This window comes from Brachyhypopomus gauderio, unplaced genomic scaffold (assembly GCF_052324685.1).
Source record: "Brachyhypopomus gauderio isolate BG-103 unplaced genomic scaffold, BGAUD_0.2 sc254, whole genome shotgun sequence".
NCBI lineage: Eukaryota > Metazoa > Chordata > Actinopteri > Gymnotiformes > Hypopomidae > Brachyhypopomus > Brachyhypopomus gauderio.
In genome coordinates, this window is record NW_027507075.1 from 2,773 (window position 1) to 120,751 (window position 117,979).

The 117,979-nt window shown below is 44.3% G+C and overlaps 2 protein-coding genes and 2 long non-coding RNA genes across 10 annotated transcripts; 2 read left to right on the plus strand and 2 right to left on the minus strand.

Annotated features, from left to right (window-relative positions):
* Positions 1-3,497: 3,497 nt before the first annotated feature.
* On the minus strand, positions 3,498-27,458 carry LOC143504297 (uncharacterized). 2 transcript variants are annotated; one of them, XR_013127528.1, is made up of 3 exons: positions 27,337-27,458; positions 16,302-16,361; positions 3,498-5,826 (listed from the first exon to the last, which is right to left on the minus strand). It is a non-coding gene; the product is annotated as an uncharacterized LOC143504297 (long non-coding RNA). The 2 variants fall into 2 exon arrangements; XR_013127527.1 differs by lacking the exon at positions 27,337-27,458 and adding an exon at positions 25,699-26,937.
* Positions 27,074-31,310, plus strand: LOC143504296 (uncharacterized). 3 transcript variants are annotated; one of them, XR_013127526.1, is made up of 6 exons: positions 27,074-28,121; positions 28,807-28,978; positions 29,176-29,301; positions 29,492-29,660; positions 29,737-29,895; positions 30,091-31,310. It is a non-coding gene; the product is annotated as an uncharacterized LOC143504296 (long non-coding RNA). The 3 variants fall into 3 exon arrangements; XR_013127524.1 differs by having other exon boundaries at positions 28,807-29,301; XR_013127525.1 differs by lacking the exon at positions 29,176-29,301.
* A 2,057-nt stretch (positions 31,311-33,367) lies between these two features.
* LOC143504294 (NACHT, LRR and PYD domains-containing protein 3-like) lies at positions 33,368-108,681 on the plus strand. 4 transcript variants are annotated; one of them, XM_076995804.1, is made up of 14 exons: positions 33,416-33,475; positions 34,083-34,293; positions 34,407-34,550; positions 36,029-36,083; positions 36,767-36,971; positions 38,055-39,852; positions 42,521-42,691; positions 44,432-44,602; positions 45,896-46,066; positions 47,410-47,580; positions 97,899-98,069; positions 99,018-99,191; positions 101,562-101,608; positions 101,906-108,681. In XM_076995804.1, the coding sequence occupies exons 2-14, from the start codon at positions 34,259-34,261 to the stop codon at positions 102,442-102,444; spliced, it is 3,852 nt and encodes a 1,283-aa protein (XP_076851919.1). In that variant the 5' UTR covers positions 33,416-33,475; positions 34,083-34,258; the 3' UTR covers positions 102,445-108,681. The 4 variants fall into 4 exon arrangements, with proteins under 4 accessions (XP_076851920.1, XP_076851919.1, XP_076851921.1 ...); XM_076995805.1 differs by lacking the exons at positions 97,899-98,069; positions 99,018-99,191; positions 101,562-101,608; positions 101,906-108,681 and adding exons at positions 48,459-48,632; positions 50,929-50,975; positions 51,386-52,457 and having other exon boundaries at positions 33,368-33,475; positions 34,192-34,293; XM_076995806.1 differs by lacking the exons at positions 33,416-33,475; positions 34,083-34,293; positions 34,407-34,550; ... (5 more) ...; positions 45,896-46,066; positions 47,410-47,580 and adding exons at positions 87,363-87,476; positions 88,204-88,311; positions 88,425-88,571; ... (1 more) ...; positions 91,223-91,427; positions 92,082-93,861.
* hspa12b (heat shock protein 12B) lies at positions 103,320-106,671 on the minus strand. Its single transcript, XM_076995808.1, has one exon. It carries the CDS (start codon positions 106,669-106,671, stop codon positions 103,681-103,683), a length of 2,991 nt encoding a protein of 996 aa, XP_076851923.1. The 3' UTR covers positions 103,320-103,680.
* Positions 108,682-117,979: the final 9,298 nt, after the last annotated feature.

Genomic DNA, 117,979 nt, shown 5'->3' on the forward strand with positions numbered 1-117,979 from the left:
AAACATCTTTAATATGGTTACAGTTAATTACTAAGCAGTACTTTTCACACAGACCATGCTATAGTGTCTGCATGGACATGATTAACATGAATCACACATGAATATAATCAATATCAAGTAGTCATTCTTTCAGAAAGCTTTAGGAATCATCTGGTTCTGCAACCCAGTCGCCAGGAATGAAGGAGTGGAGCAGATGGTCTGCTGGTTCTAGCAACACTGCTTTCACCTGCTTAGACACAGTACATAGACTTGTACAAAGACAAACTTTTGAATTAGTTGTTCATTCAACAGGTGCATCTCCAGCTCTGCGGGTCCGAGACCTGTGTTGGGAGGCCTGCCAAAGACAATTTCAAATGCTGACAGCTCTGTCTTAGCTTGTGGTTTGGTCTTACACTGCCACAACACTAATGGCAAACATTTTGTCCAGAACATCCCTGTTTCCTGGCTGGTCTTGACAAGACCTGCTTTTATTGTGCAGTTTGCTCTTTGCACTGCGCCTGCAGGGTGGTAGCTGTAATGCTTGCGCATGTCTATACCTACATATTTAGTCTGATTTTGAAGTCCTGCGTGGACAAAGGGTGCCCCGTTATCACTGGAAATTCTCTGTGGCAGACCCCACCGGGGAATGATCTCTCTCAGGAACACCTTAGAAACCGCATCACTGTCCTGTTTCCCTGTTGGAAAAGCTTCCACCCAATTCTGAACATGCATACACATACTAGAAGGAACTTCTTTCCTTCAGATGGTGTTAGTTTCACAAAGTCTATTTGCCAATTTTGAAACGGTTCTGTCAGGTGTCCTGATGGGGCTGGTATTGTGTTAGTGTCTCTTCTAGTGGAGTTCTGTGTACAGATCAAACATTTTTAACAAAACCTTTGAGTATAAGTAGTGATACCTGGTCTATTCCCCCTTTGCTCATGTGACTCCTCCCATGAGCAATCCTAACTAGGCCTCGCATGTAAGCCTTTGGTAGGCAAGGTCTAGCAGTATCAGGGTGTACCCTTACGCCTCCTGTTTTAACACAGTCCGCCCGTTTCCACTGGGCCTTCTCCTCTGAGGAGGCCATTTGTTGGATATCAATTGTAGTTATTGGGGTGGAAGCATGTTCTTGTTGGGTGGCTTGTAAGTTAGGCGTCGCATGCGCTGTGGCTTTTGCAGTGGCATCTGTAAAAGCATTACCTCTCGCTGCCTCATCTTGGGATGAGGTGTGCGCTGCGCATTTAATGATTGCTACTTGTGCTGGTAGCTGGACAGCATCTAGTAGTTGCGCTACTAGTTTGTGGTTCTTAATTTTGCTGCCAGAACTAGTTAGGAAATCTCTGTCTTTCTATATGGCGCCAAAATCGTACACTACTCCCCAAGCATATCTGGAGTCTGTACAGATATTCACTGTTTTCCCTTGGGCCAATTTGGCCTTGGTGAGGGCTACTAGCTCAGCTGCCTGAGCTGAATAGCTGCCTCCCCCTCGGGAGTCAACTCAAATGTTGAAGTGCTGGATCCTTTGGTGGGAATCAGTTATCTGAGGGGCCCCTCGTTCTCTGTATAGGAGAAAATAAAGGTGCGACAATATGAACACATGCCAAGAAATGATAACAGTTGTTTCTTAGTTCGCAGTTTGGGAAGCTTGAGTATGGTTTGTTGTGAGATAACGTGTCCTTTCTCGTGTTTACTTTCTCTCTGCAGTATTGCAACTTTGATTTGGATGCCTTGTGGCCTTCCTCTGCTAAATGATTTAGCAGTGCCACTGTGGCCTGTCTGCAAAGGTCTCTGTTTGGAGCACAAACTAAGAGATCATTCGTATTTTGAAATAAAGCTGTTCCCTCTGGAAGTTCAAATGTTTCTAATCTCACATGTAGTGCAGCATTGTAAATGGTGGGTGATTCAAAGTAACCTTGACATAATCTAGTGAATGTGTATTTTTTTTTATTTTTTATTTCAGCATAGGCAGCATGGTGGCTTGGTGGTTAGCACGTTTGCCTCTCAGCACTGGGGTCTTGGGTTCAAGTCCCTATCTGAGTGGAGTTTCCATGTTCTTCCCGTGTCTGCGTGGGTTTCCTCCGGGATCTCCGGTTTCCTCCCACAGTCCAAAAACATGGAGGTTATGTAAAATTGGCAGTCCCAGACAAAATTCTCCCTAAGTCTGTGTCTCTCCCTGAGTGTGTGTCTGTGTCTCTCTCTGTTCAATAAAAACAAGTTGTTGTCTGAGTGTGTGTGCATGAATGTGTGTGTGCTTGTGTGCCCAGTGGTGGATGGTGCTCTGCCACTAGGGTCTGTCCTCTCTCCCCTTCCTGCACCCCATTCAGTCCCCCAGGGGGCTGTGGATCCCGGTAGAGAGTACGCTGTGCGCAATTGGCTGCCGCTTCTCGCCGGTGTGTGATTGGTTGTCTGTAACGTAGCTGTGTTAACAATTGTAAAGTGCCTTGGGTATCTAGATAAGGCGCTATATAAATTGAAACATTCATTCATTTCTGAAAAGGCAAACCAATCTGGCTATCTGGATGAACTGGAATGCTAAAAAAAAAAAAAGAAAAATGCATTGGCAAGATCCACTACACTGAACCACTAGCTGTCTGGGGGAACCTGAGAGAGAATGGTGTAAGGATTTGGGACTTCTGGGGATCTAGGGTGTGCTGCCACTTGACAGCTTGCAAATCCGGAACAAACCTCCATTTCTCGCCCTGGCTTCTTAACTGGGAAAACTGGGAATTCTTACTGGTGAGGTTTTGCATGGCACTATCACGCCAGCCTCTCGTAGTTATTGGAAAACGGACCTGATGCCTTTCATGGCTTCAGGTTTCAATGGGTATGGGTGTTGTTTGGGTCTGTAATCAGATTTGGGAACGATGCACACATCTTTTAATGAGGCCCACATCGTTCTTTCCCTTAACCAACAGAGCTTGCGGAACTTTTGCCAATTCTAATTCTTTCGCTGGCAGGAGGGTCATAGGTATGGCCTTTGTTTGTGTTTTGTCATTTTGGTCAAATAATTCCAGTGTGTTAGGTAGTGATATGTGGGGCGTGGCCCATGGAACACAATAGAGATTCATTTGTCCTTCACTCAATCTCACTAGGCCTGCTGCCCATGTGTCGTTCAAGTCAGTCATGGTCATTAAGTCATGCAGCTCTGCATAGAACCTGGTCTCATACTCTGTATCTGGTCCGTCAGATATGTTTGTGCAATGAAATGTGTCACTTGGTTTAATGTGAAAAATCTGCTGGTAACACATAAGTCATGTATGCCATGAAATGCTTTCTGATTCCCCCTTCGGTGCCCCTGTACTGCCATTTATAGGCATAACCTGGTTGTCCTGATGCCAATTGAATTAATTGGGGCTCTCCCCAAAACAAAAATAGCCCATTCTGGCCACTTTGGAGTGTGTATTGCAATTTACACATCAAATCTCAAAACATTACATTAGCTGGGCACGTAGCGGAGATCAGGAAGCTATGTTCAAATCATTATTATCTACATTACACTGTATAAACACAGACATTATTATCTACATTACACTGTATAAACACAGACACTCTCTCTAAGACAGTTAGCCCTCCCACACCCATTACTCTGACAGTTTTATCATGCTTCATTTCACAATTTATCTGGTCAGCCATTATAACGGAGTGTGTTGCTCCACTTTGAGCTCCACTGTTGCTCAAAGTTTTCGTTTTTCAACCATTATTTCTACCTGTGGGAGTGCTGCTGGGTTTTTACTAATTAGCTGGACAAAAGAGTAATCTAAATTTGGTACTTTCCTTTTGCTGTATTCTACCCTCAGTGGCCCGTCGCTGTCCTGCCTCCCCGCCGCCCGTCAGTCCTGGCCTCTTTCCTCAGTGGTCAGATGGCCATCTTTGGACTCTGGACAGTCTCTATCAAAATGTCCTTGTTTGCCGCAATTGTAGCATGCGTCTTTGTCTTTGTTTCTCTGTCCACCACCTCCTCCATCTTCTCCGCCTCTGCCTCGGCCTCTTCCTCTGCTACTGATGTAATCTTGGCTGGTCTGGACCATAGTCAGCATAGCTTGCTGCTGTATGTCGCTCTGTTTCTGAGTTTTCTTCTTCTCCTTATTTATGAGCTGTGCCTCGTGGTGTTTAGAGTGATCTTCTATCACCGACAGAGGAGCTCTGTTGTATGCAATGCAGTTGGCTCTGATGAGGTCGCTGATGTCTTTTTTCATGTTCTCCAGGAAACTGTTTCTCAGATGGGCTTCCCACGAGCCGACGTCTGCCGGGCCGTTGGCACGTTGTGCTGGTGCTTCGATTCTGCAGTGGTCTGTATGGACTCTGGTCAGTCGAACGAGGACGTCACTGATAGACTCTCCATCTTCTTGTTTGCAAACTGCTATCTTGTCTGTGTTGACGGAGACTGGATAGGCAGCTTCCACTCTTTCCACCAGACGTCTTATCATGTCTCTGTATGGTCCGTTCAGATCAGCTCCCCCTCCATCAGGGGCATCCCACTCAGGAAGGTGGAGACGGACATCACCTGGATTCCAGTCACGGTCGATCTTGTTGAACTGAGGTCCGAGTTTGACCACCAGTACGTTTCAGTTCTGATTGGGTCGGTCTACAGGACCGAACAAAAGCCACAAGTTCTTCTCCAAAGCGCCGTCCTCCTATGTCAGATGGTTTGCCCATACCCTCGGCTGCTTTCATGATGTCATCAGAAGTCCAGTGTCTGTGCACCATGATAACTCTGTCCGGGCCGGAGACTTCTACCATCGGGAACTGTGTGACCACTGGTTCGGGCGTGGTTATCATCATCTGGTGGGCTGCCTGATTGGCGGCGGGTATCCACAACGGTGGGTATCTGTTGTGAGGCGGGTGTGGGAGTGGTGCAGCTGCAGCAGCTCCCTCTCCCCCAGGTACTCCGGGTGGTGGGCGACATCTCGTTGGGGTGGCATCGAGGTCAGGATCAGCTAAGGAGACACACTGGGACACCGTATTAGTATTTTCTCCAAGCCCTACCTGCCTAACCTTCTTTTGCATATTAGCTCTTTTTTGAGCCTCCTGTAACCAACACTTTGCCTTGTGCAACATATCTTCTTTATTGTCATCAAAATGCTTTCTTATTATCCTTTTTAGGTCTCTCTTGAACCCTTTGTATCAACTTTCCCAAATACACCACACTCAGTGAGCCACTTGGCGCAAACCCACAATTTTCTATCTAGTATGGAACATGTTTGCAGCAGTCAGTACCATAAAGTCTATTCATCTGTTCAAAAATGCTATTGGGATGTTGGCTGACATCAAAGGCATATTTTTTTACTGTTACTTAAACCCATCCTTTAAATAATCAAAATACAAATTGCTATTAAAAATACAAATTGCTATCAAAAACACTTATTTACTGCTTAACATAAATTGGATCTCAATTTAGTTCCAACAATGGCCGTGAATAGGTCCATCCTATAGCCTCGCACTGAATCGACCCGGGTCCTTATACGTTAATGTACGTCTACAAGAACGACCTTTTCTCTAGTTAGGCGTCTAAATAGGCCTATTCTCTTAATAGGCTCTTTATTACTCCCAGAGTAATATTCTTTTCCTATTTCAATGCAGGCAGGGACGCCTATTCCGTGGAAAACTACAAACAAGTTTTTTTTATTCACTTACGATTGCGTGCCACCACCACGTTCTTTTTGTTCGTTGGATGAGGCGGGAGTCGTCAGCGAGGTCAGAACTTTCAGCTACACCCTGGCGGTACTTTCCCTTTAGCTTGTGGGGTTCCCGTCATCCAGCTCAGTCCCAGACTGAGGAGCGTCCTCGGTGAGCTTCAGTTAATTCCTCCGCTACGATCCTCGCTCATCCTGCCGGCTACGCCAAATTCTGTGGTGGAATTGATGGCACAGAATTCGAGGTCTTATAATATATTATGCAGTATTTATTTGATAGCAAGAGAGTTACAAAATATAAAAGTATAAAAGTATGATGTGAAGCTTACGCTTCATGCAGTAACTCTGAACTGTCTCTCTCAGTCCAGATTCTTATAGTCAAAGTGTGTGTGTGTAGAAAAAACTATTGATGCCTGCTTCCAAGGAGCAGTTGTCAGTTTCCCTGGGATTCAACCTTGGGTGCTTGTAAATGTAAATGTAAATTTATTTATATAGCACTTTATATATAGTGCTTTACAACTCTAAAATAAAATACAAAAATGAAAAATGTCAATAAAAACATAAAAATTGTACATAAAATGCATAACATATAAAAACATAAAAGGACTTAAAATAGGTATGTAACACAAATTAAGTACAACTAAGCAAAACCGCCAGGCTCAAAGTTTAATTGTGGACTGTTTCAAAGCAGTGTTAATTTTGACAGAAATTTTTGATTTAGTTTTAGTCTTAGTCTTTTGACTAAAATGTAATTTAGTTTTAGTCATAATTTAGTCATTGATTTGTTTTTAGTCTTAGTCTAGTTTTAGTCGACTAATTATCATTAGAATTTAGTCGAATAATATCAAAATAATTTAGTTGACTAAAATATAAATGGTGTAGTAGTCATTATATACACTTGCACAAAATGAAACATTTATTAACCAGTTACAGAATATTATTTTTTGTATGTGCAATATATACAAAAACAAATTTCCAAACAACTCTATTGACCTGAACTTATAGTTATTGAGCATAACAATAACAAAACATTGATGACCAGTAGGTCCGCTCTACCTGAAAACATATGGAGTTTATGAACAATGCATATTAGATTCTATATAAAACTGTGCGCCGTAAAACAATGCCATAGCCCGCAGATGTCGTTTCATTTGTCGTATTTGTCCCGACATCATCATTCCTCATGGTTTACACAGCATCTTGTTTTTCTCAAAGTCAAAGGAGAAATGTGTCCATATATCGCCGCTCATCTATCTCCCTGCTGACATTGTCGAGTTAACGTCGAGTTTAATTTCATGAGTGACCACAGTTCACGGGCTAGTTTTGTCCTAACGGGTTCTGCGCGATGTGAAGACGTTAGTTCTGATTGGATGGTTACCCGGTTTGTCCCGCCTCTCCGTGTACGCTAAAGTAGTTACGGTTGGATCTCTTCTTAACTTATCCCTACCTTTCACAAAAATAAATCAGGTCTGATTGAATGTCGTCGCTGGCCAATATTTTCGTCTCGTTTTTATTCGTTGACGAAAATGTCCTTTAATTTCGTCATCGTTTTTATCCCTTCGTATAGTTTTAATTTAGTTATCGTCTCGTTTTCGTCATGAAAAAAGGTTCGTTGACGAAAACTATGACGAAAATTATTCGTCAACGAAATTAACACTGTTTCAAAGGCTTGGGAATAAAAATGGGTTTTCAACAGTTTTTTAAAAGATGATATGGAATCTGTAAATCTGATGTTTACAGGAAGACTATTCCAGAGTTTAGGTGCATACACGGGAATGCACGGTCACCCTTTTGCTTGAGTTTTGTTCTCAGCACCATCAGAAGCCCTTTGTCTGTAGATCTCAGTGACCTTGAAGTGGAATGGGGAACTAATAACTCACAAATATACTCTGGCGTCTCACCATGTAAAGCCTTATACGTTAAAACAAGCACCTTAAAATCCACTCTCCACTTCACTGGCAACCAGTGCAGGGAGGCCAACACTGGAGTGATGTGTTCCCTACGTCTTGTTCTGGTTAAAAGCCGTGCAGCTGCGTTCTGCACCATCTGAAGCTTTGCCAAAGATCCTTGGCTAAGGCAAGTGTACAAGGCATTGCAATAGTCTATGCACGAAGACACAAATGTATGTATGATTGTCTCCAAGTCCTGAAATGATAGAATATGCTTGATTTTTGCAATGTTCCTAAGCTGAAAAAAGCATGACTGAATAAGCTTTTTGATGTGTTCATTGAGTTGTAGCTGAGGGTCAAAGATAACTCCAAGATTTCTAGGAAGAGCATTTACTCTTGATGTGAGAGAACCAAGAGCCACCTCTACCTCCCTAGGGATTTTATCAGAAACCACAACCAGAACCTCCGTTTTATCTTGGTTCAGCTTAAGAAAGTTGCAGTTCATCTAGATCTTTATAGCATCTATACACTCAGTTAAAATGGCTAATTTACTGAAATCATTTTTGCTAAAAGAGAATAAGCATTAAGAATTTTGCTTAGAAACGGATAAGCAATATTATCACCAACTCTGCTGCTGCACAGAAAACTTCAGTCTTACAGAAAAACATCTTCAATATGGTTACAGTTAATTACTAAGCAGTACTTTTCACACAGACCATGCTATAGTGTCTGCATGGACATGATTAACATGAATCACACATGAATATAATCAATATTTCCTTCACAAGTGTTACTGGGCTTGTGTTTGGTTGCAGAGTCACACTGCAGTGACATCAGGTTCATTGTAATCAGTGTGTCAGTGTCCTGCTCCTCCTCTTTATGATGAACTGTTGACAGGGAGCAGAGAGCAGCATCTCCAGTGTCCAGCTGTGTGTGTGTGAAGAGGAACAACTCCATGATAGAGCCTCATAACTCCAGCAGTGGAGGAGGAACCTCTGACCCAAAGTGAGGAGCTTTACATCAACACTTAATCTGAGGAAACAGGAAGAGGGAATATTCAGGATAAATGAGATGTAGTGAAGAACATAATTACTCAACACTTTCCTCATCTTCATCAGGGTGAAGAGAGCAGCATCTCCAGTACCCAGCTGTGTGTTAATGAAGAGTGAATCATCTCAAGTACTCAGCTGTGTGTCTATGAAGAGTGAATCATCTCCAGTACCCAGCTGTGTGTCTATGAAGAGTGAATCATCTCCAGTACCCAGCTGTGTGTCTATGAAGAGTGACTGGTCCATGCATCAGCCTCTTGCCTTCAGCAGTGGGCCTGTGACCCCTGACCCACAGTGAGTGACACATTACACACAGATTCTTTAATCAGACAAAGTATTTTAAGTCTTCATTTTCCACATTTTCCTCTTTCTCTCCCTTCTCAGTTCTTGCGTATGTGTGGAGCGAGTAAATATTTGTGGTTCCTTAGTCCCACATTAAAGCTAGTACCACTGAATTATCCTTAAACAAATAAAGAACAGAGTAATAAAATAAAGAAGACAGACTCCAAGATCACTTGATGAGAATAACAGGTCCCACTTTATTGTAGATCAACGTTGGTGTACAGTTGAGTCTCCCCCCAACATGAAAGTCTCCAGGGCTCAGAGGAGCACTAATGTTTATTCATACGGTATATTCTGTAACGAGGTGACAGATGCAGCAGACACAGAAGGTGGTGCTGGGTCGACTTTAATGTCCATTTCCATCATAGACATAGCACAACTCAAAGCAGTTAAATGCAGTTTAAATGCGAGGGATCAGAGGAAATACACATTGCCCCTCCTACTCTATTTACATATCTACTTTAGATTCCACCATTATGTCCAATCATCATGACTTCACACCCCAGTCATTCATATTCATATACACATTCATATACACATTCATATACACATTATATATGTATTAGGTCCAAATGTAAAAGTTCTATCTGTTTAAAGATCCTCTGATCTGGACCTTTATCAAATGAGGCCTTTTACAGTGTCATCCTACATCCACAGTTCATCCAGCAGCATGTAGAGGCCCTTTCATTATCTGCCTGTGTTCATGTTATGTCTAAATTCTCCAGATCTTTCCACCAGTCTGTACATTATCAATGGAGCTTTGTGGAGCTCCTCAAGTTTTCATTATTAATAGTTTCATTTATTTTAATATTTTAATAATAGGGCAGTCATGGCCTGGTGGTAGGGAACTGGTCTTGTGACCGGAGGGTCGCAGGTTTGATTCCCAGACCTGAGGCCATGACTGAGGTGCCCCTGAGCAAGGCCCTTAACCCTCAATTGCTCACTTGTATAAAAAATGAGATTAAAATGTAAGTCGCTCTGGATAAGGGCGTCTGCCAAATGATGTAAATGTAAATATTCTTTATAATAATATTTATAATATTTATTTTATTTATAAAATAAAATTTATTATAATAATATTTGACGTCTTCCGGCGCCGCCGCGAGTGGCTGCCTTTTCCAGTAGCTCCGTCTTGTGTGCTTTGTTTTTTTCTCGAGTTTTTCTTTAAACTTTATTTATTGACTTAGGCTTTTACGCATGACCATAGTGCATCTTATTTATATCCTAAGGATATTATAATATATTTTCAGAGTGGTATGGAGTGCAGCATAGAGTTTCGATTCTATTCCCGGGAACAACTGCTGAGCCTCCGTCCCATGGGACGCGGGGGCATTGTCCTAACAATCCCGGGGGAGCTGAGGCGGAAGTATCGGGGCTGCAGAGCCGGTGCTAAGCTAAAGGCTAAGCTAAAGGCTAAGAAGACGGAGAAGCGGTGGAGATTCAAACCCTCGGTCCCGTCGGTGGTTATGGGGAATGTCAACTCGCTGACCAACAAAACCGATGAGCTGGCTAGTCTGGTGAAGACCCAGAAGCTCTACAGGGAGTGCAGTGTGCTGTGTTTCACCGAGACCTGGCTCACCCCTGACACCCCGGACGCTAACGTGGAGCTACCTGGATTCTCTACGGTGCGAGCGGACAGGGACCCAAAACTCAGCGGGAAACGCAAAGGTGGGGGGCTTGCGCTTTTTATCAACACCAGGTGGTGCAACCCCGGTCATGTAAACGTGAAGGAGGTTATCTGCTGTCGGGACATAGAACTGTTAGCGGTGAGCCTCAGACCATATTACATGCCGCGGGAGCTCTCACACGCCATCTTTGTGTGTGTTTACATTCCACCCCGGGCGGACGCGCAGGCAGCGTGTGACGTCATCCACTCCACCGTCGCAGCGCTACAGACACAGCACCCTGACGCCTTCTGTCTGATCTCTGGCGACTTTAACCATGTCACACTGGACTCTACCCTGCCTGCCTTTTTCCAGTTTGTGGACTGTCCCACCAGGAAAAACAGGACTATCGACCTGCTGTATGCTAATGTGAGGGACGCATACAGGGCCACTCCACTACCACCACTGGGAAAATCAGATCACAATCTGGTTTTCCTACAGCCTCAGTACAAACAACTGGTACTGAGGCAGCCTTCTACCTCTCGCTCATTCAGAGTTTGGTCTCCTGAAGCAGAAGAAGCCCTAATGGACTGCTTCGAGACCACTGATTGGAGCGTGCTACTACATTCACACGGTGAGGACATTGAGGGATTGACACACTGCGTTACGGACTCTGTGAACTTCTGTATGGACGTAGCTGTTCCCACAAGGACTGTACGCTGCTTCCCAAATAATAAACCCTGGATCACCAGTGACGTCAAGGACCTCCTCAATCAGAAGAAGAGGGCGTTCAAAGATGGAAACTCGGTGGAGCTGAAGCGCGTACAGAGGGATCTCAAGGGACGTCTGAAAGAGGCCAAAGAGTCCTATAGGAGTAAAGTGGAGAGAAGGCTGCAGGACAATAACATGAGGGAGGTCTGGGGTGCGATGAGAGCTATCACAGGGTGCAAAAACAAGAGCAGCAACTCAGTGGATGGAGGTGTGGACAGAGCAAACCAGTTCAACCACTTCTACAACAGGTTTGACTGTCCTGCTCCTACTGCCCCCTCCCCCTCCCCTCCTGCAGCACTCACCACCCAGTCACTCACCACCCAGTCACCCCCACTAGCCCCCCCGGCAGCCCCCTACTCCTGCACCTCCCCCCCTCCTGCAGCAACTACCACACTGTCACCATGGCCAGCGAACCGGCCCTCACCCTCACCTCTACAATCCCCGTCACCATCACCACCCTCACCTCCACCATCTCCGCCAACATCAGCACCACCATCAGTGAGTAGACTAAACAGCTCTTGCAGTCCCCCCACCTTCACTGCGGACCAAGTCAGGAGACAGCTGAGGAGACTTCACCCCAGAAAGGCAGCTGGCCCGGACAGAGTGTGCCCCAGAATGCTCAAAGCATGTGCTGTCCAACTGGGGGAGCCGCTTTAACATGTCTTCAACCTGAGTCTACGCCTAGGGAGGGTTACTGACATGTGGAAGACAACATGCCTCATTCCAGTTCCCAAGAAGCCACACCCGAAGGAGCTGAATGACTACAGGCCAGTTGCTCTGACATCCCACGTGATGAAGACCATGGAGCGACTGCTGCTGAGTCATCTCAGACCTCAGGTCCACCATGCTGAGGACCCACTGCAGTTTGCTTACAGGGAGAAGGTGGGGGTGGAAGAAGCCATTCTCCATCTCCTGCACAGAGCTCACTCTCACCTGGACAAGGGGAGCGGTGCTGTGAGGGTCATGTTCTTCGACTTCTCCAGCGCCTTTAACACCATCCAGCCCCTACTGCTGAGAGACAAGCTGGTGAAGATGGAGGTGGACATGCACCTGGTCACCTGGATCACTGACTACCTGACTGGGAGGCCACAACATGTCAGGATCAGGGACTGCTCCTCTGATACAGTGATCAGCAACATAGGAGCACCACAGGGGACCGTCCTCTCTCCAGTCCTGTTTACCCTGTACACATCAGACTTCAAATACGACTCGGAGTCATGCCACATGCAGAAGTTCTCTGATGACACTGCAATTGTGGGGTGTGTAAGTAATGGACAGGAGATGGAGTACAGGAGCCTGATTGAGGACTTCGTGGTTTGGTGCAAAGCAAACCATCTGCAGCTGAACATCACCAAAACCAAGGAGATGTGCATGGACTTTAGAAGGTCCAGGCCATCCCAGCAGCCAGTCTCCATCGATGGGGTCGATGTGGAGAGAGTTAAGTCTTACAAGTTCCTTGGTGTGCACCTGGATGAAAGGCTGGACTGGTCAGTGAACACCGACCACCTCTACAAGAAAGCCCAGAGCAGACTTTACTTTCTTAGGAGGCTCGCGTCCTTCAGGATCTGCCAGAAGCTCCTGCTGATGTTCTACCAGTCTGTGGTAGCCAGCGTCCTCTTCTATGCTGTAGTATGTTGGGGAGGCAGCATCAGCAAGAGGGACGCTGGACGACTCGACAAGCTGGTGAGGAAAGCTGGTTCTGTGCTGGGTTTAGAGCTGGAGCCCCTAACACCACTGGCGGAGAGGAGAGCCCTCAACAAACTGCTAAACATCATGGACAATGTTCACCACCCTCTGCACAGCACAATCACCCGGCAGAGGAGCTCATTCAGTGGCAGACTGCTGTCCCAGTCCTGCTCCACCGAAAGACTCAGGAAGTCTTTTGTCCCCCAGGCCATTAGACTGTTCAACTCCTCTCAGCATAGCAGACTACAAACGTTGTGACACCCCCAACCCGGTCACTCTAATGGACAAAGCCCCTTATCATACGTAACACCCTCCTGGTACCATACCTCTTTTTTCAGCATTTTCAGTTTTTTTATTTTTATTATATATATATATATATATATATATATATATATATATATATATATATATATATATATATATATATATATATATATATATATATATATATATATATTATTACCTGTACTTTTTCACTTTACTACTGTATTACTGCACTACTTGCACTAACTGTACATTATTCCAATGCTAATTTTGCTGCTTTAACTTTTGCCATGAGAAGTCTATTTTATTATATTATCTTATATTATTTTATTTTTTAACTTTAGGATTTTTAAACTGTTTACCTACTGTATATTTTTTATCTTTTCTTCCCTTTATAACCCTATGTGCCTATCTGTTACTGGAATTCAGGAATTTCCCTCTGGGATCAATAAAGTATCTATCTATCTCTATCTATCTATCTTGGCTGAGTTCCAAAATGTTTCCCAACTAACTCCCAAACTCCTTCTGTAAATGATTTATTACACCGAAAAAACACTTTTCTATTAAAATTGTAAAGTGACCTTGAGTATCTACAAAGGCGCTATATAAGTTGAACATTCATTCATTCAAGATTACATCCAGTGATGAAACTGCCTACAGGTCAGAGGTCGAGAACCTGGAGGACTGGAGTCAGGAAAACAACTTGATCCTCAATGCAGCAAAGATGAAGGAATTGATCCTGGATTTCAGGAGACTGAGACCCCTCGTCCATCACCCAATCACAATCAGTGGTGAGAGAGTGGAAACTGTGAAGAGTATCAAGTATCTCAGTGTTAACATCAGCCATAACATGACCTGGACCACCAACACCACAGCGACGGCCAAGAAAGGTCTCCAAAGATACACTTCCTGAGGTGCTTAAAGAGAGCACAACTCCCACAACAACTGCTGGTGAGCTTCTACAGGTCAGTCATTGAGTCCGTCCTCACACACTGTATTTGTTTGGTTCTGTGGCTGCACTACAGACAATAGGAAAGATCTCCAGCGTATTATCAAGACTGCCGAGAGGATCACGGGCACCAGCTCCCCAGACCAGAGGACATATACAGGACCCGCTGCACCAGGTGAGTCACTGCTGTAATAAAGGACAACACACACCCTGGACACTGTCTCTTCACTCCACTGTCTTCTGGAAGACGCTACAGGACACTATATGCACGGACTACAAGACTAAAAAACAGCTTCTATCACAGAGCTGTTACACTACTGAACACTGACCACAATAAACCCAACAGATTTTAATCACTGTAGCACACTGCACTCAGCTCCATATGCACTACGTCACTTTAAATATTTATATATTTTCATATTTATTCTTGATATTTTTGATATTTGTTATTTAATTATGTTGGCATTTGGAGGAGGATTGCTCCAACTAAATTTCGTTGTTTGTGCAATTACAAAGATATCTTATATCACGCATTCATGACAGAATTTCTGCACATCATTTCTGTGCATAATTAGTAAACCTGTGTGTGAACCAATGGGTCTTTAATTGATCAATCATCTCCCCTTTGGACACACAGGTCTTCCCATGGGTCAATTTAACATAGTAAAGAAACATGAATATAGTCAAACACGGCGGCCCAGAGGACAGCGCCACACACCATCCTGAAAAGCACATCCTGCTTTCTTCCAGACGGCCTCTCCTCCTGTGTGTGTGTGCTGTAGATCTGTGAGGGGGAGGGAGGGGCTGAGCTGCAAGGTCAACAGAGGAACTTGTGGGGGGGGGGGGGGGGGGGGGGTACAGAGCAGGTCTCATGACAGCTGCATCTGCAGCTTGGTTCCCTCTAGAAACAGAATCAGCACCGTTAGTGTGGGCAGCACATTTACACACAGCAATAGTGGACAGCAGTTGGAGAGCATCCAGGAGATCAACACAAGCTTGAGATGTGAAATCAGAATCACTGAACTAGTGTTTCCAAATGGGCCCAAAATCATTAACTACACCAAAATCACACCTGCTGTCATTGTAAATAGTAACTGATATTCCTTCTGCCAATCTGCATGTCTGGGTTAAATCATATAGTCCAGCGGTCTGTGCTGAGAGGTGACGTGGTAGAGGGACTGAAACTACTAAGTAGGACGGGGCGACTACAGCCCAACCTACTCTGTTCTGATCTGTGCTGGATCCCTGGATACTGACACATCAACAAAGAAAATGCAGTCGGGGTGATTCAGAGGTTTTTCATTGAGGTCCAACCTGGGGGAACACAGCATGTTAGTTACAGCAACACAGTCATGTGACTCACCATCATCCCTTGTGGGTAAAATGTGGCTGGATTAAGAACTCTGCATCATTGAATGAGGATGTTGGGCATGTCAAGCAACACAGTGTTATATTTCAGCCATCGCTGTGTAGATAAGTGTGATGTTTTCTTCTCAAGAAGTAGAAGTGAAGTGTAATGGGACTAATAAGGTCAGTGTATAATAACCCACAACGTCTCTGGATGCTGCCATCACTTTCTCTGCTGTGGCCACAGCGCACAAACAAACTGGAAGTCCCACCATTGATCTATATTACTGGATTGGTGTATTGTCTGTACCATTGATCTATATTACTGGATTGGTGTATTGTCTGTACCATTGATCTATATTACTGGATTGGTGTATTGTCTGTACCATTGATCTATATTACTGGATTGGTGTATTGTCTGTACCATTGATCTATATTACTGGATTGGTGTATTGTCTGTACCATTGATCTATATTACTGGATTGGTGTATTGTCTGAACCATTGATCTATATTACTGGATTGGTGTATTGTCTGTACCATTGATCTATATTACTGGACATCGCCTGTTGCCGCTATAGCTAGCGCTGCGCCGCCCTCAGAGCCATTACTATGCATTGAGTCATGTCAGCACAGCAGTGTAGTTCCTATGTGGGATGTCAACCCAGTACAGTCAGAGACATTTCACACAGTCAGTACAGTGACTACAGTCAGAGACAGTACAGTCAATAGAATATAAGGTCCCACATATGCTGATCGTAGCTTTAAAGTAATAAAGAAACTTACTCACCAAAGGAAGCATGACAGAGAGTGAGAAGCAGAAACATCCAAACCCATCTCAGTAGTGTGGCTGTCAATGTAAGAGTATATGAAAACATTTAAATACATGTAAATATAGAAACTATGTAAAATGAAAGTCTTTTTTTTTGTTAGAATTTTTAGTTTTGAATTTTAAATTTTTCAAAATGCTATTCAATGACAAGTTAACAGTTTATTTTTTCAGTGAGTAGACTGCATTCTGCGTGTAAGCTGGTGAACGCTTTTATACAGTAGAGATTAAGTATTAAATATTGAATCAATATTTATTGAATTTTATTGAACCAATACTGTAACGCTTGGGTTTGGGAAGCAGGCACCAAGACGATTACGGTGAACAATGAACATTTAATGAGACTACACGAATAAGCTCTGTGCGGAGCGCAAGCAGCACATTAACACACGCTGACACGTAGCTTTAGACAAAGACGAGCACATGACACTGCGCGAACGCACATTAAATAGGTGAATTACACAGACCCACGTGACCTCGAGACAAGGCACAGGTGTAACAAACGAACACGCTCACAAACAACCCACACCCACGGAAGTACAAACATGGACATAACTGCACGCAGACGACATAATGACACGCCCACAGAGAAGGGTCCGGAGCTGTTCCGTGACAGAACCCGCAACTAGGGGCTCGCTACTCCCGGAGCTGCGCGTCCCGCGCAGCTGGAAAGCCCTGAACCAACACCGACGGGCAGGTCCAGAGCCGCCGGGACCACGAGCCTCCGAGAGGCGTCACCCCCGACGGCGGGAACCGCCGCGAACCGCTCTAGCGCACCCACCCTGGGTGCACACCGGAACAGCAAACACGAAGGGCACAAACGGGAACAGCGGGTTAGGGAGACACAAGGGGACAGACAAAAACACAGGAACACAGACATTCATCCCCGGAGCCAGGCCTCCCGCCTTGGGCCAAGCCTGTAGCGGCGAGAAAGCTCCGGAGGCTGGAGATGCTGCAGGAGGCGGTTCTCCTCCCGCCTGTTCCGCCCGCTCACCACCAGGTGCCGCACGGCTGGCAGACGCGCCGGGTGCAGCGCGACTTGTCGACCACTTGGGGGACGCACATCTAGCGGATGCGTGTGGTGCAGCGCGACTGTCCGACCACTTGAGGGACGCACACCTGGTGGACACGCGAGGTGCAGCGCGACTTGCATTCCGCTTGGAGGCAGCGCGACCAGCGGGTCTCGCGGCAACCTTCCTCCCGGGTCTGCGGCTCCCTCCTCCGAGAGTGCCGTAAGGGCTTGCCGCCCTATGAGCCTGCTGGCGCTCCCTCTCTGGGAATCCCCCGTAGGAAGCCCCTCCTTTGCTAGGCCAGCCCCCTCTGGAACCGGTATCAGGGGTGGTGTCCATCGCCGGCATCTCCTCCTCGGCCACGCTCCAGTCCATGGACTGTGCAAGGGTCTCACATCGGGAGTGGTCCATGGGCTCCTCCCCACAGGAGTCCCCACTCTCCGACGCGGGCGGACTGTTCGGTCCGCTCCCACCCCCTTTGCATACGGTCGAGAGCGAACTCACCGAGCTAAGACTCTCCCCCTCACTCTGCTCGTCGGTTCCCGACGGGGCTGGGTGCAGCGACGAAGGGGGGCTGAAGTCTTCCTTCTCTTCGCCGTAGTCCGATGGTGGAGGACTGACGTCTTCCTCCCCGTAGTAGACCGTGCTCTTTGAGCACACTGACGGGGAATACTCCTCCTCCTCGGAGTCCTCTTCCTCGGACTCGTCCTCTGGAGGATTGGCACGTACCATCCCCGCGTAGACGACCAGCAGGTCCTCTGTGCCCTCTCCGGTTTCGGCCAGGGGGTTGGTCTCGCGCGTCATCGCGCGGAGTCCCTCTCTCCACGCCGCCTGGAGAAACACCTCCCCTCTCCTCTCCTCTGCGCTCTCAGGAACACGCACGGGAGAGGATGCGCGCTGGGTCTTGTTCCTCCCCTTCCTCGAAACACCGCCGCCCACAGCCATGGGTGGCAGCTCTAGGGACGCGGCGAGGTCTTGGTCCTCCCACATGCGCACCGCTGATTGGCGGAAGTGTTCGGCCACTTCAGCGTCTTCCGACTCCCGAGCCGCGCAGAGCATGTATGCGCAGACCGGGTTCCGCATCATCTCCTGCTCGGAGACGGGGGCTTCGTGGCGCCGGACTGGGGAAGACCCGTGGTGGCGACAGCTCTTCCTCTTCCCTTTAGGTGTCCTGGTGGCGTATCCAGGCATACCTTTTTTCTTTTGGCTCGTCTTTCTGTAACGCTTGGGTGTGGGCAGCAGGCACCAAGACGATTACGGTGAACAATGAATATTTAATGAGACTACACGAATAAGCTCTGTGCGGAGCGCAAGCAGCACATTAACACACTCACACTGACACGTAGCTTTAGACAAAGACGAGCACACGACACTGCGCGAACGCACATTAAATAGGTGAATTACACAGACCCACGTGACCTCGAGACAAGGCACAGGTGTAACAAACGAACACGCTCACAAACAACCCACACCCACGGAAGTACAAACATGGACATAACTGCACGCAGACGACATAATGACACGCCCACAGAGAAGGGTCCGGAGCTGTTCCGTGACAAATACGCGACACAATCAGTCTCATATCTCATACTAAACAGAGACACTTCTCCTGACTAGCTGACAGTATAAAGTGCACCAGAGGGGGGAGGGGGGCAAGCAAAAGACAGACAGACAGACTTAACTATTCTAGAGAGACTCTTTCTTTTATAGACTGCTTAAAGACGATTGGTTCCATATTTTGGAAACGTAGGCTATATAAAACTTATTTAAATGTAACCTGTTTAAATCAAATCTTAACCTGTTTGGTTCAAATACAAAACTTTTATTCAATAATGTTGTTCATGTAATTCTACGGAGCCCCGTAAGGGTCACTGGCGAAAAAAATATGTGAAGAGCAAAATCCGTACGCACGGATTTATAAACCATACGTACGGATTACTAAACCGTACGCACGGATTACTAAACCGTACGTACGGATTACTAAACCGTACGCACGGATTACTAAACCGTACGCACAGATTTATAAACCGTACGCACGGATTACTAAACCGTAGGCACGGATTACTAAACCGTACGCACGGATTTATAAAACGTGTATACAGATTTTGCTTTCTCCGGGCCTCCGTAGCTTTCTCCCTAGTAACCCCTCCAGGGCTCCGTAGGTTTTAAACTACTCAGCCCATGTCCAGCGTTGCGTCCGAAATCGCGTACTTAAGCAGTACGTTCTAGATTTCGGTGCAGTACGTTCTTCCCAACCGTCAAAGCAGTACGTTATTTAAGTACGAGATTGGTCAGTATGCATCCAACTTCGGACATACTACGTCCGCCATCTTACCTGTCACATGACCTATGACGTTACGCTACTAAATTAAAAGCCCCATTTGACAGTTTTCTAGTTTATGGTCTGTTCGCGATTTACATTAGATTTGCTTCATTTACATTTGCTTCATTTACATTGACTTCATTTACATTTCATTTTACATTTACCTCGTCAAGACAGTTCTTGCGATGGTATTCTCTGCAAGACGGCGTCGAGTAGTAGCTCGGAGAAGATTCCTCAGGAATTTGATTATTTACCTCAGGAGAAATGTAAGTACCGCTATCGTCTTTAGCAATCGTAGCCGGCATTTACTACATACATATTTGTGCTATATTACTGATTGGACAGCACAAATCAATGACATCTTAATAATAAGATGATTAAAAATACAGCTTCAAGTTATATTTCTAGACCAGAGGTCACTAACAGGCGGACCGCGGTCCGGATCATACCTGTCAAGTGTCCCGTTTTGGCCGGGACAGTCCCGTATTTTACCGCTCTGTCCCGGCGTCATCCCGTATTTTTATTTGTCCCGTATTTCCGATATCTCACGCCGAAAAAAAATATCCAGTTTATTTACCTCAGATCCCCATATATGATTCAATACGTTACTAGTTCGCTAGCTCTGGCGCCATCCACCGGCGATATAACACTGAATCTGTGTCCATTTTACGCCCTCCCTAACTCTGCAAATTTCTATTTCCATGGTCCGCAACCAACGGACCCAAATGCCATCCCATCCGGACCCAGAATAAATTGTTAAAAATATTTTTTAATTTTGACGGGAGAATTAATTTTAAACCGGAGCATTTATTTCAGCGCTATTGAAAAAAACACTCCGTTACAAGTGTTACGTTCGCCACCTAAGCCCCCCCCCCTCCCCCCCCGGTCGCCGCCGCCGCGATTAGCCCTGTTAGTGGAGCTAGAGTTAGTGGAGCTTCGAGCGTAGTGGTAAATATCTGGTTTGAATACCGCGGAGCAAAAAACATTCTTTGTGCTCATGATTATGAAATAATGTATAGTCAAACCACTTTCACAAAAATATTTATTCAATTTATTTTACAGTAAATAAAAAACCAAATTCTAATTGGATCAAATAAATAAAGTATTATTATATTAATAATTAATTAAACTATGTGCATTGATTTACAGGATAGGAGCCTGACGTATTGTCACCTCAATACAGCTGTGCCCGTCTTGCAGCTGTATTTCGGTGGTGGAGACCTCAGGGCAGATTTCAGACTCTCCCGTGAGACCATCACGTCACTCAGTAATGCACTGAGGCAGGAGACTGATCATGGGTGGAGCAGGGACATCGAGCTGTTGGTGTTCCTTTACTGGCTGGCACACGCAGCATCCTATCGTGTGGTCTCCCGAGCGTTCGCCATCCCAAGATCTACTGTGTGTGACATCGTGCACAGAATGAGCAAGGCAGTCAGTGGCATTTTGAAGAGGGTCATCATGTTACCTGCTGGTGATGAACTGGATGTGGTAGGAGCAGGATTTGCCCAGTTGGCTGGATCGGCGTCCTTCAAAGTGGCAGTTGGTGCCATCGACGGGTGCCACATCAGAATAAAACCCCCATCTGCCAATGCACAGTGCTACCTGAACAGGAAGCTTTTTTATTCTGTGCAGCTGCAAGCAATCTGTGACCATCAGGGAAGGTTTATTGACATTTTTGTGGGTTACCCTGGGTCTGTACATGACGCACGGGTGCTGAAGAACAGCCCTATATACAAAGAGGGCCTATACCCACCTAGAGGAAGGTGCATCCTTGGTGATGGGGGTTATCCGTGCATCAGCGCACCAATCCAGCTCCTGACCCCTTATCGAGAGCCTGTGCAGAACCCTGTACAGGCTCGTTTCAACAGCAGACTCTCTCGGGCCAGGAACATAATTGAAAGAACATTTGGAATGCTGAAGACCCGCTGGCGATCCATTTTCTTTAAAGCCCTTGAGGTGAGCCCTGTCTTCGCACCTGAGGTTGTGGCATGCTGCGCTGTGCTCCACAACCTCTGCATTGCTCACGGCGACATCATAGACCCAGATGTTCCAGAGGCTGATGACACTGACCCACCAGAGCCTGTCGGCACAGAACAAACATCAGGGGAAGATGCACGAGAGATTCTGGCTGCAGCTGTCTCAGCACCACAACATTGTGTTTTAGCTCTGCACGAGCATGATTATATTTAGGCCTTTCTCTTTGAGTGTTTAAAACATCGCTTTAAAACCCAACGGCTCTTTTAAGAGCCACCCACACTTTCGCCAAAAGAGTTTCCATATTCTAATTGTACATGCGGCACGACGACCAATACAGTTTGTAATTTCCATTTGGCGCCTGCATTCAGTAGGCCAGCATTTCTGAATTAATCATTATTTTTAGTTGGTCTAATCAAGTTTTCAATGAATTTTTTAGATATTCATTGGCTGTAATCATCAACATTAACAAAAATAAACACTTGAAATAGATCACCTTGTTTGTGATGAATCTATATAATATATGCGTTTTTTTGTATTTAATTACTGAAATTGATTAACTTTTTGATATAATTTACTGAGATGCACCTGTATTAGTTTCTCTATCTCCCTGCTGTAGGCTGACTCATCCCCACCAGAGATTAGACTAGTGATGGTGGTATCAGCAAACCTCAAGAGTTTGGCTGCTTCACGGAGGCACAGCTGTTTGTGTAGAAGGAGAAGAGCAGGGGAGAAAGGACAGGGCTTTGTGTGGAGTGAGCCCTGATGGTCCGGGAGTCAGACACGTTTTCCAACTTTCAAACGCTGATTTATGTTGATTTGATGCCAAATTAAAATCATTCCAAATTGTACTTGTTGGGTGTAAATGATGTATTACCTTTAGGTTATGAATATCATTTAGCATTAAAGTTTAAACAGAAAGCTTGCTCCATCAATACATTCAAAAGATCTATGAGAATTTCTACTCAGTGTGGTTACTGATCAGAAGACTAAAACTTGTTTAATTAATGAAGTTGTTTGGGACAAAAAGATCACACACATACTTTATGCATAAGCTTGAAAACTATGCCCTACCTATAGTATACCTATAGTATAAGACTTGTATAAGACACAAAATCTAAACATATTTAAATTAAATCTACAACCTAACTATTTCTAGTTGCAAATGTATTACTGTCATCATTCTCACAATATATAATAACACCAAAAGACTTGAAAGCTGATATACAACTATTTATTTTTTAGCTAAAATCTCCAATACATTTAAAAATCTTTCCTCTCTCTCTCTTGCCTCCCTATCCCTCCTTTCCTCTCTTATTCTAGCTTCTGCATCTCTCTTCTCTTCTCGTGCTATTGTTTCCCTCTCTCTTCTTTCCTCTCTCTTTTCAGCCTCTCTCCATCTTCTTTCCTCCCTCTCCTCAGCCTCTCTCCATCTTCTTTCCTCCCTCTCCTCAGCCTCTCTCTGTCTTCTCTCGTCTCTTTCCTCAGCCTCTCTCTCCCTCTCATTTTCCCTCTCTTCCAACTCCCTCAAATATTCCATTAAATTCCCCCGCCTCTTCTTGGCAAGGGGTTCCTTTACAGAGGGCAGTGGCTCAACAGCAGCACCCTGGCCAGATGAGGCAATAAGGGTGGGTGGACTAATTGATGGCCTCCCACCTATTGCCTCATCCATGGCAGCATACCATTTCCAGGATGCTGCTGTTGCTACACCACCCTCTGTACTCACCCCAGTGGGGGGGCACTTCAGTTCCTACAAAATTCATAAAAACACGGAAGAGGGAACGGGGGACAACACCTTGTATTATAACTAAACCTTCACTGAATTATTTTAATCTGATAAACTATCAGGAAGAGACTTACCTTATATTTTTGCTTAAGGTTCTCCCACTTTTTTTTTTTACATAAAGTGGAGAGCTCTGCAAGATAATAGACATAACTGTTAACTACAGTAAAATGCATACACTGTCTTTTAAAACTGTTAATACTACATCTCTATTACATAAAGCCTTTTGTAGTTAATAGTGTACATGAACTGTAATGCACATGTATTAATTTAACCTAAGTTACTTACTCAAAACCTCGTACAGCTGCATTCCTTTTACCGGTGAAGAGGGCCGCATTGGCCACCCTCCACCGGATAAGGTCCCTGGTGTCTTCATCGGTCCCTGCAATAATAAACTTTAGCTTTAAAATTGATGGTTACTGTATCAGTGTAGCAAAGTTACAAAAATCAATAATCACAAAGCTAGATATATTTTTATAGTATAGAATATGGTAAGAATAGGTTAGCCTTTCAATAGTATTACTAAAAAGGTGAGGTGAATGCACGAACGTCGTTATATCAGTATGACAAACAACCAAGGTTTAAAATAAAAGAAAATGAACATAAAGGAATTCGACCTGCAAACCACTTGTAAACCAGATTAAGCTAGTCATGTCTTAAAATCATTGCGAGCAAAATGGTCTAAAATTGACGGATGCGCTTCAGATTTGTTGCGAGTTAATCGGTACAATTAGTATTAGCTTGACGGGTCAACTAGCGAGCTAACAACAGGCATGAAAATGTACGATCTGGTAAATGTAGAGGTAAATGTACGATCTGGTAAATGTAGAGGTAAATGTACGATCCGGTAAATGTAGTGGTAAATGTACGATCTGGTAAATGTAGAGGTAAATGTACGATCCGGTAAATGTAGTGGTAAATGTTCGCTCTTCTGCCGTGTCCCCGGTGTAGACAGCACTAGGTCCTGCGCCACAACACGAATGAAGAACGTTCGTATTTGGCCTCTATGATGATGTATCCGGGCAGAAATGGCCGATTTCGGAAGTGCTGTTTACTTAAGTCAATATGATTTTATATAAAAATATCTCCCCACCCCAAAAAAACTCATCGGATCTACACGATTCACGTAGGTCACCCTTTTCAACTTCAAAACGGCGAATGTCGCCGAAAGGTGACAGATTTTCATGCCTGTAACAATATTACATCAGCTTGGACTCGCTGATGGTCATAAACACTAAAGAAATACAGAAATCCACAGCTCCATTCGGATATTCGCATATGCATATAAATCTAACAAAACCGACATTAATACCGCACATTTTTCGCGTTATCGGATATATGAGTTAATCGGTATTAGCTGACGGGTTAACTAGCGAGCTAACAAGATTACCTCAGCTTGGACTCGCTAGCTGTGTTAATAAAAATTTTAAAAACTATATATATGTAATCTAACAAATTGTATTTTTCATTCTCAGTGACACTACTTGTAACGTCACTTGGGTTGCACTTGGTTTGCACATCGTCATATTTTTTAAATGTTTTATTTTGTATTTGTATCTACTTACACTTGTAAATTGCTGGCTCGCCGCTTTCCGCCATTTTATTTTTCTAACTTCGAACTCCTCCGCTGCTCCAGTTGAATCATGGGATAGGACAGTTGCTCCAGTTGCATCATGGGATAGGACAGTGTGCTGCAATCACATACTTAAAAATGGCTGCCGATGCAGTACGTCATCCGGGTACGTTTCGCGTACTGGTTTAATGCATACTGTGGTTTCGGACGTACTAGGTTGCTCGCGTACTGCTTCTCGCGTACTATATAGTACTGTAGTACTCGGTTTCGGACGGACCGCAGGTCTTATATGTCACGGTTTGCCTGCTTGTGTCTGGGTGTTTTCAGCCTCGAGCCTGCAGCGCTGCAGTGCTCCAGCGTGCGCGCGGTATTGTGTCCGCTGTGCACCGCGCGAACGTCTCGTGACGAAGTATCAGTCGCGCGACATAATACGCTCACATCACCGAGGCTATCTCCACACAAAACCAAAAAACCTCACAATTTACCACAAAACTAAGTAGGGTCGTTATTATTACAAGATTTTAAATAGGAACAATATTCCATTTGTTCACGTCGCTTTAATGGGTATAGCGGTGAAATTACAATAATCAAACAGGTTAACAACGTCTCTCTGAATGCTGTAAGGCAGTGGTTCTCAAACTTTTTAGACAAAGTACCACCAACTGTCAAACGAAAAACCTCCACGTACCACGTACCAGGTTAAAATCTCACTCCAAGCGAACGTCAAAAGTTGGCAACCCTGTAATGTAGTTCTCCTGTAGTTCGTGTTGGTAGTGGTTGGTTTACAACACAAAAAGTCTTCGTGCGACATGCCCTCATACTCATATCGCACGTAAACGAGCAAGTTGGCTAAATCTGCGACATCTATGGATTCATCTAACTGCAGTGAGAAGCATTTACTCATTTTAATTTTCTCGGTCAATGTTTGTCTGACGTTGTCCACCATTTCATCAATTCTGCGAGTGACCGTGTCGTTTGAAAGATGAACCAGGTCGAACTGTTTAGCGACATTTTCTCCGCACATAATACGAGTAATCCCTTTTAGTTTCTGAATTTCAGGACTTGTCATAATTCTGTTTTAATAAAAAAAATGTGTTGTGTAAAAAAAAAAAAAAACCTCAAAGCATCTTTTATTTTCCGAGTTCATCTGGCGTACCACCGCGGGGTGCTCTGCGTACCACCAGTGGTACGCGTACCACAGTTTGAGAACCACTGCTGTAAGGCATCACTTCAACATGTTATACACTTCCTGTTTTCCCGTGTCACAGTATAACGTAACGTAGTGCAAAATTCTCTAGATTTAAAAAACATTAGCGAATATAAGATCTCTATGAATGTTACAGTACAATCCAAACGTGGTCTATTTAAAATGAACTAAATCAAAAATGAGAATGGAATTCTTTGAAAACTAAAAACACAGAAATGCTGTTCTAGAACACAAATAATCGGAAGAAGAAATACCAGCACACAACATGGCATATTGAGCAGTGGGCAGATAGGTGAACGCATTTAAAGGGGCAGTTTCAGAGGATTATTGAAAGCCTTATTGATGGTGGGCCAGAGAAATAACAAATGCATCATGAAGAACAGGTCACTCCCTAAGAGAGGAACCTGATTTTAGCCTGATCCAACATCATTTTATACCTCAAATCTAACTGGAAACACGGCATATTGAGTAGTTAAGCGCACAGAGAGCGCACTGAAATGGTTCAGAGGGGCAATTTCAGAGGTGTGCTGTATACCTATAAGGCATTGGGCCAGACAAATAACACATGCATCATAAGAGAAACCGTACGGTTTAGTAATCCGTGCGTACGGTTTATAAATCCGTGCGTACGGTTTAGTAATCCGTGCGTACGGTTTAGTAATCCGTGCGTACGGTTTGGTAATCCGTGCGTACGGTTTAGTAATCCGTGCGTACGGTTTAGTAATCCGAACGTACGGATTTTGCTCTTCAAATTTTTTTTCGCCAGTGACCCTTACGGGGCTCCGTATAATTCTATGTGCTCTTAACATTTTTATATTGGAATAGATCACTTTAAACTGTATATGTTTCTACACACAACAACGAATGTTCTTTAGGCTAAGAATTCTCAACGTTGCTTATACAAAACCACTTAAAATCCACAGAAACATGTGGGGCAGAGGGGTGTCCCATATCCACACAGACTAGTTTAAACTGCTAACTTCATTTTTTATTTCCTAAATCTTAAACCAACGCAATTCGAAGATAGTTCACGAAGACAGGTTACGTCTGCAAAAGTGCGTGTCGTACTGTCTGAAGATACAGATTAGAAAATAAACTTGGTTACGTACAGAGAAATTCACCTTACCTGAAATCATGACATCAGAGAATACTGAATAATGAAATAATACATTGTAGGCCATAAGGTGAAGACGTTTTTCGCTTAATCCTGTTTCCATATATGGGGCACTAAATAATTATTTCTTTAATAAAATGAACTATTGGTGCAGAGCGCAATAGTAAAAGTTCTCCATGTATAATCCTGCAGTTTTTTTATTCGTGTTTTAAATCGGCTATAGTTCCTTCCTCGCGTAGTAGTCTTTTCTTCATGAGTGATACGGATTCGCGGACTTACTTCCCTCTAGACCAATCAGGTGGCTGCATTTTGGAGCTGAAATCCAACATGTCTGCGCCCGTTTGGTCAACACAGAGTAGTGGAGATGAAGAATTTACGACAACACTGTCTTCAAATGTGCTTAAAACGGGTGCAAAACAATGTGAGAGGGTGAGAGCCAGAGGACAGCAGAAATATTTAAACATTGTTTAGAAATGGAGTTTGAGAATATTCCCGAAGATGCTGGTATCACCCCACTAGCTACCACCGTTTTATACACAAAAAGCGCTTGGATGCGACAGAGAAGCGAGTCACCCATTCTTCTGAATCTCAGGATACGGACAGATGCGAGTCTCTGCATCCCCTGGTCCTTCTACATCTTCCCCAACAAAGACACTTGGGTCCAGGATGGGCTTGTCCTTGTGTTGGTCCTGTGCGTCCTGCATTATGCATAATATGCAAGAAAAAGGACAAGTATCTAACTGTTGGAGGCAAACGCCAGAAGGACCATCTGTCACAGGCACAAACGTTTTCAGCAGGTAAGTAAAAAAATACAAAGTTATAAAAAATTTATTTATTGCATTAATAACATGTGGAAGGCTAAGAAGTAAAATAATTTATACAAATTAAGCAAAATTATATATATATATATTATATATATATATATATATACATATATATATATATATATATATATATATATATATATATATATATATATATATATATATATATATATTGTGTGACGGTGCAATGTATGCGGACTGACAGGCCCTGCCCTCATCAGAGAGGATGCTGGGTAATGCTGGGTAATGTGTGAAGTAGTTATTAACATTACTGTTAATGTGTTAATTGATGTATTCTGTTTTGAAAGTTATGGGGACATAGGATACACGCTCGGGGGTGCTGAAGTGTCTGATAGGTAGAAATTGACACCATCACCGTGATATGAATGTGGCTGAGTGAGGTGGCTGTCGGCACGAGCAGATGGGGGGTGAACTGAGGGTGTATTGTAAATAAAAAAGCATTTGCAGTTGAGAATGAGCTCCTCTCGTCTGACTCCTTTCTTCATGGACGCGACAATATATATATATATATATAATGTGTGTGTGTGTGTGCGTATAAAAGAGAGAGATCTGAAAGGTAGCATATTAAAGAGCACCATTTGCCACTGTTTGTCCCTGTTGTGGAAATGAAATATCTTCTTTCTTTTATTTTTTAAAGGCCAACAATTGCTGAAAGCTGCCACAATGAAGGAAGACACTAGCATGCTTGTTCATATTCAGGACAAAGACTGTGTGTCCCTGGAGGTGCGATACCACAAGTCCTGTTACAGACAGTACACCAGATTCTTGTCAAAGTCCACTGCAGTGACTGGGACCCCAGAAGAAGAACAGTAAGTTGCTATATTTCATATTGCATCAACTAATAATTATCTGCCCTTACACACTGTCCAAATGTCCAAAGACATGGAGGTTAGGTAAATTGATTCCCTGACAAATTCTCCCTGAGTGTGTCTGTGTGTCTTCATGTTCAATAAAAAGCAGTTGTCTGAGTGTCTGTGCATGAATGTGTGTGTGCTTGTATGCCCAGTGGTGGATGGTGCTCTGCCACTAGGGTCTGTCCTCTCTCCCCTTCCTGCACTCCATTCAGTCCACCAGGGGGCTGTGGATCCTGGTAGAGAGTACGCTGTGCGCAATTGGCTGCCGCTTCTCGCCGGTGTGTGATTTGTAGTGTAAGAGTTGTACCTGTGTTAAAATTGTAAAGCGACCTTGAGTATCTAGAAAGGTGCTTTATAAGTTGAACATTCATTCATTCATTCATTTACTGTTTATTTATTTTTTGCAGAAATTAGTCAACTTATGATGCCAGCTACAAGATCTTTTTAAACTTTATTTATTTTTTAAAGGCCAATTGCTGAAAGCTGTCACGATGAAGGAAGACACTAGCATGCTTGTTCATATTCAGGACAAAGACTGTGTGTCCCTGGAGGTGTGATACCACAAGTCCTGTTACAGACAGTACACCAGATTCTTGTCAAAGTCCACTGCAGTGACTGGGACCCCAGAAGAAGAACAGTAAGTTGCTATATTTCATATTGCATCAACTAATAATTATCTGCCCTTAGTCACACTGTTTATTTGTTTTTTGCAGAAATTAGTCAACTTATGATGCCAGCTACAAGATCTTCTGTGAAAAAGTCGTCCGCCATAGAATAATTGTAAACCAAGAGATACTTACAATGATCCAGCTAAGAAGGATCTTCATAAATCTGGTGAAGGACCATGAAACACTTGATGCGTCAAACTACAGGTATTTTAAATTTCATAATTATACCATCTTTGCTACTTTGTGTAAGTTTTGTACATAAAACATTTTTTGTTAATATATATATATATATATATATATATATATATATATATATATATATATATATAAACAAAAAGTATATATATATACACACACATACACACTCACAGTTTTCTTTTTGTGATCTTCTTTTACCAGGGCTCTCAAGTTTTTGGGATTCACACATTCTCAGGATGTGACTCTACAAGTGCCTTTCAGGACAAGGGCAAAAGAAAGACATTTTCTTTTGTCTCAGAGAAAAAGGAATACCTGACTGCATTTACAGATTTGGGCAGTAGTTTTAACCTGGATCAGTCGACCTTTGAACTGCTTTGCAAATATGTGTGCCAACTGTATGGTCAGACATTCTTGGCAGATGTGAACGAGGCCAGATACAAAACATTCTGCATGTCAACCTCAGCTTTGCCAGAACTATCCATGCCACCAACAAGTGATGCCCTGTATCAGCATTGCAAAAGGACAAACTACCAAGCAGCAATAACCAGACACTCTCTGAAAAGTAATATATGTGCCCCTTCACCCATTGGCAATGGATGCACCTTGAGGATGGAGAGTTAACGGTGACCTGGATGACTAAAACCCGCCCCTGAAAGTGTGTTGCAGGTAGTTCACTGCAGTTGTAAGCAGGGCAAATGTGAGACAGGGAGATGTTCCTGTATGTCTGCCAGCCTGTGTCGTACAGATTTATGTAGATGCCACAATTGTGGAAATACTGTAAAAGAAACAGAGCACATTGATCCATGGGATGATGAATCTATTGTACTTTATCGTCTCTTTCCTCAGGTATTGCGCATAATTGGGTTATAGGAATTGTTTACTGTCTTTTTCCTCAGGGGATGTGTATATTCAGGTATAATTGTTAGGTATCATTTGACTTTCGTCTAGTGGTTTTTCCAGCTTAGAGTACCTTGTGTTCAGGACTATCTATTCTACCTTGGAGATTCCAAGCAACTACATAGCACTTGTGTAAGTCGCTCTGGATAAGAGCGTCTGCTAAATGCCGTAAATGTAAATCTAATCTGATGATGACAGTGAGATGGATGAATAATAGTAATGAGTAAGAAAAGAACTTTGGACTTTTTTGGGTAGGATAAAGTGTTAGATTTGGGATTGAGGGACAGTAATGTATTCAATGCTAGAATTAACCATGCTGTGACCTTAAGACACCATTCTGTACTGTGTATGAACATATTTGTAGCTGTATATTGCATTTATTGTAGTGTTTTTATTATTTTATTCATTATTTAAAACAAAAGGGGGTGCAGTAACGTTTTGATTTATTTCAGCCATCCTTGACCAATGTCTGTACTTTTTGTTGCTGTCTCTGATTACACAGTATCTATTAAAAATTTTGATATATAAAACACCAGTGTATACAACATCATATTGTGTTTATGCTTTATTTTGTGTGGTGTCAATTTCTGAAGTTTAAGAAAGAATATTGCAAATTTGCAATATTCCAAAATGTAAATTCACACTTGAGTGTACTAAAGCTTTAATACTTCTCTTATATGTTTAGGTACATGCATAGGTCAGTTTGAGATATATTTTAGGTTGTGAAAATGGAGATTAATTAAGTTACAAGCAAAACCAGCAGCATAGAATTTTTTCGTTTTTTTTTATTCACATATATATACATTTATGCACTGTGACAAAAAACTGCAGGATATTTTACGGATAACTTTTAACTGAAGGTCAATAAGGGTATTGTCTATTCAAAAACACTTTTAAAAAGTAGTGCCCAGACGTGGGAACGAAAAATCACTTTCTTAGCAATTTTTGCTAGTTCACCTTATGGCCTAAATGTATACATATGAAATACAAATGTACAGTCATGGCCAAAAGTTTTGAGAATGACACAAATATATTTTCACATGATCTGCTGCCCTCTGGTTGTTATGTGTGTTTGTCAGATGTTTTTATCACATACAGAAATATAATTGCAATCATATGAGTAACAAAAGATTTGATTGACAGTTAGAATGAGTTAATGCAGCAAGCCAATATTTGCAGTGTTGACCCTTTTTCAGGACCTCTGCAATTCTCCGTGGCATGCTTTCACTCAACTTCTGGACCAAATCCTGACTGATAGCAGTCCATTCTTGCACAATCAATGCTTGCATTTTGTCAGAATGTGTAGGTTTGTTTGTCCACCCGTCTCTTGATGATTGACCACAAGTTCTCAATGGGATTAAGATCTGGGGAGTTTTCAGGCCATGGACCCAAAATCTCCATTTTGTTCCCTGAGCCATTTAGTTATCACCTTTGCTTTATGGCAAGGTGCTCCATCATGCTGGAAAAGGCATGGTTGATCACCAAACTGCTCTTGGATGGTTGGGAGAAGTTGCTCTCGGAGGACATTCTGGTATCATTCTTTATTCATGGCTGTGTTTTTAGACAAGACTGTGAGAGAGCCGATTCCCTTGGCTGAGAAGCAACCCCACACATGAATGGTTTCAGGATGCTTTACAGTTGGCATGAGACAAGACTAGTGGTAGTGCTCACCTCGTCTTCTCCTAACAAGCCGTTTTCCAGATGTCCCAAAAAATCGGAAAGGGGATTAATCAGAGAAAATGATTTTACCCCAGTCCTCAGCAGTCCACTCCCTGTACCTTTTGCAGAATATCAGTCTGTCCCTGATGTTTTTCCTGGAGAGAAGTGGCTTCTTTGCTGCCCTCCTTGAGACCAGGCCTTGCTCCAAGAGTCTCCGCCTCACAGTGCGTGCAGATGGACTCACACCTGCCTGCTGCCATTCCTGAGCAAGCTCTGCACTGCTGGTAGCCCGATCCCGCAGCTGAAACACTTTTAAGAGACGGTCCTGGTGCTTGCTGGTCTTTCTTGGGCGCCCTGGAGCTTTTTTGGCAACAATGGAACCTCTCTCCTTGTAGTTCTTGATGATGCGATAGATTGTTGACTGAGGTGCAATCTTTCTAGCTGTGACACTCTTCCCTGTTAGGCCATTTTTGTGCAGTGCAATGATGACTGCATATGTTTCTTTAGAGATAACCATGGTTAACAGAAGAGAAACAATGATGCCAAGCACCAGCCTACTTTTAAAGTGTCCAGTGGTGTCATTCTTACTTAATCATGACAGATTGATCTCCAGCCCTGTCCTCATCAACACCCACACCTGTGTTAATGGAGCAATCACTGAAACTATGTTAGCTGGTCCTTTTAAGGCAGGGCTGCAATGAAGTTGAAATGTGTTTTGGGGGATAAAGTTCATTTTCTAGGCAAATATTTACTTTGCAATTAAGTGCTGTTAAGCTGATCACTCTTTATAACATTCTGGGGTATATGCAAATTGCCATTATAAAAACTGAAGCTTTTTCAAATTAATATTTGTATCATTCTCAAAACGTTTGGCCATGACGTTCACGTTTGTTTTTCGCTCTGTGTCTGTGCGCCCCCTAGTGTTCGCACGGAAACTACGTCATAGGTGTGGTCAAATGAGATGAGACGAAACCGAAAGTAAACGCCAAATAAAAATCACCTTATGAACGCACGTCTGGGACATACGACGGTGAGTTTATTAACACTTACAGAAATGTTTGAAATGTTACATTATGTACAAAATATACTGGTTTAATGTTCTAACGATAAAGGACGTAATCCAGTCTGAATCTGTACGAAACGATCTGTGACAAAACGGCGAACTTTTTGAACTTCAGTCACTCCGGAAATGTAGATTACTGACACGGAGAAAGGTGATAGCGCATGTCGTATTTAACATTGTTCAGGAGAATCTGTATTTAAGGATCATCGTCAAAGAGTCACTGTAGTTAGAGATACTTATGATACCTAAATATAACTATTTAAATACAAGTTTAAAATTAAATATGGATTCAAATATTATTTAGCATTTTTCAAGAGAGGCCACTGTATAGTCACTGATATTGTCACACTGGAAGAACTGTTTGCCTTTAAATCACATTTGTATTTGTTCTAAACTAGACGATCTTAGGCGGAACATTGGTAAAAAAAAGAAAAAAACATCGTCAATATTCATTAATATAAGTTGCCAAAAGATGGCGCTAAAGTAGCGTGTAATTGCATTTAAGTGTTTAGCAAGCGTTCACGTATATGTAGAATACTGTATATAACATATCTGTTAAAATGTCCTTTTCCAGTGTGTCCAGTGTTACTGGGATTGTGTTTGGGGGCGGAGTCACACTGCCGTGACATCAGGTTCATTATAATCAGTGTTTCAGTGTCCTGCTCCTCCTCTTTATGATGAAGTGTTGACAGGGAGCAGAGAGCAGCATCTCCAGTGCCCAGCTGTGTGTGTGTGAAGAGGAACAACTCCATGATGGAGCCTCATAACTCCAGCAGTGACCCAAAGTGAGGAGCTTTACATCAGCACTTAATCTGAGGAAACAGGAAGAGGGAATATTCAGGATAAATGAGATGTAGTGAAGGACTTAATTACTCAACACTTTCCTCATCTTCATCAGGGTGAAGAGCGTATTTTCAGTATCCAGCCGTGTGTTTATGAAGAGTGAATCATCTCCACTACCCAGCTGTGTGTCTATGAAGAGTGACTGGTCCATGCCATGTCCTCCTTACTTCAGTAGTGGGCCTGTGACCCCTGACCCACAGTGAGTGACACATTACACACAGAGATTCTTTAATCAGACTGAAAGTATTTTAAGTCTTCATTCTCCACATTTTCCTCTGTTTCTCCCTCCTCAGTTCTTACGTATGTGTGGAGGGAGTAAATATTTGTGGTTCCTTAATCCCACATTAAAGCCAGTACCACTGAATTATACTTAAACAAATAAGGAACAGAGTAATAAAATAAAGAAGACAGACTCCAAGATCACTTGATGAGAATAACAGGTCCCACTTTATTGTAGAGCAACGTTGGTGTACAGTTGAGTCTCTCCCCAACATGAAAGTCTCCAGGGCTCAGAGGAGCACTAATGTTTATTCATACAGTATATTCTGTAACGAGGTGACAGATGCAGCAGACACAGGAGGTGGTGCTGGGTCGACTTTAATGTCCATTTCCATCATAGTCACAGCACAACTCAAAGCTGTTAAATGCAGTTTAAATGCAAGGTATCAGAGGAGCGGATAGCGCTCTGAACTCTGAAGAGAGTCACTCAATCTTGACCTTTAACGGATAAAGAGGGTTACTGGAAATGAGTGACAGGTGCAGGAATGAAGAGAACTGATCAGTAGGCGGGGCTTGTGATCTATGGAGTGAACGAGAGGTGGAGTGTTGTGAAGTGGGCGGATCCCCTGAGGAGCCGGACCGGCCTACCGTGACATATTCTAATCAGATACACATTGCTCCTCCTACTCTATTTACATATCTACTTTAGATTCCACCATTATGTCCAATCAACATGACTTCACACCCCAGTCATTCATATTCATATACACATTCATTATATATGTATGAGGTCCAAATGTAAAAGTTCTGTCTGTTTAAAGATCCCCTGATCTGGACCTTTATCAAATGAGGCCTTTTACTGTGTCATCTTACATCCACAGTTCATCCAGCAGCATGTAGAGGCCCTTTCATTATCTGTCTGTGTTCATGTTAGGGCTGCCATTAACGACTATTTTTCTATCGATTCAACTATCGACTATTTTATCGATTGGTCGACTAGTCTAAACGATTAATTTTCTGCAGAACAAAAAACAACGAAATTGGCTTTCTTGTAAATTACATATATTCCGACAACATAATACAGAACAAAAAATGTAAAACAGCTTTATAGTGCAAAATGTTAGTGCAAAACTTTACTCTCCAGCATAGTAAACATAAAAAGAGGGCCTATTCAGTGATGTAACTTGAAATTCCACATTTCCTTTATTAAATTCAAGTTTTTTATATTAAACAAAGTGCATACTACTTTTAAACGGCCTCTTCAGCAGAGTAAACAAACAAAATAAAAGAGTGCTTAAGTCGACTGTGCAACTGCTACCAAATCATTGCCTTTTCTGGTGGCCCATCTTCCAGATCAGCCATGCTGATTGTGCTTCCATTTAAGGTGTTTGTGCATCATGTATTCAGGTCTATAAAATGTAGATTTTCCATTAAAGTTGTTGTTCTGTTTGTCCACAGTGCCCAAAAGAAACCTGTAAATATTTCTAAAGACAAACTGGAGTCAGTATTCAAGGTGTGTATTTGTCCGCGCGTGTGTGTGTGTTTGTTTGTGTGTGTGTTTGTTTGTGTGTGTGTTTGTTTGTGTGTGTGTGTGTTTGTGTGTGTGTGTGTGTGTGTGTGTGTGTGTGTGTGTGTGTGTGTGTGTGTGTCATGCTGAGCTCCACCCTCTCCTGTCAATCTGTCTGTTTGGTCCCTCTAGCCCCGCCCAGCCTTTCCCTGTTTATACTTCCCATGTGTTTTTCATGGCTGTCTGTCCCTCCTTCCATTCAGTAACTCCACCCTGTGATTATCAGTCCCACCTCTTCACAGTTGACTTCTCTTGTTAGTCTGTCCTATTTAATCTCTGTCCCTTCTCTTGTTAGTCTGTCCTATTTAATCTCTGTCCCTTCTCTTGTTAGTCTGTCCTATTTAATCTCTGTCCCTTCTCTTGTTAGTCTGTTTTATTTAATCTCTGTCCCTTCTCTTGTTAGTCTGTCATATTTAAGCTTTGTTAATTCTCTTGTTCTGTGGTAGTTCTTAAAACTGTATTCTTGAAACTTAAATATTAAACTTTTGTACTTTAACTTTTGTAATAAACCATAATGTCCACAGGACCACCCAGTCCCTCTCAGTTCAGTCCTCTCTTGTGTTTAATGGATTATCCTGTTATAATCATCTGTGTGTAACACTGTAGTTTTACTGATACTGTTTATTCAGGAGCTGGAGCACAAAATCATCTCTCTGGTGAAAAATGAGCTGAAGAGATTCAAGAATCTACTGAGTCCAGATTACCCAGCATGCACTGAGAAACAGGTGGAGGATGAGGAGGATCAGAGCAGTGTCAGAGAGGGGGCGATGAAGATCACACTGCACGTCCTGAGGAACATGAACCAGACAGACCTCGCTAACACACTACAGACCAGTAAGAGCTCTGGGTCATGACATCATAACATCACTTTATTACTTCAGAGGGAGGACACTGTTGGTGAATCTCAGTTCACAATGAGGATCTTAAATCAGTGTTGGTCTGTCCTCAGTTGACCTCCCTTCAGTGTAGTCTGCTCAGGTGCAGACTCAAGACTCTCCTACATTTATCACTGTTGTCATGTGATTGTAGAATGTTGATGCTTTGAGGATACGTTGTTATTCTTTAAAACTGAGCCAATCAGATTTGACCACAGGTCACTGTCTCATGATGTCATACACAGGTGTGTTTTCTGTTTCCCTCCATTGTCTCTCAGATGTCCAGTCTGCTAGTTGTAGGTCTCCTCAGTCAGGTGACAGTTACCAGTGTGTGTGGTGGAACTTCAGCTGGTGTAATGGCTTCCTCCATCAACGCATGTTTTCTCAATGTCATTTTTGATACTCAGACATTCTAACCCGTTGGCACGCTGAGGCATAATCACTGGCACGCGACACGCTGGACCAGTATCAGCAAAAAAAATTTATAATAAAAAATAGATCACAATCCTCCAATCGAAATCGCTCCTCAATGCTCTGCTCGGTGGAGGCGTTTATACTTGGTGATTGATCGCGATATAATACTTAATTTGTGTCCATTTACACCTCCCCTCCGCTAACAATTTAAACCCCCCCCCCCCCCCCCCCCCCCCCGTCATCAATTTTAAACTTGCTCCCCCTCCCCTCAACAATTTTAAGCTCACTACCCCCCCCCCCCCCACCCCCCGCCGCACCAATATTATTTGTTGTTGATAGTGGCACACTCATTGACTGGACATGTTAAAGTTGGCACTCCATGTCTCAAAGGTTGCCGACCCCTGGTCTTACCTAAAGTTGGCACTCCATGTCTCAAAGGTTGCCGACCCCTGGTCTTACCTATCTCTAACATTTACAGTATTTCAATTTCCTGAATGTATCATGGTCAATCTATGGGGACTAAATATCTATTAATAATAATGTCTTTTCTTGTATTTTCTGCAATGAGTTGTTTATGGTTGGCCTTAAATCAGATTAACATGTGTGCTGTTGTCTTCCACTTTATCAGAAATGTTCCCTGCTTGCCACAGAAAGCTGAAATCCAAACTGAGGGAAAAATGTGAGAAAATTAATGAAGGAATCTCACAGCATGGAACCACAGCACTTCTGAATGAGATCTACACAGAGCTCTACATCACAGAGGGAGGGAGTGGAGAGATGAATAATGAACATGAGGTGAGACAGATTGAGACAGCATCCAGGAGACCAGCAACACAGGAGACACCCATCAAATGCAGTGACATCTTTAGACCCTTACCAGGACAAGACAAAGCCATCAGAACTGTGCTGACTAAAGGAGTGGCTGGAATTGGTAAAACAGTCTCAGTGCAGAAGTTCATACTGGACTGGTGTGAAGGAAATGTAAATCAGGATGTTCTCTTCATATTTCCACTTCCTTTTAGGGAGCTGAATTTGATGAAGGAGAAAAAGCTCAGTCTGGTGCAGCTTCTTCATTGCTTTTTTCCAGAAACACGTGAATTAAAACCAACTCACTATACATACTACAAAATTCTGTTCATCTTTGACGGTCTGGATGAGTGTCGTCTTCGTCTAGATTTCCAGAACAATGACAGCGTGTGGGATGTAACAGAGTCGACCTCAGTGGATGTGCTGCTGACAAACCTCATCAAGGGGAATCTGCTTCCCTCTGCTATCCTCTGGATAACATCTCGACCAGCAGCAGCCAATCAGATCCCTCCTGAGTGTGTTGACCAGGTAACAGAGGTGCGAGGGTTCAGTGGCCCTCAGAGAGAGGAGTACTTCAGGAAGAGAATCAGTGACCAGAGTCTGGCCAACAGAATCATCTCACACATGAAGTCATCAAGAAGTCTCTACATCATGTGCCACATTCCAGTCTTCTGTTGGATTGCAGCCACTGTTCTAGAGAGGATGTTGGGTGAAGCAGAGAGTGGGGAGATCCCCAAGACTCTGACTCAGATGTTCACACACTTCCTGATCTTTCACATCAAACACAAGGACCAAAAGTATGATCAGAAAAGTGACACTTACCCTCAACTAGAAAAAAAATCTAGAAAACATATTTTGGCACTGGGAAAACTGGCTTTCCAACAGCTGGATAAAGGCAACCTGATCTTCTATGAGGAAGACCTGAGAAACAGTGGCATTGATGTCAGAGAAATATCAGTGTATTCAGGACTGTGCACTCAGATCTTCAGAGAGGAGTTTGGTCTACAGCTGGGGAAGGTGTTCAGCTTTGTACATCTGAGTGTTCAGGAGTTTCTGGCTGCTTTATATGTGTTCATTACCTTCATCTCCACCAACACAAATGTGCTGGAACAGCAACACCCTGGATTGTTCAGTATTTTCAAAAAATCAATATCTTCTCTCCTCAACAGTGCAGTGGACAAGGCCTTACAGAGTCAGAATGGACACCTGGACCTTTTCCTCCGCTTCCTTCTGGGTCTCTCACTGGAGTCCAATCAGACTCTCTTACGAGGTCTACTGACACGGACAGGAAGCAGCTCTCACTGCAAAGAGGAAACAGTCCAGTACATCAAGGAGAAGATCAGGGAGAATCCCTCTCCAGAGAAATCCATCAATCTGTTCCACTGTCTGAATGAACTGAATGATCATTCTCTAGTACAGGAAGTCCAAACATACCTGAGCAGAGGAGGTGACACTCGTCTTCATGGAGTCAGGCTCTCTCCTGCTCAGTGGTCAGCTCTGGTGTTTGTGTTGCTGAACTCAGAAGAGGAGCTGGATGAATTTGACCTGAGGAAATATGACCCATCAGAGAAATGTCTACTGAGACTGCTGCCAGTGGTCAAAGCATCCAGAAAAGTCATGTGAGTATTTTCATTCAGAGATTCACAGTGGACATAGCACTGGATGCTCCTGAATCAGAAGGTCTATCAGAGGGGGGGGGGGGGCGCTGCCTCTGTGCTCTGGGGTGTGGGGCCCGGGGTGTGGGGGGAGCAGGTGCTGGCCCTCAGCGTGGTGGCGGGACATGGGGCCCGGTGCCTAGGGCCCTGCCCGCGCGGGGGTGACCTGCGCCACTGCGGGTCCGCCGCTGGGTGGGGTGGGTCAGTCTGCCTTGTGTCGGGGCATCGGGCCTGGGCCTTGGGGCTCTGAGGTGCCTGGGTGGTGGGGGTGGGGCGGTCAGGGTACCCGCGGATCCTTAAAAAGTCTTAAAATGTCTTAAATTTAGTTTTCCATATTCAAGGCCTAAAAATGTCTTAAAATGTCTGGAATTTTATGAGGGGAGGCATTAAATTATTATAAGTGTGCTGTTCAGTTGTTCTGGCGCGATGTGAACTTCCGAATCTAGCGCTAATGCAGAAAAAAAACCGCTCCAGGGTCCTAGTGCTAGATTCCTAGCGTTGGAGTATACAACAACGTCAACAATTTTCGTTCGCCAACCCCCCCCCCCCCCCCCCCCCCCCCCCCGTCAACAATTCTCGTTCTCGTTCTCACCCGTCTCCTAACCACTGTCTGTCCCTCAGTTTTTACTGCACTTTAGACATTGAGGGCTTTTGAGGGGATGGTGTGGACACACGTCGTCCAGTGGCCCGGGGCTTTGCCCACGTTTGTCCCAGCACCTGTCCCCTCAATTTTAACTACACCATAGTATCACACACTACCATACATGCATCTACACCAACACCTACACACTACACAGCACTGGGTGTGGAGGGGTGGGAAGGCCTTCCTTCACCCGTTTCCTGCTCCCTGCCGGGACAGGGATGGGTCGCTAGCGCGGGGCTGGACTGGTGGCGTCCTGGAGCTGCTGCCGATCCTTGCTGGTCCAGCCATTTGCCCCCGCCGTGGAGGGTGTGTTAGTTTGGATGAATGTGTCTTTGTCCTTGTCTCTTTTTGTATAGGTGGGTGAATGAGTACATGTTGGGGGGGGGTATGGGTGTGTGTGTATATATTGGGATGAATGTGTAAGTATATTTGTGGGTGTATACATGTCCGTAAGAGTGTATATGGGTGAATGTGTGTGGGAGTGTATGTTTGTGTAGGTATATATATGTATGAGGTTCTATATGAGGGTGAGTGTGGGTGTATGTATGTGTATATGGATGTGTGTAGGTGTATATATAATGAGGGTGTATATAAGGGGGTTTGTGTATGTATGTAGGGGTGTATACATGTCCGTAAGAGTGTATATGGGTGTGTGTGTGTATATATTGGGGTGAATGTAAGTACATTTGTGGGTGTATACATGTCCGTAAGAGTGTATATGGGTGTGGGTGAATGTGTGTGGGAGTGTATGTTTGAGTGGATGTACATGTGCATGTAGGTGTATATATGTGGGTGAGTGTGTGTGTGTGTGTATGTATGTGTATATGGATGTGTGTAGGTGTATACATGGTAAGGGCGTATATAAGGGGGTGTGTGTGTGTATGTATGTAGGAGTGTATACATGGGGGTGAGTGTATGTGTGAGGACAGCTGGTTCTGGGTCTGGGGCTTGTTGTGCCCGGTCCTCTCCTGGCTGGTCCCCTGGGGTTACTTCTCCCCTTTTTTCTGTCTTTTCCCTTTTTATTTTCTCTCCCCCTCTTTTCTATATTCTATCTTCTTATGGTCCACCTAACCCCAATAATTATCACTATTGCACTGTATTAGAACACTGGCAGACAAACCAACATAGAACGACTGAGAACACTCAGTGGGAAACGAAAACAGGCGAAGGAAAATGCAGGAGCTGTGTGTGTGTGTGTGAGTGAGAGAGAGAGAGAGAGAGAGAGAGAGAGAGAGAGAGAGAGAGAGAGGAGAGAGAGAGAGAGAGAGAGAGAGAGAGAGAGAGAGAGAGAGAGAGAGAGAGAGAGAGAGAGAGAGAGAGAGAGAGAGAGAGAGAGATGGCTTGGGCTGTGAAAGCGTAGGCAGCAAACAACTTCAGCAAAGGGCTGCTGAAGTTGCTCTCTCTAAATAGGCTGCAAACAGCTGTAGCCTATCACGCTCAATTGCCTCCGGGTCTAGCTCGCGAGCTCCCCCCAGTGGCGGCAGGAGGAACGCGTCTGGGTCCAACCCTGACACACACTTTGTTTATTGAAGTAAATGGAGGAAACAACTGGGCAGAGGGATCCAGACGTAATCCAAAGTCAATGTCAAAAAAACAGTCCAGCTCAGGTACACACAAAAAGAAGAAAAAACAGGTAGAGGTACAAAAAGGGAGAATCCAGGAGAGCAGTGAACTAGACAAACTGGGTCGAACCACAAAGAGAATAGAATACAGGAAAAACCGCTTGGCATGCTTTCAAAATGTCTGCAATACTTCACAAAGAGTTTTGTGAGTGTCCTGATATATATATAATAGCCTATGATGAGAACCAGGTGTGAATTAATACAGAGGGGAGGAGGAAAGGGTCAGAAAACGTGGGGCATTCTGGGAGTTGCAGTCTCCAGGGTTGAGCTGCATGACAGATACAGAGGATAATTTAATCAGCAGTTCAGATTCTGGAATCCAGCATCTGATTGATCTACATTTTGTACTGTATTCACTCATTTACAGACTGTCTGGCTGTGGTCTCACTGAGGAGTCTTGCAAATCTCTCACATCAGTTCTACAAACAGAAAACTCACTGAAACAGCTGGAGATTAATAATAATGACCTAAAAGTTTCAGGAGTGGAGCAGCTCTGTGCTGGACTGAAGAGTTCAAACTGTAAACTGGAGATTCTCAGGTGAGTTTTCTGTCAATTTAATCTGGAATGGAAACAGTAAAGTGTGGTGGCACTACAGGGTTTTAATCAATTTTAAGATTAATATTTATGTACTTTTAAAATGTCAATTTCCTTTTAAAATAATAAACTTCCTTTGATTACACTATAAAAAATCCTATCACAAGGCAATGCAAGACAATTTCACACTTTATTATTTTATGAGGTTTTCTTTCTTTGTTAATTCCAAATATTTTCTGTTAAAATTAACTACATGAACTACATTTCATTGTGTTACGGTGATAGCTCCGGACCCCTCCTTGTGGGCGTGTCGTTATGTCGTCTGTGTGCAGTTATGTCCATGTTTGTAGTTCCGTGGGTGTGGGTCGTCTGTGAGCGTGTTCGTAGTCTCACCTGTGCCTTGTCTCGTGATCATTGGGGAATGTGTTCACCACCTATTTAATGTGCGTTTGCACAATGTCTCGTGCTCGTCTTTGTCTTGAGTTCGTGCCTGCATGAGTTGTCTGTTTGTGCTTACGCTACCGTGCTGGACTTCACCCGTGTTTGTGTTATTAAAAGTGTATGTTCACCACACTACTCGTCGTTGTGCCTGCCTCCTCCTCCACGCGTTACACATTGACTGACCACATTGTGGAGAGAAAGAAAAATGTGTGATGCATAAGTAGATTTACATAATCTCCTAGAAGAGAAATGTAACACTCTAAAGAGACTCAGATGAGCCCTTGTTCAAATGTATGTGGGTATTTATGGAAATGTTCATACTCCTACACAGAGCTGAACACACACACACACACACACACCTGCATAGAAGTGACAAACACACAGGTTGTAAAACAGCTCTGCCCCAAGTGTGTTATTAATGTTCCAAATCCAGACATCTACACTACCTCAATATCTTTTGATTTCATTTACACATATGACAAATACCCCAATATTAAAATGACATGTAATGAAAAATCCACCTTTTCAGTGCTTGTGCACACACATTTGACAACATTATGTCAAAGTTCAGAGCTAAACAGGTTAGGATTATTAGGTTTAATATTGTGGAGGGTGTTTGGTAGTGTAGGATCATATGTGAGGAATGGATATGAAACCTCACCATGACAGTAGTTTATTATAAAGCACAGGGTGAAGCCTCCACTACAGTTACTGGCCTCTGCTTTTATACTTTTCAATCTGTTAATGTAATTAATTTCATCCTATTTTACAAGATACTGTGATGTGGGGTACATATTAGTCACAAACGTACACAGACTTAAACACACTTTGTTTATTGAAGTAAATGGAGGAAACAACTGGGCAGAGGGATCCAGACATAATCCAAAGTCAATGTCAAAAAAACAGTCCAGGTCAGGTACACACAAAAAGAAGAAAAAACAGACAGAGGTACAAAAAGGGAGAATCCAGGAGAGCAGTGAACTAGACAAACTGGGTCGAACCACAAAGAGAATAGAATACAGGAAAAAACGTTATGTATGCTTTCAAAATGTCGGCAATACTTCACAAAGAGTTTAGTGAGTGTTGTGATATATATAATAGCCTATGATGAGAACCAGTTGTGAACTATTACTGAGGGGAGGAGGAACGGGTCAGACGACGTGGGGCATTCTGGGAGTTGCAGTCTCCAGGGTTGAGCTGCATGACAGATACAGAGGATAATTTAATCAGCAGTTCAGATTCTGTAATCCAGCATCATCTGATTGATCTGTATTTTGTACTGTATTTACTCCTCCTTTACAGACTGTCTGGCTGTGGTCTCACTGAGGAGTCTTGCAAATCTCTCACATCAGTTCTACAAACAGAAAACTCACTGAAAGAGCTGAAGATTAATAATAATGACCTACAAGATTCAGGAGTGGAGCAGCTCTGTGCTGGTCTGAAGAGTTCAAACTGTAAACTGGAGATTCTCAGGTGAGTTTTCTGTCAATTTAATCTGGAATGGAAACAGTGAAGTGTGGTGACACTACAGGGTTTTAATAAATATTAAGATAAATATTTATGTACTTTTAAAAGTAAATTTCCTTTTTTAAAATAATAAAACTCCTTTGAGTACAGTATAAAAACATCTACCACAATGCAATGCAAGACAATTTCATTCTTTATTGTTTTATGAGGTTTTCGTTCTTTATTAATTTCAAATATTTTCTGTTAAAATTAACTACATGAACTACATTTCATTGACTGACCACTTTGCGGAGAGAAAGAAAAATGTGTGATGCATAAGTAGATTTACATAATCTCCTAGAAGAGAAATGTAACACTCTAAAGAGACTCATATGAGCCCTTGTTCAAATGTATGTGGGTATTTATGGAAATGTTCATACTCCTACACAGAGCTGAACACACACACACACACACACACACACATGCATAGAAGCGACAAACACACAGGTTGTAAAACAGATCTGCCCCAAGTGTGTTATTAATGTTCCAAATCCAGACATCCACATCCACAATACTGTGAAAGAAAATGTGGCAATATCTTTAATTTCATTTACACATTTGACATATACCCCAATATTAAAATAATGAAAATCCACCTTTTCAGTGCATGTGCACACACATTTGACTACATTATATCAAAGTTCAGAGCTAAGCAGTTTAGGATTATTAGGTTTAATATTGTGGAGGGTGTTTGGTGGTGTAGGCTCATAGGTGAGGAATGGATACGAGACCTCACCATGTCAGTAGTTTATTATAAAGCACAGAGTGAAGCCTCTACTACAGTTACTGGCCTCTGCTTTGATACTTTTTAATCTGTTAATGCAATTAATTTCATCCTGCTTTACAAGATACTGTGATGCGTGGTACATATTAGTCACAAACGCACACAGATTTAAACACACAGATAGGCAACAACTGGGCAGAGGGATCCAGACATAATCCAAAGTCAATGTCAAAAAAGCAGTCCAGGTCAGGTATACACAAAAAGAAGAAAAAACAGACAGAGGTACAAAAAGGGAGAATCCAGGAGAGCAGTGAACTAGACAAACTGGGTCGAACCATGAAGAGAATAGAATGCAGGAAAAAACAATACTGAGGGGAGGAGGAAAGGGTCAGACGACGTGGGGCATTCTGGGAGTTGCAGTCTCCAGGGTTGAGCTGCATGACAGATACAGAGGATAATTTAATCAGCAGTTCAGATTCTGGAATCCAGCATCATCTGATTGATCTACATTTTGTACTGTATTTACTCCTTTACAGACTGTCTGGCTGTGGTCTCACTGAGGAGTCTTGCAAATCTCTCACATCAGTTCTACAAACAGAAAACTCACTGAAAGAACTGGAGATGAATAATAATGACCTAAAAGATTCAGGAGTGGAGCAGCTCTGTGCTGGACTGAAGAGTTCAAACTGTAAACTGGAGATTCTCAGGTGAGTTTATTGTCAATTTAATCTGGAATGGAAACAGTGAAGTGTGGTGACACTACAGGGTTTTAATACATTTTAAGATAAAATATTTATGTACTTTTAAAACGTCAATTTCCTTTTAAAAATAATACACTTCCTTTGAGTACACTATAAAAAATCCTATCACAATGAACTGCATGACAATTTCACACTTTATTATTTTATGAGGCTTTTTTTTTATTAATTCCAAATATTTTCTGTTAAAATTAACTACATGAACTACATTTCATTGTGTTACGGTGACAGCTCCGGACCCCTCCTTGTGGGCGTGTCGTTATGTCATCTGTGTGCTCAAAATAAACTCAATGGCTAAAATATATATGTTTTTCAACACACACACACACACACACACCTGCATAGAAGTGACAAACACACAGGTTGTAAAACAGCTCTGCCCCAAGTGTGTTATTAATGTTCCAAATCCAGACATCTACACTACTGTGAAAGAAAATGTGGCAATATCTTTTGATTTCATTTACACATATGACAAATACCCCAATATTAAAATGACATGTAATGAAAAATCCACCTTTTCAGTGCTTGTGCACACACATTTGACAACATTATATCAAAGTTCAGAGCTAAACAGGTTAGGATTATTAGGTTTAATATTGTGGAGGGTGTTTGGTGGTGTAGGATCATATGTGAGGAATGGATATGAAACCTCACCATGACAGTAATTTATTATAAAGCACAGGGTGAAGCCTCCACTACAGTTACTGGCCTCTGCTTTGATACTTTTTAATCTGTTAATGTAATTAATTTCATCCTATTTTACAAGATACTGTGATGTGGGGTACATATTAGTCACAAACGTACACAGACTTAAACACACTTTGTTTATTGAAGTAAATGGAGGAAACAACTGGGCAGAGGGATCCAGACGTAATCAAAAGTCAATGTCAAAAAAACAGTCCAGGTCAGGTACACACAAAAAGAAGAAAAAACAGACAGAGGTACAAAAAGGGAGAATCCAGGAGAGCAGTGAACTAGACAAACTGGGTCGAACCACAAAGAGAATAGAATGCAGGAAAAAACTTTATGTATGCTTTCAAAATGTCGGCAATACTTCACAAAGAGTTTAGTGAGTGTCGTGATATAAATAATATCCTATGATGAGAACCAGGTGTGAACTAGTACTGAGGGGAGGAGGAAAGGGTCAGACGACGTGGGGCATTCTGGGAGTTGCAGTCTCCAGGGTTGAGCTGCATAACAGATACAGAGGATAATTTAATCAGCAGTTCAGATTCTGGAATCCAGCATCATCTGATTGATCTACATTTTGTACTGTATTTACTCCTTTACAGACTGTCTCTCTGTGGTCTCACTGAGGAGTCTTGCAAATCTCTCATATCAGTTCTACAAACAGAAACCTCACTGAAACAACTGGAAATTAATAATAATGACCTACAAGATTCAGGAGTGGAGCAGCTCTGTGCTGGACTGAAGAGTTCAAACTGTAAACTGGAGATTCTCAGGTGAGTTTTCTGTCAATTTAATCTGGAATGGAAACAGTAAAGTGTGGTGGCACTACAGGGTTTTAATCAATTTAAGATTAATATTTATGTACTTTTAAAATGTCAATTTCCTTTTAAAAATAATAAACTTCCTTTGATTACACTATAAAAAATCCTACCACAAGGCAATGCAAGACAATTTCACACTTTATTATTTTATGAGGTTTTCTTTCTTTATTAATTCCAAATATTTCCTGTTAAAATTAAATACATGAACTACATGTCATTGACGGAGTCCTTGTCCAAATGTATGTGGGTATTTATGGAAACACACACTCCTACACACCGCTGAACAGACACACTCCTACACAGACCTGACTGAAACACACAGCTTGTAAAACAGCTCTGCCCCAAGTGTCTTATTAATATTCCAAATCCAGACGTCCACATCCACAGTACTGTGAAAGAAAATGTGGCAATATCTTTTAATTTCATTTACACATATGACAAATACCCCAATATTAAAATGACATGTAATGAAAAAACCACCTTTTCAGTGCTTGTGCACACACATTTGACAACATTATATTTACATTTACATTTACATTTATGGCATTTAGCAGACGCTCTTATCCAGAGCGACTTACAAAAGTGCTATTATATCAAAGATCAGAGCTAAGCAGTTTAGGATTATTAGGTTTAATATTGTGGAGGGTGTTTGGTGGTGTAGGATCATAGTTGAGGAATGGATATGAGACCTCACCATGACAGTAGTTTATTATAAAGCACAGGGTGAAGCCTCCACTACAGTTACTGGCCTCTCTAGCGCCCCATACTGGCTGCTCTGCAAATGCAGTGAGGACACTGTCTTTCTCCCTCTTTTTCCCTCCTTTCTGCAGATTGTCTGGTTGTTTGGTCACAGAGGAAGGCTGTTCTTCTCTGGCTTCAGCTCTGAGTTCAAACCCCTCCCACCTGAAAGAACTGGATCTGACTTACAACCACCCAGGAGACTCAGGAGTGAAGCTGCTCTCTGCTAGACTGGAGGATCCCCACTGCAGACTGGACACACTCAGGTATGTAGAAATCCCCTTAAACACCCTGTGTGTGAACACACACTCCAAATGTGAGAAGAACAGTGTCATACATAGAAACAGCACACATGACACATACATGGTCTTATTCCTAAAATACATACAGTATCATACATGACACCAGTGGCAGCTCGTCAGTAGGGGGCGCTGGGGTGCCGCCCTCATCAAATTATCCAGAGAAAAAATGTTACTTAGACATATGAACTTATGTAAATTATATATTGCAAAAGTATTATGAAACTAGTAATACTGACAATTATCGTACATTTAAAAAAAGATCAATAATTCTATCTAGATGTAAGCACAGGTGGTCACACCTGCTTGGCATTGCTGCCTGACGCACCTCCGACGGTGCCATTGTGTGGGCTGCAGGGTCGTCAGCTGGGGGGGGCACCCTTCACTGATGTTTCGCTCCATTATCCCCCAGAACATCTCTGGGTGGTGGAGCAGCGACAGGGACGTCTCCCTGCCGCCCCCTGCAGCCTGCTGAAGGATCTGTATTCACCCCACTCTCTGACCCCAGCGTTATTATTGTTGTGTGTGGAATGAGTCGCAGGGGACTGTGCATGTCAGGGACGTCCATCTCCCTGACTCAAGCACAAGTACTGACCGCATACCAGAACGTCTCCCTCAAGAGCTTCTTTCCCCCATGTGCCATCCTTCCTTCTGAGCCACAGCCAGAAGCTCCCTTCCTCACCCTCCTCTGCAGGGTCGCGAATAGCTCACCTCCTGTTAGGGCCTGTGACACCCAGAGTTTTCAGTAGCCTCTGTGTGGATGTCCCAGTGAAGCCCATGCATCTGACCTCCACTGGGAAGATGAATGGTCTCCACTCAGCTTGTGAGCACGTTGCTGCCAGCTCTGCGTACTTGTCCTTCTTCCGTTCGTACGAGGACTCCATGTGCTCCTCCCATGGGACTGTCAGCTCTGCCATGATGACGGCTTTGGCAGGTGCTGACCAGAGCACGATGTCTGGGCACAAGGATGTTATAGTAATCTCTGCTGGGAATTTCAGTTGGCGGCTAAGGTCGGCTGCCAACTGCCACTCACTTCCTAGCGACAGGAGCGACCGCTCTGTCCCCGTGCTGCACCGTGCTGTCGTCCCTGACCTGGTAAACTGGATCCACATCGGGGAGGTGGGTAGGCTTGCTGACCGGTTTACCTGCTGTCTGCGGGCTTCCAGGATCTCTGCGAGCTTGCGCAGGACCTTGTCATGCCGCCACCTGTACCTTCCCTGTGACAGCGCTGTCTTGCATCCGGAGAGGATGTGCTTTAGGGTTGGACTTGGGAAACTACAGAGATGGCAGTGTTCTTCTGTGCCAAACCAGGTGAGAAGGTTCCGGGGGCTCGGTAAGGTGTCGTATGTGGCCCTAATCCGAAAGCTCAGTCTTGCCTGGGGAGTTCTCCACAAATCGGCCCAAGTGATGGTTCTGTTTAGCACAGCCTCCCAAGTAGTCCATCTGCCTTGCTGTTGCTGGCTCACTGCTGTAATCTTGTATGTTTCCTCCTCCATCTTGGCAACTTCAGAGATCACAAGATCCTTCCTCTCCTTCCTGGTCGCTTTGGACCAGCTCTTTGGTGCTACTGCCCATCCCAGACCAGATCTGCCCAACTGTGTAGCACCAACGATCTCCTGGTGCTTCAGCCGTTCCACTGCCTGGTCAACTGCTTGGGATGCATTCCACTTCCGTCCAGTGCGAATCTGAGGGTTGGCAGCTCGAATTGCCGGGTCCGTGGAGTCTCTCAGTTCGAAGTGGAGTCTCACCTTCTCCTTTTGTCCACTGAATGTCTGTGACATTACATGTGTACCGTATACTTCCTGTGTGTGGGGCGCTGGACTAATGGGTGTCTATGTAGGTCCTTAAACTTTTGGCAAGCATGTGATCTGGAGAAGCTCTTTAATTGGTTGCCTTAAAGTTTGCTGCGGGACAGAGAGCTGCGCCCCGGACACACCTACTTTTATCAGTAGCCTATCAGTATAGTTAATTATTGATCCTGGAATATTCTTTAAAGGGTTTGACTCTATACACAAGGCAGTGAATGTAATCTGTGAAGTCTAGACCCTATAGAGGTGTGTGTGTGTGTGTGTGTGTGTGTGGGACAGACAGTTCAGTTATCTAGGTGCATGTGTGTGTGTGAGTAATAGAGCTTTCTTCCTCAATTTCTATATTTCTCTCAGGACAGAGCCTTCAGAATAAAAAATAACTGTGTGTGTGTGTGTGTGTGTGTGTGTGTGTGTGTGTGTGTGTGTGTGTGTGTGTGTGTGTGTGTGTTCTTTAGGGTGGATCATGCAGGGAAGATCAGTCTCAAACCAGGACTAAGAAAATGTAAGCAGTTATGTAGTTATGTAGTTACACACACACACACACACACACAGATATGCACAGATATATACACACACACACACACACACACACAGATATACACACACACACACACACACACACACAGAAAATATAACCAGCATGTATATATATATACACACACACACACACACACACACACACACACACACACACAGATACACACACACACGCGCACACACACGCATGCACACGCACACACACGCATGCACACGCACGCACACACACGCACGCGCACGCACGCACACACACGCATGTACACACACACGCACACACACACACACACACATACACGCACACACACACACACACACACACACACACACACACACAGTATTTGTGTCGTCTCCTCTAATGTATCTTCTTGTGTGCAGATGCGTGTGAGCTCACACTGGACCCAAACACAGCAAACACACGTCTCTCTCTGTCTGAGGGGAACAGAAAGGTGACGTATGTGGAGGAGCAGCAGACGTATCCTGATCATCCAGAGAGATTTGATTACTGTTATCAGGTGATGTGTAGAGAGAGTCTGACTGGACGCTGTTACTGGGAGGTTGAGTGTAGTGGAGATGCTGGTATAGCAGTGACATATAAAGGAATCAGCAGGAAAGGACGCAGTGATGACTGTGTGTTTGGACACAATATAAAGTCCTGGAAGCTGCGCTGCATTAATAACAGATACTCTGTCCATCACAATAATAACCACACGTACATCTCTGCCCCCTCCAGCTCCAACAGAGTAGGAGTGTATCTGGACTGGCCCGCCGGCACTCTGTCCTTCTACAGTGTCTCCTCTCACACACACACACTCACACACTTACACACATTCCACTCCACATTCACTGAGCCCCTCTATGCAGGGTTTGGGTTTTGGGGTTCTGACTCCTTAGTGTGTTTGTGAGCTAGAAAAACCTCCTGTGTACTGGAGCAACACCTGAGTCTCCATGGAAACACACACACAACTGGAGAACAAAATCTCTCTCTCTCTCTCTCTCTCTCTCTCTCTCTCTCTCTCTCTCTCTCTCTCTCTCTCTCTCTCTCTCTCTCTCTCTCTCTCTCTCTCTCTCTCTCTCTCCCCCTCCCTCCCTCCCTCCCTCCCTCCCTCCCTCCCTCCTCTTTTTCTTGCCTCAACAGTTACTGTCTTCTCTGCATTTCTAGGTTTAGGGGTAAATGAAGTCCTGTGATTACATGCAGAGTAGTTAACCGTGGAGTGTAGAACCTGCTTCTACATTTTACTGTTTTATCCAGTATTTTACATTTATGCAGAAATTTCCCTGCAGTTCCGGTATGTGTCCAGTAGATGGTAGCAGACAACCACATATTGATATACAGTATCATAACTGGGCAAAGTATAGGATTTTGTGTGTGATTTTGTAAAGTGTTTTATGTTTTGGTGTGATGTACATTTGCTTTCTTCTGTCCATTAAAGAGAAAGACTGAAATTTACTCCAGTCCTATGGAGTGAGATTACTGTCTTTAATACAAGAGAGCAAAGATGAGGTTCAATCGAGCAAGTAAGACACACTGAGCAAAACAACCGAGCAAAACCAGTGACAGTGAGAGCAGAGAAACAAGAATCACACAGTTAAGTGTGTTTGTTTCACTGTTTTAAGCACACGTTTGTTTTTGCTTGATTCTGTTTTCAGTGCACTTTTCAGTTTTTTGCTCACTTCTAAAACTACCACACAGACATTTTATTTGAATTTTAACGTCATTTGGACATTAATGCCAACCTAAAGAACATTGATAAACATTTCAACCACTTTGTGCTTGCAAAGCAGAATCTGAGAACAGTTGTAAAAGAACTTGGCCTCCTCCAGCACAACATCATTCAGTCTGAACCCACTCGCTAGAGCTCCACACACCACATGAATCAAAATCAAATCAAATCAGATTTATTGTCACATCACCAGAGTACAGGTACCCCGGTGAGTGAAAAACTTGTGTGCATGTTCCACAATTTGCAGCAACAATATTACAAAGATGTATAAATTACAAACAATTTAAACTATGTACATTTAAAGCTTACTCTGTATGTCTTAAAAATAAAAATAAGTATTTGTTCTAATTAGTGGTGGGACTTTAACGCGTTAATTTCGATTAATTAATTACAGGAAAATTAACGCACTAAAAAAATTAACGCATTTAACGCATGAGACACTTTTGCACCGTGAATGTTTCTCAGTGCACGAGTTCCAGACATACAGATTATATGGACGCACAATAAGATGAGCATGATGGAGATGAGTGAAGACGCTACGCTGGTGGATGGGAAATATAAATATAAGAAACGTCCAGATGGAAGTAAAAACAAATATAGTGTTATTTGCATTTTATGTAAGAAGTTCGCTTATCACAGGAGCACTTCCACCCTTCGTTACCGCCTCAACGCAAAACATGTTGGTAATGCGCAGGTCAGTAATGATCACTTAGCTGATAAATGTATTCCTAGTACGATAGGGTGAACAAACGTCCGTATTTCACATCCTGTCCCGGGGTTTTTTTAAGTGAGGAAATGTCCTGGTTTTTAAATTACCTTCATTGGACCATTAAGACTGATTAAACCTAATCAAGACTGGATTAAACTTTCGCTAGTGACGCGCGCGACTCCGCACACCTTGCACGAGCGGCGGAGGCGTTTATACTGTAACGTTGGTTAAATACCAGGACAGTTTACTGTTGACAACTCGTCTCTTTTATTTAAACATTAATACAAGCGAACTCACTCAAGAAAAATAACCGAATCCTCTCTCTCACTCTCGCTCTCGCTCCTCGCGCACTTTTCCACTCGCACACACAACTTAACTTAAAGAAACAGTAACCCAATAATCCCTTAAGGATCATTACAATACTTTACGCATCACATTATTTGGTTATTGTGAAGAGTGCCCTAAATGTGGCTCTGACTGGGGATCACTGGACCTCTGTTAGCAACAAGAATTATCTTGGTGTGACAGCTCATATTATAGATGATGAATGAAAGATCCAGTCATTTGCTTTGAGCATGCAGAAGATCACTAGGCACTATGGAGATGCCTGTGGCAGAGGCCTGGGAAATTAAAGAAAAAGTCTACCATCTAAAATGGTATTAAAAAACACCTGATTTACTTCACTTCTTCTTATTCTTCCAATATCATGAGCAAAGCTCCCAAAATTAAACATTTTTGGTCAGAATTTCCAGTGTTCTGAAAACTGTTTGCTTTGTTTTCTGCACTCATCTATTGGTCTGTGTAGTAGACTGGTGGAAAAATAAACAAGATGTTGACGTTTATGCTTATGTTCATTGATTCATTCATAATTCAAACTTAAATTAATATTTCCCACGTTAAATATTAAAATGCGATTAAAATGCGATTAATTTCGATTAATTAATTACAACGCTTGTAATTAATTCGATTAATTTTTTTGATCGCGTCCCACCCCTAGTTCTAATTCATGTTTTGGTCTCAGCTGCATTCTCATTTGTATGAGAACGATGGGGAGGACTTTGGTCCACCCAGCTTAGTTTCTGCAAAAAACAGATCTACAATTACCAAGCAGTATTTCTTCCCTTCACTTGGTGTGAGCTCTACAAAATCTACAAATGGTCAAACAGATTCTCAGGTGTTGGTTGTGCTGCTTGTTGCATCTGTGTTCCTCTCCCCACATTGTGTTGTGCACATAAGTGGCTCCAGATGGCGGCGCACATAGACGCCGCGGCTCAGAGCTCTCATTCCAAATGACGCTTTTTAGTGTTGTATATAGTTTTACTCTTTTATTTCTGCACTATAAGTTATTCCCTTCAATCTGGTTCGACCCACATAAGTATCAACAGATTGAACATGTTACAGAATCTAAACAATAACTAGACTCCACCACCATATGAAATTCAGGAGGAGCTGCTCCACACATCAGTTCCTGCATGGATCACAAACCGAAGCAGCAAGCAGCGCAGGTGGAGACGAGACAGGAAGAAAAAGCGGGACAAGCGGACCGGCATCCAGGCTAGGCTAGGCTAGGCTAAGATACTCACCCGACAGACCAGCAGTGCCCAGTCTGTTTGTGGAGAACGCTCAGTCCATCGTCAACAAGATGGACGAGCTCTTCACGGGCTGCAAAATGAACATCCAGATGGCGTGTTTATAATAGCAGGGGACTTTAATCACGCCAATCTGAAAACTGTGATGCCAAAACTCCATTAGTTCATTGACTTTGAGACCAGAGGAAGCAACATTTTGGATCAAGTTTGTTACAATATACCAAAGTGTTACAAAGGGACGCCCTCTCCCCAGCTTGGCTGGTCTGATCATATCAGTCTGCTTCTAACTGCATACACACCACTCATTGCAAGAGTGAAGCCCACAGTCCACAAAAAAAACAAGATTACAAGACTGCTTTGAGGACACAGACTGGGAGATTTTTAAAGGGACTACCACTCACAACAACCACACAGACCTCAACACCTACACTCACACTCACAACAACCACACAGACCTCAACACCTACACTCACACTCACAACAACCACACAGACCTCAACACCTACACTCACAACAACCACACAGACCTCAACACCTACACTCACACTCACAACAACCACACAGACCTCAGCACCTACACTCACACTTAGGGCTGTCGCGGTGAAAGAATTTCCACTGTGGTAAATTAACGGTGCTCCAAACCGCGATATGCTGTATTATCTCCATTTTTGTTGTTTTCACAAACATATCCTGATTTAAGTGCTATTATAAACACGTTTTATTGCAATTGTTATTATTAAGAATATTATATTTTATTACACAGTTATAGGACAAATTAAACGTCTTGCATGTTGAGTAGCCATGTGCTATGCACAACAAACGTAAACTATTGAAAGTCATCATATGTATTATTATTTTTTTATCATATTATTTATATATTTTTTAACACGATTTAAGAATTTCTGTTATAATTTCAACTTTTTTATCATCTTGATATTCTATTGAATATATAATTGTCACAATTTTTATAAAATGCAAATAAAACTGTTTATAAATTGTGGAAACAGCAAAATGTGTGAATAGTGTTTTCTTTAATCAACAATAAACATCTGAATAAATAAACTTTTAAATACATCAGTGCCAATCAGTGCTTATAATATAAAACAGTGCTTACTTAAGTGCTCATTCACATAAAACTATACATACATACATATAGAAACATTTTTACATAAACTATTTACAAAACGTCAGGTGGGTGTTTGAATCACTGACCCTGTCCAGCACCTCTTCATCTCCTCCACCCACTGCTCCACTTCTTCCTCCACCGCCACGCTGTGGTCCGGGGCACTTTGGGCCCAGGCTGTGTGGCGGGGGCAGTTGGAGTGGCGGGGGTGGCAGAAGCTGGAGCAGCTGTGGCGTCATCAGAGGTAAGAGGATGGTGGCCTCGGACGCGCTGGGAAGCCTGTCCGGAAGCGTCCGCCTGGATGTTGAAGTCGTAGGCAGGGTGGGCGTGCGTGGGACGCTCCGGGAGCTAGCTCAGCGCGGGAGGGAGGGGTTCTCCACCGTGGGAGTGCTGGACTGGCCAACGCTCAGGCGCAGAACCTCCTGTTCCTGTTTCTTCTTCCTGGCGTTGTACCTGTAACAGAAATCAGTAATCAGCCTGTACAGCTCTGTTACGACTACTCTAGGCTATAGCCCTAACAGAGAATGAGTATAATATGGAAAAGAGGGAGTGAGATAGATATGAATGAAATGACGAATTTATTCAAAATATGGCCAAGGGATGTAACTCCAGGACACGACACAATGCTCAAAATAACAAACAAAAACGTCTCTAACCAAAATAATATCAACTACCTAACCTGATGCGATTTAAAGAAATGAAAGTAAATAACAATAACCTACCCTAACTACCTATGACAAAACAAAGAGAACGGTATAACCAAAAGAGCGTCGTGTCCTTTCTTCCCGTCTGGGCCGAACTAACAAGCAGGATATTTATACTTATACACTATTTACATATATATACACATAAATGATATACATAAACACATACAATATATACACCAGCTACCAAGACCAAAAGGGGCAAATCCAGACTCAAGTACAGGGACGAAATAATTCAAAGTCAAATACCAGAAAACCAACCAAACAATCGAACGAACGCTATAACACACCACACGCCAATCTGGAGAATAATCTCACCGTCTTGCTGATTTGATGGTCTTTTAAAGGCGGGACTGTGGGTCTTGGGTGGTGGACAGCCAATCCACAACAACCAGGAAGCGAATGACATACACGGTGGGAGGAGACACACATCTGGACCTGTAACGTCAGACACGAACACCACAACGTGTTCGTCGTTATCTTGTGTCTACGTTTTCACGTTGTGTTGAATGTGTATGTTGCTCGTGCGCTATTGTGCGATTTACGTGTCTGCAAATAAACGTGACGTCTGTTACGACAAAACGGATTCTGTGTCTCGTCCGTCTGCCGCCGCCCAGCGTCACAGAACGACGAACCGACCAGAGACACCATGCCGGGATACACCACCCGACCCAAGAAGGGGAGGAGGCCCAGCAAGCACCACCACGCCTCTTCCCCTGCACAGCACCGCGGCGCCCCAGTCACCCTTGAAACGATGCAGCAGGACGTGTTGTGTGACGTCATGCTGCTTCGGGCTCGGGAAGCCAAGACGGAGGAGATGGCGGACTACTTCCGCGAGACCGCGGTGCGGTTTTGGAAGGAGCGTCACCCCTCTCCCTCCAGGGACCTCTCACCGCTGCGGGTAGGCTCCCTCATGCTCTGCTCCATGGAGAAGACCCCCAAGAGTGAGTTAGGGGAGGGGGACTCCCTGAGCGAAGAGGAGGAGGAAGACGAGGGCGAAGAACCCGCTCCCTCGGTTTATTCCGCCCCCACCATATACTACGGTGAGGGTGAAGAGGGAGAAGAATCCTACCCTCCGTCCATATGCTCCGCCCCCACCATAAACTATGGTGGGGGAGAAGAGGATGCAGAGGACTACCCTCCGTCGGTGTGCTCCGTGCCCACCATAGACTATGGTGGGAGAGAGGAGGGTGAAGAAGGGGAAAACGAGGATTACCCTCCGTCCGAGGGTTCCTACACGGAGGAGGAGTAGAGCCCTCCCCCCTCGGAACTGTCCGCCGGGACGGTGAAGAGGAGGAAGTGTTCAGAGGCGGGCTCATCCTCCGAGCGCTCTCCAGCCAGCGACATGGACTGGTCCCGGGGTGGCAGCTCAGGCAGCCCATGAACTGGAGCCGTGGCAGTGATGAGGAGATGGAAGCAGAGGAAGCCACTCCCACTGCCAGGTCCGGAGGGAGATCCCCGGGCGAAGAGGGATTCCTGTACGGCCTACCGAGGGGTGGGACTAACCACGCTGCGCCTGGCACGTCAGCCAACCGCGCTGCACCTGGCGCGTCCGCCAGCCACGCTGTGCCCGGTGGAGGGTATGCAGCAAGGGCAGGAGGAGCACCGCCCACCGCAGCGCCTGCAGCACCGGTGGCTCCCGGTCTCTCTCCCCTCATTGCCCACCTCCTGGCGCGCAGCCTGGCGCCACTGTCATGTGTGTCTGTTCCAGTGTTTGTGAGTCTACCCGTATGTGTACCAAATCCCCTTTTCCCATTTGTGCCGATTTGTGTAAGTATGCCTGTTTGTGTGTTTGTAACCGTGCCGTTGTGTTTGTCCAGCGTCTTCTCCCCGATCTTCCCAGGGAGGGTGTTCTAGGTGGTTCGTGGCGGACGCTTCGCCGAGGGCGGTCACCTCCCAGACGCAGGACGGAGCGCTGCGGATCCGCCCATCTGCCCTGTTGGCACCCCGGGACGGGTAGTGCCCTTGGAGGGGGCGTCTGTCACGGTGAGGACCCCGGCCCCTCCCCTTTGGGAGTGTGTTCACGTTGTCCGCGTGTACCTGTCTGCGTCTGTGGAACCGTGTGGTTGTGGTTATGTCTCGTGATTAGTCGTTGCACCTGTGGCTCGTCTCGTCGTCACGTGGGGCTTGTGTGGTTTGTCTATTTAATGTGCGTTCGCGCAGTGTCGTGTGTTCGTCGTTATCTTGTGTCTACGTTTTCACGTTGTGTTGAATGTATATGTTGCTCGTGCGCTATTGCGCGATTTACGTGTCTGCAAATAAACGTGACGTCTGTTACGACAAAACGGATTCTGTGTCTCGTCCGTCTGCCGCCGCCCAGCGTCACAGAACGACAAATGTAATTCCATGAGAGCCATACTAACGTAAGTTGTTGAGCGGGAGGGGGGGGGGGGGGGGGGCTTGTGGCGAACGTAAGTTGTTTATTCTCCCGTCTCGGTTCGCCAGTACGGTGAGGCTCAACGTGAGCGGCAAGAAATTATTGGATTGTAATACGTTTATATTTTAGCATTATTATTTTGAGTAAAAAATTGTCTCCGAGCCATATGCAGCCATTGAAAGAGCCATATATGGCTCGCAAGCCATAGGTTAACGACCCCTGAACTATATCATTAAATTTTAGCGCATGTTTTTTAATAAACAGTTTATTGGTTGATTCATAATATCCTGCTTGGTTGATAATTCATATTGCTTTTTTCTGCAGCATGAAAATTGGATGTATGTTGGTTTTATATGTGTGACGTGCGGGCAGGACGAAGGACGAGACACGGAATCCTCCAGATGACTGACGTCACTTTTATTTGTAACACGTATTATAGCGCTGTGAAGCGCACAGAAAACAAACACAGGCACACGACGTGCAGACTTAGACATTGACGAGCACAGGACACTGCGCGAACGCACATTAAATAGACAAACCACATTAACCTCACGTGGTTACGAGACGATTCACAGGTGATGCACATTATCACACGACATAGCCATCACCACGGAGTTCCACTGACGCAGACAAAGCACGTGGACAACGTAAACACACGCCCAAATGGGAGGGGCCGGGGTCCTCAACGTGACAATATGCATTTCCCCATACCTCCACACAATAGGTCATGTATGGTACTATTAAGGAACAGTACAGTATATATAGTGAATCTTGATTTAAAATATGTTTGGTTTTATACAGTATTGCAATAGTTCTGGACATTTTAGTTTTTACATTATTTATGTGTGGTTTCCAACATAACTTATCAATTATCACCCCCAAAAATTTATTTTCTTCATGAGTGATACGATTCGCGGACTTACTTCCCTCTAGACTAGGGTGACCAAACGTCCGTATTTCCCGGGACATGTCCGTATTTCAGGTCCTGTCCCGGGCGTCCCGGGATATTTTTTAAAACTGAGGAAATGTCCTGGTTTTTTAATTATGTTTAGGGCTGGGTATCGATTCAAATTCCAAGAATCGATCCAATTCCGATTCTGAAGATTAAGAATCTATTTATTTCGATTTAATCCGATTTAATCGATTCGATCCGATTCGATCTAATTCGGGGTTTAGTGTTAGTGTTTCCTGACTGTGTACAGAAGCAACATGTTAAAACTAGTATTATATCGATATTAATCAGCAAATAGTTACTGGTAGTTGATAGTTACTGATGGCTGGAAGACTGGTGAAAAGGGTAATCATTAGGGGTGTATTCAACTAAGAATTTTCATAGTCGAATCTGATTCGTCAGCTTTTCCCTTTAGTCGACTAATAGTCGAATCGGGTTTATTATTATTTTTTATTTATTTAGAGCACCTTAAATGAGACCCCGTTCTCATTCAGGATTTTTTTCCTCTACAAAGTAAAAACCTAAAACACTCAGATAAATGAATAAACACGGTAGGTTGGCTTTATTCAGCTTTTATTTAATTACTTATTTTTTATGAAGCGTTAGAGAACATTAACCGTCAATGCGCATTGCGCATATCGAACTGTCAGACAGGCACTCTGCAAAATGTCAAATATTTTAAATAAAATATGCCTGCCTGAAAATATTTAAAAAATTGACACACAACAGCAAAAAAATATAAGGAAAGGTTCAAGTAACGGGGTTTAAAAGCAAACAACAAAAAATGTCTATAGGCCTACTTGCCGAGACGCACCGCGACGAGACAAGATGACACGACCGAAACGACAAACGGCTGAACTGTTTTTTTTCGCCTCACGCGTTTTAAATGGTATGCCATGTTGGTTGTTGTCGTGCGAAATGAAAGACGTTGATGACATAACTTGCACTTTACTTTGTTTGATTCATCTTTATCTTTTTCAAAATACTTTTTAAGTTTTTTAGTAGCCGTTATAATCTCGGTAGATGCTGCGTATTCTGTAGCGTGTTCAGCTCCGCTCATTTGGATTGTGCAACTGCAGGGTGTGATTTATTAATGTGTAGTAAGGAATATGCCAATTGTTAATGCGCAAACATAATTTTTAAATATGTATTAACATAAATTAGGATGATTTTATTTGACAAAAGGCTATATATAACGAAAACAAAGACATTTCATGTAACAACTAATGCTTAGCAGCATCCTTGGGCACCTCCATGCAGTTAGAATGGTACATTCGACTATGACGTTCATAGTCGACTAGGGGGTTTAGTCGACTATAGTCGAATCAGCGACTATTGCAGGTCACCCCTAGTAATCATAAATCTACCTTCAAGAAAGGTAATCCAGGACAATAAACAGAAGACATCTTTGAGGTGTTTATATCTGCAACAGTGGACTCCTACTGGTACACTAACCAGTGCATTATTATTATGATTGAAATAATTAAGAATTCACCCAAAAGCTGTTGCTACCAAATGCATTTTTATTTTAAAAGTGCTCACACTTAATAAACTGAAAGTATAAAATGTAAACGTGTATTTTTCTTTAAAGTGAGAATATAAGAACAGAACTGTCACGTTACGGTCCCCGACCCCTCCCTTTTGGGCGTGTTAACGTCGTCTGCGGATCTCCGTGGGTGCGGGTGCGTCTTGTGATAATCCGTCTCACCATCACGTGGGGTTTATGTGGTTTGTCTATTTATTGTGCGTTCGCGCAGCGTCGTGTGCTCGTCGTTGTATGAGTCACACATGTTCTATGTTAACGTGTTTTATGTGCACTGTCTGCGCGTAGGTAAATGTAATAAACGTAACGATTTGGAAAGTGCAAAGGATTCTGTCTCGTACATCGCCTTGCGCCCAACGTTACAAGAAGAACATTTTAAACTTTTTAAAACTGTAAAAACACTGGGTAAACTGTGAGTGACATGGACTAACTGTAAATAGTCACTGACACTGGATAAACTGTCCTTCTGTTTTTAGATTTCCTATTTGACTATCGTCGTTACCGGCACTGTCCGACGCCATGTTGTTTTACAGTTAGTTAGACCGAGCACGCCTGCGTGAATTCAGTGACAAGGCGGGGGTAAAAGTTCGCTAAAAAAATCGATCTTTGGACATACGAATCGATTATCAGATCATAATATGCGAATCGATTCTGAATCGGAAAATTGATTTTTTCAACACAGGCCTAATTACGTTCATCGGGCCATTAATTATACAGGGACTAGGACCCTGAGCACGGCGCTGCATGACACGGAATCCCTGAGCCTCATCAGTTGAGCCTGATCGTACTCAACTGGCGGAGAACCAACAACTTACGTTCGCTCAACAACTTACGTTCGCCGCCCCCCCCCCCCGCCCCCGCTCAACAACCTACACAGTGTCCTGGTTTTCCCATACAAAAATATGGTCACCCTACTCTAGACCAATCAGGTGGCTGCATTTTGGAGCTGAAATCCAACATGTCTGCGCCTCTGCAACACAGAGTAGTGGAGATAAATTTACGACAACACTGTCTTCAAATGTGCTTAAAAGGGTGCAAAACAATGTTATATGCATCTTACACATCTTTAAAAAAAGAAGAGGCAAATGCATTTTCATGAACGCAGTGGGACACGTTCAGGAATAGCGTCAAACGGTGGCTTGGTTTAAAGGGTGAGAGCCAGAGGACAGCAGAAACATATAAACATTGTATAGAAATGGAGTTTGAGAATATTCCCGAAGATGCTGGTATCACCCCACTAGCTACCACCATTTTATACACAAAAAGCGCTTGGATGCGACAGAGAAGCGAGTCACACATTCTTCTGAAGCTCAGGATACGGACAGATGCGAGTCTCTCCATCCCCTGGTCCTTCTACATCTTCCCCAACAAAGACACTTGGGTCCAGGATGGGCTTGTCCTTGTGTTGGTCCTGTGCGTCCTGCATTATGCATAATATGCAAGAAAAAGTACAAGTATCTATCTGTTGGAGGCAAACGCCAGAAGGACCATCTGTCACAGGCAGAAACGTTTTCAGCAGGTAAGTAAAAAAAAATACAGTTATAAAAAAATTATTCAACATGTGGAAGGCTAAGTAAATAATTTATACAAATTAAGCAAAATAATATTATATATATATATATATATATATATATATATATATATATATATATATATATATAGAGAGAGAGAGAGAGAGAGAGAGAGAGAGAGAGAGAGAGAGAGAGAGAGAGAGAGAGATCTGAAAGGTAGCATATTAAAGAGCACCATTTGCCACTGTTTGTCCCTGTTGTGGAAATGAAATATCTTCTTTCTTTTATTTTTTAAAGGCCTATTGCTGAAAGCTGCCACGATGAAGGAAGACACTAGCATACTTGTTCATATTCAGGACAAAGACTGTGTATCCCTGGAGGTGCGATACCACAAGTCCTGTTACAGACAGTACACCAGATTCTTGTCAAAGTCCACTGCAGTGACTGGGACCCCAGAAGAAGAACAGTAAGTTGCTATATTTCATATTGCATCAACTAATAATTCTCTGCCCTTAGTCACACTGTTTATTTATTTTTTGCAGAAATTAGTCAACTTATGATGCCAGCTACAAGATCTTCTGTGAAAAAGTCATCCGCCATAGAATAATTGTAAACCAAGAGATACTTACAATGACCCAGTTAAGAAGGATCTTCATAAATCTGGTGAAGGACCATGAAACACTTGATGTGTCAAACTACAGGTATTTTAAATTTCAAAATTATACCATCTTTGCTACTTAAAAAATGTGCATAAAACATTTTTTGTTTATATATATATATATATACACATTTACATTTACATTTATGGCATTTAGCAGACGCTCTTATCCAGAGTGACTTACAAAGTGCTACGTAGTTGCTTGGAATCTCCAAGGTAGTATAGATAGTCCTGAACACAAGGTACTCTAAGCTGGAAAAACCACTAGACTAGAAAGTCATATGATACCTAACAATTATGCCAAGTCATTATTATACCTGAATATACACATCACCTAAGGAAAAAGACAGTAAGCAATTCCTATAACCAAATTTTGCACAATACCTGAGAAAAAACAGTAAGCAATACCTGTAACAAACACCTGAGGAAAGAGACGATAAAGCACAATAGACGAAGCATAATTACGTAAAGTGCACTTGAAAGAGGTGGGTTTTCAGTCGGCGTCTGAAGACAGCAAGTGACTCTGATGTTCGGACACACAAGGGAAGTTCATTCCACCACCTTGGAGCCAGAACAGAGAAAAGTCTGGATGCTTGTCTCCCATGTGTCCTGGATGATGGAGGCTCAAGCCGCGTCATACTTGAGGCGCGGAGGGCTCTAGGTATGCTTCTGGCTTTTACCATGGCCATCAAGTAAGGAGGAGCTGGACCATTCTTTGCTTTGTAGGCCAGCACCAGGGTTTTATATTTGATACCCTCCTCATTCCAAACGTCCAGTATGCTGGACATTTTTTTTCTGCGTTTTTTAACTCGACAACAAGTTTTTCAATGTCCCACCCACTTTTACGGGTTTCTGCCCAACAAGGGCTTTCTATTGGTTGGTCAAGTACGTTTCGGTTTTTTTGATTGGTTGTCGAAAATAGTCCTGGAAATGGCAACTCCCGAGAAAGACGTACACCGCCTCCGTAACCGAACAAAACCCAAGTTTTTCTTCATTATTCCATATTGATAACTGAAAAGTCTTTGTACATATGTCATTTTAGACGTATACTGATACGAAAAATAATTATAGCAACAATGGAAAGTTATTTTCACAGTCCCAAATTTCGAGCGAAACATGTATGTCCAGCTATATGGACATTTGGAATTAACCTATAGAATGTTGCTAACTGAAATACAAAATATTTATATGTACTTCCATATTAATATGTATTTTTTACTGTAAAAATGTATTACATGATTCCCCTAACACTTAACATAGAAAATGCATTTGCTCTGGATCTTGTGTTAGTAGTAATAAATATTGGATGTTTTCAAACTCATGTGGAGTCTATGCCCTTAATTCCAAATGTCCAGTATACTGGACACTGAATATCTTAAAATCTGTATGCAATTGAAAAAAAAATTATTGTGACTTTTAAATGGCTGCAGCAAACATATTTATTTGCAAGAAATCATTTGTTTTTGACGTGTCCTCTCTCGGGTCTGAGGAGGATACACAGTCATGCCCGAAAGTATTCATACCCCTGGCAAATTTTTACTTAAATTTACTTTTATTTAACCAGTAATTATATTTTTGACTGGAAATGACACAGGCATCTCCCAGGAGATAATACGATGATGTACAAGAGGCATCATTGTGGGGAAAAATATTTCTCAGCTTTTATTCACAATTGAACAAAAAGTGGCATGTCCATAATTATTCATACCATATGAAAACTGTCACAATATATATATATATATATATATATATATATATATATATATATATATATATATATATATATATATATATATACAGTATACACACTCACACTTTTAATTTGAATAATTTGAAGAGGAGGAGGAACGGACGGAGTGAACGGAAATGACGGAGTGACACGTCAAGCAGCAAACCGGCAGAAGGCGGAAGCTTTGAAACATGGCGGCAGGCAGCTGCTAAACAAACTTAAAAATATTTTTATTACCCACTAACTTAATTTAAGACAACCTAAAAAAATATATATATATAATAATAATCTCTGTGTTTGTTTTTCTTTTACATAGGTATCAACGAACGCAACCACTCTGGAGCACCACAAAGATTTGGACAATATATTTACGTAAATTGACAATTGCTTCGATAGAATTATCATGAGCAAACCAGACAAGACCCCATCGACCAAGAGGAGCCGTGCCGAAGCTTCCCTGGGAGCGGCTTCCCCACACACCTGTAACACGGTGGACATCCTGGAATCTATCAACACCAAACTGGAAATTCTCCACCAAGAGTTTCAAGCGTTGCGAGAGTCGGTGGAGTTCAGCCAGCAGCAAGTGGAGGCACTCGCTGCTGAAAACACGGTTCTTAGAGAGTCGGTGAAATCGCTCACCGAGGGAATGACCCGACTCTCTGAAGAAAACAAAAAAATAAAGGAAACTGTCATCGATCTTCAGTCCCGCAGTATGAGAGACAATCTTATATTTGCAGGTATCCCGGAGAAGGCGGACGAAGACCCCGAGACTACGGTGAAAACATTCATACAGACTCACCTAAAAATCTCAGAGGCAACCGTCAAAAGCATCAGCTTTCACCGCGTTCACCGCCTGGGGGGGAAACGGCCAGATGCGCGGAGACCCAGACCGATCGTGGCAAAATTTGAACATTTCAAACATAAAGAACTGCTGAAAAGCTGCGGTCGGGAGCTGAAGGGAACCAACTTCAGCATTAACAATCAGTTCCCCAAAGAAATCCTGGAGCGACACAAGGTCTTGTTTCCCATCCGCAAGAGTTTCATCCAGGCAGGTTCCCGGGTTGTAATATCAGTGGATAAACTCTACGTGAACGGTCAACTCTACCGCGACACCAACACAACACCATGGCTGTTCTAAACAGGTGAACTGTATCAACACCGACACCAACTCCTTTCTACACATTACTTTTCGCCTAGAACAATAAGACATGTCTAAGTTTAAATAACTAATGCCGGTCTAATTAGCACCGTACCGTATGTTTTCCGTCATTAGTCCTAGTTGTTTATACTTTTTTTGTTGTATATGCACTTTCAGTGTACGTCTCCTTTTCCCTTCCCCTCTCTTTTTCTCTTTCTACACTCACCCAGCGATTTGTTCACCCACTTTCAAGACTGCAATGTATTGTATGCACACACACACGCACATGCAGGTAGGTATGCAAAACAGACACACACGTAGACATATAGCACAATCTCACACTAACACACAGGAGATACACACACATGACCGATTCATGCAGGCACAGACACACACACTCAGGCATATAGCGCAGACGCAGACACATACACGAAACATTCAACACAGGCATACAACACAGAAGTGCAACACACACACCTTTAGCAACCATCCAACACTCAAACAAGTAGTTTGAACATTAGTTCACTGAAGTTCGTCACATGGAATGTACATGGAACTGGTTCGAGGGAAAAGAGATTGAAAATTTTTAATCGGCTAAACGACTTACAAGCAGATATTGTCTTTCTACAGGAAACACATATGTCCAAAACACCTACATACACACTGACCTCTCCTCAGTTCCCACACTTGTACTCAGCCTGTTACAACTCAAAACAAAGGGGGGTGGCCATATTAATTAACAAAAGGATAAGCTTTTCCATTAGCAACAATATAACAGATCCAGATGATAGATACATAATACTTAACCTATCCATTCTAAATATGCGTTTATGTTTTGCTAATGTGGTAGGGCTGTACTGTTTGCGAGCTTTTAATCTGTGAATGGAGTTGTCCGATGGTAATTTAATTCTATTTAATATATTCTACAATTTTAATTATAGCCATCACGTGATCCGGCAGCGAGGTTAAATGGCGCAGGTGCGCGCGTGTGTGACGTCTGTTTTCTGGTCTCCAGGAGTGTGTTTGAATATAGCGTATCACGGCTGAAAGTTCAAGGTGCTTGGATGTGGTAGATCTAAGCTATCTATTCGAACGGAAACCGGTCTCCAGCCGGATTATTAGTGAGTGGCTGCGGTAGACACCTTGAGCATCATTTCGGTCACATAGAAGTCCGCTTCTGTCCGGACGATCGGTAGGTAGCTCTCTAACCATTGTGACTGGCTTATACGTGTTGAGCGTAGCATCCCGATGTTAATATGCAGATTTGTTTCACATTTCGGGAGTTCCGGGGACCAGTCGACTACACTGTCTAGAGCAGGTGAAGCGCAGTGGAGTAGCGTCGTACCTGGACCACCAACAGGCCAAGCGCGCACCTTTCACAGGTGTTTTAATTGGTAGGCTGTCTGTGTGTGTTTTCTCAAATGGGATACTTGTATTGTTCATGTAAGGATACCTTACGTTCGTAGTGTTTGTTTTTTAGAGAAAATAATGCACAGCTAGTGCAGTATGTTCATATAGCTACATCATAGGCAAAGCAATCCTATTGACCATTACTGACGAGAAAGCGGTGAATTTATCTGATTGCCCACGCGCCGGTGTATAAATACTGGCTTTATGTACCTCTTTAGTTTGATGTTTTATGTCTTATCATAATATTTTAATACTTGTTACTAAATAAATTTTTTGACATGTGGAACAGCTTGCCTACTCATTTATTTGGGTATCTGTGGTGTGGGAACCTCCCCCCGGTCACACTAACATATATGGACCGAATGTTGACGACCCCTCCTTTTTCCACAATATTTTCACTGCACTCTCTGATCACTCTGACACCAAACTAATAATAGGAGGAGACTTCAACTTGGTACTTGATCCAGATATCGACAGGCTCAGTACAGCAGTGAGTCAAAGGAACTGGCAGTCTATAGACACCCTAAAACAATATATGAACGATTTTGGGCTCTCTGATGCGTGGCGTTCACACCACCCTACTCTCCGGGACTACTCCTTCTTTTCGACAGTACACCACTCACATTCTCGTTTAGACAACTTCTTAGTTAGCAATTCCATTATGACAGATGTCACAGACACTCGTATTCATCCTATTACTATAAGTGACCTACTATAAGTGACCATGCACCGGTCTCTCTCTCTTTGACACAGAAAAGAACCACACCAGCAACGAGGAACTGGAGATTAAATACATCATTACTTAAGGAACAAGATTTCATTAATTACTTCAAAAAAGAATGGGCAACATATTTAGAATATAACGATCTACCAGGTACCTCTCTGTGTGTTCTTTGGGAAGCAGGGAAGGCAGTAATGCGGGGGAAAATAATATCCTACTGCACACATAAGAAAAAGACAGAAAAAACACAGGTATTAGAATTGAAAGAAAAAATAAAATCTTTAGAAGCTGCCCATGCTGCTTCATCACAAGAACACACAATGAACAAGCTGAGGAAACTCAAACTGGAATTAAATGAAATAATAGATAAAAAGACACAATTTTTACTGCAAAGACTGCGTTGGCAGAATTTTGAACATGGCAATAAATCTGGAAAATTCCTTGGTAATCATTTAAAGCTTAATAAGAAAAAAACAACTATCTCCTCTATTAAGAACTCAACAGGTAGCATTATTCACGACCCACAACTAATAAATAAAGCTTTTAAAGAGTTTTATAAAGCTTTATACGCATCACAGATTAATCCATCTGATTCAGCTATTGAAGAATATATTAATAATATAAATCTCTCAAAGCTGGAAAATGAACAAATTGTTGCACTGGATTCACCACTTGCTATGCCCGAATTACATGAAGCCCTACAGGCAAAGACCCTACACTTCCTTCCAGCTATCGCCCCATTTCACTCATAAACGTAGATCTTTTTTTTTTTTTTTTGGCCCACCTCCACCCCCCCATCTTTGGAGGACAACTTTGTTTTTATGTACAGATTTAAATGGCAATTATAACAATTCTGTATAATATATAGTGTAGTGATAACAATATATAGTGATAACAGTATGCAAAGTGATAATTATTGGGGTTAGGTGGACCAAGAAAAGAGGGGGAGAGAAATAATAAAAAGGGAAAAGACAGAGGTAGGAGAAAAAAGGAGAAGAAAAAGAAAAGAAGAAAAAAAATAATAATAATAATAATAAAAAAAAAAAAAAAAAAAAAAAAAAGAAAAAAAAAAAAATTAATAATAATAAAATAATAATAATAATAATATTAATAAAATAAAACACGCAACCAGCTCAAATGACCACTGCAAAGAAGTACAGAAAGTAAACCAAATACATATAGTGCAGATGAGTGCGATGTATGGGTGTGTGTGTGTGTGTGTTTATGTGCAACCTAGAAGTGCAACATAGGATAGATGTATGGAATGTACTTACCAGCAAGGGTGGGTAGCTGCGACAGCATTCCCCCAGAGGCCAGAGGCGGGCGGAGAGAGACCCGGGAACCCCACCCGCCCACGGCCCCCCACAGAGCGGTGGAGTACCAGAGCCGCACTTCCCAGAAACCCTCACCCGCCCGCCCCCGCAGGCGGGAGAGAGAGACCCCGGACAGCGCCCCACCAGTCAAGGAGCGCAGGTCCAGGGGAACCAGAGGGAACAGAGCGCCTCCCCCCCAGGATGCCCCCCCCCCCCCAGGGGCCAGCGGCAAAACCACGGCGCCACGCGCCCGGAAAGCCACCCACCACCCGGCAGGGCCCACCTCCCGCCGAGGAGCACCCGGCCGCCCCATATCACCACCGCCCAGGGGAGCGGGCCAACCGCCCCTACGCCGGGGGGCCAAGCCGGACACCGGAGCCCCAAGGCGCCCCCCCTCTGGAGTGGTGCAGTAGTCTCAGGGGAGTGTCCATGAGTGAACCGGGCACGACCAGCCCCGACCCAGAACCAGCTGTCCTCACCCACCTAACCAAACCCACCCTACATTCGCCCCTATACACCCCCACCATGTACACACCCACCCCCACACACACACACACACATACACTCAAATTCACCCTCACACCTCCAAACCTGGCCATATGTCCCCTCCCTCCAACACGCACTCATTCATCCACCCATTCAGAAACAAGAAGAAAACAAGGACAGAGACACACACTTATCCAGACTAGCACACCCTCTGCGGCAGGGGCAGATGGCTGGACCAGCAAGGACCAGTAGCGGTCCTAGGAAGCCACCAGCCCAGTCCCGTGCCAGCAACCCCCCCCCCCCGCCCCGGCAGGGAGCAGGAAGTGGGTGAAGGAAGGCCTTCCCACCCCTCCACCCCCAGTGTTGTGTGTAGGTGTTGGTGTATATGCATGTGTCGTAGTGTGTGATACTATGGTGCAGTTAAAATTGAGGGGACAGATGCTAGGGCAAACGTGAGTGCATGTCCACACCGTCCCCTCAAAGGCCCTCAATGTCTAAAGTGCAGTAAAAACTGAGGGACAGACAGTGGTGAGGAGACGGGTGAACCATGGCAGCAGGCCCACCTCGTCAACCTCTGGGTACCTGCCTGTCCCCAGAATCCTAAATGAGCAAGGATGTGTGTGTGTGTGTGTGTGTGTGTGTGGGGGGGGGGGGGGGGGGGGGGGGGGGGTGGGAATGCTTAGGTCCAGAGGAAAGGGTCCTCTGGAAGAGGAGAGCCAGCTTGCTAGCTGGCTCATTGAGCACCGAACTTCACTGCCCCCCCAGCTCAAGGCAGGGAGTGGTCGACCCGGGGAGACCAGGGCGGCAACCCCCCCCACCACCACATCCAAGCACGGATCCACACCACCCCCACCACAGAGAGCAGCCAGTCCGCACATCCACATACACCTAGACACACATTTCTTTCATACACGTATGCACTCACACACATTTAACCCATAAATATATACATATATACCCATATACATACATACATCCATCCATATATATAAATATATACATACACATACATACATATATACATATATATCTACACATACATATACACCCACACACGCTAGTCCCATATACACCACACCCCTGTGTATGCACCCACAACCATACCAATCGCACAGTGAACAAACGATGGCAGACATCAACAGTATTGAGGACATGCTGGTCGGAGTCCGGAACCCTACCTCCCGGCCCACCCCAGACATCCCCATCATCCACCACCCCACTCCCACCACCCAGGCACCTCGGAGCCCCAAGGCCCAGACCCGACCCCCCGACCCAAACCGACCGACCCACCCCCCCCAGCGGCGCAACCGCAGCGGCGCAGGTCCCCCCGCACGGGCAGGGCCCCAGCTCGGGGTCGGGGGGCCCCAGGCACCAGGCCCCGGGTCCCGCCACCCGGCCCCACAGGGGAGGCCAGCCACCCCGCCGAGGGCCAGCACCCGCCCCTCCCCACGCCCCGGCCCCACACCCCAGAGCCCAGAGGGAGCGCCACCCAAGCCCCCCCAACCACCGCCCGCCAGGGCAAGCACATGCCATCCCAGGTCGGCAGCCCCGGCCCCCCCGCCCAGAAAGTGGCCGGCACGAGCAGTCTCCCCGGGGTCGACCCCCAGCCACCAACCGGCCCTCCGGGGGCCGAGGCCCCCGCCAACCACCCCGACTAGCTAATGGAACTGATCAGTGGGGACCAAAGAGAATTAAATTCCTCCAACTGGTCTTTAGAGGAAGCAGACATTCTCTCCAGACAGATGTGATCAAGTAATAAATTTTTGTAATGAGTAATATGCAGGTCCTTTTTCGTTTTCCAATTGATAAGAATGGTTTTCTTGGCGATGCATAGGGCAGTGAGAACTATGTGTGATATGTCTGCCTCTGTATCTAATTCACTGACGTCTCCTAAGATGCACAGTCTGGGTGAAGTTGGGATGCAGCTTTTAAGCCCCGTGGACAATTCTACACATACCTTCTTCCAGAATTCCTTAACAGGCCTACAATCCCATATAGCATGCATATAGTTATCAATTACATTGCCTGTACAGTGGGTGCATATGTTTGATTGTGCTAGGCCCATTTGGAACATCCTTTGTCCTGTATAGTGTGTTCTATGAAGGACTTTGTATTGTATAAGTTGTAAGTTGGGGCTTTTACTTATTTTGAAGATATTTGTACATATGTCGGTCCAGAAATGTTGATCTGGATTAATAAATAGATCTCGTTCCCATTTGGCTATCGGAAGGGATATTGAGTCATCAAATTTTAACAATAATTTATACAATTTTGGTAATAATTTAGGAGTATATAGATTAAAAAATTCAGTTATCCATGCTGATATTTCTAAGTTCAGTTGATTGCGGTTGAATCTCTGTTGAATGATGGATTTTAATTGTTGATATTCCAGAAATCTACTGTTGTTTATTCCATATTCTGATACAAGTTCCTGGAATGTGACAAAGTTTCCATCTTTAATAACATGTTCTAAATTTTTTATTCCCCTGTCATGCCATGATGAAAAATGTAGTACTTTCTTGTTCTGACAGATGTCTGGATTGTTCCAAATGGGTGTTAGTTTGCATGGGATGAGTGGGGACCGAGTTAATTTAAGGAATTCCCACCAGGCTGTCAGTGAAGTATTTATATTAAGGCTTTTAAAGCAGTCCTGACGCTTAATATTAGAGCTAATGTAAGGTAGGTCTGAGAGTTTTATTTTCCCGCAAAATGCTTGTTCTAGGTCCAACCATGGCCTGTCTATTAAGTCGTATTTGACCCATTTTAAAATGTACTGTAATCTATTGGCTAAGAAATATTGATAAAAATTTGGTAATTCTAAGCCACCATTGCGTTTTGGCTTTTGCAAGGTTTTCATACTTATTCTTGATGGCTTGTTTTTCCATAGAAATTTTGAGATGTTTGAATCTAGGGATTTAAACCAAGCAGCAGAGGGTTTATTTGGGATTAATGAGAATAAATAGTTAACTTTGGGTAGAACCATCATTTTAATGGTAGCCACTCTCCCCATGATATAGGTAAAGCGTTCCAACGTGTGAGATCATCTTCTATTGTTTTTAATAGAGGGATATGATTTAACTGCACCAAGTCTAACAGTTTAGCAGAGACATGTATGCCTAAATATCTAATATTACCTGATTGTAGTGGAGTGGTGGTCGTGTTCTGGAAACTATAGTTTATAGGCAAAACTGTTGATTTGCCCCAGTTGATGGAATATTCTGTTATAGAAGAGAAGCTGTCTATAAGTTTGATTGTATTCGGAAGGGAAGCTTGTGTGTTCTGTAGGAAAAGTAATACATCATCTGCGTAGAGACTTATCCTATGGTTTGTGGTTCCTGTGTTAATTCCTGTAATATTTGCATTTTGTCGAATTGCTGCTGCTAATGGCTCAATGAAGAGAACGAAAAGTGAGGGTGATAGTGGACAGCCCTGCCTGGTGCCCCTTTGCAGAGTGAAGCTTTGTGAGGTGATGTCGTTTGTCCTAACCCGTGCATTAGGAGAACTATGTAAGGCTTTGATCCAGTTAATGAAGGATGGGCCAAATCCAAATTTGTGTAGAACTGCTAATAAATATTTCCAGTTTACCCGGTCAAATGCTTTTTCTGCATCTAAAGATACAATGGTAGTCTCTAATTTGTTAATTGTGCAGTAATCTATTATGTTTATTAGTCTGCGTGTATTGTTGGCAGATTGTCTACCCTTGATAAAACCTGTCTGGTCTGGATGTATTATAAGTGGGGTGATTTCCTCTAATCTTCTGGCAAGTGCTTTGCAAATAATTTTAAGATCTACGTTTATGAGTGAAATGGGGCGATAGCTGGAAGGAAGTGTAGGGTCTTTGCCTGGCTTTAGAAGTACACTGATGTTAGCAGAATTCATGTCTGGAGACAGGACATGATCTTTTTTAATTTGATTTACCATTCTAAAAAAGGTTGGTTCTAGCACAGACCATAATTCTTTGTAGAATTCTACAGGAAATCCATCTGGTCCTGGAGCTTTGTTATTTGGTAGCTGCTGTAAGGCTTCATGTAATTCGGGCAGAGCAAGTGGTGAATCCAGTGCAACAATTTGTTCGTTTTCTAGCTTTGGGAGATTTATATTATTAATAAATTCTTCAATAGCTGAATCTGATGGATTAATCTGTGATGCGTATAAAGCTTTATAAAACTCTTTAAAAGCTTTATTTATTTGTTGTGGGTCGTGAATAATGCTGCCTGTTGAGTTCTTAATAGAGGAGATAGTTGTTTTTTCCTTATTAAGCTTTAACTGATTAGCAAGGAATTTTCCAGATTTATTGCCATGTTCAAAATTCTGCCAGCGCAGTCTTTGCAGTAAAAATTGTGTCTTTATCTATTATTTCATTCAATTCCAGTTTGAGTTTCCTCAGCTTGTTCAGTGTGTGTTCTTGTGGTGAAGCAGCATGGGCAGCTTCTAAAGATTTTATTTTTTCTTCCAATTCTAATACCTGTGTTTTTTCTGTCTTTTTCTTATGTGTGCAGTAGGATATTATTTTCCCCCGCATTACTGCCTTCCCTGCTTCCCAAAGAACACACGGAGAGGTACCTGGTAGATCGTTATATTCTAAATATGTTGCCCATTCTTTTTTGAAGTAATTAATGAAATCTTGTTCCTTAAGTAATGATGTATTTAATCTCCAGTTCCTCGTTGCTGGTGTGGTTCTTTTCTGTGTCAAAGAGAGAGAGACCGGTGCATGGTCACTGATAGTGATAGGGTGAATACAAGTGTCTGTGACATCTGTCATAATGGAATTGCTAACTAAGAAGTTGTCTAAACGAGAATGTGAGTGGTGTACTGCCGAAAAGAAAGAGTAGTCCCGGAGAGTGGGGTGTTGTGAACGCCACGCATCAGAGAGCCCAAAATCGTTCATATATTGTTTTAGGGTGTCTATAGACTGCCAGTTCCTTTGACTCACTGCTGTACTGAGCCTGTCGATATCTGGATCAAGTACCAAGTTGAAGTCTCCTCCTATTATTAGTTTGGTGTCAGAGTGATCAGAGAGTGCAGTGAAAATACTGTGGAAAAAGGAGGGGTCGTCAACATTCGGCCCATATATGTTAGCAAAACATAAACGCATATTTAGAATGGATAGGTTGAGTATTATGTATCTACCATCTGGATCAGTTATATTGTTGCTAATGGAAAAGCTTATCCGTTTGTTAATTAATATGGCCACCCCCCTTTGTTTTGAGTTGTAACAGGCTGAGTACAAGTGTGGGAACTGAGGAGAGGTCAGTGTGTATGTAGGTGTTTTAGACATATGTGTTTCCTGTAGAAGGACAATATCTGCTTGTAAGTCGTTTAGCCGATTAAAAATTTTCAATCTCTTTTCCCTCGAACCAGTTCCACGTACATTCCATGTGACGAACTTCAGTGAACTAATGTTAAAACTACTTGTTTGAGTGTTGGACGGTTGCTAAAGGTGTGTGTGTTGCACTTCTGTGTAGTATGCCTGTGTTGAATGTTTCGTGTATGTGTCTGCGTCTGCGCTACATGCCTATGTGTCTGTGCCTGCATGAATCGGTCATGTGTGTGTATCTCCTGTGTGTTAGTGTGAGAATGTGCTATATGTCTACGTGTGTGTCTGTTTTGCCTACCTGCCTGCATGTGCGTGTGTGTGTGCATACAATACATTGCAGTCTTGAAAGTGGGTGAACAAATCGCTGGGTGAGTGTAGAAAGAGAAAAAGAGAGGGGAAGGGAAAAGGAGACGTACACTGAAAGTGCATATACAACAAAAAAAGTATAAACAACTAGGACTAATGACGGAAAACATACAGTACGGTGCTAATTAGACCGGCATTAGTTATTTAAATTAAACATGTCTTGTTGTTCTAGGCGAAAAGTAATGTGTAGTAAGGAGTTGGTGTCGGTGTTGATACATTTCACCTGTTTAGAACAGCCATGGTGTTGTGTTGGTGTCGCGGTAGAGTTGACCGTTTACGTAGAGTTTATCCACTGATATTACAGCCCGGGATCCTGCCTGGATGAAACTCTTGCGGATGGGAAACAAGACCTTGCGTCGCTCCAGGATTTCTTTGGGGAACTGATCGTTAATACTGAAGTTGGTTCCCTTCAGCTCCCGGCCGCGGCTTTTCAGCAGTTCCTTTTGTTTGAAATGTTCAAATTTTGCCACGATCGGTCTGGGTCTCCGCGCATCTGGCCGTTTCCCCCCCAGGCGGTGAACGCGGTGAAAGCTGATGGTTTTGACGGTTGCCTCTGAGACTTTTAGGTGAGTCTGTATGAATGTTTTCACCGTAGTCTCGGGGTCTTCGTCCGCCTTCTCCGGGATACCTGCAAATATAAGATTGTCTCTCATACTGCGGGACTGAAGATCAATGACAGTTTCCTTTATTTTTTTGTTTTCTTCAGAGAGTCGGGTCATTCCCTCGGTGAGCGATTTCACCGACTCTCTGAGAACCGTATTTTCAGCCGCGAGTGCTTCCACTTGCTGCTGGCTAAATTCCACCGACTCACGCAACGCCTGAAACTCTTGGTGGAGAATTTCCACCAGCGCCAGGCGCGCGTCAAACCTGGACAGTTTGGTGTTGATGGATTCCAGGATGTCCGCCGTGTTGCAGGTGTGTGGGGAAGCCGCTCCCGGGGAAGCTTCGGCACGGCTCCTCTTGGTCGATGGCGTCTTGTCTGGTTTGCTCATGATAATTCTATCGTAGCAGTTGTCAATATACGTAAATATATTGTCCAAATCTTTGCGGTGCTCCAGAGTTGTTGCGTCCGTTGATACCTATGTAAAAGAGAAATAAAGAAAAACCAACAAAAAACAAACACAGAGATTATTATGCTATATTTTTAGGTTGTCTTAAATTATGTTAGCGGGTAATAAAAAATATTGTTAATTTTGCTTAGCAGCGGCCTGCCGCCATGTTCCAAAGCTTCCGCCTTCTGCCGGTTTGCTGCCTGACGTGTCACTCCGTCATTTCCTCCTGCTCCCTCCGTAGATCTTAAAATTATTTGCAAAGCACTTGCCAGAAGATTAGAGAAAATCACCCCACTTATAATACATCCAGACCAGACAGGTTTTATCAAGGGTAGATCAATCTGCTAACAATACACGCAGACTAATAAACATAATAGATTACTGCACAATTAACAAATTAGAGACTACCATTGTATCTTTAGATGCAGAAAAAGCATTTGACCGGGTAAACTGGAAATATTTATTAGCAGTTCTACACAAATTTGGATTTGGCCCATCCTTCATAATCTGGATCAAAGCCTTACATAGTTCTCCTAATGCACGGGTTAGGACAAACGACATCACCTCACAAAGCTTCACTCTGCAGAGGGGTACCAGGCAGGGCTGCCCACTATCACCCTCTCTTTTCGTTCTCTTCATTGAGCCATTAGCATCAGCAATTCGACAAAATGCAAATATTACAGGAATTAACACAGGAACCACAAACCATAAGATAAGTCTCTACGCAGATGATGTGTTACTTTTCCTACAGAACTTCCCTTCCGAATACAATCAAACTTAGACAGCTTCTCTTCTATAACAGAATATTCCATCAACTGGGGCAAATCAACAGTTTTGCCTATAAATTGTAGTTTCCAGAACACGACCACCACTCCACTACAATCAGGTAATATTAGATATTTAGGCATACATGTCTCTGCTAAACTGTTAGACTTGGTGCAGTTAAATCATATCCCTCTATTAAAAACAATAGAAGATGATCTCACACGTTGGAACGCTTTACCTATATCACTCATGGGGAGAGTCGCTACCATTAAAATGATGTTTCTACCCAAAGTTAACTATTTATTCTCACTAATCCCAAATAAACCCTCTGCTGCTTGGTTTAAATCCTTAGATTCAAACATCTCAAAATTTCTATGGAAAAACAAGCCATCAAGAATAAGTATGAAAACCTTGCAAAAGCCAAAACGCAATGGTGGCTTAGAATTACCAAATTTGTATCAATATTTCTGTGACGCTGGGCGGCGATAGACGGACGAGACACGAATTCTTGATTTTTGCAGACGTCACTTTAATGGACAACGTAGATTGCGCAATAGCGCACGACTCACATAACACAAGCACACACACTACGTGTAGACTTAGACATTGACGAGCACGGGACACTGCGCGAGCACACATTAAATAGACGAACCACATTAACCCCACGTGATTCACGAGACGAGCCACAGGTGATACACGTTAGCACAGGACAATAACCACAACCACGGAGATACACAGACGCAGATGATACACGTGGACAATGTAAACACACGCCCAAAAGGGAGGGGCCGGGGTCCTCAACGTGACAGACGCCCCCTCCAAGGGCACTACCCGTCCCGGGGTGCCAACAAGACCGAGTGCCCCGAACCCACAACGAAGGGCGGATCCGACGCGCTCAGTCCTGCGTCTGGGAGGTGACTGCTCTCGGCAAAGCGTCCGTCACGAACCGCCTAGAACCACCTGTACGGACGATAAAGGAGCCGATAAAGGAGCCATAGCTCCTCGTCCGCACACCCGTGGGGCTCACTGGCTAAACGCCAGTTAGGGCGTGAGGGCCCTGTGACCGACCGGGGCGTGGTTTTGTGTTGTGAACGGCCCGGTCTGTCCACGGTCCCGCCCGGGGAGGTGAGCTGTCTAATGTGTGTTTTATGTTCCAGCTCCCGGACGGCAGGAGGTGTGTTCCTGCCTGTCTCTGCCTTCCTGCCCCTTCATGTTTTGTGTGCAGCCGCTGTGTGCCACACACCCAGTGGAGGGGAGTGCGGCTTGGTGGGGGGGTCTGTCACGGTGAGGCGGCCCCCTACCGGCCGCCTCTGTCCACAGCGGCTGTTGTTGTTGTTGTTTTGTGACGTCGTGTGCGCCCCTCAGGTGGGCGGAGCCCGTGATCCGTTCCCATCTGATGGTCGTTTGTTTGTCTATATATGTCCTGTCTTCGTACCAGTTGACCGCTGGTCATTATATCCTTAATTTGGATCTTTTGCACGGGTTTTAGTTTGCACACTTTCTATTAAATCATCCTTTTTCCCCGAGACTTGGCGTGATCGCTTCCATTTCTGTTGCTCACACCTGCCCGTCACACTTACATTAGCTCTAATATTAAGCGTCAGGACTGTTTTAAAAGCCTTAGTATAAATACTTCACTGACAGCCTGGTGGGAATTCCTTAAATTAACTCAGTCCCCACTCATCCCATGCAAACTAACACCCATTTGGAACAATTCAGACATCTGTCAGAACAAGAAAGTACTACATTTCACATCATGGCTTGACAAGGGAATAAAAAATTTAGAACATGTTATTAAAGATGGAAACTTTGTCACATTCCAGGAACTTGTATCAGAATATGGAATAAACAACAGTAGATTTCGGGAATATCAACAATTAAAATCCATCATTCAACAGAGATTCAACCGCAATCAACTGAACTTAGAAATATCAGCATGGATAACTGAATTTTTAAATCTATATACTCCTAAATTATTATCAAAACTGTATAAATTATTGTTAAAATTTGATGACTCAATCTCCCTTCCGATAGCCAAATGGGAACGAGATCTATTTATTAATCCAGATCAACACTTCTGGACCGACATATGTACAAATATCTTCAAAATAAGTAAAAGCCCCAACTTACAACTTATACAATACAAAGTCCTTCATAGAACACACTATACAGGACAAAGGATGTTACCAATGGGCCTAGCACAATCAAACATATGCACCCACTGTACAGGCAATATAATTGATAACTATATGTATGCTATATGGGATTGTAGGCCTGTTAAGGAATTCTGGCAGAAGGTATGTGTAGAATTGTCCACGGGGCTTAAAAGCTGCATCCCAACTTCCCCCAGACTGTGCATCTTAGGAGACGTCAGTGAATTAGATACAGAGGCAAACATATCACACATAGTTCTGTAGGAGTGCTCAGATGTGTTCCTGTGGGGGATGCAGGATCTGGTGTTCCTCCATAAAACCATGGGGGGCAACAAATGGTGGTTTACCTCAAGAGGTTCCCAGAGCAATGGGATAAAACTGATCATTTGTATTTTAGTTATGTCAGTATGTTTGTGTGGCATGTTTAGTCTTATTTTGCAGGTTATGCTAACAGGATAAGAGTTCCATCACTCCCTGATAAGGTTTGTAGACTTCACCCCAAAGGGGACAGTCCTGTATGGAATGCACACTGTATGCAAATGTACTCTGATGTCTTTACCAGCAACCTGATTCCCATTGGTTAACCTTGTTTTTGTGACTGCTGTCCCTTTGAGATGCTGGGGGATATAAAAAGACAAGTTTGTGGGTGCAGGGGTCTCTTCTTTCATCTGGGCTCTCTTCTTTCATCTGGGCTCTCTTCTTTCATCTCGGCTCTTCTCTCTTTGCTTCCTTTGGGGTCCTTCTCCGTGAGGCAGCCTGCACCGGTTGGTATCTCTGTTTCCATTAGGTATTATTGTTACTTTAATCTAGTATGGTTGTTATTGTTTTATATTTTGTTGGTTATTGAATAAATCTGGTTAATTGTGTAGCCACGGTCTTCCTTGATTATAGCTATACTGGGCCAGATGAGCTCATTATTAGTATCAGTTAAAAGGTAAATCAATGCTAATGCCAATTCCCTCTAAAGTATCCCATCTGCTACGCATGTTTATGATAAACCTCTGACAAAGCAGGCTATTGTTTATAGCAAGGTACTTTATAAAGTTGGTTAGGTATATTCTATAACCTGTACTGATCTATTCAAGAAGTGAGTTCTTTTAGATTCTTACCAACTATAATTTGGAGTCAGATATTTAAGTTTTATGCACGTCAATCCTTCTTCTGCACCTATTTCCGTCCTTGGTTGTAGGCAAGCAGGTAGGTTAGTTATATCTCATAACTATAACCCCTACAGTTCTCACTGCCCTATGCATCGCCAAGAAAACCATTCTCATCAATTGGAAAACGAAAAAGAACCTGCATATTACTCATTACAAAAATTTATTACTTGATCACATCTGTCTGGAGAGAATGTCTGCTTCCTCTAAAGACCAGTCGGAGGAATTTAATTCTCTTTGGTTCCCACTGATCAGTTCCATTAGCTAGTCGGGGTGGTTGGCGTGGGCTTCAGCTCCCGGAGGGCCGGTTGGTGGCTGGGGGTCGACCCCGGGGAGACTGCTCGTGCCGGCCACTTTCTGGGCTGGAGGGCCGGGGCTGCCGACCTGGGATGTCATGTGCTTGCCCTGGCGGGCGGTGGTGGGGGGGGGGCTTGGGTGGCGCTCCCTCTGGGCTCTGGGGTGTGGGGCCGGGGTGCGAGGGGAGCAGATGCTGGCCCTCGGCGGGGTGGCTGGCCTCCCCTGTGGGGCCAGGTGGTGGGACGCGGGGCCCGGTGCCTGGGGCCCCCCGACCCCAAGCTGGGGCCCTGCCCGTGCGGGGGGACCTGCGCCGCTGCGGTTGCACCGCTGGGTGGGGTGGGTCGGTCGGCCTGGGTCGGGGCGCTGGGTCTGGGCCTTGGGGCTCCGAGGTGCCTGGGTGGTGGGAGTGGGGTGGTGGATGATGGGGATGTCTGGGGTGGGCCGGGAGGTAGGGTTCCGGACTCCGACCAGCATGTCCTCAATACTGTTGATGTCTGTCATCGTTTGATCACTGTGCAATTGGTATGGTTGTGGGTGCATACACAGGGGTGTTGTGTATATGGGACAAGCGTGTGTGGGTGTATATGTATGTGTAGATATATATGTATGTATGTATGTATGTATGTGTGTATATATGTGTATGTATATATATGTATGTATGTATGTATGTATGTATGTATGTATGTATGTATGTATGTATGTATGTATGTATATGTGTATATATTAGGGGTGGGCATAGATTAATTTTTTTAATCTAGATTAATCTCACTGAAATCTTGAAATTAATCTAGATTAATCTATATTAAAGTGGCTCATATGCGTGCTACCCAAGTAATTACTAAAAGTCAGTTTTTGAGATAGGGTTTCTTAATACAGAGGGTGCATTAGACCAGGGGCTCATCTCCTGTTTCCAAAATGCATCAATGACTGCTTGAGGAAGCTGTTCTACTTTGATACTTGAAGAAAAAAAAACATGCTCAATAAAATGTAGGCTACTCGTGTTCAACGGTTTATTCAGTTAAACATGAATTTGTAAGCCTACATACTGTACATTAAATAACATGTTTATTCAGCTAAACATGATATTTGAAATGTAAGCCAACATTTAGTACATTTAACCTCACGGACGTAATTTTCAAAAGTCAGTTTTGGTCCTCTGCAGTTTTAACGGTTAAAAAGAAATATTTAAATAGCGACGAATCTAGCGCTAGGACCATGCAGAAAACGACCGCTCCGAGCTCTGCTCCGGTAACGCTTTACGTTCCTAAAAATGAATTTTCCATGAAGCAAACCTGGCGACTTCGTGGCTGCATCCATGTAAAAACACGTACGATTTGTAATTCACAGGTTTAAAAACTCGTTCTCGCCCCTACTGTGCAATTTGGTTAGGAATACAGCCGAGCTAAACTATCAAGTTGAAAGTCATCATAGTTTGCTTACCCACTTTGACCCAGTTCCCAACCCAACTTTAAGAATAGATTAACGGCGATAATTTTTATATCGCCCGATAAGAGTATCAAATTAACGACCGCCGTTAACACCGTTGGTGTGGTGTGGATCTGAGCTTGGATGTGGTGGTGGGGAGGGTTGTCACCCTGGTCTCCCCAGGTCGACTGCTCCCTGCCTTGAGCTGGGGGGGCAGTGAGGTTCGGTGCTCAATGAGCCAGCTAGCAAGCTGGCTCTCCTCTTCCAGAGGACCCTTTCCTCTGGACCTAAGCATTCCCACCCACCCACCCCCCACACACAAGCACACACACACACACACACACACACACACACACACACACAGTCCTTGTACATTTAGGATTCTGGGGGCAGGCATGTACCCAGAGGTTGACGAGGTGGGCCTGCTGCCATGGTTCACCCGTCTCCTCACCACTGTCTGTCCCTCAGTTTTCACTGCACTTTAGACATTGAGGGCCTTTGAGGGGACAGTGTGGACATACACCCACGTTTGTCCTAGCACCTGTCCCCTCAATTTTAACTGCACCATAGTATCACACACTACCACACATGCATATACACCAACACCTACATCTGTTCCCTCTGGTTCCCCTGGACCTGCGCTCCTTGACTGGTGGGGCGCTGTCCGGGGTCTCTCTCTCCCGCCTGCGGGTGGGATTCCCGGGTCTTTCTCTGCCCGCCTCTGGCCTCTGGGGGGATGTTGTCGCAGCTATCCACCCTTGCTATCCACATTCCATACATCTATCCTATGTTGCACTTTTAGGTTGCACATAAACACACACACCCATACATCGCACTCATTTGTACTATGTATTTGGTTTACTTTCTGTTCTTCTTTGCAGTGGTCATTTGAGCTGGTTGCGTGTTTTATTTTATTATTATTTTTATTTATTTATTTATTTATTTTTATTATTATTATTTTTATTATTATTATTATTATTATTATTATTATTTTCTTTCTTCTTCTTTCTTTTCCTGCCTCTTTGTCTTTTCCCTTTTTATTCTTTCTCTCCCCCTCTTTTCTTGGTCCACCCAATAATTATCACTTTGCATATTGTTATCACTATATATTGTTAGCACTATACTATATATTATACAGAATTGTTATAATTGCCATTTAAATCTGTACATAAAAACAAAGTTGTCCTCCAAAGATGGGGGGGTGGAGGTGGGCCAAAAAAAAAAAAAAAAATGAATAATTTGAAGAGGCGGTTAGCCCGTGACTTCCCCCAGCTGGTGTTTTACTCTCCCAGCAAGCGCTACATGTGTCAGATGGTTTTTGTTGAGACGTTATCTGCAGATACTTTACTAGACGGGCGACCTCACCCATTAGACACAGCAACAACAACTGAGTCAACTGAGGTAAGACAAACTGAAAGTGACTGTGAAAAAACCCAAATTTTTTTTTGCATGACGCTTCTGGGATGACATGCCCACGGCCACCCACATCAGATGACAAATGTAACTGAAGCTAAATCTGTTGTCCCTCTCAAATTGTATAATCTGATTTCCTGGATTGTGGGTGCAACTGAGGAACCAACGCTGGCTATGTTGATATTCCAGGTTGTTTTTACATGCACAACATGCTGCACAGGAACATAAGACTGTAGTCATCAAGAGCCCTGATACTGATGTGGCAGTAATTGCTGTAAGTTTGCAGAGAGCTTTACCTTGTAGGTTGTATTTTTTCACTGGATTTACCAACAGAACAAGAATCATTGACATAGCCAAGGTGTCATCAGCTCTTGGCACCCGTGTGTGTTCAGCTCTTATTGGGATCCACACATTCTCAGGATGTGACTCTACAAGTGCCTTTCAGGACAAGGGCAAAAGAAAGACATTTTCTTTTGTCTCAGAGAAAAAGGAATACCTGACTGCATTTACAGATTTGGGCAGTAGTTTTAACCTGGATCAGTCGACCTTTGAACTGCTTTGCAAATATGTGTGCCAACTGTATGGTCAGACATTCTTGGCAGATGTGAACGATGCCAGATACAAAACATTCTGCATGTCAACCTCAGCTTTGCCAGAACTATCCATGCCCCAAGAAGTGATGCCCTGTATCAGCATTGCAAAAGGACAAACTACCAAGCAGCAATAACGAGACACTCTTTGAAAAGTAATATGTGCCCCTTCACCCATTGGCAATGGATGGCACCTTGAGGATGGAGAGTTAACGGTGACCTGGATGACTAAAACCCGCCCCTGAAAGTGTGTTGCAGGTAGTTCACTGCAGTTGTAAGCAGGGCAAATGTGAGACAGGGAGATGTTCCTGTATGTCTGCCAGCCCGTGTTGTACAGATTTATGTAGATGCCAAAATTGTGGAAATACTTTAAAAGAAACAGAGCACATTGCTCCATGGGATGATGACTCTGATGATGACAGTGAAATGGATGAATAATAGTAATGAGTAAGAAAATAACTTTGTATTTGGGATCGAGGGACAGTAATGTATTCAATGCTAGAATGAACCATGCTGTGACCTTAAGACACCATTCTGTACTGTGTATAAACATATTTGTAGCTGTATATTGCATTTATTGTAGTGTTTATTTTATTCATTATTTAAAACAAAAGGGGGTGCAGTAACGTTTTGATTTATTTCAGCCACCATTGACTAAAGTCTGTACTTTTTTGCTGTCTGTGATTACACAGTATCTACTGAAAATTGATATATAAAACACCAGTGTATACAACTTCATATTGTGTTTATGCTTTATTTTGTGTGGCAATATTCCATAATGTAAATTCACACTTGAGTGTACTAAAGCATTAATACTTCTCTTATATGTTTAGGTACATGTATAGGTCAGTTTGAGATACATTTTAGGTTGTGAAAATGGAGATGAATTAAGTTACAAGCAAAACCAGCAGCATAGAAATTTTGTTTTTTTTAAATTCACGTATATATTCATTTATGCACTGTGACAAAACTGCAGGATATTTTACGGAGAACTTTTAACTCAATGTCAATAAGGGTATTGTCTATTCAAAAACACTTTTAAAAAGTAGTGCCCAGACGTGCGAACAAAAATCACTTTCTAAGCACTTTTTGTTGGTTCACATTATGGCCTATATGTATACATATGAAATACAAATGTACAGTCATGGCCAAAAGTTTTGAGAATGACACAAATATTATATTTTCACATAGTACAGTTGGCATGAGACAAGACTGGTGGTAGCGCTCACCTCGTCTTCTCTGAACAAGCTGTTTTCCAGATGTCCCAAACAATCGGAAAGGGGATTCATCAGAGAAAATGACTTTACCCCAGTCCTCAGCAGTCCACTCCCTGTACCTTCTGCAGAATATCAGTCTGTCCCTGATGTTTTTTCTGGAGAGAAGTGGCTTCTTTGCTGCCCTCCTTGAGACCAGGCCTTGCTCCAAGAGTCTCCGCCTCACAGTGCGTGCAGATGGACTCACACCTGCCTGCTGCCATTCCTGAGCAAGCTCTGCACTGCTGGTAGCCCGATCCCACAGCTGAAACACTTTTAAGAGACGGTCCTGGTGCTTGCTGGTCTTTCTTGGGCGCCCTGGAGCTTTTTTGGCAACAATGGAACCTCTCTCCTTGTAGTTCTTGATGATGCGATAGATTGTTGACTGAGGTGCAATCTTTCTAGCTGTGACACTCTTCCCTGTTAGGCCATTTTTGTGCAGTGCAATGATGACTGCATGTGTTTCTTTAGAGATAACCATGGTTAACAGAAGAGAAACAATGATGCCAAGCACCAGCCTACTTTTAAAGTGTCCAGTGGTGTCATTCTTACTTAATCATGACAGATTGATCTCCAGCCCTGTCCTCATCAACACCCACACCTGTGTTAATGGAGCAATCACTGAAACAATGTTAGCTGGTCCTTTTAAGGCAGGGCTGCAATGAAGTTGAAATGTGTTTTGGGGGATAAAGTTCATTTTCTAGGCAAATATTTACTTTGCAATTAATTGCTGTTAAGCTGATCACTCTTTATAACATTCTGGGGTATATGCAAATTGCCATTATAAAAACTGAAGCTTTTTCAAATTAATATTTGTATCATTCTCAAAACGTTTGGCCATGACGTTCACGTTTGTTTTTCGCTCTGTGTCTGTGCGCCCCCTAGTGTTCGCACGGAAACTACGTCATAGGTGTGGTCAAATGAGATGAGACGAAACCGAAAGTAAACGCCAAATAAAAATCACCTTATGAACGCACGTCTGGGACATACGACGGTGAGTTTATTAACACTTACAGAAATGTTTGAAATGTTACATTATGTACAAAATATACTGGTTTAATGTTCTAACGATAAAGGACGTAATCCAGTCTGAATCTGTACGAAACGATCTGTGACAAAACGGCGAACTTTTTGAACTTCAGTCACTCCGGAAATGTAGATTACTGACACGGAGAAAGGTGATAGCGCATGTCGTATTTAACATTGTTCAGGAGAATCTGTATTTAAGGATCATCGTCAAAGAGTCACTGTAGTTAGAGATACTTATGATACCTAAATATAACTATTTAGATACAAGTTTAAAATTAAATATGGATTCAAATATTATTTAGCATTTTTCAAGAGAGGCCACTGTATAGTCACTGATATTGTCACACTGGAAGAATAGTTTGCCTTTAAATCACATTTTTATTTGTTCTAAACTAGACGATCTTAGGCGGAACATTGGTAAAAAAAAAAGAAAAAAACATCGTCAATATTCATTAATATAAGTTGCCAAAAGATGGCGCTAAAGTAGCGTGTTATTGCATTTAAGTGTTTAGCAAGCGTTCACGTATATGTAGAATACTGTATATAACATATCTGTTAAAATGTCCTTTTCCAGTGTGTCCAGTGTTACTGGGATTGTGTTTGGGGGCGGAGTCACACTGCCGTGACATCAGGTTCATTATAATCAGTGTTTCAGTGTCCTGCTCCTCCTCTTTATGATGAACTGTTGACAGGGAGCAGAGAGCAGCATCTCCAGTGCCCAGCTGTGTGTGTGTGAAGAGGAACAACTCCATGATGGAGCCTCATAACTCCAGCAGTGGAGGAGGAACCTCTGACCAAAAGTGAGGAGCTTTACATCAGGACTTAATCTGAGGAAACAGGAAGAGGGAATATTCAGGATAAATGAGATGTAGTGAAGAACAAAATTACTCAACACTTTCCTCATCTTCATCAGGGTGAAGAGAGCAGCGTCTCCAGTACCCAGCTGTGTGTTAATGAAGAGTGAATCATCTCCAGTACCCAGCTGTGTGTCTATGAAGAGTGACAGGTCCATGGATGAGCCTCCTGCCTTCAGTAGTGGGCCTGTGACCCCTGACCCACAGTGAGTGACACATTACACACAGAGATTCTTTAATCAGACTGAAAGTATTTTAAGTCTTCATTCTCCACATTTTCCTCTCTCTCTCCCTCCTCAGTTCTTGCCTTTGTGTGGAGGGAGTAAATATTTGTGGTTCCTTAGTCCCACATTAAAGCCAGTATCACTGAATTATCCTTAAACAAATAAGGAACAGAGTAATAAAATAAAGAAGACAGTCTCCAAGATCACTTGATGAGAATGACAGGTCCCACTTTATTGTAGATCAACGTTGGTGTACAGTTGAGTCTCTCCCCAACACGAAAGTCTCCAGGGCTCAGAGGAGCCCTAATGTTTATTCATACAGTATATTCTGTAACGAGGTGACAGATGCAGCAGACACAGGAGGTGGTGCTGGGTCGACTTTAATGTCCATTTCCATCATAGACACAGCACAACTCAAAGCAGTTAAATGCAGTTTAAATGCGAGGGATCAGAGGAGCGGATAGCGCTCTGAACCCTTAAGAGAGTCACTCAATCTTGGACTTTAACGGATAAAGAGGGCGACTGGAAATGAGTGACAGGTGCAGGAATGAAGAGAACTGATCAGTAGGCGGGGCTTGTGATCTATGGAGTGAACGGGAGGTGGAGTGTTGTGAAGTGGGCGGATCCCCTGAGGAGCCGGACCAGCCTACAGTGACATATTCTAATCAGATACACATTGCCCCCCCTACTCTATTTACATATCCCCTTTAGATTCTACCACCATTATGTCCAATCATCATGACTAGCTCTGTGTCTATGAAGAGTAACATGTCCAAGGATGAGCCTCTTAACTTTAGCAGTGGACCTGTGACCTCTGACCTACAGTGAGTGATACATTAGTGACAGTTTTTAACAAAACATTCACTTCTAAATGTGTATTTATTGAAGTCAGTGGTAAAGCTGTGTATTTAGTTTGTGAAGACCAGGATTACAATTTGAATCACCATTATGAGAGTAAACACAATGAGAAATACAAGAACTAGACTGATTCAGAACTGTACGTTTTTTCTAATAAAGTGTCTAGTGTGTACCAGTACAAGGTGTTTCTAATAAAGTGTCTAGTGTGTACCGGTACAAGGTGTTTATAATAAAGTGAGGCACTATTCACATAAACATTATTCTACATCACCAGAGTTAAAGTCAGGTGCAGGTTCTCTGTGTTTGTTCTACTGTCACTACAGCATTTGGGTTCAGTGTCCCTCAGTCTGGGAGCCCAGTGAACCGTCACATGTTCAGATGTGTTGGGTTATTCCACATGTATCACATCATCATTATCATCATCATCATGTACCTGAATATAACATGTATTCATGAATGTAACATGTATTCATGAATGTAACATATATATGAATTCATGTCTATAAACATGTCTATTTTGTCTATATGTCTATTTTTTTAATTAAAGTTGTTGTTCTGTTTGTCCACAGTGTCCAAAAGAAACCTGTAAAGATTTCTAAAGACAAACTGGAGTCAGTATTCAAGGTGTGTGTGTGTGCGCGTGTGTGTGTGTGTGTGTGTGTGTGTGTGTGTGTGTGTGCGTGCACGCGTGTGTGTGTGTGTGTGTGTGTTTGTATTTTTATTTTCTTTTATTTTTTTATTCGTTTTTTTGACAGGGACAGTGTACATTAATAAACATAACTATAAAAGTGCCAGAATTAGCCATTGTCCCCGAACACATCTAAAATTGTCTACCTCCTTGATTATGTTGTGTGTGTGTGTGCATGCATATGTGTGTGTGTGTGTGTGTGCGTGCGTGCGTGCGTGTGTGTGTGTGTGTGTGTGTGTAGGGTGTCATGCTGAGCTCCACCCTCTCCTGTCAATCTGTCTGTTTGGTCCCTCTAGCCCCGCCCAGCCTTTCCCTGTTTATACTTCCCATGTGTTTTTCATGTCTGTCTGTCCCTCCTTCCATTCAGTAACTCCACCCTGTGATTATCAGTCCCACCTCTTCACAGTTGACTTCTCTTGTTAGTCTGTCCTATTTAATCTCTGTCCCTTCTCTTGTTAGTCTGTCCTATTTAAAAAAAAAAAATGAAATGAAATGTGCCATATTTTGTCAATTGTGATTTTTACACCCCAATCGATATTTGTCCTCCGCTTTTAACCCATCTGTGCAGTCAGAACACACACACACACACACACACTAGTGATTACTAGGGGGCTGTGGATCACACGTGCCCAGAGCGGTGGGCAGCCCTAGCCCGGCGCCCGGGGAGCAGTTGGGGTTAGGTGCCTTGCTCAAGGACACCTCAGTCATGGCCTGTCTGGGAATCGAACCCACGACCCTCCAGTCACAAGTCCAGTTCCCTAACCGCCAGGCCATGACTGCCCATGATTTAAGCTTTGTTAATTCTCTTGTTCTGTGGTAGTTCTTATATTGGGAGATATTGTATTACCGGTATGTTCTGGCTTGTTTGAGTTCTGTGGTTGTATTCTTAAACTTAATACTAAAACTTCAAACTGTATTCTTGAAACTTAAATATTAAACTTTTGTACTTTAACTTTTGTAATAAACCATAATGTCCACAGGACCACCCAGTCCCTCTCAGTTCAGTCCTCTCTTATGTTTAATGGATTATCCTGTGTTATAATCATCTGTCTGTAACACTGTAGTTTTACTGATACTGTTTATTCAGGAGCTGGAGCACAAAATCATCTCTCTGGTAAAAAATGAGCTTAAGAGATTCAAGAATCTACTGAGTCCAGATTACCCAGCATGCACTGAGAGACAGGTGGAGGATGAGGAGGATCAGAGCAGTGTCAGAGAGGGGGCGATGAAGATCACACTGCACGTCCTGAGGAACATGAACCAGACAGACCTCGCTAACACACTACAGACCAGTAAGAACTCTGGGTCATGACATCATAACATCACTTTATTACTTCAGAGGGAGGACACTTGGTGAATCTCAGTTCACAATGAGGATCTTAAATCAGTGTTGGTCTGTCCTCAGTTGACCTCCCTTCAGTGTAGTCTGCTCAGGTGCAGACTCAAGACTCTCCTACATTTATCACTGTTGTCATGTGATTGTAGAATGTTGGAGTTTTGAAGATACATTGTTATTCTTTAGAACTGAGATTTGACCAATCAGATTTGACCACAGGTCACTGTCTCATGATGTCATACACAGGTGTGTTTTCTATTTCCCTCCATTGTCTCTCAGATGTCCAGTCTGCTAGTTGTAGGTCTCCTCAGTCAGGTGACAGTTACCAGTGTTTGTGGTGGAACTTCAGCTGGTGTAATGGCTTCCTCCATCAACCCATGTGTTCTCCATGTCAAACTGCTGATCATTCAGTGTTATTGATACCCAGACACTCTAACCATCCTCTAATTTAACTCTTACAGTACTTCAATTTCCTGAATGTATCATGGCCAATCTATGGGGACTAAATATCTATTCATAAAGATGTTTTGTCTTGTATTTCCTATGATGAGTCTGTTATGATTGATCCTAAAGACATTAACATGTGTGCTGTTGTCTTCCTCTTTATCAGAACTGGCCCCTGCTTGCTACAGAAAACTCAAATCCAAACTGAGGGAAAAATGTGAGAACATTAATGAAGGAATCTCACAGCATGGAACCACAGCACTTCTGAATGAGATCTACACAGAGCTCTACATCACAGAGGGAGGGAGTGGAGAGGTGAATAATGAACATGAGGTGAGACAGATTGAGACAGCATCCAGGAGACCAGCAACACAGGAGACACCCATCAAATGCAGTGACATCTTTAGACCCTTACCAGGACAAGACAAAGTCATCAAAACTGTGCTGACTAAAGGAGTGGCTGGAATTGGTAAAACAGTCTCAGTGCAGAAGTTCATACTGGACTGGTCTGAAGGAAATGTAAATCAGGATGTTCTCTTCATATTTCCACTTCCTTTTAGGGAGCTGAATTTGATGAAGGAGAAAAAGCTCAGTCTGGTGCAGCTTCTTCATTGTTTTTTTCCAGAAACACGTGAATTAAAACCAACTCACTATACAAATTACAAAATTCTGTTCATCTTTGATGGTCTGGATGAGTGTCGTCTTCCTCTAGATTTCCAGAACAATGACAGCGTGTGGGATGTAACAGAGTCGACCTCAGTGGATGTGCTGCTGACAAACCTCATCAAGGGGAATCTGCTTCCCTCTGCTCTCCTCTGGATAACCTCTCGACCAGCAGCAGCCAATCAGATCCCTCTTGAGAGTGTTGATCAGGTAACAGAGGTACGAGGGTTCAGTGGCCCTCAGAAAGAGGAGTACTTCAGGAAGAGAATCAGAGACCAGAGTCTGGCCAACAGAATTATCTCACACATGAAGTCATCAAGAAGTCTCTACATCATGTGCCACATTCCAGTCTTCTGTTGGATTGCAGCCACTGTTCTAGAGAGGATGTTGGGTGAAGCAGAGAGTGGAGAGATCCCCAAAACTCTGACTCAGATGTACACACACTTCCTGATCTTTCACATCAAACACAAGGACCAAAAGTATGATCAGAAAAGTGACACTGACCCTCAACAAACTAGAAAACATGTTTTGGCACTGGGAAAACTGGCTTTCCAACAGCTGGATAAAGGCAACCTGATCTTCTATGAGGACGACCTGAGAAACAGTGGCATTGATGTCAGAGAAATGTCGGTGTATTCAGGAATGTGCACTCAGATCTTCAGAGAGGAGTTTGGTCTACAGCTGGGGAAAGTGTTCAGCTTTGTACATCTGAGTGTTCAGGAGTTTCTGGCTGCTTTATATGTGTTTATTACCTTCATCTCCACTAACACCAATGTGCTGGAACAGCAACAACCTGGATTGGTCAAAAACACATTGTCTGACTCCCTCAACAGTGCAGTGGACAAGGCCTTACAGAGTCAGAATGGACATCTGGACCTTTTCCTCCGCTTCCTTCTGGGTCTCTCACTGGAGTCCAATCAGACTCTCTTACGAGGTCTACTGACACAGACAGGAAGCAGCTCTCACTGCAAAGAGGAAACAGTCATGTACATCAAGGAGAAGATCAGGGAGAATCCCTCTCCAGAGAAATCCATCAATCTGTTCCACTGTCTGAATGAACTGAATGATCATTCTCTAGTACAGGAAGTCCAAACATACCTGAGCAGAGGAGGTGACACTCGTCTGCGTGGAGCCAGTCTCTCTCCTGCTCAGTGGTCAGCTGTGGTGTTTGTGATGTTGAACTCAGAAGAGGAGCTGGGTAAATTTGACCTGAATAAATATGACCCATCAGAGGAATGTCTACTGAGACTGCTGCCAGTGGTCAAAGCATCCAGAAAAGTCATGTGAGTATTTTCATTCAGAGATTCACAGTGACATAGCACTGGATGCTCCTGAATCACTGAATCAGAAGGTCTGGGGGGGGGGGGGGGGGGGTGCTGGCCCTCAGCAGGGTGTTGCCTGGGTGTTGTGCTTATGGGATGAAGGTGTGTGGGTGTATATGTGTGTGGGTGTATATATAGGATGAATGTGTGTGGGTGTATATATAGGATGAATGTGTGTGGGTGTATATATAGGATGAATGTGTGAAACAGGGTGTCTAACTAGCTGGCTTTTTCTAGCTGGCTTTTTCCTAACTAGATGACTAGTACACATACAGTACTCATACATTTAGGATCCTGGGGGGCAGGCATGTTACCCAGAGGTCAATGAGGTGGACCTGCTGTCATGACCTCACCCGTCTCCTCACCACTGTCTGTCCCTCAGTTTTTACTGCACTTTACACATTGAGGGCTTTTGAGGGGACGGTGTGGACAAACACTGACCAGTGGCCCGGGGCTTTGCCCACGTTTGTCCCAGCACCTGTCCCCTCAATTTTAACTACACCATAGTATCACACACTACCATACATGCATATACACCAACACCTACACACTACACAGCACTGGGGGTGGAGGGGTGGGAATGCCTTCCTTCACCCGTTTCCTGCTCCCTGCCGGGACAGGGATGGGTCGCTAGCGCGAGGCTGGACTGGTGGCGTCCTGGAGCTGCTGCCGATCCTTGCTGGTCCAGCCATTTGCCCCCGCCGTGGAGGGTGTGTTAGTTTGGATGAATGTGTCTTTGTCCTTGTCTCTTTTTGTATAGGTGGGTGAATGAGTACATGTTGGGGGGGGGGGGGGGGGGGGGGGGGGTATATGGGTGTGTGTGTATATATTGGGATGAATGTGTAAGTATATTTGTGGGTGTATACATGTCCGTAAGAGTGTATATGGGTGTGGGTGAATGTGTGTGGGAGTGTATGTTTGTGTAGTTGTATATATGTGTGAGGGTCTATTTATGAGGATGAGTGTGTGTGTGTGTGTGTGTGTGTGTGTTTGTGTGTATGCATGTGTATATGGATGTGTGTAGGTGTATACATAATAAGGGTGTATATAAGGGGGTGTGTGTATGTATGTAGGGGTGTATACATGGGGGTGAATGTAAATATGAGTTTGAGTGTATGTGTGAGGACAGCTGGTTCTGGGTCTGGGGCTTGTCGTGCCCGGTCCTCTCCCGGCTGCTCCCCTGTGGTTACTTCTCCCCTTTTTTCTGTCTTTTCCCTTTTTATTTTCTCTCCCCCTCTTTTCTATATTCTATCTTCTTATGGTCCACCTAACCCCAATAATTGTTATCACTATTGCACTGTATTATACAGAATTGTTATCATTTGATCTGTACATAAAAACAAAGTTGTCCTCCAAAGATTGGGGGGTGTGGAGGAAGTTTTATTAATTCATTCCAAATATTTTCTGTTAAAGTTAACTACATGAACATATGAGATATGAGACCTCACCATGTCAGTAGATTATTATAAAGCACAGGGTGAAGCCTCCACTACAGTTACTGGCCTCTGCTTTGATACTTTTAAATCTGTTAATGTAATTAATTTCATCCTATTTTACAAGATACTGTGATGTGGGGTACATATTAGTCACAAACGTACACAGACTTAAACACACTTTGTTTATTGAAGTAAATGGAGGAAACAGGGGCGGCACGGTGGTGTGGTGGTTAGCACTGTCGCCTCACAGCAAGGCAGTCTGGGTTCGATTCTCAGTCTGGGCTGCTCTGTGTGGAGTTTGCATGTTCTCCCTGTGCCTGCGTGGGTTTCCTCCGGGTACTCCGGTTTCCTCCCACAGTCCAAAGACATGCGTGTTAGGTTGATTGATCATGCTAAATTGCCCGTGTGTGTGCGTGCGTGCGTGTGTGTTGGCCATGCGGTGGACTGGCGACCTGCCCATGGTGTACCCTGCCTTCGCCCGGAGATGTTGGGATTGGCTCCAGCCCCCCCGTGACCCCGACTAGCGGGATTATGCGGTTCAGATAATGGATGGATGGATGGATGGATGGATGGATGGATGGATGGATGGATGAAACAACTGGGGAGAGGGATCCAGACGTAAGTCAATGTCAAAAAAGCAGTCCAGGTCAGGTACACACAAAAAGAAAAAAAAACAGACAGGTACAAAAAGGGAGAATCCAGGAGAGCAGTGAACTAGCCAAACTGGGTCGAACCACAAAGAGAATAGAATACAGGAAAAACTCTTGGTATGCTTTCAAAATGTCGGCAATACTTCACAAAGAGTTTATTGAGTGTCGTGATATAAATAATAGCCTATGATGAGAATCAGTTGTGAACTAGTACTGAGGGGAGGAGGAACGGGTCAGATGACGTGGGGCATTCTGGGAGTTGCAGTCTCCAGGGTTGAGCTGCATAACAGATACAGAGGATAATTTAATCAGCAGTTCAGATTCTGGAATCCAGCATCATCTGATTGATCTGTATTAGGGATGCAAATGATTAATCGACTTTTGATTAATTGTCGATTAAGACGTTACTCGATCAAAATGTATTAATCACGATTAATCGTTAGAGAGCGTTCCTATAGTAACTTGAACAGAGTGTAAGAACGAGAGGTGAACACGTGTCGCGAAAGACCAGAGTGGAAAACAAAATGAAGCGGGCGAAAAGACGTGCGGTGTGGGACCATTTTGAAGCGGGTTCGGGAAACGAGGCAGAAACTGCGTAATCCAGAAAATCCCGAGGAGGGAAACTTTATTTTCCACGCAACTCAAACAACAGCACTGTTCTCTCCCCCTCCCCTGGCGCGCGCAGGCGCCGCTCTCCCAGTGTCACTTAAAGGGCCAAGTGCCTGTCTGTTAGGGAACTCGCTGCGAGGAGTAGTAGTCGCTACAATTTCAACATTGTTAATTTAGGCTAAGAAGTCAAATGTTCTCTGTGTAATGCGGTATTGAAGTACAACAGTTCCACTAGCTCACTCAATTATCATTTGAACACTGTGCATGCAGCTGTCCTGCATATCACCAGTGCACCTGGTCAACCTAAAATCACAGCTACACTGGGAAGGCGAGCGTTTTCGAAGCTCGCTATGAAAAATGAAGAGTGAGCTAAAACAAAGCTAGCTACCACTACTGCTGTAGCCCTTACAACAGATTGTTGGACGACTCTAACAACATAAAGTTACATTACCGTGACGTGCCACTACACTGACGAGAACTGGCAGCTAAAATCTGCAGTGCTGATTACGACGAACATGTCGGACAGACACACCGCTGACAATTTAGCTGACAAGCTCAATGATGTTGTGGAGACTTGGGCACTCTCCGGTCGCGTTACAGCATGTGTTCACTACAAAGCTAGAAACATTGTCCAAACATGGGCTCAATAAGATTCTGTTTGGCTCTCTATTTAATTTCTTCTTTAAATTTTTTTTTTTTTACATTTTTTAAAATGTCTAATGTTTCAAATGCAAGAACGGAGCCAGTCCTTAATTTATTCCTTTTTTAAATGAAAGAATGTATTTTGTTATACCATAAAAAATTCCTAATGCATAATTACTTGAGCAATATATCATATAATACAATATAATTATCATAATATAATATATACTTTTTGACCAAAGTGTTTTAACTACACTGCTCAAAAAAATAAAGGGAACACTTAAACAACACAATGTAACTCCAAGTCATCCACACTTCGTGTTCAGATAGGAAACAACACTGATTGTGAATCAATTTCAACTGCTCTTGTGCAAATGGAACAGACAACGGGTAGAAATGAGAGATTTTCAACTGATTTCAAAGATTTTTATTAATTGAGATCTAGGATGTGTTATTTTAGTGTTCCCTTAATTTTTTTGAGCAGTATATTTAGCTAATATTTTTAAAAGCCCTATTGAAACACTGAAATTCAGGTGGAAAACGCCGCTTATCGATTAATCGAAAGTCGATCGATAAGATCAATCAACTAACGATTAATGAATTAATCGATAATTTGCATCCCTAATCTGTATTTTGTACTGTATTTACTCCTCCTTTACAGACTGTCTGGCTGTGGTCTCACTGAGGAGTCTTGCAAATCTCTCACATCAGTTCTACAAACAGAAAATTTACTGAAAGAGCTGGAGATTAATAATAATGACCTACAAGATTCAGGAGTGGAGCAGCTCTGTGCTGGACTGAAGAGTTCAAACTGTAAACTGGAGATTCTCAGGTGAGTTTTCTGTCAATTTAATCTGGAATGGAAACAGTGAAGTGTGGTGACACTACAGGGTTTTAATAAATATTAAGATAAATATTTATGTACTTTTAAAAGTAAATTTCCTTTTTTAAAATAATAAAACTCCTTTGAGTACAGTATAAATACATCTACCACAATGCAATGCAAGACAATTTCATTCTTTATTTTATGAGGTTTTCGTTCTTTATTAATTTCAAATATTTTCTGTTAAAATTAACTACATGAACTACATTTCATTGACTGACCACATTGTGGAGAGAAAGAAAAATGTGTGATGCATAAGTAGATTTACATAATCTCCTAGAAGAGAAATGTAACACTCTAAAGAGACTCAGATGAGCCCTTGTTCAAATGTATGTGGGTATTTATGGAAACGTTCACACTCCTACACAGAGCTGAACACACACACACACACACACACACACACACACACACACACACACACACACACACACACACACACACACACACCTGCATAGAAGCGACAAACACGCAGGTTGTAAAACAGCTCTGCCCCAAGTGTGTTATTAATGTTCCAAATCCAGACATCTACACTACTGTGAAAGAAAATGTGGCAATATCTTTTGATTTCATTTACACATATGATAAATACCCCAATATTAAAATGACATGTAATGAAAAAACCACCTTTTCAGTGCTTGTGCACACACATTTGACAACATTATATCAAAGTTCAGAGCTAAGCAGTTTAGGATTATTAGGTTTAATATTGTGGAGGGTGTTTGGTGGTGTAGGATCATATGTGAGGAATGGATATGAAACCTCACCATGACAGTAGTTTATTATAAAGCACAGGGTGATGCCTCCACTAGTTACTGGCCTCTCTAGCGCCCCATACTGGCTGCTCTGCAAATGCAGTGAGGACAGTGTCTTTCTCCCTCTTTTTCCTCCTTTCTGCAGATTGTCTGGTTGTTTGGTCACAGAGGAAGGCTGTTCTTCTCTGGCTTCAGCTCTGAGTTCAAACCCCTCCCACCTGAAAGAACTGGATCTGACTTACAACCACCCAGGAGACTCAGGAGTGAAGCTGCTCTCTGCTAGACTGGAGGATCCCCACTGCAGACTGGACACACTCAGGTATGTAGGAATCCCCTTAAACACCCTGTGTGTGAACACACACTCCAAATGTGAGAAGAACAGTGTCATACATGGAAACAGCACACATGACACACACATGGTCTTATTCCTAAAATACATACAGTATCATACATGACCTCAGTGGCAGCTCGTCAGTAGGGGCCGCTGGGGTGCCACCCTCATCAAATTATCCAGAGAAAAAAATTTTACTTAGACATATGAACTTATGTAAATTATATATTGCAAAAGTATTATGAAACTAGTAATACTGACAATTATCGTACATTTAAAAAAAGATCAATAATTCTATCTAGATGTAAGCACAGGTGGTCACACCTGCTTGGCATTGCTGCCTGACGCACCTCCGACGGTGCCATTGTGTGAGCTGCAGGGTCGTCAGCTGGGGGGCCACCCTTCACTGATGTTTCGCTCCATTATCCCCCAGAACATCTCTGGGTGGTGGAGCAGCGACAGGGACATCTCCCTGCCGCCCCCTGCAGCCTGCTGAAAGATCTGTATTCACCCCACTCTCTGACCCCAGCGTTATTATTGTTGTGTGTGGAATGAGTCGCAGGGGACTGTGCATGTCAGGGACGTCCATCTCCCTGAATCAAGCACAAGTACTGACCGCATACCAGAACGTCTCCCTCAAGAGCTTCTTTCCCCCATGTGCCATCCTTCTTTCTGAGCCACAGCCAGAAGCTCCCTTCCTCCGCCTCCTCTGCAGGGTTGCGAAAAGCTCGCCTCCTGTTAGGGCCTGTGACACCCAGTGTTTTCAGTAGCCTCTGTGTGGATGTCCCAGTGAAGCCCCTGCATCCGACCTCCACTGGGAAGATGAATGGTCTCCACTCAGCTTGTGAGCACGTTGCTGCCAGCTCTGCGTACTTGTCCTTCTTCCGTTCGTACGAGGACTCCATGTGCTCCTCCCATGGGACTGTCAGCTCTGCCATGATGACGGCTTTGGCAGGTGCTGACCAGAGCACGATGTCTGGGCGCAAGGATGTTATAGTAATCTCTGCTGGGAATTTCAGTTGGCGGCTAAGGTCGGCTGCCAACTGCCACTCACTTCCTAGCGACAGGAGCGACCGCTCTGTCCCCGTGCTGCACCGTGCTGTCGTCCCTGGCCTGGTAAACTGGATCCACATCGGGGAGGTGGGTAGGCTTGCTGACCGGTTTACCTGCTGTCTGTGGGCTTCCAGGATCTCTGCGAGCTTGCGCAGGACCTTGTCATGCCGCCACCTGTACCTTCCCTGTGACAGCGCTGTCTTGCATCCGGAGAGGATGTGCTTTAGGGTTGGACTTGGGAAACTACAGAGATGGCAGTGTTCTTCTGTGCCAAACCAGGTGAGAAGGTTCCGGGGGCTCGGTAAGGTGTCGTATGTGGCCCTAATCCGAAAGCTCAGTCTTGCCTGGGGAGTTCTCCACAAATCGGCCCAAGTGATGGTTCTGTTTAGCACAGCCTCCCAAGTAGTCCATCTGCCTTGCTGTTGCTGGCTCACTGCTGTAATCTTGTATGTTTCCTCCTCCATCTTGGCAACTTCAGAGATCACAAGATCCTTCCTCTCCTTCCTGGTCGCTTTGGACCAGCTCTTTGGTGCTACTGCCCATCCCAGACCAGATCTGCCCAACTGTGTAGCACCAACGATCTCCTGGTGCTTCAGCCGTTCCACTGCCTGGTCAACTGCTTGGGATGCATTCCACTTCCGTCCAGTGCGAATCTGAGGGTTGGCAGCTGGAATTGCCGGGTCCGTGGAGTCTCTCAGTTCGAAGTGGAGTCTCACCTTCTCCTTTTGTCCACTGAATGTCTGTGACATTACATGTGTACCGTATACTTCCTGTGTGTGGGGCGCTGGACTAATGGGTGTCTATGTAGGTCCTTAAACTTTTGGCAAGCATGTGATCTGGAGAAGCTCTTTAATTGGTTGCCTTAAAGTTTGCTGCGGGACAGAGAGCTGCGCCCCGGACACACCTACTTTTATCAGTAGCCTATCAGTATAGTTAATTATTGATCCTGGAATATTCTTTAAAGGGTTTGACTCTATACACAAGGCAGTGAATGTAATCTGTGAAGTCTAGACCCTATAGAGGTGTGTGTGTGTGTGTGTGTGTGTGTGTGTGTGTGTGTGTGTGTGTGTGTGTGTGTGTGTGTGTGTGTGTGTGTGTGTGTGTGTGTGTGTGTGTGTGGGACAGACAGTTCAGTTATCTAGGTGCATGTGTGTGTGTGAGTAATAGAGCTTTCTTCCTCTATTTCTATATTTCTCTCAGGACAGAGCCTTCAGAATAAAAAATAACTGTGTGTGTGTGTGTGTGTGTGTGTGTGTGTGTGTGTGTGTGTGTGTGTGTGTGTGTGTGTGTGTGTGTGTTCTTTAGGGTGGATCATGCAGGGAAGATCAGTCTCAAACCAGGACTAAGAAAATGTAAGCAGTTATGTAGTTAATACACACACACACACAGATATACACAGATATACACACACACACACACACACACACACACACACACACGCACACACACACACACGCACACAGAAAATATAACCAGCATGTATATATATATATATATATATATATATATATATATATATATATATATATATATACACACACACACAGATACATATACACAGATACACACACACACACACACACACACACACACACACACACAGTATTTGTATTTGTGTCATCTCCTCTAATGTCTCTTCTTGTGTGCAGATGCGTGTGAGCTCACACTGGACCCAAACACAGCACACACACTTCTCTCTCTGTCTGAGGGGAACAGAAAGGTGACGTGTGTGAAGGAGCAGCAGACGTATCCTGATCATCCAGAGAGATTTGATGGCTGGACTCAGGTGATGTGTAGAGAGAGTCTGACTGGACGCTGTTACTGGGAGGTTGAGTGTAGTGGAGTTGCTGGTATAGCAGTGACATATAAAGGAATCAGCAGGAAAGGAGACAGTGATGACTGTGTGTTTGGATGTAATATAAAGTCCTGGAAGCTGCGCTGCTATAATAACAGTTACTCTGTCTGTCACAATAATAACTACACTGACATCTCAGCCCCCTCCAGCTCCAACAGAGTAGGAGTGTATCTGGACTGGCCGGCCGGCACTCTGTCCTTCTACAGCGTCTCCTCTCACACACACACACTCACACACTTACACACATTCCACTCCACATTCACTGAGCCCCTCTATGTAGGGTTTGGGGTTTGGTGTTCTGACTCCTCGGTGTGTTTGTGTGAACTAGAATAACCTCCTGTGTACTGGAGCAACACCTGAGTCTCCATGGAAACACACACTCCTCTACACACACAACTGGAGAACAAAATCTCTCTCTCTCTCTCTCCCTCCTCTTTTTCTTGCCTCAACAGTTACTGTCTTCTCTGCATTTCTAGGTTTAGGGGTAAATAAAGTCCTGTGATTACATGCAGAGTAGTTAACCGTGGAGTGTAGAACCTGCTTCTACATTTTACTGTTTTATCCAGTATTTTACATTTATGCAAAATTTCCCTGCAGTTCCGGTATGTGTCCAGTAGATGGTAGCAGACAACCACATATTGATATACAGTATCATAACTGGGCAAAGTATAGGATTTTGTGTGTGATTTTGCTGGTTAAATTGCAACATATTGTGGCGTGGTGTGGTAGAAAGAAGTTGCAGAGAAGTCCATTCTCCAAACAGAACAGAGGTTTTATTGTTCTTTGTAATAAAACTGGCACTCACAGGCACAATCAGTATAACTCGAGGCCTAAATGAGGTACGCCTTGCACATGAAACACAGGGGGAGGTCATGACGACGGCAACGTTACACATACATGGAGGGGAAACTAAGATAATGCACAGGTACACAAAAGGATGGACCGGGGTGACTTAACTAATAAAACACAATAAATAATCATTAAAAACACTATACAAACATAAACATCGCATAATTAAACACAACAGGGCCGGGGCCGCAAGGGCTCATGGGTAATGGTGTCACCCTCCGGCACCCCCCATTGGCCCGACGCTACACAGCCCCCCCCCAAGAGGTCAGCCGTCCCGGCGACCACACACAAGACAGTCCAGTAGCGTATAAGGGCAGAAACATGGCATCAAACACACAATTACAGCCGTATGAGGCAGATCCTACTCAACGCGCATGTAAAGCGCAAATACAATCCTGGAGGAAAGAAAAAAACAGCAAGGGCAGTACAACTCAAGACATACGCATGTCGTGTACAAGGCATTAACATGAGCACAGCAGTACGGTAACGTTGTCAAGGTGGCATCAAAAAGATTAGGCATCACCACAATGCACAATAAACACCTGGCACATAACGGACTTGGCATAACAAACAGAGGGAGAACAGTAAATAAGGCAATCAATAGTTACAGACACAATTAAAAATGCGTATATATATATATATATATATACATGTACACACATAGAAAGAACAGTCCATAACTCGGCATGAGAATGTTAACAATGCAGTTCACAGAACAGTCTATGTCACACAGTCCTGCAGGCGCCGCGGTAGCCTCCGCGTGCGCTGTGGCCTGGCCGGACCGGCCACAGGGGAAGCAGCAGGACCAATAACCGGGGAGACAGGCGGTGAAGAGTCCGGGCAGCGTCCAGCACCCTGCACCTTAGGCTGGTACGGGGCAAGGCGGTCGCGGTGCACCACGAGGCGCCGCCGGCCCCAGCGGATCCGGTAGACCACGTCACTGACACGCGCGAGCACAGTGCAAGGCCCCACCCATGCGGACTGCAGCTTGGGGCACAGTCCCTTCTTTCGACGGGGATTGTACAGCCAAACCTCAGAGTGCACGGGCAGGGGCCCGCCGTAGCAGCGCATGTCATAGGCGCGTTTCTGGCGCAGTCCGGCCCCAGCCTGGCTACCCCTGGCTCGCTTGTGGACGTCGAGTAGTCTTGTCCGCAGCCTAGAAACGAACACAGGGCCAGGTTCAACATTAACATCATCAGTGGGAGGTGCCCCAAATGCCAGGTCCACAGGTGATCGCAGTTCACGGCCGAACATAAGCATGGCGGGGGTGAAACCAGTAGTCTCCTGTAAGGCGGAGCGGCATGCCAGCAGGACGAGAGGCAGTTGTTTGTCCCAGTCACGCTGGTTCTCCTGTGTAGCCATGGCCAGTTGAGTAGCCAGGGTTCGATTGAACCGCTCGACCAGGCCATCACCCTGTGGATGAAGAGGAGTTGTTCGAGTCCTGTGCACCCCCAGCAGGCGGCAAACCTCGGTCATGACGTCCGACTCAAAGTTTCGGCCTTGGTCGCTATGTAGGACCTCTGGGACGCCGAAGCGACAGAAAAACTCATGGAGCAGGGTCTCTGCTGTAGTAACGGCGCTTTGGTCGGGCACCGCATACGCCTCGGGCCATTTCGTGAAGTAGTCCATGGCCACGAGCACGTAGCGGTTGCCCGACTCAGTCACTGGAAACGGCCCCAGTACATCCACTGCCACCCTCTCCATGGGGCAGCCGGATTGCATGGGGTGGAGGGGCGCACGTGAGACTCTCGCCGGTCCCTTCTTGGCAGCGCACGTGTCACAACAATGGACAAACAGTTCAACTCCAGCTCTGCAGCCCGGCCACCAGAATCTCTGTCTCAGTCTGTGAAGAGTTTTTGTGATGCCAAAGTGGCCTGAGCCTGGCAGACCGTGGACAGCCTGCAGAACAGTGTCACGTAGGCCCTGCGGTACTACAGTTTGAGTTAAGCGGCTTCCAGTGCTCGGGTCCTCCCAAGTTCTGTGCAGGACGCCCCCAGCGATTCTCAGGCTGTCCCAGTTGGATCGCAACGCCTTAGCTACGGGTCCCCGTCGTACCACGTCGTCCCAGTCCGGCACGGCGGCCGCCTCCAAAGCGTCCAGCGCCCATGCCAGGTCCGGGTCGGCCCTCTGAGCCGCAGCCAGCTCCGCAGTGGAGATACAGGGTGACACAGGAGGGGCAACAGCAGTCCGGCCCACCGCTGCACATACACCGACAGTTTCTGCCTTTCCCTCAGCGCGCTGGCAGTGCTTGCAATCGTGGGAAGCGCACGGCCGGCGAGACAGTGCGTCAGCATTCCCGTGGATTCTGCCCGGTCTGTGCTCTACCACAAAGTTAAACTCTTGTAGCCTGGCTAACCATCTCGCTAGCTGGCCCTCAGGCTCCCGGAAGTTCAACAGCCATTGCAGTGAAGCATGGTCTGTCCTCAGCAGAAAAGGTACGCCGTACACGTAAGGTCGGAAATGCCAAAGCCCTTCAACCACTGCTAACAGCTCGCGCCGTGTCACACAATAATTTTTCTCAGCTTTGTCCAGGCGGCGGCTGAAGTATGCTATTGCGCGCTCTGAGCCCTCTTGGACCTGTGACAGTACAGCACCCAACCCGTGGTCGCTTGCATCAGTGTCGACAATAAAGCGCTCAGTGGGGGAAGGATAGGCCAGAACAGGCGCACTGCACAGTCTCTGCTTTAGTGTACGGAAAGCACACTCGGCGTCGTCAGGCCAGCTAAATCTCGTTCCGCCACCCCTTGTCAGGTGGTGAAGGGGGGCAGCAATGTCCGCGAAGCCCTTTACAAAACGGCGGTAGTATGACGCGAGCCCGAGGAAACTGCGAACTTGTCGCACCGTACGCGGAGTGGGCCATTCACGGACCGCGGCCGTCTTGCCGGGATCAGTGGCTATGCCCTCTCCGCTGACCACATGCCCGAGAAAATTAATGCGACGCTGAAGGAGGTTACATTTAGCCGGGTTGAGGGACAGATTGGCCTCCTTCACTAAGCCCAGTACCAACTCTAGGTTGGCCAGCGCAGACTCGAAGCCCGTAGCATGGACCAGCACGTCATCCAAATACACCACACATTTACTGCTCGGAACCCCAGACAACACTCGCTCCATTAACCGCTCGAAAGTGGCCGGCGCGTTACAGAGCCCGAAGGGGAGGACCTTGAAGTGCCAAAGACCTGCACCGATCGAAAACGCAGTCTTCTCCTTCGCTGACTCGTCCAACGGGACCTGCCAGTACCCGCTACGCAGGTCCAGGGAGCTGAACCAGTCTGAGCCAGCTAACCGCTCGAGTGTGTCGTCTACTCGCGGCATCGGGTAAGAGTCGAGTTTAGTCACAGCATTTAAACGTCGGTAGTCGACGCAAAACCGCCATGAACCGTCCTTCTTCTTGGCTAGGACCACGGGGGCAGACCATGAACTATTTGAAGGCTCAATTACGCCGGCCGCTGCCATTTCGCGGATTTGGCGTTCGGCTGCCACACGCTTGGTTAAAGGGAGGCGATGCGGTCTCAGGCGGACAGGTTTTGCGTCGCCCGTGTCAATCGCGTGGCTCGCCAGCCCCGTCCTCGAACAATCACGCTCGCTCACAGCGAACAGTCCCCTATAGCGATTCAGCAGCTCGCTGAGTAGCTCGCCCTGCGACGCGGACAGGCCCACGCTACATCTAAGCCACAGCTCATGGACCGGGTCCCCCGGTGACGGAGACAGCATTTCTCGACTCACTGGCACAGCTGATGTAACGCACGAACGTGAGGCTGCATCATCTCCACAGCACACGTCAACTCTTCGCCCGTTTAGCGACAACTCCCCCTGTCTATAGTCGATAACAGCCCCGTTCTTCCCCAAGAAGTCATTACCGAGGATGCAGCGATCAAACACATCCCCGACCCAGAACTCATGCGCCACGGGTCCCTGCCCGAAGTCAAAGGAGACATTGGTGCGCCCTAGCAGCTCAAACCGCTCGCCGGTTACTGATATTAAATTCCCCCGGACCCACTCCACAGCATCGGGCCCCCCCGAGCAATCATTAATCAGTTCAGGCCTAATTAAGGAGACCGAAGACCCCGTGTCAATCAGAGCGGTAACAGAGATATCGCCAAACTTACATGAAATATGCCAGTCACGTTGTCCGGCGATTCTCGAGACAACGAAAGAGGGGTGGCCAGTGAGAACCGGAGTCGCCGCGCCCCTCACCGGGCGGCTCCTTGCTCGTTTCCCGAGCCGTTGCACTGGCTGGCTTTGTGGCCGTGAGCCCCGCAATTCCAGCAGACCAGTCGGTGGTTTGCTTGGCGGTCGTGTGGGCGGGTCTGACGGGGCATCCTGTTAAGGCAGTCACCGGTGAAGATTTGTTCTGCCCTGACGGCCTCGTCCACGGCAGCGTCGAGAGTGGTCGGGTTGTACAGGCGGACGTGTCTCCTCAGCTCAGCCGGCTCCACCGCGCCCAGAAAAAAATCTAGTTCTAACTGCCGTTGGGCCTCGCGTGGGAACAGGGGGTAGGCCAGGCGAACCAACAGTGCCAGCTCCGACGCCAACACTCTCAGGCCTTCTCCCCGAGCACGGCGACGTCCCGCCAAGAGCTGCTTCGCCGTCGACTCGTCCGGTTGCCGCCCGAACCTGCTCCTCAGTGCCGCTTTGAGTGGCGTCAGCGCGTTCCTGTCCTCCGCTGGGAGCCCGACTAGAACCCTGAGCGCAGGTCCCCGTAGCGCCAGGCACAGTTGAACCGCCGTCTCAGCGTCCGACCAGCTTTCGTAGTTGGCGACGGCATCGAGCTGAGCCTCGAACGCTGCCCAATCCGCTTCGCCGTCATAGCCAGGCAGGCTGAGCCGGCGTGTCGGGCCGGTCGTCGCTTCCGTTGCCGATGTACGCGTGGCGGCGGGAGGTAACGTCTCGTGGCGCGTCCCGGCGGGTGGTGGTAACATCTCGTCGCGCGTGTGGCGCGTCCCAGCGGGCGGTGGTAACATCTCGTCGCGCGTGTGGCGCGTCCCAGCGGGTGGTGGTAACATCTCGTCGCGCGTGTGGCGCGTCCCAGCGGGTGGTGGTAACATCTCGTCGCGCGTGTGGCGCGTCCCGGCGGGTGTCGTTCTGCGTCCGAGGGACGGTGGTACGATGTCGCTTGGCCCGTCAAGATGATGTCTGACCGATTTCCTGCCGTTCCTTCGCTTCTCTCTCAGCCCTGCTTCAAGCCGTTCGAGCTCTCCGGAAAGGTGGAATATTTCATCACGGAGAGCCACTTCTGACACCAATTGTGGCGTGGTGTGGTAGAAAGAAGTTGCAGAGAAGTCCATTCTCCAAACAGAACAGAGGTTTTATTGTTCTTTGTAATAAAACTGGCACTCACAGGCACAATCAGTATAACTCGAGGCCTAAATGAGGTACGCCTTGCACATGAAACACAGGGGGAGGTCATGACGACGGCAACGTTACACATACATGGAGGGGAAACTAAGATAATGCACAGGTACACAAAAGGATGGACCGGGGTGACTTAACTAATAAAACACAATAAATAATCATTAAAAACACTATACAAACATAAACATCGCATAATTAAACACAACAGGGCCGGGGCCGCAAGGGCTCATGGGTAATGGTGTCACCCTCCGGCACCCCCCATTGGCCCGACGCTACAATATGTAAAGTGTTTTATGTTTTGATGTGATGTACATTTGCTTTCTTCTGTCCATTAAAGAGAAAGACTGAAATTTACTCCAGTCCTGTGGAGTGAGATTACTGTCTTTAATACAAGAGAGCAAAGATGAGGTTCAATCGAGCAAGACACACTGAGCAAAACAACCGAGCAAAACCAGTGACAGTGAGAGCAGAGAAACAAGAATCACACAGTTAAGTGTGTTTGTTTCACTGTTTTAAGCACACGTTTGTTTTTGCTTGATTCTCTGTTTTCAGTGCACTTTTCAGTTTTTTGCTCACTTCTAAAACTACCACACAGACATTTTATTTGAATTTTAACGTCATTTGGACATTAATGCCAAGCTAAAGAACATTGATAAACATTTCAACCACTTTGTGCTTGCAAAGCAGAATCTGAGAACAGATGTAAAAGAACTTGGCCTCCTCCAGCACAGCATCATTCAGTCTGAACCCACTCGCTGGAGCTCCACACACCACATGAATCAAAATCAAATCAAATCAGATTTATTGTCACATCACCAGAGTACAGGTACCCCGGTGAGTGAAAAACTTGTGTGCAAGTTCCACAATTTGCAGCAACAATATAATATAATATAACAAAAGATGTATAAATTACAAACAATTTAAACTAGTGTCTGTATGTCTTGAAAATAAAAATAAGTATTGTTCTAATTTTTGATATCTACAATATATTAAATATACATGTGATATTGCACAGAAAATGGAGATGAATGTAACAGGTTATGGAGATTATACTGTTGTATAGAGGTGCCTGTAATTCCAGTGAGTATGATGCTGTATTGATGTCAGAGCAAGGTATGGAGTGAGTATATGGGAGCGCAGGGCTAGAGTATTGTCTCGGGTTGGTATTATTAAGGTATGGAGTGAGTATATGGGAGCGCAGGGGTGGAGTATTGTCTCGGGTTGGTATTATTAAGTCCAATAGTCCAGCAGTGCAGAGGTGCAGTGTGAAATAAAGTGCTTTGGTGCTCATGCATGTAATGGAGGGTGTGGGTTGGTCAGAGCCGAGATTACTGGCTGTTCAGGAGTCTGGTGGCATGGGGGAAGAAGCTGTCTCTGAGCCCACTGGTTCTGGCTTTAAAGCTTCTGAGCCTCCTACCACTCGGCAGCTGAGAGAACATACAGTGGCTAGGATGGGAGGGGTCCTGCTAGGATGGGAGGAGTCCTGCTAGGATGGGAGGGGTCCTGCTAGGATGGGAGGAGTCCTGCTAGGATGGGAGGAGTCCTGCTAGGATGTGAGGGGTCCTGCTAGGATGGGAGGGGTCCTGCTAGGATGGGAGGAGTCCTGCTAGGATGGGAGGAGTCCTGCTAGGATGGGAGGAGTCCTGCTAGGATGGGAGGGGTCCTGCTAGGATGGGAGGAGTCCTGCTAGGATGGGAGGAGTCCTTTATGATCATTCTGGACTTCCTCAGGCAGCGGCTGGTGTATAAGTCCAGCAGGTTAGGGAGCTGAACCCCGGTGATGGACTGTGCTGTTCGTACTACTCTCTGCAGAGATTTGCTCTCAAGATCAGTGCAGTTCCCGTACCAGGTGGTAATGCTGCCAGTCAGAATGCTTTCTACAGTGCAGGTGTAGAAGGTCTTGAGGATGCTGGGCTTCAGACCAAACCTCCTCTGCCTTCTGAGGAAGTAGAGGCGCTGGTGGGCCTTCTTCAGTACCTGTGTGGTGTGCACTGCCCATGTCAGGTCCTCGCTGATGTTAACAAGTGATCAAACAAGCACCTCCACCAAATGATGCAGCTACCTTACGTTCATTCCTTGGGATGCTTTCATGGTACAACAAATTCATACCCAACTACGCTACCGTGGTGGAGACACTGCGTGCTTGTGCACTGACACAGAGTACAGCTGGACTGACGAGACTGACAAATGCTTCAATGAGGTGAAACAACTGCTGGTGCACAGCTCTGCACTTGCCCTGTACGACCCTGTGCTGCCCTGTGTCATTTCTACAGATGCCTCTGACTACGGCACAGGCGCTGTGTTTACACAGATTCACCCTGATGACAGTGAGCGCACTGTTGCTTTTGAGTCTAGGACACTTACACAGACTGAAAGGAAGTATGTGACTGTGGAGAAAGAAGCCTTAGCGTGTGTTTGGGTGGAGAAATGGAGAAGGTACCTGTGGGGTCATAGTTCACCCTACGCACCCACCATCAGGCCCTCACTACACTCCTCTGCACCAAAGACACTGACAGGGCTGGAATGAGCATCACCAGGTGGTCAGCACGACTGCTCTGCTTCAACTACGACGTTGTCTACAGTGCTGGTGCACAGAACCAAACTACAGACTGTCTGTGGCGCTTACCCTTGTCTACACCTGATACTGATGAACCTGAGACAGAGCCTGAGGTTGTTGCCCTACTCTCCACAGCCAGAGCAACCGTCACACCTGCTGAGTTCCAGTCTGCTTCCGTGTCATGCACAGAGCTCTCAGCCTTACGCTCACAAATTCAAAAAGGCTGCGTGGCAAAAAGCCCTGAGCTCTGACCTTCAGCCCTGCTTCAAAATGCACTATGAACTGAGCGTACATGGTACCTAGTGCTCCGTGGCTCTCGCTTCCTGGTGCCTCGTTCCCTGTGGAAAACACTAGTTGTGCTGCACATGAGAACCACCAGGGCAGAGTGTGAACAAAACAACGGCTGTGTGAGTTGTATTGGTTCCCTGGAATGGATGCACTGACCCAATCCTACATGTCTGCATGCACACTCTGCCAGAGCCTGGATCGTACAGCAAAGACCTTCACCGCACCACTACAGCCTGTATCTCTACCTTCCACTCCGTGGATCAAGTTAGGCCTTGACATCGTGGGACCATTCGAAACAGCCACATGGGACTGCAGATATGCCATCACCTTAACTGACTATTACACAAAATGGCCAGAAGTTGCATCCACACTCTCTATCACTACAGAGACTGTGATGAGCTTTCTCAATACAACCTTTAGTCGCTATGGCAACCCTGAGTATGTAGTGACAGACAACGGTCCACAACTGATCTCCACTGCACTGTCTACATTCCTTGCTGAACGCAACATCAAACACACCAGAGTGTCTGTGTACCACCCTGCATCCAATGGTGCTGTGGAAAGATTTAATCGAGTGCTGAAAAGTGTGATGGAAGCTGCAATTGTCCAAAATGCACCATGGAAAGCGACAGTGACAGACTTTCTGCACACTTACTGTGCAACACCACATGCCATGTCAGGTGTGTCACCTTTTGAACTGATGTTTCGTCGTAAGATGCGTACCAAGATGGCCGTCATGCCACTGCCGCCCAGCTCTGACCAGGATGGGGAAGTGCACCACCGGGTGTCAAACCTCCAGTCACCGGTGAAGACATACTGTGATGAAAAGACGGGGGCGCGCACACCGGCCTTCAAAGTAGGAGACAAAGTTCAGGTGAGAAAACAGACTCATGTTCCCAAAGGTCATCCCAAATTCACTCAACCAGTTCAAATCCAAAAACGAGTGGGACCATGAACGTTCAAACTTGCAGACGGAAAGAACTGGTATTCTTCTCAGCTTACACGATGCCTGAACACAAGATAACAAGAACACTGTGACAACGCCTTCAGAACAACCTACGACTGCAGCAGCTGAAGCACGTACACCTGAGAGGAACCGAGTGCATCTGGCCAGAGAGCGGAGGCCTCCCGAATGGCTGAAAACTATGAGGCCTGATGAGTCAATAAAAGCAAATGGACTGATCCATATCCTTTTTCAAGTTAGGCTACAAGTTAATTCATCGTTCATTCATATAAAATGCTAAAGTGAATTCATTCATTGGAGAGGTTTACTTAAAAATGGAGCAGGTGGCACTGTTACCTCTCGGGGTTGATTGATCAGGCAAATTGCCCTGATTTGCAGGGCATATTTTACATAAAGTAGTGTAGAGAACAACTTTTAAATATTAATAATAAAAAAAATAAAATAAAAACAACAACTACCACCAGTGCAAATCAGGGCAATTTGCCTACTGCAACATTGTTATTATTTCAAAAGAGCATCTGCAATGAACAGAGGAGCATATGTGTGTTTTAATATATATTTATTTTAAAACTTGCTGAGCTTAGCTAATAATAGCACCTATTAGGATTGGGCAGTATGATGACAGTATTGTAAAATTGTGGCAGTATATTAACCACGTGACGTGCCAAATCTGTACTTTGAAATATGGGGCATTGCGCATCCATTAAAAAGATCTGTGGGCGGGGTCAGCAGTTTGAGCTCACTGATAGGCTACTGAGTGTAGTCTGTTGCCTGTTTTATTGAATAAATTATTTGAGTGCTTGCTTTTGCGTCACACCTGCCCCCTTGATTCGTTACACATTATGTATATATATATAATATATATATATATGTCACGTAGGGATCCGCCCCCCTCTCCTCACTGTCACTCCAGTGTCTCTGTTCCTTGATTCGTTACACATTATGTATATATATATAATATATATATATATGTCACGTAGGGATCCGCCCCCTCTCCTCACTGTCACTCCAGTGTCTCTGTTCCTTGTGTCTCTGTTGTTCCTTGCCCGTTAGCCCCGCCTTGCTTGTCTGTTGCCCCGGTTTCTGTCTGTCTGCCACGCCTCGTTATCATCGTCCTCACCTGTGTCTAGTTTAGTTCCATGTATATTAGTCCCTGTGTCTCCCATGTCTGTATCGGTTGTTTTGTTTAGTGTTCCTGATCTGTAAGTTTCCTGCTTAGTCATTCGTGTGCTCTGTACCTGGTTATCCTAGTTTGTATGCGTTTTCCCATGTTTGTTTTGAGTATTCGTTCGTTGTCTTGGTACCTTGTTTATTCCTTGTGTCGTTATGCCTGTCTACATTTCTTGTTCTGATTGCCCACCCATTATGACCCGTATTTCCACTCTGCTTTTGGAAATCCATTTAATAAATCTCGCTCTCCTCAGCGTTTGTGTCCGCCTCCCTGTTCTGCCTTGCACAGTACGTTACAATATATATAGTGGGCCAGTCTGTCAGGAACTCCCGGGCCACTTTTTCTCCCCAGTCCACCACTGGTATTAATTCCTTGTTATTGAATTTATTGTTTGGTTATTTGGTTTGTTTATTTCCTTGTTTGTGTTTTGAGTTGGTTAGATATTTCTTTTGTTGTTTCATTTGGTTTCTTTGGGCCTTGGATTCCTCTTGGGGGGGTGGTTGGGACGTTTGTGGTGCCCTTCTTGGGAATGCAATATTTGCTGTGCCCTCTGGGATGTGATATTTGAGTTGGGTGTACAACTTCACGTGTGTGTGTGATCACTGTATTTTGGGAATTGTCTTACTGCTGGCCTAGTGTGCTCAGCCATTCTTTGGGGGTATTGTACAAGGCCAATAATTATATTTCTAATGTCACCGGGGTATGAAGGCAGCATATATTACGTGTGGTTCTGTTGAACCGTGGCGATGGTCCTACCTCTGGTAAACCATTCCTTGTCTGTTTTGATTCATTTCTTTGTATTTGTGTAAGGTTGGTTGTTATTTTGTGGGTCTATCCTGACCATACCCACAGTTTGTGTGAGTGAGCGAGTGAGTAGGTGTGAGTGTGTCGGTGCAACCATTTTACTAGAAGATTGATAAAAAAATACAATTGAATATATTTTATAGTAAATAAACATTTCTATGATAACCTTGTCTCTGTCTTGATTGCCTGAACCTAATTGAGTGGGAACCCTGGTAATTGAGATCAATTTGAGGTGTTTGTGACCATAACTTCACTTTCCCTGGGGAGCTTATACCCCTGGGGGTGGCATAGTCGAAGTTACTTCCTGGTTTCTGCCACACACTACATCTAGTTCATAAGCACAAAAGATATCCATGAGGTGAACATGAGGTGATTAAAGCATATGATTGGATGAACATAACATAAATCACACATGATTTGACAATTGTATATTGGCTCCGCCCCACACGCCCCCTCCACGCTTGTTGTTCTCATGATGGTCTGAGAGCCGACATGACCACTTCCATGTTGAGACTAGGAGGCCATCTGGCGTCTCCAGCGAGGTCGGTTTAGGTACACCTCAGTCCCGGAACGGGCCGAGGACGTCCAGGGTGGACAATACAGTTTTCTAAGGCCTTACTAAGACGTATGGGACACCAAACATGTTCAGTGTCCCTTCTATATGGTTAACACATTTATGAATCACATCTCTAAGTATGTGTCTACTATGATTAACAGATACTAAGTAACATAAGATGGGAACATTACTAAAGAACTAAAAAAATGACTACTATTACGTAAATAATAAAGGCCATGGGAGAATGTGTAGCTACATTGTTGTAGTAAAATCTAATTGTATAATTAGTGTCCATAATGTGTTGCAACATTTACTGAAACATTTGTAGTTAAATACACTGAAAATTATGAGTTACTTGCTGTTCTTACGTGGAAAAACTTTCCTAAGTTTTTTTTAAGTAAACCCTACTCCACATTTTTTTCAGTGTATGGAACATGCAGGTAGAATTACAGCAACCAGGTTTTGGACAGAACTCTGAACCTCAAAACTCAGAACACAGCATAGAGACATCTGTAACCTTGACTACCCAACACTACCTCACGTTTCACACTTGGTTTAGACTACATGGTCTACATAGACTACATTGGTTTAGACTACATCTCCGAAGATGAGATGGCTCTGTGTGATGGTCCTATTAGACTTGAGGAGGTTATAGATGCAATCAATCAATTAAAAAATAATAAGTCACCTGGCACTGAAGGGCTGGTCCCAGAATTCTACAAATGGAGCCTGAGCTGGAGCCTGGGCAGTGAGGAGGAGATGGAGGTCGAGGAAGACGCTCCCACTGCCAGGTCCGTGGGGCGAGCGCCAGGAGGAGGTGGAGTTTCCCGAGAGGGGTCGAGGAGAGAGGAGAGTGAGTGTCCTCAGACCCACTCAGACCCATTCAGACCCAAGGTGGATGGTCTTCTTCCTCCTCGCCCTCACCGTAGTACTCGGTGGGGGCGGAGCATAGAGGGGGGATAAGCTTCCTCTTCTTCCCCTGATCTTCATCCTCCTCGCCCTCTTCTTCCTCCTCGCCCTCACCATAGTACTGGTACTGGTACTGGAGCGGAGCATACAGAGGGGGGATAGTCCTCGGTCTCCTTTTCCTCCTCGCCCTCTGATTCCTTCCCCTCAAACTCACTCTCAGGGGTCTTCTCCATGGAGCAGAGTTCGAGCGAGCCAACCCTCAGGGGCAAGAGGTCCCGGGAAGGAGAGGGGTGTTGCTCCCTCCATATCCGACGAGTAGACGCAGACAACGTAAACACACGCCCAAAAGGGAGGGGTCGGGGACCGCAACGTGATTTTATTGCTTTTCACAATGAGATCAAGCAATACACTCGGACAATAAAAGACTCAGACACACAAAAGGCACTTCGAACCATTGAGGAATGTACGGCTTTGAATGTTTTCTTATGATCTTGATCCCCCTAGAATTTTCTTCTCTGTTCTGTTCATAAGTTAGTTTTTTTCTCTTGAGTGTGCTATTTGTGGTATTTCTTTCTGTCTTTATCAACAAACAGTACGAAAAAAAAGCAACAGGTAACGTACCCTACCACCCTTATTTTAATTCTATACGGAATTAATGAGAAGGTCGTCACACATGTCGATTTTAAGATTTTTCAGCTGAATCTGTAAAGACTCTAACGTTTCCCAGCTGATGTTTTTCTCATTTAGTCACTGAATAGACAGATTTTGTCCCATTGAAAGGAATGTCTTGGGTTTTAAATCACACTTTATTCGTTCTGAACTGGAACATCTAAGTGGAACATTAGCTAAAAAAGAGTGATACCGGTTACCAAGAGATGGTGATAATGTAACATGTCAGTCAAGTAAGCATTCAAGTACATATGAATGAATGAATGTTTAATTTATATACAACACTATACAACAGTTACAGAAACAGGAAAACGTAATGAACTAATATGTTAAAATGTCCTTTTCCTGTAGTGTGTGGTGGAATTGATGGCACAGAATTCAAGGTCTTATAATATATTAAGCAGTATTTATTTGATAGCAAGAGAGTTACAAAATATAAAAGTATAAAAGTATGATGTGAAGCGTACGCTTCATGCAGTAACTCTGAACTGTCTCTCTCAGTCCAGATTCTTATAGTCAAAGTGTGTGTGGAAAAAACTAAGGATGCCTGCTTCCCAGGAGCAGTTATCAGTTTCCCTGGGATTCAACCTTGGGTGCTTAGAAACAGATAAGCAATATTATCACCAACTCTGCTGCTGCACAGAAAACTTCAGTCTTACAGAAAAACATCTTCAATATGGTTACAGTTAATTTCACACAGACCATGCTATAGTGTCTGCATGGACATGATTAACATGAATCACACATGAATATAATCAATATCAAGTAGTCATTCTTTCAGAAAGCTTTAGGAATCATCTGGTTCTGCAACCCAGTCGCCAGGAATGAAGGTGTGGAGCAGATGGTCTGCTGGTTCTAGCAACACTGCTTTCACCTGCTTAGACACAGTACATAGACTTGTACAAAGACAAACTTTTGAATTAGTTGTTCATTCAACAGGTGCATCTCCAGCTCTGCGGGTCCGAGACCTGTGTTGGGAGGCCTGCCAAAGACAATTTCAAATGCTGACAGCTCTGTCTTAGCTTGTGGTCTGGTCCTACACTGCCACAACACTAATGGCAAACATTTTGTCCAGGACATCCCTGTTTCCTGGCTGGTCTTGACAAGACCTGCTTTTATTGTGCAGTTTGCTCTTTGCACTGCGCCTGCAGGGTGGTAGCTGTAATGCTTGCGCATGTCTATACCTACATATTTAGTCTGATTTTGAAGTCCTGCGTGGACAAAGGGTGCCCCGTTATCACTGGAAATTCTCTGTGGCAGACCCCACCGGGGAATGATCTCTCTCAGGAACACCTTAGAGACCGCATCACTGTCCTGTTTCCCTGTTGGAAAAGCTTCCATCCACTTACTGAACATGCATACACTAGAAGGAACTTCTTTCCTTCAGATGGTGTTAGTTCCACAAAGTCTATTTGCCAATTTTGAAACGGTTCTGTCAGGTGTCCTGATGGGGCTGGTATTGTGTTGGTGTCTCTTCTAGTGGAGTTCTGTGTACAGATCAAACATTTTTAACAAAACTTTTGAGTATAAGTAGTGATACCTGGTCTATTCCCCCTTTGCTCATGTGACTCCTCCCATGAGCAATCCTAACTAGGCCTCGCATGTAAACCTTTGGTAGGCAAGGTCTAGCAGTATCAGGGTGTACCCTTACGCCTCCTGTTTTAACACAGCCCGCCCGTTTCCACTGGGCCTTCTCCTCTGAGGAGGCCATTTGTTGGATATCAATTGTAGTTATTGGGGTGAATGCATG

Bases quoted from the DNA above. Each gene is read 5' to 3' on its own strand.
- LOC143504294 (XM_076995804.1), top strand. From the start codon at position 34,259: ATGATGGAGCCTCATAACTCCAGCAGTGACCCAAA. The intron at 39,853-42,520 runs GTGAGTATTTTC...ACTCATTTACAG, and splicing joins AAAGCATCCAGAAAAGTCAT to ACTGTCTGGCTGTGGTCTCA. The intron at 99,192-101,561 runs GTATGTAGGAAT...TGTGTTCTTTAG, and splicing joins TGCAGACTGGACACACTCAG to GGTGGATCATGCAGGGAAGA.
- hspa12b (XM_076995808.1), bottom strand. From the start codon at position 106,671: ATGCTGTCTCCGTCACCGGGGGACCCGGTCCATGAGCTGTGGCTTAGA.